This window comes from Corticium candelabrum, chromosome 14, assembly GCF_963422355.1.
Source record: "Corticium candelabrum chromosome 14, ooCorCand1.1, whole genome shotgun sequence".
Lineage (NCBI taxonomy): Eukaryota > Metazoa > Porifera > Homoscleromorpha > Homosclerophorida > Plakinidae > Corticium > Corticium candelabrum.
In genome coordinates, this window is record NC_085098.1 from 282,454 (window position 1) to 409,639 (window position 127,186).

The 127,186-nt window shown below is 41.9% G+C and overlaps 5 protein-coding genes, 1 long non-coding RNA gene and 1 pseudogene across 8 annotated transcripts; 2 read left to right on the forward strand and 5 right to left on the reverse strand.

Annotated features, from left to right (window-relative positions):
• Nucleotides 1–12,246: 12,246 nt before the first annotated feature.
• LOC134189758 (SWI/SNF-related matrix-associated actin-dependent regulator of chromatin subfamily A member 5-like) lies at nt 12,247–15,116 on the reverse strand. 2 transcript variants are annotated; one of them, XM_062658130.1, is made up of 5 exons: nt 15,098–15,116; nt 13,594–13,716; nt 13,188–13,532; nt 12,701–12,817; nt 12,247–12,414 (listed from the first exon to the last, which is right to left on the reverse strand). In XM_062658130.1, exons 1-5 carry the CDS (start codon nt 15,098–15,100, stop codon nt 12,262–12,264), a joined length of 741 nt encoding a protein of 246 aa, XP_062514114.1. In that variant the 5' UTR covers nt 15,101–15,116; the 3' UTR covers nt 12,247–12,261. The 2 variants fall into 2 exon arrangements, with proteins under 2 accessions (XP_062514114.1, XP_062514113.1); XM_062658129.1 differs by lacking the exon at nt 15,098–15,116 and adding an exon at nt 13,890–13,998.
• A 10,491-nt stretch (nt 15,117–25,607) lies between these two features.
• On the reverse strand, nt 25,608–32,998 carry LOC134190213 (SWI/SNF-related matrix-associated actin-dependent regulator of chromatin subfamily A member 5-like). Its single transcript, XM_062658650.1, has 3 exons — nt 32,978–32,998; nt 31,681–31,831; nt 25,608–25,844 (listed from the first exon to the last, which is right to left on the reverse strand). Exons 1-3 carry the CDS (start codon nt 32,978–32,980, stop codon nt 25,672–25,674), a joined length of 327 nt encoding a protein of 108 aa, XP_062514634.1. The 5' UTR covers nt 32,981–32,998; the 3' UTR covers nt 25,608–25,671.
• A 4,995-nt stretch (nt 32,999–37,993) lies between these two features.
• On the reverse strand, nt 37,994–39,757 carry LOC134189859 (uncharacterized protein K02A2.6-like). The gene is made up of 4 exons (XM_062658254.1): nt 38,519–39,757; nt 38,328–38,471; nt 38,107–38,277; nt 37,994–38,036 (listed from the first exon to the last, which is right to left on the reverse strand). The coding sequence occupies exons 1-4, from the start codon at nt 39,733–39,735 to the stop codon at nt 37,994–37,996; spliced, it is 1,575 nt and encodes a 524-aa protein (XP_062514238.1). The 5' UTR covers nt 39,736–39,757.
• An 88-nt stretch (nt 39,758–39,845) lies between these two features.
• On the reverse strand, nt 39,846–69,895 carry LOC134189861 (SWI/SNF-related matrix-associated actin-dependent regulator of chromatin subfamily A member 5-like). The gene is made up of 11 exons (XM_062658257.1): nt 69,741–69,895; nt 62,360–62,454; nt 62,131–62,211; nt 55,810–56,165; nt 52,619–52,750; nt 52,497–52,565; nt 52,334–52,443; nt 47,641–47,901; nt 47,333–47,555; nt 40,526–40,697; nt 39,846–40,432 (listed from the first exon to the last, which is right to left on the reverse strand). The coding sequence occupies exons 1-11, from the start codon at nt 69,794–69,796 to the stop codon at nt 39,846–39,848; spliced, it is 2,142 nt and encodes a 713-aa protein (XP_062514241.1). The 5' UTR covers nt 69,797–69,895.
• Nucleotides 64,528–64,898, reverse strand: LOC134189689 (uncharacterized). Its single transcript, XR_009971525.1, has 3 exons — nt 64,835–64,898; nt 64,609–64,732; nt 64,528–64,544 (listed from the first exon to the last, which is right to left on the reverse strand). It is a non-coding gene; the product is annotated as an uncharacterized LOC134189689 (long non-coding RNA).
• A 24,579-nt stretch (nt 69,896–94,474) lies between the features above and the next one.
• Nucleotides 94,475–102,526, forward strand: LOC134189980 (nucleoporin p58/p45-like). 2 transcript variants are annotated; one of them, XM_062658381.1, is made up of 10 exons: nt 94,475–94,687; nt 95,081–95,148; nt 95,310–97,268; nt 98,084–98,248; nt 98,313–98,786; nt 101,365–101,389; nt 101,650–101,715; nt 101,773–101,872; nt 101,933–102,007; nt 102,059–102,526. In XM_062658381.1, exons 4-10 carry the CDS (start codon nt 98,089–98,091, stop codon nt 102,161–102,163), a joined length of 1,005 nt encoding a protein of 334 aa, XP_062514365.1. In that variant the 5' UTR covers nt 94,475–94,687; nt 95,081–95,148; nt 95,310–97,268; nt 98,084–98,088; the 3' UTR covers nt 102,164–102,526. The 2 variants fall into 2 exon arrangements, with proteins under 2 accessions (XP_062514365.1, XP_062514366.1); XM_062658382.1 differs by lacking the exon at nt 95,081–95,148.
• Nucleotides 102,527–104,244: 1,718 nt separating this feature from the next.
• Nucleotides 104,245–105,956, forward strand: LOC134189864 (uncharacterized; annotated as a pseudogene).
• Nucleotides 105,957–127,186: the final 21,230 nt, after the last annotated feature.

Genomic DNA, 127,186 nt, shown 5'->3' on the forward strand with positions numbered 1-127,186 from the left:
CGATTCTCTGCTTCTGTGGCTGTCTGGACCGTAGGTTTCCTCCAGAAAGATACCAGGCCTTGTATCTTTCTTTCAACAAGTTTTAGTATTTGGTGAGAGTTCTCCTTTAAATCACTTCATTTTCCTTTCTGCAAAATAACTAGTTAAATAATGAAACATCGTAGTGTAAAAACAAACAAACGTGCAACACGAAGAAAATGTGATTCCTCAAGCGAGGCCTGCTGTAAAACGCAACTGTTTGTCACGTTCTTTCACAACGAAATGTGCCTATGATTAGTGAATCTGGTTACCGAGTTTTGTCGATAGACATGACAGGCCATTGAATTATGCGCATTTTCCTAGCGTCACTCTCGGATGGGCACTTATGCCTGTACCAGGACGCTAGGCTTGATACACAGTTTCTACAAAGTAGTTGTTTTATACAGCAGTTGTACTAGCATTGCATGCTGCTTTAGAATCCCACTGCAGCCATGCTGGCCAAATTGGTTAGTAGGAGTGTGACATCCCAAATCATGCAGTTCTTTCCGTCCAAGAACACTCCCAATTGGCAAAATGCCAGCATTGCCATTTCTGGTGAGAGCAGTGGACATAGCAGGGGCGTCCCGAAGATTATTGCAAACCATGTCAGAAATTGTTATAACCATGCCCACCCTAAATTTTTGGGAACCGCCCATTATGATTTTTATGACCCCTCCCCCAAGAGCTTTGATGCAGGTTTGCTTACACTGAGGTGCTACAAACTGTTTCATGAAATGCTCAGGCACAAAAAGAAACAAAGTGGTCTATTTTTAAAGAAAGTTCTCTCTGCCTTAGTTCACTGTGCTTGACAACATGATAGATATTAAGCCTTATAGCTCGTGGAAAATTTCCAGACCTCAAGAAGCTGAGAACCTACTACATAGGATAGAAAGGGCCACATATCTAGAGAACATGTTTGTTAACATCAGGTACTGCCCTAAATAGTGGGCGGTGTTGACAACCACTGTTGATTTTTAAGTACTTGTATTACATGTAAGTTCATACCATATGGCAGTCTTTGTCCTAATTGGTCTTATTTTCAAACCAAGAATCCCAGGAACTACTTGTTAGCCTCAAACAACTTCCCACTTTTTAAAATACAAATACAAGTCCATTGTCTACACAGCTAATCACTGCCTACTTATGAAGCAAAGCATGGTGGGCCTGTACTAAGTGGAAGCCAAGGCATGGCAGAGCGCCGTGCCTTTTGTATGCTGGGGACAACCCAGCATACATACCCAAGCACATAGCCAAGTAACCACAAGCGCTCGAGCTCCCTTTAAAAATGTGCTCTGCACCATCACCTGACTTTTTACACAGTTTCTAGTAACTCATGTCTCATAGTCGAAATCAACAATTCTTCAAATCACTTCATTTCCAATTGACATGATGTGAGATTCCTACTATAATTCACACACTGCACTAAGAATTTTTCTAAATAGTACTTTAAAATTTAATTAATTTTTTGGCAAACAAAAATACCCAAGGTTTGGACAAAAACAAAACAAAAGTCACTCTTATTCAAATGAAATATACATATGATTGCATTTATTGGAACATTTAGATACTATAACACCAGTGACTTAATTAAGCTTTGGCAACAAAAGTACCCTACTCGTCCGAGTATTACTCCAACCCCACAGTTGGCTAGCATCAAAGGAAAAGGTGGATGGGACATTACTTGATAGACTGACATATAGATGTTACTTGGCGGAAGTGATCAACCAATTAACTCAGGGCTAATGACACCACCCGTCAATGTTAATTTGGTTGGCAGTTCTTGCCACCACCAAGCCATTGTGGCGATGCCACTAGACAAAGCTAATCTTCTGTTCAACAGTAAATGAATGAATTCTCTTCGCATAGTTGCTGCACGTTGTCAAACACATACGCAACCCTAAGATGTTGTAGAAAATGCCAGTTAGCACTAATTAAAGGGTAACTGCAACATAAAAATCAAAAATTCTTTTATGTTGGAAATCGATAGTTCTAGTTGCATACATGACAGGGAAAATAGTTTAGATTTTTAAGTTAAGTCTTCGCTGAGAAATAGTAGGTTAAAGATGCTTCCGGCTCTTGTTCCGGTAACAGGCGTGGTGTCGTGTACACGTCACAAAGGGGAGACGCGTGTGCGTCTGTATTGTCAGCAGCCTGTAAAAATGACTACATCTTCAGTTCCAAGGCAACGCAACTATGGCAGGGGTGCCGACGACAGCTATTCTTCTGAAGAGCCGTCTGGAGGTTTCTAAGTGATGACACCGCTCCGTCATCGCATAAATCGCAGAATGAGGATGATCTGCTGGAAGCCATTACACCATACAGGTTCGAGCTCAGCGATAGCGTCTCTGAAGCTGAAAGATCGCCTGCTGCCTTGGAAGCCAATGAGGAATAGGACAGGCCACCAGATAGCCTGTCACCATCATAAGTAGAAGTAGAAGTAGCAAACGTAATCGATGCATATCCGGGTAAGTAAACCACCATCACAGGGGTAGCTGTGGTCATTGTGAGATGATGGTTATATGCTTGTGTGGAGTGCGAGTGTTGTCAAAACTTATTTGAGGTTGTCTCAAATAATGACGCGATAATAATGTCGAATACTAGCGACGATAATGGCACAGTGTACTGGTGCACGCAAGTTATAGCAAAATTAGCTAATACTGTGAAAAGAGAACAATTGAGTTGACGTTTGTGCATTGAACTCACGTTGACGAACATTCACACAAGGTTTAACTTCACTGTACAATACTGCAATAAATACAACTGCATTCACTACACAAGTCTAGTCATCAAGAGTCTGACCGCTCCTAGCCATTTGCAGCAGTTTTAGTTTTGCACGAAATGCTTCCTTACCCTCTCTTTTCCCTGCTTCTCAAATTCGGCTCTCCTTTTCCTTTGTGAAGGTTCCAGAGTGCTACCATCTTGAAGTGTGGAAGTAGGTAGATGAAAAATGGTGGCCTCAATTTCGCTCTTCTACAACGCAGACCAAGTTCTCCGATAGACCTGAATTTACAGCAATCAGGGTTAAAGTGGCTACTACAGACAGTCCACTCAGTGGGACGCATCGTACTCAGTAGTAGTCGTCTGGATGACAAACTTATTTGCAATTCCCACTCTTTTCTTCGGAAATCGAAACACGCTTGCGTATGACTTGCGCAAATTGGTGCATCCTGCAGCCACACAACACCAAATCATTCTTTCACCACAGATTCCTTTGTGTACAGTACACGTCTCCCCTCTGTGACGTGCACACTACACCACGCATATTACCAAAACTTGAAGAACCGGAAGCAACTTGACCTGCTATTTCTCAGCGAAGACTTAACTTAAAAATCTAAAACTTTTCCCTGTCATATACGTATGCAACTAGAACCATCGATTTCCAACATAAAAGAATTTTTGATCTTGCGTTTAAAGAACAAACGGATGTGAAAACCTTACAGTCTAGGCCAAAAGTGGGAATGGGAGCTGACTTGAGCCCTTGGGCTATACTTGGCGAGTAGGGTAGTTGAAGGCAGACCCCTTACCTCAAAATAAATGTGGCTGAGCATCTTATACCACCAATATGCACAGTGTCACACGTAACGTGTCACAGCAGATGATACTTGGGGGCGGAGCTTCTAGAGCATGCGCAATCTCAAGGGCAACACGCACCTTTTGCCGATCTCGATGTACACAAAGTCCACGTTTCCGGGTCTGCTTCTGGACCGTGGATCATTTTGCCGTTGACTAGGCTTGTAAGTAAGTTCACAACTTACCATTTCGTGCATCTTGTGAGAGACTTTGCCTGCGTAGAGACGCATAGGAAGCCATTTCTTGAGTACGACTTCTCGAGGGTAATTATCTAAAATAAGAGACTGCTGTTCAAGCTGAAGTCATCTGATTCACACTCTGGACAGATATACGTGGAGTGGAAGTACAGACTACTCATTGCCTAGCGATGGATTAGTTTTAGCGAGTGAAATCATGCCACCTGGGAACCCATTTGGGGTAACCAGACATGTAGGACATTCCACGTTGTTTCTGGGCAGTCTATCTTGCTTCTGTATATACGTGATTGGCCAAGTCAAAGATGTTACTGTGATAACTTGCACTCTGATAGGTACTGACGCGGATCAGAGTACAGTACACGTACACTACAGTCTGTTTATTAGCACTGCCAGCCTAAACGTCCCAGCAACAGTTATGTCTAAAGTAACACTACACACACGCACTAGCTATTCCATAGCTGTAACGTCTAAATCAGAAAGCAGAGGCTGTTCTACCTCATCCGCAAGTGCAGTTGATCAAGACATGTATAGAGTCTAGTGATTCCAGAGAAGTGAAGATGTTGATAGTCGAAAATGTCACTGAGGCTAAAGCTGACGGTTTACCTCGGATAATTGAACAGCAAGCAAATGAAATAGTGGAACTTGAAAACAAGATTGGAGTTCTCGAGTAAGACCTTGCATCTGCAAAGTCTGAGTTGCAAGGAATCGCTCAACACACTGCTAAATGATAAGATCAAGTTTTATGTCAAGAAATGTGCTTGATACAGTGCGGAGTTGAATTGAACCAGCAGCCAAGACTATTACTCTGCATAGCAAACACAAAGAATCAGGCCAAAGTCATGAGCTCACCGCCTTCCACAAAGAGTTGAATAGGCTAGACGAATTTTTGCTGACTCTAGTTCGACAAGATACACAGTTTCACAGTTCAAGAATGCTAGATGGGGGAAACAAGTAGTCCGATTCAGCCACACAGTGCACCACGTTCAGTTACCCCGAATGGGTTCCTCTACTGCAAAATCTTCACCTGATAAAACTTCCATCGCTAGGCAATGAGTAGTCTGTCTTTCCACTCCATGTGTATCTGTTCAGGGTGTGAATCAGGCGACTTCAGTTTAAACAGCAGTCTCTTACCCTTGACAAGCCGTACTCATGAAATGGCTTCCTATGTTTCTCTACGCAGGCAAAGTCTCTCACAAGATGCACGAAATGGTAAGTAGTGAACATATTTACAAAGCCTAGTCAACGACAAGATGATCTACGGTTCAGAAGCAGACCCGGAAACGTGGACTTCGTGTACAGTGAGATTGGCAAAAGGTGCGTGTTACCCTCAAGATTGCGAATGCTCTAGAAGCTCCGCCCCCCCCCCCAATATCATCTATTGGACGTCATTTTGAGTGGAGGAAGTCAAGAGGAAGTGGAGATGGTAAAGAGTTGCTGTGCGGTTGGTTATGGACCAAACAGATGCAAGATAAGCTTCTACCGCTTTCCTACAGATTAAGAACGATCACGCTGGATAAGCGCTGTAAACAGGAAAAACTGGGAGCCTAATCAGACTGTATAATTCCAACTGTGTGCATCGGTTCGTAGTGCAAAGTTCAGTGAAAAGATGCCGGAGGATGACAGTAGGGTGAAATGAGGATGACAGTAGGGTGAAATTTTACACTTGTCTTCCTACTTATCAAGTTCTTATGGCAGTATTCAACTTCTTCGTTCAAGTGAATGTTCCTTACTATAAACTCTGTAAGTTGTCCAAATTCAAACTGCTCTTTGTAGTCTTGATAAAGCTTCGTCTCAACCTCTATGATCAAGACATAGCCTATAGATTTGGTGTTAGCCAGTCAGCTATCTCAGAAAACTGGAGACTGTGGATCAGCACTTCGTTCATCAGTCTAAAACCTCTGATATTATGGCTGGAGCGTAAACAGCTATGAAAAAAGTACTAGAGGGTAAATGTTACAGTTTGATGACTGCAGAATTCCAACAGTGTGCATCAGTTCGTAGTGCAGAGTTCAGTGAAGGCATGCCGGAAGGGGATGACAGTAAGGTGAATTCTACACCGGTCTTCCTACTTATCAAGTTCTTATTGCAGTGTTTAACTTAGTTCAATTGTATGTTCCTTACCATGAACTCTGTAAGTTGTCCAAATTTCAACAGTTCTTTGCAATCTTGATACAGTTTCGTCTCAACCTCTATGATCAAGACATAACCTATAGATTTGGAGTTAGCCAGTCAACTATTGAAAAATTGGAGACAGTGGATCAGTAGTATGTTCATCAGTTTAAAACCTCTGATATTATGGCAGGAACGTGAACAGCTACGAAAAACAATGCCACCTGATTTCAAGCAAAACTTTAAAAAACTGTGTTTGTATAATTGACTGTTTTGAATGTCTTTTGTGAACGGACAAAGGGCCTTATGGCAAGAGCTCAAGACATACTCCAATTACAAGCACCACAACACAGTAAAGTTTCTGATCACTTACTCCTCAAGGATTTGTTTCATTTATATCTAAAGGATGATGTGGGCATGTCTCAGAAAATATTCGACAGAAAAATGTGGCTTGTTAAATCACCTTCTACTGGAGGATCAAGTTTTAGAAGATCGCAGCTTCAATGTGCAAGAATCGGTTGGTTGCTATTGTTCCCAATTAGCAATACTTTCTGTCTTGATCATATTGATGGCAGCTATGTTTTAAGAAACAAACACGCTTCTATCAGGTGCAGTTGCAGATGAAGTTATGTGAAGCAAGCTACTGTGAATTTGTGCTTTGGAATCAGGATAAACTGGTACTACTGAGAATAAAGCCTAACAAGGAGTTTATTGCAGATGTCATTACAACCTTCTTTAAACGGGTGTCATATCGGAACTATAGGAAAGTGGTATAGCAGAGTTCATTTCCAATACTGTCTACAACTGCAACAGTAGAAGAGATTGAGCATACCCAAAGTGACACGACACAGACAGAATGCTTACCAACTCTTCGGAAAGGTGCTATTGCAAAGGCAAAGAATTTGGAAATATGATATCCTGTGACAATGAACAATGCCCAATTGAGTGGTTTCACAAGACCAGCCTGAAGATGCAGTTACCTCTCAAAGGAAATGGTTTTGTCATGATTGCCACAGGAGATCAAGAAGTAGGCACAAGTAAAATAGGTACAGAGCTTAGTTATGACGTTATAGTGTTTATCAGTTTCAAAAACTCTATGACATGACTGAAAAATTACTGAACGGAACGACTGACTCACAGCAGTTACATAACGCACAGCAAATGGTAACAATTTTATCTATCATACTGTATTGAGTTTCTTCACATCACACATGATCATGGTTATAGGAAGAGTAGAATTTACAATGCTGTACTTTTCTTGCTTAAAGGGGAACTCACACGCAAAAACAAGTTTTTCTTGAAAATAGCCTTTCTTCCGAAAAGTTCAACGGAACCTTATTCGCTAGCCAAAGCAACTCTGTAAAGGAGAAATCGCATTTCAAATGCACCAGACGACGAGAGCGTGCGAGGTATGGCGTCACTGAAGGACGACCTGGATGGTTTGTATTGAAAAATCTCGATTAGCATGACGCGACTTTGTACATCAAATTGCCTGATTGGAGACAACACTTGAGCATTCACCTTTACTGTGAGGTAAGTGCAGCTTCGTAGCGATGAGAGGAAAACGTTAAAGGCATTCATTATGACTTCTCTGTGTGTAGGTCTGGAACTTCGAGGAAGCACAGCATCAACTTCCGCTTTGTCGTGCTCTCCTAGTTTACGACTCTTCTAGCCGATCTGAAGTTCCCTAACTCACATTTGAGATATCTAACTTTCATTAGTATGCCGATGACTTGTAAGTTTGTCGTAAATGTGCCAGGAACGGTGAAAGAAGTCTGTTTAGATTTCTATTCGATCAAGCACAGTTGAGAGAATGGATTTTGCATTTGAGGCTAAAAATGGAGGCAGTTGGACCACATCCCAGAGTACTGATAGATTATTCTTAGTCGGGCTGCTTTGAGAGAGATTTCAAAGCAGAGCTATAATGGGCGGGTTAGGGTTAGGGTTATGACAGCTGTGAAAGTGTTGTAGTTTACTACTTCTTCCAGTTTCTACAGCACTACACGTCAAAGCAGAAGTTGATGCCGTGTTTCCTCAAAGTTCCAGACCTATACGCATGAGAAGTCATAATGAATACCTCCAGAGTTTCCTCTCATCGCTACGAAGCTGCACCACCTCACAGTGAAGATGACTGTTCAAGTGTTGTCTCCAATCAGGCGATTTAATGTAGAAAGCGGCATCGTGCTTTTTTAGGTTTATCCAATACAAAACTATAAAGGTCATCATCCAGCAACGTCATGCCTCTTGCACCATCTTTGTCTGGAAGCATTCAAATTGCGATTTCTCCTTAAAGGTACACTCCGTCGTTTAGCGCTACGTCCACGCAAGCTTGATTGCATAGCTATGCAATCAAGGTAGAAGGTTGGCCTGAACTACAGGCAAAGCTGAATATGAGAGTGCTAGATATTAGCAGCAAATAGCCTGAAAACATAGCGCATACAATGGTCACATGAGAAACATTCTGTCAACATGTGCTAACGCTAGGAGCCTCGCTCCCATCAAAATGCCGACAATGACGACAATCAACAGCAAACCAAACAGAGAAAACAGAAAGACAAAGCAGAGACACGAAGAAGATTCCTTGCACAGTGGCTGCACAGACTGCTTTCTTAGAGAGTTTGGCAGTACAGCAAGAAGAAGCTCAGAGAAGGCAATTTGAACACAAAATGCAGCAGCAGCAAATGCTTCAAGAATTTGAAGAAAAACGAGAGCAGCCTCGTCAAAGATTTGAAATAGAAATGAGAGAAAGAGAGGAAGAGACAAGAAACCATTTGGAGAGGGAAAGACTGCAGTTTCAACAGACAATGATGCAACAGCAACAGCTATTTCAAGCAGAGCTTTTCAAGCGGCTGTTTAATGACAGTAAAGATAAATAGTGCTATAGAAGTTGTTTATGATCTAATGTTCTACAGTTAGACTGCAACATATTGCAGGTTAATTAGCACATACCACACTGTACTACTTTATCTGCATAGTTATACCATTAATGCACACTATATATACCAATCTAATCTGCATAGTCATCAAGAATATCCACCTACACCAAGTATTTTAACTTTGTTTACTGCACTGAATAATCAAGTAAGAATTTAAAGAATGTAAACCAAACTTGCAGCTTATCGAGGATCATGAGCATGAACCCATTCTGAAATGACATTCCTGACCTCTCTTCCACCTCTAAGAAGATCAGGGTCACCATCTTCAAAACCTGTGGAATCTGGTAAATGTCACCTTCATGAGGACATTCGTATCTCTCACAAATATTATGAAGTCCACAGCAAACAGTGCTTATAACACTTGCAAAGACGGTCATTTAGCTTGCTTTGTGCAGTTACTCTCCAGAGTCCCTTTTAAACGACCAAATGCTTGTCTACGACTCTCCTAGTACGAATGACAGAGTAGTTAAAGCTTACACAGTGAGATCTCATTGGATCTTCATTAAAGTACTTCATTCCTGTTGTGGACAAAGAAAAGGCAGAATCAGCAACTAGAAAGGGTCTAATTTCCTGTCCGTTGATAATTTCTGAATGACATACATGAAGCCAATCCTCAGTTTCAATATTTCTTTTCAAACTACTGTGATTATAGGTGAAAGAATCACCTACAGACCCTGGTCTTCCTGAATTGACTGATGTGAAGATACCTTTTGCATCTACACATGCCAAAATAGTGATAAAGTGAAAACGGTTGTAGCAGAAATATGAATCTCCAAACTTGATAGGCTTTTCTATCCATGAACGTACCATCCAGAGCACCAGCACACCGAGGAAGATGACATAGAGCTTCAAAATCACACAACACTTGGTCAAGTTCTGAACCTGCAGGGAACAGAATTGCTGAAGAAATCATGTGTTTACGCAGGACGTGGACATCATTATGAACGATAGCTACAGGCGTAGACTTTCCAATACAGAAAAGACCAGCAACGGATATGACAGAAACAGAGTAAGCAAGCCAGAACAAATGAATAGCCATTCGTTTCTCAACTGGAATAGCTGCACGCATTGGAGTATCTTTTCTTCGAAGAAAGTTGCCATACAACCCACAAACTGTGAAGAAAACGCTCTTCGGCATTCTCAAGTAGGCAACATATTGACTGTCTTCCCAGTCGGGGTACATCTTACCAACTTCCTGCCAAGATTTGCACACTTCTGACTCTCAAAATCCAGCTCTTCGTGAAGCAAATCAAAATCTACGTTTCAACCTTAACTTCAATATTTCTCTCAACAGCGCAGAACAATATGAAAATGCTGTGTAGATTTCAGAAGCCATAGGAGGCATATGGCAGCGACACGTTACCTTCTGGGCAAAAATTCGGCTTTTGCGAAACCTACCAAGGTTATTGTCAGCAACAAACACAGTCTGGTCACTCTGAAGCACTAATAAGACTGCAAACAGGAGAGCTTTTATCTGCCGGTGTGACGCCACTGAAATCTACAACAACAAATATGCTAGGCGTGACCGCACATTGACATTAGTATTAGCATATGGAAGTGTAAATTGGAATGTAAAGCTAATGTGAATTTAGTTTGACCACGGCCTTAGTCGCTTTGGCTGGCCACTAGGGTACTGTTGAACTTCTTGAAAGCAAGGCATTTTCAGAAGCAACTTGCTTTTGCGTGTGAGTTCCCCTTTAAGCAGCCCAATAACTTGTTCCACATGAATCTGTACCGAGACAACTGACGAGCCTTGTCAACCTTGATCTGGGACAACTGTTTTTTCCTGTTGCCTCAACAACAGATAGTGTGAGACAAGAGTATGGACACCTCACCACAAGCATCCCTTACCCACAACAGTCACAGATTATGTAACCATCAGGGCTTGCTCCAAGGTGAGGGTATTGGGGATTAATAACCAACCCACAATCACTAAAACATAAATTCAAATGATCACCTTCAGCCTTCTTGAGGTAGGCCTTCTTTGCAATCTGTTCATGTTCACAACTCTATCTGGTTGCTTTGGATGAGAATTTGTAGCTCTCCGGATAACATATTGCCTTGAACAAAGACACAGAGGGCTGGTTGATATCTGTACATGCAGCAGCCTTGAATCTGGAAGCAATTACTCTACCAGCTCTGCATGTATACCAGGCCTGTGCAATGGGCCTGCTGAAGAGTCGCTTTCCTGACAGCTTTTGCCTGTTCAGATGTGATTTTCAAGTTTCCAAACTCTATCACAATGGGCAATGACATCTGTGTAGGAAGGTTCTAGCAAAACTTCCTGAAAGAGAATTGACAATGGTGCAGGTTTGTTGTCATCATAGCAAGTCACATACAGATCTGAATACTCTGGAACTACAGAAAGCAGTGCAGATTTGTGTAATCTAGATAATTCTTTAAATAGAGCAGCAACGTCTGTATCAGAAGGACCGTGGACTGAGATGACTGAGTTTGACGATAGTTGGTGAGTTCCCTAGTCTTACATACCATACTTTCCCTTCTCTTTGATTTTGGACACGAGAAATCAATGTCAGAAATTGAAGCATACCTGACATTTTGAATAGTAGGAGACTTCCATTACAAGCAACAAAAGTACTTAATGTGTTCTTGATGACATGAGTACGAGCTTCAGCTGCAAAAGCAAGGCAGCAATGTGTGAACATGGTTCTTCCAACTCTGCCATGCAGGTGCAGTGAGCACACAAAACAATTCCGCTCGTTTCAGCTACTATCCATGGCCTGAGAAGTGTTCCTGAAATTCATTGGGAATGTCTTGCCTTTTTCATTACAATAGACTTGCTCCCGTCTCGAGTTACATTGTGTACACAACAACCTCACCTACCCATCCTGCAACAGAAACTTGTAGCCCTCCAAACGTCTATACATCTTCATTTCCTTCCTTGTATAAGGGCTAGGAGTGTTGACGAGAAAGTTTTATATGTCAGGATACTCCTATTTCTGGGAAATAATCGCTGTCTTCAGAACCGGCAAGAAACGTGTACGGATTATCTACGTCTTTTGCAATTTGCAGCCGTATCTTTCCTTCGCACTACTGTCCAATTCCCCGTAGTATGAAAAGTACCTTTGACTTGCCATGTGGAAAATCGCAGTGCCACTCAGTAGATCAAGTGCTTCTTCCCTCTCAAGATGGCAGATTACCGCATGTTATTTTAGCAAAATGAAGTAATCGAATAAGGTCTATAGACACTGACATGCAACCAGCTTTAACTAATTGTTCACATCTAACTTCACTCTGGCAAGGACACCTGACCCGATGTTGCCCAAGAAACACAAATGTATCTAAAGGTGTAGAGTGTCTGGTTACTTACTAACAATATCATGACCTCTACTTACACAAAGTTCTACGCACTACTTGAAGTACTAAGCCAAAGTCCTGCATCTTTATTATTGCATTTATATAACCATGGATTAGATCAAGTATAATACCTTTGCATCTAGTGCTTTCTTGATTCCCAGCTTCCTCTGTATTTTGGCTTCGCCTTTATCTATCTGTGCCATAACCTTTTCCTTGTCCTGCAGCTCATTAAATCTTTCCCAGAAAACCTCGTAATATTGCCTCACCTAACAAGCAACAAACACAAGTTGACAACAACAAAGACTTCAAAGAGAAATACCTACTACAGTATGTGTAAAAAATTATATTATCTAGTATATATAGACAGGATGCTGTCATTCCAGCAATGTGCAATAAATTAATCGTTTTAATAGTAATGGTCATAATTGACATACACACCATAACTATAGATCTCTTTACTGATAAATTCATGCAAATGCTACATAAGCAAATAGTGCACCTAAATCCTCTGTTACAACTGAGAAACATAACTCTCCGCCAGTGATCACTAACCTGCTCTGGAAGTTTGCCTTCCACATCTTGAGAGATCCGCTCAATGTCGTCTCTTCCCCAACGTTCACATGCTTTCACAAACTGGTTGAAATCTCTCTTACTCCAATCTGTAAATCCCTGGACAAGACAGATAACAAGAACAATAGCTTTGTTATCAAAATGGCAATAAACAACAGTTGTGCTACAGGAAATAAAAATCGTCATACTGAAATAGCAACAGGTGTGCAGCTTATAAATGCTTCAACTGAGTTATCAATAGTACATATATACAAGCCTTGATTAGTACATTCGAGAAATCACCTTAAAGCACAAACTATTTTAGCAAAATTGGTTGATGAAGTACAGGTTGCAAGACTTCAAACAAAACACTAATGTCAATCACTCAAATCATGCCAGAGTAGTTTCATGTGGTAATTCAACTATTATGTACATTTTATAGTACAATGATGTAAGTTTGCAACTCCAAGACACACTGAAATCTATTTACCTCTTGCAAAAGCTGCTCTTTTTCTTGCACCTCATCATAAGTCAAAGGTTCCGATGTGTCGATTTTATGCTGCTCCATTTGTTGGACTTCTTCTGCATTGGACAAGTCCACATTGAGTGGTATTTTGTAACCAAGAGCTTTGCGAAAAGCATAAATCTCCTTGTCTAAGATCTCAAAAAGTCTTGGTGGAAAGAACTGAAAGTCTTGGATATTGGGCTGCTTGGGTGGACGAGGAGCCTTAGGTGCCTTAGGTTCACTAACACGAAGAGCTTCTCGAAAATAAGCATCAACAGCATAGTTGGCTTTTCTCTCTCGTTTAGGAGGCTCAATCCAATGCCGAACAGCCTCAATGAACAATGATTTTATCACTCTATGTTTAATAATGCAATAAACTGAAATGCTATACTTTTGCCTTGCGAAAATCTTTTCCTTCAAATTCAAATATGCTTCCACTAGCTGCTGTATCCAAAGTAAAATTTCTGAGCGAATCTTCACCAATATGTTTCAATTTTTCCTTTGATTCTGCAGTCTACAAACCAAAACACCTACATCATTAACAAAACATCTCCATAATACACAATCCAAATAAAACATGTCTGACCAAAATTCCAACAACTCCGTTAATTAATACAAAAACATTTTGTTTTCATTCATAACACAAGGCCAGACATAATTAAAAACCATACAGCATTGCATTCAGACCTTTTCATAACAGATTCTGTGTTGAAGACCTGTAGAGTATTCATATTCAAAAACCAGGTGCACATAGATTCCATGCATGTGCGCATTCGTGTGTGTGTGTGTGTGTGTGTGTGTGTGTGTGTGTGTGTGTGCATGTGTATGTGTGGGGAGGCCGGTGAATAAACGTGACATTTCAAGGCTGGTGACTTTTACAAATCAGTGTCAAAAAGTAATGTTGGGGATCAATAAATAACAACAGTTGAAAGCAGTAACATTAAATGTCTTGCATCAGATGCTGGGATGTCTGGAAACACCAGAAGACTCACTAACAGCAAATGGCTTAAAGGAACACTCCGGAGAACTGCGCAGCTTTAGTGCACAGCGCAGTGCGCAGCTGAAATAGCGAGGTCTGGTGATCAAGGAAGTTTGTGGAAAGTGTTAGAACTGTTAGAACACGATCGACGACAGCGGCCATTGTCTTTAACGCCAAAGAATGTCACAAAATGCCAATTCTCTCGAATGTTGCCAGACGGAAATAAATCGCACAAAAAGGTCAGTCTGTAAACAGTCTGAAAGTAGCACGACGGTTTCCACCGTTCTTGGAGCGACGAAAACAACAGAGATACAATTTCCGAAAACGTGATTGCATAAGGCTCACGTGATCTGATGGCGTGCAAAAAACACTTCACTTGGCGGACGAAATTCTTGAAACGGCCCGTCAGTTTTTAAACATTCTTAACATATATCTGCCAGGTTTGCTCTGAGATAGCGCCCAGATACCCAACTTGGTTAGCATGGATTTCCCATTAGCAAGCGAAGGCGAAGCCAGCAGCTAGCGCATAACTCCGGGAATGCTCCTATAAGATGGGTGGGACATCTCAAACACATGAAAGATCATCATTTGCCCAAAAAATAATGTATGGATGGATACTTCCCCCTCATGCACCCAATGAAGTTAAGATTTGTTAGTGGAATACGGTAACAGAAAACCTTAAAATGATTAAAATAAGTGCCAATTGGTCTGAGCTCACCGACATTACACAGCAATGAAGAGACATTGTACAAAAAATCAATTTAATCACTCAAGCAAGAGTGGCAGCCAAAGACAAAAAAAGCAGAGCAATCAGGCTGTGAACTAGCAACCATTACATTGCATCAATTATTGTGGACAAACATTCAGATCACAATCTGGAAAGTTAAGACACAACCATGATAGAGGCAAATCTCACCATGCAGATGAATATAGGCAGAGTTATGTGACGTTTGTGGGCAAATGTTCACGAGACAAAGTGACAAAAACAGAATTAGCCATTGCTAATGTAGATTAACGATGAATGGACACGCATTGGTAGTTGGCATGGGGCAAAGCTGCTTTGTCTTGTCGGCTGCTCATCGCTGCTTCTTAGTCGGTATGCCACCTCGCAAACGTCAATGTCGCCAGCTAATGCCATTGCTGTCAGCAGAAGACGTCTCATCGCTGTCAGACGAATTGTTGACGCTCGAATTGTCGACAAGGAATCTCTTGACTACTGGTGTGCGGGAAGCCAAGATCGCTTGTCTTGCTGCATGTATAGCTTCCGTTCCTGCAAAGCCAACTGCATCCTCCACAAGGTCATATCAGTCAAAGTGGTACGGCATCTATAGATTCCGTTCAAAGTCCTGTTGAACCAGACGGTGAGGGAGTATTTACTCCTCGCACAGTGGAGCGCTTATGGCATTTGGTCCAAGAAGAGCTGCAAAGAGAACTTCATTCGTCACCACCTGTTGTTAGTAACACGAGAGCATCCACCACCACCACCACTACCGTCTTGTCAACATCTACATACCTACCAATAGCAGTTTCTCTTGGTGTGACTGCTGCTAGTCCAGCCGCCAATGCACCTTTTCTGATACCAGACCAGTGGACATCTCGTATTCTTACCAGCGAGTACATTGATTTCTCTGCTCTGTTGTCTGCTACAGCCCCAGTAGCATCTCACATAGTAGTCCTTGGGCCAATTGCAAAAAAGGCTTCAGAAAATGCCATCCATGCACCCTTTGGCAAACCAATTTTTGGTACTTGGAGCTTGTCGTATGACTCTAGATGTTTGAGAATACCTACTGTACTGACGTAATTAATACCCCACCCCCATGGTTGGCTAGCATCAAAGGTAAACTAGGGGATGGGACTTTACTCAAAACCTGACACCTGCAGGTGTTAAGTGGTGGAAGTAATTAACATAATCAATTGACAAGTAATTAACCACCTGACAAGCCATCCTGCACACACTTCCTGTCAATGCTAAATTGGTTGGCGGTTTTTGACACCACCAAGCCATTGCCTTGATGCCATTCAACAATGCTGATCTTGTATTCAACAATGAAGCTATGATATCTCTTGGGCATAGCTGCCTAGAACATGTTGCCAAATGTGTAGGCAATTAAAGAAGCTACTCTATATAGAAAGCATCAATTAGCACCAATTAAAGAACAAAAAGGTGTGAAAATCTTAGGACCTGGACCAAAGGTGGGGATGAGACCTTACTCGAGGCCTGGGGTATTAATCATGTCAGTACAGTATGTTTGGCAAGACAGATCGTGTCCAATCACCTAGAACAAGACCATTTTGCAAATTAGCCGCACAGCAATGAACTGGAACCGCGAGACCTAACGCACATTATACAAGTTGAGGCAAAATCCTGATCTTGTGATGGTTTCTGGTAACTGTACGTTACTGTGAAGCTTCCGAAACGTTACCATTTGCAATTAAGTGATAATACCGCTGTAGAGAGTCTAATTAAACCTCTAGTTCCAAGTAGTAACGTCAACTACAGAGGATCGATGTGAGAAATCGTGCTTTGACCGTTGTACTGTACCTGAAATGTTGTACTGTGTTGCAAATATAGTACTTGGCGTAGCATTAGTGAATTTTATTGAGGTGACAGCTTGTAGGTTTACAAAGACACTCGAATGCGATTCTTGCATTGATCAGGACTGCCTGTCTACAAGCTAGTCTTTTGGCCGATAACTTTGATGATCTCGTCCGTCTTTGCTCTGGAGTATAACTGCTCCTTATGAGGTAGACTATGACGTAGCTCATACCGGCTTGCAGCAATTAGGGCCAAGGAGAGACAAAATTGGCAGTTCTTTCAACAAAGGTTGCCTAGCTAAGGTAGACTTTTGGGTGTTGCAGAGAAAGTAAAGTTGTAACGTTTATACCCGTCAGGGCTCGAAAAGTAGGTCGTCAAATGGCGACTATAGCTGACCAAGGCTAGTTTGTAATGGTGTCCTCAGTATGCAGGCAGATAGCTGTACTGTACTGAAATATGTGCCACTTCGCGGTTGACGCTCGCATTGGGACATTTGTCATACAATGACATGTACACGTAGTACATTATTACACTAGCAGGATAGCACCAGTGTTCTCCCCAGGCATCAAGACGTGGCAGCCTGCCACACCTTGGCTAAATTTTACAAGGACATGCCCATTCTTGCCATCCCTTGGCTAATGCCGCCACGCCTTGACTTATGCCTGCCACGCCTTAACTATCTATGTGTTAGGCAAGAAATGGAGACCAGTGGTTTGAGTTCTTGTATGAATAAAACACCTGTTGTTGTGGAAAGTCTATTCCAACAATAGGTGTAATGTGGGAATTATGGGTAGGTTCTACGTCAGATTGGCCTGTACAGTGGGAGGAAAAGGAAATTGAATTAGAGTAATTACAATTGCGTAGGCTAAACAAATGCCATCAAGTTCGACTTCAAGTTAGTCATTGCGAACTAAATCCCATCAAACTCGTATGGGCACAAGTTAAAGGCTATGCTGCAGAAAACAACAAGGACTTCACGATATCAGCAATTGAGAGATTGACCAAGGAAGGAATCCAAACCATGACTGCTGAGAAGTAGAAGAAGTGCGTTGACCAAGTAATTAGGGAAGCAGAGTCGCATTATAAAACCCGTGATGGCATTGTAGAACAAGCAGTAGAGAGGCTAAGTGATAGAAGTAAGTAACGATGACTCCTTGACCTCTGAAAGCGATGAGATCTTTGTTTCTGACTCTGAAGACGTCAGTGACAACTAATTAGCTGTCTCACATTCCCTTAGAAATGCAATTAAGGTAATGAAATCTACCACTTAGCTAGAATAGGATGAGCCATGTCAGACTAGGGTGGAGTCTACATACCATCACTGCACTCACACTGCTTCATTTTGATGAAACCGACGTCTAGCAACCATGCCTAATTTGCTGTTTAGGCTTTCAAGATCTCACAGGTATTTGTCATCTTAGGCTAAGATAATATAAATAACAAAGTTTGCTATGCAAAAACTCACATTGTATTTTTACGCCACTCGCCTACACATTGAAAACTTTGCTCTTTGAAATGATACTAACATGAAGACAAGCACCCTATGTTGCTCTAGCACTGTACCACAAAGCTAGCAAACCCCACTCAGATGACCACGCCCACATTTGAAACAACCATGCCCACAAGTAGCTATCACCACTGCCCTTCCCTGCCTCCATGAAGATGTCTTAGCTCTGCCTAGTGTAACACATCGTATCCATTGAATCAGCGGTAATGTGTTGGATAGTCTTGGTTGCATGTCATTGCGAAGTACGGAATACTGCACTGTATGCTTGCACTAGACTTGTACCTAGTCCTCTCCTTGTGCGAGCTTCAAAATGGCAATATACCACTAAACACCATGATTGATATCAACATGACATCCTAGACTAAAAATTTTGACGACCTAAAATTTTCAAAAACTCGTCAAATAATGGCAACTAGTTGGACCGATTTTTCGAGCCCTGCCCGTGTTGCATTTACCAAGAGTGAAAGGCAATCATTCTCCAGCAATACCTCGGTCCGACAGATTGTTTTCACGAGCGCATGGATGTGAAAACTATAGAGGGTAGTATTTAATAAAATTTTACAGAAGTCACATATTTCTGGTATTAAAATGTATCATTTTAGACTTAACTGTCTATCCATCAACAGTAGCCAGTGACCATGGGAGAACACTAAGTTCAGAGCAAAACACCCCGTCAATCTTTAACTCAATTACTAGTGACCTTGTCTGGCGTACATGCTATAGTTATCTCTAATTGACGGAATCGCTCTTCTACACGATAATGTGTCTTCCAGAAATCGAATTGACTTCATGATAGTTCGCTATCTGCATTCGCCAATTGAAAATCTAGAGAGAAATTGCAGTGCATCAATTGTCACACCTGCTTTCATCCTTGTACAGCATCTTTACCAGATGCTTCCTCGAGACATAAAAGTTCATAGCAGCAGCAGAAAATAGAATAGCATTCGTTGATTTCTGTTTAGGAAATGACATGCAGCTGCCAAAATACGCACGTTTCCTTGATGGTAAGTGTGTATTTGTGTGTCACCGCAGCAACTGCTCAAGGTTTACTACAAATCGATGGTCTAGTTGTCACTGCCCAATTGATTCCAGCACTTTCACGCAACGAAGAAGCATGACATCCGAATATTTTACACACCACCATGCATCAAACAAGAGCATCTCACATAAATATTGTCATCTGTTCACCAAATAGTGATGTTTTAGCAACAGACACACATCAGATCCCAGCACAGATTTTAAGGCAGACAAAGTCAAGAAATCCAAGGCGTCACATCGGCATGACAAATATTGCTTGGTCGCTATATAGCTAAAGGAAGATGTGTGGACAGCACTTCCCGGGTTGGCAACAGCGAACAGCATCAGTGATACTGACTATATCTAATTGGAAGTTGTAGTAGTCACTAGTAGATAACACAGATCAGCGAGACTATAGATATCTTTGCATGCGTAGACATTATCTATTTGAGCTTAAATACATCTGATTTTTGCTGTAAGAAAGCTTGTCAACCATACCTAAATGTTTTTAATAGCAAATCCAACTTCTACTTTTAATTTTACATATTGGTTACCATGGCAACATTTTCTAATTTAAGAAAACGCTGTTTAGTCAACTTTGGACACTCTAATGCTAATAAATACACCATTTTCGTAATCACCACAAAAAATACATAGGATAGGCTAGAAAGAAAATGGTTTGCCATGTGGTGCACAAAAAAGTCACAATTCTGGACTTGGCCCACAGACTATAGAAAGTCCACCAAAACTCTTCACTACAGTTTCATTTGGATGAAGACAATTATGGGTTAGTGTCACTTAGTACATCAACTCGCAAAAGGCTACAGCTCGAGTTCACCATTGTGGCTAGAAGCCTGGCTGCCATATTCAGGTAGACTGGCGATGGGCAACCTGGCTCTCACTCCTCAACTGTTCCAGTACCAGCTGACCATTGCAAAGGCAGCTGCGTCATATCAGACATCCGCATGGCTACATTACGACACTCAGTTTCACTTGAATATGGCAATAGACTGATCAAAATGCTGGGACCAGGTAGACCCAAACATCTGGGCGCTAGTCCTCACAGGGAAAGCAAAACCTATATGTCACATTTGCAATGTAGTTGGTCACACGGCTACCGTTTGCCCAAGACATCATGCCTCCGCAGTAGAACCCGAGTCTGTCAAGTGCCAAATCAGCAACTGCCCAACTGGCTGGCACACGAAACTTCCACCGCGACCACCAGTCCTCGAGTGGTCACAACTGAAATCTGCAGAGATTATAACAAAGGTACATGCTCTAGAAGCGGATGCCGGTACAGCACAAGTTGTCGAGGCAAACACCCGGCATCTGCATGCCCCTCCCTTGAGTCATTATTAACTGCTAATGTTCTTCGCCCCAACGTTGCACGCTTTGCACTTGAGCTTGATCAGCACCTTGATAAGTTGCTTGTTGACTCTATCTTGTACACTCTTCGTCACGGATGTCACATAGGCTATTCTGGTCCTCGGTTATAAACGCACCACACGTAATCTGTCATCAGTGCAGAAACACCCTGACACTGTTATGTCTCAGCTAGCAGAGAAATGCAAGAAAGACTATTTGAGAGGTCTGTTGTCTTCACCACCATTTCAGCCGTATATTTCTTCTGGCATTGGCCTGGTTCTAAAAATGACAACTCCCGCCCGATGATTCATCATTTATCAGCACCATATGGCTTTAGCATTAACAACTGGATTAGTAAGGATAACTCCTCGGTGTCATATCTGTCAGAAGATGATGCAGTGGCAATGGTACGCTCGCATGAAACGGATGCTTATATGGTAAAGATCGACCTCAAAGCGGCATTTTGTCAAATACCTGTACACCCTGATGATCATTAGCTTTTGAGTTGCTTCTGGCAGGGTTATTACTATTATCATCAGCATTTACCGCTCAACCTCCGCTCTGCCCCGGTGTTGTTCAACCAGGTTGCAGATGCCATCAAGTGGATCCGAAGACAGAATTATGACACACTGAATCTACTTCACTAACCGGGCGATTTCTTTGCTGTCTTGGCCTCATTTGAAACAACGTCTCCAAGTCTGACTTAAGTCAACCATTCTTGCAACCCTGGATAAACTAGGGATACTGTGGTCTCCCGAGAAGGCTGTAGGTCCAGCTAATGTTTTGACATTTTTGGGCATACAACTTGACACCACATCTCATCATCTTCGTCTGCCTTTAGAGAAATATACATATCTTATGCAAGCAATCGAAAACTGGCTCTCACGACATACAGCAGTGGACAACAGTATTTGCTGGGTAGTTTTTTTGTTGATTTTCATCATATTCTGGCCTACAGAATGGAAATAAGTCCTGATATGAGCATAAATTGATAAGTTAGTTTGTTTTCGAAGATTGTAATATTGTTTGCATTGAATATGCCTTGATAAGTTGTAATGTAAACTTAATCGGCTTTTAACTAGGTTGTAACAATAATCTTCAATTGCAACAACCAACTGCTTTAGACTCAATTCTGTACCAATTAGGCTCAATTTTGCCATTGCGTGACAACCATTGACCAAGAGTCGCTTTATTAGTATTTTGTGCTTCCACCCAAACACAAACATCCTGAAAAACCCTTGAAATTTCTTGCCCAGCAAATACTTTTGTCTACTACTGTAGGTGTACCAAATGTGAGCTTCTGTCGCTCATTGGCTCCCTTAGTTGTGCTTGTAAGGTACTACCAGCTGGTCGAATATTCTTATGCCTTCTCATTGCTTTCTCCACGTCCACCTCTAAACTTCATCATCATATCAGGCTATCATCAGACCATCCAACACCTATGCAGATTTGTAATAGTGGAAAGAGTTTATTTACCGCAGTGGAATGGTATGTCCTTCATGCTGGATCCAAGTTGGTCTACAGCCAAAGATCTTTAGCTGTACACAGACGTGTCTGGCTCCTTCAGTTGCAGTGGTTCTATGCAGACGACTAGTTCATCTACGCTTGCCAAGAGTCTCAGCAGTTCAGTACTAACGGCATCTCCATCACTTGGCAAGAGCTGTTTGCCTTGGTGATTGCTGCAGTAGCTTGGGGTAGCAAATGGTTTGATACGCGGGTGCAGGCTTTTGTGACAATAACGTAGTGGGTGACAGATGGGTCTTCGAGCGGTCTAGAAACCTCGCATTACGTCATTAGTTTGGAAGCCGTTCAATTGCAGCTTTGCACAATTTCACAATTACAGTCAGCGTTCTAGCCAGGACTTTTTGCCAACCATCAATATGACGTCATTAAATATAATGATGTCATTAATGACGCCATCAAATGTTTGATGTTGACATATTTGGTAATGGCATCATAAAATTACTTTACTTGTTCTCTAGTCGTACTAGAATAAAATGCAGTACAACACAGACAAACAGACAGACAGATAATACAGTAGATTAATATAATGACAAGTTGACTTAAAACTGGAATTATGAGCTGACCTAAAAGAGTAAGGGTGTATAGTACAAAACATGAGATTAAAGATAAACAGTAATTAGTAGAACACCTGCTGCAACCACAGTCACTCATTAGCACTTCTTGTGTGAAAGGTCAACAGGAATTCTCCTCAAACACCAACAAGAAGACCATGCACTGCCTAAGATTACCAGATGTCTGACACGACAATATGTATTGTTCTGTAGCAACTTTGGAACCATCACGACCACTGTCTTCTTGAGATCCGTAATCCCACACTATGCATGCTAAGGCTTTCCAATTCTGTCCCAACCGTTAACAAATGCCGTTTTCCCCACTCCAAACGTCCCTTCCTCTCCCAACCGTCATTTTGACAGTACTGACGATACTGGCAAGAACACTGAAAGTGTCACATATCGCCAGTACTAACAATGCTATTGCTGACGCTCTTTCTCGTGGAAAGGTAACGGAATTTCGCCAAACTGGTAATGACCGCATCACCAGTACCCACCAACTTCCTAATGTGGCTATCTTGGCTTTAGATCCCATGCTCACTGGCTGTAACATCTGGGCCTAGCCCAATACACACGCTCCACCTATAGATGTAGTTGGTCGAAGTTTTGTCAGTTCTGCTATGTTATTTCTCGTTCAGCATCTGAAGATACCGTCATCGAGTTTATTGCATCAGAGAGTCTGTCTACCAGCTACAGCTCTCTTCGGGTCTACCTTGCAGCTATACGGTTCTACCACTTGGAAAGTGGCTTTGGCAACCCTTTGTTACAAGGAGGTTGTCTCATCCCGGTATTGCGCGGTGTACAACGCACTCAGGCTAACATCTCAGGTACGGAAGCAAAGCTTCCCATCTGCTTTCATGTGCTATGCACTTTGGTTCGTTTGCTGGAGTCAATGACAGCGATGCCACCACAGGACAAGATCATGTTTAAGGCCGCCTTTGCCGTGGCTTTCTTTGGCTTCGTGCGAGTTTCTGAGAATACAGCGCCGTATCCAGCATCGTTCGACTCTTCCTGCACACTTCTAGCAAACGACATTAGTATAACTGTGTCAGAGCTGCACGTCCATCTCAAGGTCTCCAAGACAGACCATATGCAATCAAGCCAGACAATCACCATTGCAAGCTGTGGATTGGAGTGTTGTGCTGTGCAAGCAATCCTACCTGGAAGTTCACGGTGGTCCACCTGTGTCACCTCTATTTCTGCAATATTCAGGTCAGTACTTGATGAGACATACTCTGACATCTATTCTCACGTCTCTGCTGTCATCACGAGGTTTACCATCATCAGAGTATTCCACCCACAGCTTTTGGATTGATGCCGCTACCTCAGCAGCCATTCAAGGCCTTCCAGCACAGCTCATCCAAAAGCTGGGTTGGTGGCAAAGTCAATGCTTCCTGCAGTATTTCCGGAGCCAGACCTTTCCCCGCCTACATTCGCTGGCAAGAAATGGTCTGGTGAACAGGCTTTGAAGTTTTCGCACTGCACTCAAGTCCTCTGCATTGTGAGGACTAAAGACCTCTTTAGTGGTCAACATTGATGCCTAAAGAAAACGACTAACCACGCACGTAGGCATGAGATCATGTCAACAGAGACACGATAACAATCACAATTGCCCACCTAGCTAGCGCATACGAACCATATTGTGGTATTACAGTGTGAAGATGTACGTGACAGACTAGGAGTACACACCATATGGACATCGAAGTTGTGTGGTGGTAAGCTTAGGTACGACTGCGTCAACGTTGTGATCAATTTCTGAAGGTTCTTTTGATAGGCACTCGCCGTCAACGCAAAGTCACCAGTGGAAGCCGATGGTGAAACGCAGCTACTAACAGTAACAGCTACTCGCTATTCAAGCAGCGATTGCTGCCACAACGCCTGTAATTAATTAATTTGTAGCTAATTGTCAGACTCTGCCCACGCATCCTACAGTCTTCGTTTGGGCATTGCAGGTGTTGTAGCAGCAATCGCTGCCTGAATAGCGACTAGCTGTTACTGTTAGTAGCTGTGTTTCACCATCAGCTTCCACCGGTGACTTCGCGTTGACGGCGAGCGCCTATCAAGAGAACCTTCAGAAATTGATCACAACATCGACGCGCGGTGATACCGGTCTTACGTAAGCCTACCACACAACTTTGATGTCCACACGATGTATACTCCTATGCCGTTTTTCTTTCTTTCTGTCAGTCACACGTACATTTTCATGCTGTAATAGATACCATGATATGATTCATATGCGCTAGCTACTACGTGGGCAATTGCGATCGTTATCGTATCTGCATTGACATGATCTCATGACTATGCGTGTGATTAGCCGTTTTCTTTAGGCATCAATGTTGACCACTAGAGGTCTTTAGTCCCCCAAAATGCAGGGGACTAATTGATTGCAGCAGACGAAAACTTCAAAGCCTGTTCACCAGACCTTTTCTCGCCGACGGATGTAGACAAGGAAGGGTTGGGCTACGCGAGACTAGGATGGGTGCAACTTTCAGCAACGATGCTGCGCCAAATGGCCTGTCGCAACGCTAGGCAGGGCTTGCTGCCTGGGTTGACAGCTGTTAACACTACCAACCGGTCATGCCCATCTCTGCCCAAGTAAGCTTACTGTCTCTTCCGTGGCATTTGTTTGAGTTTAATGTTGTAGTAGAGTTCTAGTAGATACGTGTAGGCTTGCTATGGTAGAACTGACAGAGTTAAGACGCAGAAATGTAACCATATTCTCGAACAGTTTCTTTTATTTTCAATGCATGCTTTTTCTGTTGTAATGCCATCATCTGTATAAATGGGTTGTTGAATGTGTGTGTGTGTGTGTGTGTGTGTGTGTGTGTGTGTGTGGTGTGTGTGTGTGTGTGTGTGTGTGTGTGTGTGTGTGTGTGTGTGTGTGTGTGTGTGTGTGTGTGTGTGTGTGTGTGTGTGTTTGTCTCTCTCTCTCTCTCTCTGTGTTTGGAAGTGATACAAAAGGCAGATAACAATTACATGTGCCTGGTCTACTAATACTTGGTAACAGCTTCTCTTACACGCTTCTCTCCTTCTGCCAGTATAGCATCTATGTCTTCATCAGTAACAGTAGACTCTTTTGATGCAAACACAGCATCTGCTCCATGTCGAATCATTGACAACATCTCATCTTTGCCCACTTTACTGCTTGGATCAACAAGTCTCCCTAAAGACAAATGCATAGTTGAGGAGACACCCCAAAGCTCATAAGGATGTTAGTTAAGCAACCTTATGACTACGTATACTACTACAATTTGCAACAGGACCAAGCTTGAAGACCAACGAAGACAAAAAATAACAAACAATCAGAAGACCACACATCATCAGGATAATATACGTTATTGGCACTTCACAATCAGCTTCTACGGATGACACTAATCCTTGAAGCAAACTGGGTACCATACGCTACACTTTAAACAGTAGTTAGATTTTGAACATCTGAAAATAAACATACCTACAACTGTGTGCACGCTAAACATGAACCTAGATTTGCAACAACCGTTTAATATAGTAACCAAATTACCACAATTTGACTCAGAGTAAGCTAGAAAGTGGGTTGTAAGAGTTATCTCCAAAGCAAAGTCACAGGAAGGTTTGGCAAGAGGGAAACATATCACAGGAATTAATTCATAAAAACAGTACGTTTGTTCGTCTGATCATTGATTGTTTTCAGATATGTGTCTGGAGCACGAGTTGTTGGATAAGTTACATCACATTCAACATATCTTGTTGTCTTGCTACATGAGTAGCCATGATTGTACCCTTACTTTGTTGAAAATTTTTCTGGCTCTAAATTGTCGTCCTTTTGTTTGCCACACTTAGTGGATGAACTACAGATTAGAAATGTGATGAATGCACTTGATTAGTGGTATTCAATAGTCAGCTACACAATGACATAGTCATGACAAGTTATCAGCAACTTGACTTACTAGTGTAAATACACCTTAGAATGTCATCCAAGCAGAATGTTACAATATAATTAATTGCTCATTGTATCAACACAGTCCATGCAAGCTTAACTGTAAAAAGCTACAAACCTAAGGCTTGTTTACACGAAGCCTAATCACAATTACTTCTCATTAATGCACTAAATTTGGTTGTTAAAGCCGCTAATATGCCATACTAAACCTAAAAACCAGCAGGGAGCAACTTTACAACTCCATAATTGGCATTAGTCGAAGCACAATAATACACATGAATGTGACAGCAAGTATGGAGGCTTTGCTTTTGGTGCTGTTTCTCTGCCCTACATTGCATGTGCTCTACATTTACAACCTCTGGAGGTAGAATTGTCCTCCCTATCATCGTCAAATGGACTTCTGGCATCCTCCATTGGGGACGTCCATTCGACCAGAGACAGTATCGCATGTTGCACATGCCATTATTTAAATGTAAACACTATCGCGTGCTGCACATACGCATGATTCACAAGATAATAGTTAGCAGTGCAAACACCTTGCCCTAAACCAAGATAATCATTACTTTAACTATGATTAGCCTAGTGGCAGTGAGAGCACGCTTCTATACACAAACAAATGTGAGGTCTTCTTTCTTCTAACAGAAGACAAGTAGTGTCTGGTGCCCATTTCTCTTGTCTTTTTTCATATTGTAGGCTCAACAGCAGAATAAAACTTGTAATTATCACACTTGCAAATTTTTATAGCATCACAGGCACGGTATTGGGAACAAAATTTATTGTAAATAACTACAACTATACAGAAGAACCAAACAGCAACAAGAATAACAACAGCAACAAGCGCAACAACAGCAACGAGACAAGACTGATTAGAATGAAAGTTGCAATGATATATATCATAGTCATTAATATTAATCTATAACATTCGTCCCCTCTAGCTAATGACTGTCTGGGGACCATGGCTGTCTTGGCTTTCTGATTCTTTTTGACCGTCGAAGTACTTGTGACTGTTCTGGGAACATCACTTGTTCCACTGAAACATCTCTAGTTTTCTGGTCATTAGTGTCAGCTCTATCACTCTCATTCTTAGATGGCACATTCACATCTGGCACTACATGTGTCCGTAACTAATTTACATGACGGTGAACCACTCCATTTCCTCCTTCTAAAGTCACTTCGTACATAGTCTCCTAGCTGTGATTTTACTACTTGGCTAATCCATCGTTTCCCTGACTGAAAATTTCGTACCCACACATCTCCTACCAAAAATTTTCGAAATCTCCTGTTTGGTATTTGTCCATTGTCATGGCCTCTTTGAACTCGGATAGAAGAGAGGTGAATTAGATCTAAATGCATTCATCCTTCGATGGTTTAATTTCTCAGAAGGAGTTTGCCCTGTTGCCACAGGCGTAGCTCTACATGCTGCCAGGAAATCTGTTAGACATTCTTGCAGGTCGATATCATTTTGAGATTTGCTTTATCAATATGGCTTTAAAAGTTTGTACCAATCTTTCCGCCTCCCAATTGGAACTTGGGCGATACGGCGCTATGGTTATATGATGTATGCCTCTTGACCTGGAATAATTCTGAAACTTCTCAGCAGAAGACTGTGGTCTGTTATCTGATACTATACTTTCTGATAACCCATGATTAGAAAATATTTGACAAAGTTTCCTAATTGTGGCCTCAGTAGTAGTTGATTTCATCATGTGTATCTCTGGCCATTTGCTGTAGTAGGCATCAATCAGAAAGAACCACATATGCCATCGAATGATCCCGCATAATCAATGTGAAGACGTATCCATGAGATGATGGTACTTTCATAGGTGAATTAATGTTCTCGCTGGATTTCTGGCAACTTCTGCACAATCCTTGCACAACTGGACATACCGTATTTCCACGAATAGTGCCTCATGCTCAAATAATGCCCCATAGTGAGCCTATACGAAATAATAATACGCCATGCTCGATTAGTGCCCCCCACTGGGAAAGTACTCAAACCCAGTTATATGCATGCACGTCTATCAATGTGTACGGTTGAGATGAAATGAACACCCAGATAGAACCACTGAGTGACGATGAAGGTTCAATGTACTATGTAACAGACCAGGAATATGTAACAGACCAGGAATATGACTCAAGTGAAAGCGAAAGTAGCCACAGGTAACTGCAAGATTAGATTAGGCAGCAGGTTCTTTGTGTATAGTGTGACGGTATGCAAACAACCAATGCAACCTTGCAAAGTAATAATGGCCCATGCTTGAATTGTGCCCCATGTTTCAGAACTAAAAAGTTAGTACCCCGCAGGGCACTATTAGCGGAAATATGGTACTTCTCGGTGTCTTTGTCTATACCAGGCTAAAATAAGTGTAATCTTGCCAAAGATCTCATTTTACACATCCTGGTTGACCTACATAAAGTAAGCGTAGGACTTGTTGCTGGTATTGTTGAGGAATCACTACTCTTATCCCCCCCCACTATATACACCCGTTAGAAATAGAAATTTCTAATCTTCGTTTATACTAGAACTTTTAACTCTTCTTCAAGATGCCTCTGGTCTTCAATTGAGACTAAAGCTAGGTTTACAATATGATGCTGATGACGCCTGCAACACTCGCGAGGATGCTCGCACGAAGACGCCGAGTAGGTGTCAAAATGCTGACACTGTACCATTTACAATATCATTTGATGAGTGTCAACGACGAGCCATTATGCGCATGCTCATCATAATCGTATACAAAAGTCTGTGATTTGGTTTTCATTTCTTGAGTTTCTCCCCCACCAAGTTGTCGCCGAGACGCTTCCACACTATTTGGCAGCCTGCTGCTGGGAGCCCGGTTTTTTTCGATACATTTTTCCAAGCGTTTTTCTTGCGCCTCTCATCTCTAAGCTACCATGACTTGATCTGCCGCAAGCAGCCGTACCTACACGTATAAACTTTCGGTAGGCTTCTTTTACATAGTTTACTTCCAGTTATTTCACTCCCAGATTTGATCTATGATTTGTCGACAAAAGGCACATGCTTCCGGTAGACGCTAGAGCACTTCCGGTTTGGATGCTAGAGTTGAACTTGAATCAACTCTAGCGTTGGCAACGCTGACAACGCTTTTTTACACGACGTGTGAGAGTTTACAATATGACACCTCCTGAGCGTTGTCGCTAGTGTCCTCAAGTGTCGCCAGTGTCATATTGTAAACCTAGCTTAAATGTATAGACTTGAAGCAATACTTGATCTTGATTTGTAGCTGTAGCAATGTCTTGAGCTTTTACAGAAAGTCTTTCCAATTGTTGTTTCTCCAACGTGCAAACAATCACGACTTCTTCATTTCTGTGATCACTACCTATGTTCACAAGCAATCGAGAAAGCCATCTGCATTTCCATGTTTCACAGATGGCTGATATTGTACCTCATAACTATAAGCGGACAAGATGATGGACAAGATGATAGCCCATCGTTGCAACCTACTAGATGCCATCTCTGGAATATTCTTCTTTCTGTGGAAAATAGTGATCAACGCTTTGTGGTCTGTCAATAATGTAAACTTCCAGCTAGAAACTATTGTCTGAATTTTTGGACTCGACAAATAATAGCCAAAGCTTCCCTTTGGACTTGTGCATAATTTCTCTCTGCCTTTAACAACTTGAGTGATGCTTAAGTCAAGGGTTTTTCTCTCCCATCTGGCAATGTGTGAAAATCACAGCTCCTATCCTCACAGGACTAGCATCACAAGTCAAAGATATAGGTAAACTTGGATCATAATGGGTCAATGTTTCTGCAGATGTCACTGTATTCTTAATGTCACTCACCGCTTTAGAATGTAATTCAGTCTATTTCCATTTACACTTGTAGAACTTCTGAATAAAGTGTTAAAGACTCTGTCTCATGCCGATGTTTCATGGCAGTGGTTTGTTGTTGTTTCTTATGTTCTGCCTGAACTCTTTTTATCCAACGGCAGCAATCGAATCAGATGATAAATTGGTACTATCGTCATTTTCCAACCATCTAAGTGATCCTTTCTTGCAGCTTTGAAGGTAGTAGCCAATTGAAATAGCTCTTCTAAGGTCATTGTGTGGTCTTCAGTAAGAAGATTCTGTAACCGCTGTATATTTCGAATTCCCATCACGAATCTGTCGTGTATATTTTCGGCTGATTGTCTTTCTGGCCATTCACAGAATACCACTAAACATCGTAGCTCAGCCAAGCAGTCTGCCAGTGACTTGTTTTCTCGTTGTTTGTAACAGTAAAATCAGTATGAAAAACCCTTTTTACACCAGCGTTCATCTAACTTGACCATCAAATCATCAAAGGTTCTGGCTTATACGGAATACACAAATTACACAAAGAGAAAATGTGTCCGATCCAACATACGTGCATGAAGCAACTCGCATTATTGGAGCAGCGTTCTCTCCTTTGAATGTGGACTACATAGAAGCCATTATCCAAACTGTCGGCTCCCAAGAATCCCATTAGTCTTTTTTTGGATGGAAGAATTCAAAATTGGATCCCATCCTCATCACCACTTTTATAGAGTCGCAGACATGATATTGGGGAACACAATTTATCGTAAATAACTGCAACTATACAGCAGAACCAAACTGTAACAAGCGTAACAACCACAACAACACAAGACTGATTAGAATGACAGAGTTGCAACAATATATGTCATAGTCATTAACATTAATATATAACACAAAATTAATGTTCACAATAGCACTAATATATATATATATATAAATATATAGATAGATAGATAGACAGATAGATAGATAGATAGATATCTAGACCTTACTCAGAGGCTTACTCACCTCTTCCAGAAAAGAGAGCAAAGAACTAAGGGTCAGATTTAACAAGTGACACCAAGTGTGGAAACTCAACTAACAGCAATTAAATAAATGCCTCTACTACAGAGCTGAATACGACCCGGTTATGACGCGACTGATGTATCCAACAGCTGTCCTCATTACATGCATGAAGATTGCACATCCTTGTAACTATAATGTAAATGTCCATGCACGAATGCCAGATAATAGCAAACAAAATGTAGAATTTTGCTCTTAAACACAAACAACTTCCTTCAATGCATACCTTGCTGAATAACCAGTTTATCAAGCTGTAATTTCATTTCAGCTCTTTCCACAATTCTTTCCTCCACCGTATGTTCAGTGATAACCCGGATAACTCTCACTTGTTTTGTCTGTCCAATACGATGAGCACGATCCATAGCTTGAAGATCAACCTAAACAGAACAAAAGATGCAACACTTACGACAAGAGGAGACATGCAATATCTGCAGTGATTGATAAACTAGAGATGTAAAATTGCTAATAAAGCAAAAATGTACATGTTTTGAATATAGTGCATGAAAAAGCAAAGTTGCTTGCAATGTGATTACAAATATCTGATTTCAATTCAATAAATAACAAGCAGAATGTAACATCTCTCTCCCTCTCCCTCCCTGTGTGTGTGTGTGTGTGTGTGTGTGTGTGTGTGTGTGTGTGTGTGTGTGTGTGTGTGTGTGTGTGTGTGTGTGTGTGTGTGTGTATCTGTGTGTAAATAAGGATAAAAAGAAGGGCAAGTCCGATCTCCACCAAATTTGACTCACGCACGCTGAATCTGTAGCGATCAAAAGTGAAGTCTTCCGGACTTCTCCTGCGACAACACGATTTCCAGCCGACAAATTCCGCCTCCGCTCCTGCGTGAATATCTGTGTAATGGGGTATTGGATCTGCACTGAATCTAAACTGCCCATTCCCGACATCGAACGGTACGTGTGAAGCGTGTCGATTATTGCAAGTGACGTCAGGAAAGGAAAGATATTTTGCTGATATCTGAGTCTTAAAACTGTTCCCCGCAACGCCAGCAATGTCTTCAAAGCAACGACGTTCAGAGGGACTGTCAAAATGGCGAGATTCAGCACAAGTCGTGACTTGGTTATATACGGGGACCGAAGTATCCGGGTGAGTACGTAACTGCACGTGACTTCCAGTTCATGCTACTGTACTCGGATATATTTCCGAACAGGATTCACGTCAAATAGATGCCAGGCTCGATACACCAGTTCCCCACAACGGCAGCAACATCTTCAAAGTAACGCAGCGTCCAACAAGACTGTCGAAATGGCTTCAACCAATCAATCAACGGGATTATTGGAAACAGAACACTCCATTACATTTCCTTTGTCTTCAACAGGACCCTAGCTATATAACAATCAATACTCTCAGAATGGGATACCATTGACCGAGATATATAACTCTGAACAAAATTCTTCATAAGAATTCAATCTGTCTGGCTGATAATTTTTCAGAACAAAGCAAAAATGCATGTGAACTTATGCAACCACATAAATTTGCATACAATGTTAGACTAATTAACTTTTCCTAACCATTAGTAATATTAATAGCTAATCTGCCCGTGCGGAGAACGAGATGGTGGGCTAGTATACAATATATGCTGGTAGTTGCATATACAACTGCAACAACAACCTCTACACTGAAAGGCGTTGATAGAGACGAAGACTAAATAAAAGAACAGACACACTAAAACAATTATAAAAATAGTGTGCACATGCCTGCACACACACACACACACACACACACACACACACACACACACACACACACACACACACACACACACACAAAGTGCAGGCCCTGCAGAATTAAATGCCAAGCAAGAAAGGTCACGAGTGAGTTCAACAGATAAGTTCAAATCTCTAGTGAACAGTACTAACCTAGCACACACGTCTCCAACCTTCAAATATGCATCCACAATAGATGATAGGAAAACGCAAAAATTAAAAAGGGCACAATTAGGTAAATATAAGTCATAAGGTTAGCACTGGTGGCATTTGTTCCTTCTGTTTACTTTCTTGTGCAAACAAATCAGGGTTCTCCCCACGGTGTTTGAGCGTAGCGCTGCCCTACACTTGAATTTCTACTTTGCTCTCAGAGATCATTGACTTGAGATTGTCTAGATACGCTCCAGATACCAGATAGCAAGTGCATGTGAAGGAAACGTAATCTTAATGATGTAATTTGCATGTTTAGAACCTACCTACTAAGTAAGCGGCTTGAAGCCAATACTGAATTGGTCTCGGAGCCCAACCGCTCTTGCACGTGAGGGGTGGGTGGGAGGGCGGAGAGAAAAAAGTGATAAAACCTAGTTCGAAAGAGGAGGGCTCTTCTTCGCTCAATTGCAACCGTGCCAATCTAAACCCACGCCTTGAGAAAGGCGGCCAATCGGTGATGAGCATGCTAATAGCAACGCAGCAGGATGACGTTAATGCGTCTGCAGGTGCAACAGCTAATGAGGTAAGTAATCACATTTACAGCTTTAAGGTGTTGGTGTGTGAGCACCTACGAGTGGCCGTCCAGTGTTGTCTGTTACCTAACTAGGAATGTCTTCTGAGCAATGCCTGACGATGAAGCCATTGCAGCTGCCGCGTTCAGCGTTTTGCCTCTGGTCGGCGTGCAGACTTTGAAGCCACTGCAGATGATTTCTCTTCACCTCCTTGTGTACGGCTTTGGAAAGTTGCTCATTTTCCATGTTCTCCCGTAATCGTTTGTGCCCGACTAGCAGCCAATGGCTTCCGGCAATATCCTGCAGATCCTGTGGTGCTTGTGGTAACTCCGTTGAAGTCGATGATGAGAGATCAGGTCGCTCCTATTAGAACAATATTATGGGTAGACCTCCCCTGTACAACAATGACCAAGTATACTCTAAAACGACATGAAACGTCAGAGTGCCATAACGAAGCTAAGATGCTGGAAGCTAGTCTCTGCATGTCTAGAGAAGATGGAGGGATACAGGAAGCGTTTGCAGCACTAATGGTTACTGATAGCCGACAGCCTGTAAACAACTAGTATAGACGATTTTCAGGGGCAAGTCTAATATATTGTTAATAGATTAGTATTGCAATTGAGACTTTGTCGTGACATCATTGGATGGGCGTGGTCTTAAGGGAGGGGCTAGTGCTACGCTTTCCTGAAGTCCTGGGGAGAACCCTGCAAATGATTGCATTTCTTGCACTTACTACCTCCCTGTTTGGTCCTGTGAACCAAGGCAATATTTGCCCTCTCTCACACTTTTGTCTTCTTGTTTCCTTATGCAACTCGAAGACCAATAAACAACAAAAATAATCAACAAAACACTTGTCCATGTCGTACTCTCTGTATGAAGTTACCACTGTATAAAACAGTTCTCCAAATACATAGTACCAGGGATTTAGCCAAGCATACTAAGGGTGGCGGGCCGCCATGCTTTACTTCTCAAAATGAGATGCCTGTCACACTTTGGGATTGACTGCCACGCCATGGGATCAAACATTCCAGGTGGAATTAGTGGCTCTGTTCACATTACAGCAAGGATAGGAACCACAAGTTTGCACTACATGTATTCACTGTGTCACTTTGACCTGTTACACTTACAGATAGTACTACTTATGGCCTCAGCAGGTGTGCTATTTACTGTGCTGGGAGGTCATATTGTTTCCCTGTTGTGTGCTCTAACAGATCTTATTACAAAGCATGATGACTAAACGGGAAGCATCATAATTAAAACAAGGATGTGGCATTTCTATATAACATACTTGTCCCTTACGAAACATTGCTATGAAAACAGCTAATTCTCTATCCCCAAAAATCATCGTAAAACAGCCAAGTTATTCAGACTAGATTTATTAATTAATAAGCAGAGGAAGTCACAAAAAACTCACCAGGGCTACGTTTTCAGCAACCATACAGTACCCACGTCAAACCCACACCTCTTACAAAGACCACGCCCCTTTTAAGAAAGCCCCGCCCTACCACCACGCTTTGCTGAAAACCTGCCTAGAACCCTGCATACTGGCAATTATTACCTGAGGCCTGGATATCCAGACAAGAGTATAGTAGTCGTGCAGCTTGCGACCGTATTTATACTCGATTAGCGCAAATGTAAATGAAGCTATTCCAACCAATAGATAAGTGGTGCAATTACCGACCAATAGACGAAGCTATTGGTTGGTAATTACACCACTTCATCTATAGCTAGAGAGTGAAGATGCTGGAGTCAGGCGCCATGCGATATGTGTAGCTGTACCTGACTTATAACATTTTGCTTGTTCCACAGTGTTTCTCCATAGTGGTTCTGCAGTCTAACAGCTTGAATTTTCAGTGTGCGTGGCTGAGCGGCCGCGATGTTGTTGCAAAAATCACTGTGTCATCTTCAACAGAAATTTGGCACTCCACTGAAATTTGGCAAGGGGACCGTGCACTGTCCATGACAGCACATCTGTTTGTCGGACGAAGCGATTGACCTGTAAGTACGCAAGTATGGAGCCGCTTTGTTTAGCTGAACGAATGCATTGGAAACCTTAGCTGAGACAAGTGGGTTGGGCTTAATTAAACCTCAGTATGCAAACATTATCACGTGACAAGATATGTGATTACTTAGACCAGCCAAGGCTTTAGCACTGCAATGTGCTTCTCTATTCATTAAAGCTATAAAACTTCTTATATACTATGATACGTGAACAATATATGAAGTCGCTAGGGGTCCGGCAGTCACATGTCAATGGTGCATGCCAAAACTATCAGCGTGACTCCAGTATCCCCAACCTGGTTTTGCATTTCTATACTGTACCAATTGGCTTGAATGGAGGTTTTAGAGCAAACGGGAGCAAAGTGACTGGTGGAGCTAGAGCACCCAACCGGCAGTATACCGTTCGCCACCCTTACCGGCATTGCCAACAGGAGTTGAGACAAATTCGTAGGGATGGTTAAATCCTGTCTACAGTCGGCAGCCGGTGTTACAAACAGTTTATGAGACAAGTTGGGGATACTGGAGACAGTACAGGAAGTGCCAGACTGCCGGCCACTGCCAACAATACATAATGCCACTGTAGAACTTCTCAACTGATTGTAGATTTCGTCTCTATTCTACAATAACCAGTGGAACATACAGCAATCCTAAGTTCGTCTGTACACCAAGTTCTAATTACACAACTACTCTTGTCTAGCCTATGTCTGACACTATAGTTCAAGTCACGCCTACAATTACCATATATGTACACGTCTACTGATTACTTTACCACACTCCTCCCTCCTAAATTTCTCAATATCGGATTGGGGGTCGTCGATTCTTGCGCGCGGGATATCTTCGTACTTGTTCTTCCTTAGGTTGGTCTTCGGTAAAAGTTGGTTCATGATTTGCCAATGGTTGTTCTGTACTAGTATCGTCCAGGGTTGACGTCGGTTCTTGTTCCGGATTTTCCTGTTGCTGCTCATTCTGAGAGTTAGTATTTCCTCGACTACTACTGACTTCTTGACTGACCCTTGATGGCTGTACTTGCTCCATTTCTGGAGTTGCTGCTTCACCCGTTCCGAGCTGTTGTTGTACACTCCTTGGATCTCCGGATAACAGATGATCAATGTGTACATACCGAGTCTGGCCTTCAACGTTGACCAAATAGTTTGTAGGTCCCAGCCGTTGTACGATGGTGCCACTTAACCAACGACCTCTACTGTCTTGCCTAAAATTCCAGACAGATACAACTTCTCCTGGCAATATTTCTCTGTTTTTCTCCGTGGCATAATGGAATTGTCCTTGTTGACGTTCCCTGACTTCCTGACCGGCATGTGGCTTCAGAATACTGAGCCTTGTTCTCAACTCACTTCATAAGCAATTCTGAAGGTGACTTCCCTGTAGTCGTGTTGGGTGTTGTTCGATACTTGAGGAGGAATAGGGATATTTAATGTTTTACCTGACCATTCGATGAGGGGTGGTACGGTGGTGTTAGCTGATGTTTAATTCCACACCATTTCATGAAGTTCTTGAAATTCGCTAGATTTGAATTGTGAACCATTGTCCGATACAATACGTTGGGGCAATCCGTGAGTACTGAATATTCTTCTCAGGGTTTCAATGGTCTTGCTTGCCGGCGCGTGATCACCCATCTCCTCAACCTCAATCCACTTGGAATGGGCATCCACCATGATCAAATATTGGTGTCCTTAATATTCAGCAAAATCTATATAAACTCTCTCTCAAGGAGAATTAGGATATATCCAAGGGTGAGTGATTGCAGTTGCCGGTTTGTTCCGTGGAGACTGGCAAACTTCACAGGCTTTGGTAACATCATCCAGCTTTTTATCTAGGTTAGGCCGCCACACAAAACTTCTAGCAACGGCCTTCATGCGATTACCTCCAAAATGATCTTCATGTAGTTTTTCCCTCACACGCTGTCGTAAGGTTGGTGGTATCACAACTCGTGATTCCCACAGGATGCATCCGTCCTCCATGAACAATTCATCTGCTCGCCTAGCATAAGGCTGTATCTCTGGGTCTACCTTTGGTTTCCAGCCTTGGAGTATATACCGTGACACCTTCGTCAGGGTGGGGTCAGACTGAGTGTCTCAAGTCACTTCTGCAGCAGACACAGGAAGTGTTTCACAATAATCCACCTTGAATAAGTCGTGGTTTGGGTCAATGACGTTGACATTTAAGGAAAGTCATGAAAGCATATCGGCTTACTTGTTCTGTTCACCGGCCTTGTACTCCAAATCGTAGTCATAAGCACCCAGTATCAGCATCCATCGCTGTAGCTTAGCTGCAGCTAGTGCAGGCACCCCTTGCTTTGAACCCAAAATCCTTGTCAGTGGCTTGTGATCAGTCACAAGAGTGAAACTTCGTCCAACAAGATATCTGTGAAAATGCCAAACTCCAAATATTAATGCAAGAGCTTCTCTCTCTACTTGAGCATAGCCTTTCTCAGTTGAAGACAGTGTCCTCGAAGCAAGGCGACTCGCCGTTCTGATCCATCTTCATACACATGAGTTAGACAAGCCCCAATGCCATATGAAGAGGCATCACACGACAACTTCACTGGAAGTGATAGGCTATAGTGTGCCAGGAAGTTAGAATTCAGGAGCTTGCTTTTGCTGACTCGAAAGCTTCTTCTTCCTTGTGAGTCCACTTCCACTGTTTACCCTTTTGCAACAATAAATGAAGTGGCTTCAAGGTATCACACAAGTTGGGCAAAAAGCGATTATAATAATAGAGTAATCCCAAAAAGGATTTCAATTCAGACACATTTGTAGGTGTTGGGGCCTCCTTGATTGCTCTAATTTTCTCTTGGGTAGGCCGTAAACCGCGTTGATCAACAATATGTTCGAGATACTGGACTTCCAACTTGTTGAATTCACATTTGTCACTTCGAAGTCGTACACCTGCCTGATCCAGTCTGTTGAGTACCTTCCTGGTACAATCGTCATGCTCCTTGTCAGAGTTGCCAGAGAACAAAATATCATCGTGAAAACAACAGACTCCAGGTAGGCCGCTCAAAATACAATCCATTGCCTTCTGAAATATACTAGCTGTTTTGATACCAAATGGTAGTCTGGTGAATGTGCAGAAGCCTTTGATAGTGTTGATTGTTAGGTACTGTTGACTGTCAATGTCAACTTCCATCTGTTGATAGGCTTGTCGAAGATCTAAGCGGGTGAATCTCTTTCCTCCAGCAAGTGTAGCAAAGAGGTCCTCGGCATTGGGAGTCGGATACTGACCATGGTCGAGGTACAGATGTATAGTCACCTTATAGTCACCGCAAAGGCGTATTCCTCCATCGGCCTTGCATACAATGACTATCAGTGACACCCAAGCACTCTGTTCGACAGGTTGAAGAATGTCCTCACTGACTAGACGATCAATCTCCTCACAGACCCTCTCCTGAAGTGCAAAAGGTACCGGTCTTGGTTTATAGAAGAGTGGCTTTGCGTCTGGAGACAGCTCAATTTTCGCCTTGAATTCCCGGAATTTGCCCATGCCTTCCTTGAATACGTTGGGGAACTCCCAAACTGCATCCAGGTGACCCTCATACTGGATGCCAAATAAGGTATTCCAGTCCAAGAAGATCTTCGTTAGCCATATCCTCCACAAGACAGCTGGTTTTCCTGGTGCGTCCACAACTACTAGCTTGTCACAAAATTCCTGCTCACCATAACGGACGGATACAGTTGCTTCGCCTTGTACTTTCAACAACTTGCCACAGCAGGACTGGAGCTTTACAGTGCTTTTCTGTAACTTGATATGGGCTACCTCTGCCTTGTACACATACACATCTTCAGAAATGACAGTGATGCTTGCCCCCGTGTCCACGATCATTTCAATGGATCTTCCAGCTATATCAACATTTACCTTAGAACTCTCCTTTCTGTTGAAGTTGTATATCGTGCATACATCCTCCTCGTCTACTTGGTACGTAGCCAGTGCTTTCACATTGCCTGATTTCCGGATAACGATGTGCCACTTCCCTTCCATTGCTTAGAGCCATTGCCTTTGCTACGACAGGCTTTGCCAATGTGTCCCGTCTTCTTGCAGATGTTGCACTGCCGGGACTTCATACGACACTTGTCAGCCATATGACCACGTTCCGCACAACGGTAACATGCCTTCTCAGACGATTCCTTCGTGGGAGGTCGCTCATCGGTACGTCGCAGTGCAAACGTCGTCTCCGGTTGGCTCCTTGGTGTGTGTCTCCAGGTGTCATGACGCATAGCTTGTGTCTCCTGACGTGCCATTTCGTGGGCTTGTGCCAATTTGACAGCGGACTCCAGAGTCAAAGCAGCCTCTGCTAAAAGCTTTTGCTGTACAGACTCAGCATGCAAACCAAACACGAATTGATCTCGCAAGGCTGTTGCCAGGTAAGCACCAAAGTCGCAATGTTTCACAAGCCGCCGCAATTCAGCGAGGTACGTTGCAATACTTTCACTTTCTCGTTGCTGACGCTTGTAGAAACGGAACCTTTCCGCAATGATAATCTTCTTTGGCTCAGTGTTCCTCAGTGTTGATACAATCTCATCTAGTCAAAGTTCCTGGACTGTTTTCGACCTTGCTAGATTCTTTAGCAGACTGTAGGTAGTGGCGCCAACTAACGACAGAAAGATTGCTGTACGTTGTGCCTCTTGGCCTTCCCCATCAGCGATGCCGTTTGCGATACAGAATAGCTGAAACCTCTCCTGATACTCCTCCACGCTCTCCGTACTCAGACGGTATTCTCCCAGCGTGCCATACTTGTTCTGCTGGCCATCGCCCACTATCCTCGTCGCCACTGTAGAACTTCTCAACTGATTGTGGATTACATCTCTTTATTCTACGATAACAGTGGAACATACAGCGATCCTAAGTTCGTCTGTACACCAAGTTTTAATTACACAACTACTCTTGTCTAGCCTATGTCTGGCACTATAGTTCAAGTCACGCCTATAATTACCATATATGTACAATTCTACTGATTTCTTTACCAAAGTCACCACAAGTCCCAATTACCTAAACATTCTTTTCAATATGTACTTCACACGGTAGCTAAACAATGCACATCACACACTGCAGAGTTGAATATAAGAAAAATTCTTGTCCGGCCAAGCAGCATTTAGACCACGCCCATTCTATCAAATTTTGAGCCCGCAAACAACACTTTATTTCTATTATTTGACATATATACAAAGCATGACAATAACCAGAACAACTTTGAGACAACATACCTGCAAGGCATCATTTATTGCGTTACAATAAAGTGAAAAAATTATAGAAACTCAAAAGACAAACAAACTTGAAAGTGCACTATAATTATGTAAGACAATAGCAGAACACTAACAGGAAAACCTAGTACAACGATGTGCAAAATTGTATTCAGTCAGACCCTTCTGGAAAACTATTTGTCGACATGGACTTAGAGCATTATGCCACACGTCCCAGTCGTCTAAACTAAAGCTGCTAGAGCTATCGTCTTGGGCCAACTCTCCAGTCTTTTTGTTCTGTATTGCTTTCTGAAACCTTGATTAGGACAGCGGTTGGTCTTGCATCCTTCCCACCACAGCTGAATAGCGGCGTCAGCATGAAAGCCTTCAAGTGATGGTCCTTCATGGTATACTGCCATAAGGTCAGACAAAGTCGTATTGCTCATGCTGGTGTGCCAGTCTGGACAGGTGTGAAGTATGTACCACACAGACTCACAGAACACCTTGCTGATGTGCAGACATTTTCTAGCCTACCTGACTACCTCCTCAACATGAAGAGCAAAAATAGTAACCCCTTTGCTTTCTAGTGGTTTGGCAAAACGAACAGCAAGAGCTTCTACAGCTTCTCTAACCTCTGCATTATCATCAATGTTCTCGTCTTCACTATCTTGCTCAGAAGTTTAAACATTAGGTTTTCTTCGCCATATTTCTTTCAAGAAAGGCAATTATATGACAAAGCAGTTTGGTGTCACACCAACCTAGTTGCTCCTTCATTCTATTATCAGGGCACACTAAATCCGTATTCACCTTTTCTGCACAGGTACTTAGTGTGCTGACAGAATAGTTTGCCAAAGGGGCCTCCTTGAAAGAAATCGTTTAGGATCTTTCCAGAATGTCTGAAAATTTTCAAAGAAACAGCAGTCACTGCTATGGCTTCAACAAGTTTGACAATGACAACTATTTAACACAGACGTTTCAATTTTAGTATGCAGCACGCGCGTTTGCGGGTTCCCACACTCTCGCCTACAGCCCCTGTGTCAGAACTCTTACCCGCCCTTCACTGAGTACATCCTGACCACAACTCAGAAAGGCAACATTCACAAATCAGAACGTTTGATTACTGTCTTGGGAACGCTGTTTCTACCAATTCATGTCCTCATATTTGGTGCTGTGCTATGCGCATTCTAGGTGAAAATTTGTATTTTACGGCAACTCACGTCTCAGTAACCCGTCTCACCACTTCGCACAGAAGCTTACTGTCTATGACCCCTTAAGTGTGAACTTTGAAAATCTGTAATATCTCCGCTGTTTTTGGACCTTCACGATGATCTCGGAATCGTTAGAAACCACCAGGTCTGGCATCTGTTTATTAAAATATTTAAGCCTTTCCTACAAAGGAAACCAAAGATAACACTTTTTCATATCAAGGACATATTAGCCAAGTAGAAATGGTTATTATCCAATTATCCTGTGAGATCAACGGATCATCAAATAGAACCGTTTACGATAATTGGTGTACCATGCTCTAATGAGCAAACCTGGTGTGACCTCTACCTCATTACTCACTTCCCAGTTTAGGCTTACGGGGGGGGGGGGGGGGGGAATACAAAGATAGTAGATGTACTGCAAGAAAATATACTCTCTGATAGTGCACATAGTCTGACTCATTAGTGTCCGGATCATGCCATTTGGGTGTGACCATTTGCGTAACCAATGTCCGGCCAACACTATATGGCCAGGCATGGACTTGTTTTGACCCAGACAATGTCCGGTGTCTGGGCATTATTCCCCTCTGCACACTGTGTCGTGTGTGTGTGTGTGTGTGTGTGTGTGTGTGTGTGTGTGTGTGTGCACGCGCACGTGTCACAAGCAAATGACCTCACTTCATGGCGGAAACTTCTTCTGCGATGCCGAAGCCCATAAATGGGTATTGGTGGAATTCCAGGTTCCTGGTGTGTGTGTGTGTGTGTGTGTGTGTGTGTGTGTGTGTGTTTGTTTGTGTGTGAGGTGCGATAGCTCAGTTAGTTAGAGAGTCATCTTACGAAGTGTTTACCTCCGGGACCTTGAAGGGTGGCAAGTTCAAGTCACAGTGATGGCAAGCTATGGCATAATTTCAATAAGCAAGAAACTAACAAGCATTTGCTTCTCTCGACTCAGAAGTATATATAAGTACCTGGTCATTGACTGGGGTCCTGGTGAGACTATGGGTGCTCACACCACAGTTGGCTTCACAAGTTGGTGCTCTTGCAAGTGCCTGGCCCGGCTTAACAACTGGGGCGTGACCTCTGAGAAGCAGCTCCTGACATTTAGGATTTTAGGTGTGTTGTGTTGTGTTGTGTGTGTGTGTGTGTGTGTGTGTGTGTGTGTGTGTGTGTGTGTGTGTGTGTGTGTGTGTGTGTGTGTGTGTGTGTGTGTTGCGATAACCTAACCTAAATGTCAGGAGCTGCCTCTCAGAGGTCCCCAAGCTGTTAAGCTGGGCCCTGTGTGCTACTCAGGAAACTCTAGCAGTGTTCTCCCCAGGCATCTCAAGGCCGCCATGTCTTGGCTAAATTTTACAAGGACACACCCATTCCCGCCATCCCTTGGCTAACGCCACCACGCCTTGACTTATGCCTGCCACACCTTACTATAAAACACCTGCTGTTGTTGTTGTTGTTATTGTGGAAAGTCCAAAAGCAACGTCATAGAGATCGCTATGTCCAAAATATACTTGTGACGTTGTTTCGAATCTGATCCGACATCATTAGGTGGCGTATTCGCCCACATTCCAATCTGTATGTGAGTCATGCCCTTGGCAGCCGTTTGTGCGTGGAGTTGTTATTGGTGCGTTGAGAGAATACAAAGTCGCAAGACAAAGTACATCAATGCGTCCAATTGTGTTGTTGAAGTGATAGCCCAATTTCTCGTTCTTCTAGTGGCGTTTTGGCACCCACAGAAGCTGATCTGGGAGGCGTTATCCTACATAGGATGTAAAACAATGAAGTGATTACAGACGCCAAAACGCGGTTGAACGGCATCGGCCCAAAGCCAAAGTTCGCGAAAGCATTGCTCAGGTTAGTGTAGACACGTTTGCAGTTTCAAAAAACTTGTAGATCTTGGCGAGCATGCCGATACGCTGCGCATGTCTTTAGCGTCGATATCGGCATGGAAAATTGTCACCAACTGCTTAGCGTACTTGTCTACTAGTGCTAAGTTACTAACTAAAGCTATTACAATTGATTTTGTGATTTGTATTGGCTTAGAATATATTGGGAGGCGCAAGTTTTCGACATGTATGCAGATTAGAAAGTAGCTCAGATGAAAAGCGGGGTGCTATAGGGTTTAGTGATAGCTTGCTTGTGTTGTACTCTGTCCAAGCATAGAATGTTGTACAGCTAACACTTTAGACCAAAACAAGCACCCTATGTTGCCCTAGCACTGCACTGAATGCCAGCAAACCTCACTCAGATGACCACACCCACATTTGAAACAACCACGCCCACAAGTGCATTCTATTTAGCCATGCCTACACCGCCACACCTTTGAGATATTCTGGGGAGAACACTGCTAGGCCTGCGCTAGCAAACTCCTGGAGCACCGACTTGTGGTGTGAGCACCCAAAGTCTCACTAGGACCCCAGTGGCTGAGGTCACGTCACAGCCGATGGCCGCTTAGGTCCCCAGTCAATGACCAGGTACTCATTTATACTCCTGAGTCGAGAAGCAATGGTGTTTTAGTTTCTTGCTTAATTAAGGAAATTATGCCATAGCTCGCCATCACTGTGACTTGCTAACCAACTGAGCTATCGCAACACACACACACACCACACACACACACACACACACACACACACACACACACACACACACACACAAACACACACACACACACACCACACACACACACACACACACACACACACACACACACACACACACACCACACAGACACACACAGACACACACGCACACACGCGCACACACACACACACACACACACACACACACACACACACACACACACACACACAAATAAAAACCGCAAATGGATAAGCAGCTGCCGTTCATTACCAGTGTGCGAAATAGTCTTTGACTGACCACCGGACATTATGTCCTGTCAATTTAAAATTTGCCGGACATTAAAGACGTATGGTCGGACATTCCAATCCTGGCAAATACTACTTATCACTTACAATTCATCATATATATATATATATATATATATATATATATATATATATATATCAATATATTTTCTCTATTCTACTATAGTTTCCCAACCCCAACCCGAACACAACTATCTCAAATTAATCCAAAAATATCTTCCCTACTGTCAAATGCTAGTCTCTCTAAAACCATCTTAAAATTATAAAGCCAAGTTTGATGGACAACTGTTGATGGAGGTGTGAGGTGGCTTGGCTAACAGTCAAGTGGTTATGTAGTGTTGATCTCTGTGCAATTGATTTCGAAACATTGAGGCTGTGACACGACCAAAGACCAAAAGTTTCAACCACAAGGGTTATATACATTCTTGCCGGGTCCAATGGACACCTGCTTGGGAGTAAAGACCTTGCAAAACCTCGAGGAGTGTAATAATGACACATTCAAGCAAACATGTACACACACTGATCTCACCACATCTTTTTCCAACATCTGAGTCCACCACACTGGATATACAAGCACAAGGAACAAAGTGGTCTGGGTGGAGGCATATGTTTCCCTATTCAGATCTAGTTGATGGCTACTGTAGTGGATCAATTCATGACAATTATCATGGGTTGCCGCAGTAATTCAAGGTTGGTACATGTGTCCATGTATTTGGGTTGCCAAACCAAATCTCTTGGAATACACTGCACGAACAGGTAGATAAAGGATACTTGCCACCACAGCTAGCTCGAGGATGCCTGACCAAGTGCCTAGATGACACTTTGATGTTGCATGCTTTTGATAAAAGAGTCATATGCATGCAATTAGTACAACCCACCTGACAAATTATTAAAGAAAGTCTGACTAAAAAGTGGCCATTGTTTGAGATAGCAATGAAGAGAGAGACAGACTTTCATCACTTCCTCGACTCTGCCCTGCATAGCTACAAACCCATTCGTGTAAATTTCTGCATGCACGGTCTCACAAAGCCAGCCCCTCCCCCTTTTCACTTCCGTTGGCGTGTCGTAGCTACCCAGTGAGTTTTGAAACGTCATCTTTGTCCGCATATGTGCCATACCTCTAGACGTGGAAACTGCAATCGTTCCAAGAACATGCACTACGCAACGATAGTGGCAGTTTTTTTAAGTTCAGGACTTCATGCTATCCACCAACCTAATCATCTTCAAGTTCTTATAGCCCCTACACGCAAGTATCTCTGAGTTACCTATCCTGCTGCGATCACGGTGTACGGCCCGTGGCTGTCTGCTGCATTTTTGTTGCGCACCTCGGAGCCCCAGCGTGTGTACTTGAGCGCCTACATCCGGGATTTGACAAAATTCACGTTCAGCTAAACAGAACGTACGTACACGTACAACGCATGGCTGTTTGCATTTGTTTCGTGTGCGAACTGCGAAAACTACATTTGTTGACATGACACTGGGATGCAAGGATGTGGGTTGCTCATACGGAATTCCACACCTGCTGCTACGCCACCGGACAAAATGTCCGGCGAAATCAGGAGTGGCCAGACAAATGCTTCGTTCGATCGGTAAATGTCCAATGTCCGGCCGTTATTTCACACACTGATTACGGTTATGCCCCCAGCCAGATGGCTGGGTTCCTGTGCACTACGTAAGAGCTATGGGCCGTGCTGAGCAATCTCCTGGAGCCTGGCCGGGTACTCACAGGAGCACCGACTGCGACGCCAACTGTGGTGTAGGCACCTGAAGTCCCACAAGGACCCCAGTGGCTGATGGACTTTGTCGCAGTCGGGGGTTTTGCCACCCCAGTCAATGACCAGGTACTCATTTATACTCCTGAGTCAAGAGAGACAATTGTGCGTAAGGTTCTTGCCCAAGGAAATTACACCATAGCTCACCATCACTGTGACTTGAACCTGCAAGGTCCCGGATGTGATCACTCCATAAGATGACTCTCTAACCAACTCACTCACACACACACACACACACACACACACACACACACACACACACACACACACACGTGCACACACACACATGCACACACACACACACACGTGCGCACGCACACACACACACACACACACACACACACACACACACACACACACACACACACACACCAGTTCACACTAACCTGTGGGTTCCAGTCACTGTCAAATAAAATGACAGTATCAGCACTTGCCAAATTGATTCCCAGTCCTCCTGCTCTTGTGCTTAAAAGAAATAGAAACTTCTCACTACCTGGAGCATTGAATGAATCAATTGAAAGTTGCCGCTCTTCATGTGGAGTTGACCCATCCAATCTACAATAGTTGTACTCACGCCAAATCATATAGTCTTCCAAGATATCCAACAGCCTGCAATACAGAAGAATGCAGATGTAACACACTTGCCAGATCAAAGACCAAAAAATTTAAATGTACACAAAGATGTCTCAACAACCTGGTCATTTGACTAAATACTAGAACTCTTGATCCTTGCTCTTCTAGTTTAGGCAACAGCTTGTCCAACACAACCAATTTGCCTGAGTTCTCCACTAAATGGTAGTCTGTTGTGTATGGTGGTCCTGGCTCAGCTCCATCAAATAGGTAAGGGTGATTTGCACATTTCCTGAGCTGCATCAAAATGTTAAGAAGACGCATCTTGTCAACCTTGCCAGCTCCATTAACAATGTCAATGTCCTTCATAAGAATCTTTGTGTACCTACAGACACAACCAAATCTAAACATCCAGCAGCTGAAGAAAGGCTAGATATCAAAGATACATAACGGTACGACATACGACAACGTCCCATCAAATGTGTTGTTTGTCTGACCAAATACTGCACCAGCGTTGAGACATGTTTGGACAAAACACCCATCAGTATGCATATATGATAGTGTAAACCTGGTCTCTTAGCATGTGACGGCCTTTCCAATCGTGTAACTGTTAATTTCATGAACTTAGGTGCCTCCTAGCATGCTTTATCCTGAGAAAACCTCAGTTGCCTTTAACGCCATTTCTCGCTTGGAAGTCGATTGTCAAAAATTACATGCAAAATGGCTACAGTAGGGGAGGCACTTAATTAGACATCTAACACCATACAAGAATGTCCTACCTAGGCTCAGTCTGTCCAAGCCAAAACAATTCCCTATTTTCCACACTGTGTATGTACCTAAACCAGTCATGCAAATGCCAGAGACAAGAAAGGTGGATGGACATAGCAGCACACTCAGAGACAGACACTAACACATATACAGACAATAAACTTACAAGATAGACAGACAAGAATAACAAAGTATAACGAAACCATGCATGATCAGCGCATAAAACAAAATTGCAAGACTGTCTAAACATTATGTCCAAATAACCATATAAGTGGTCAAACTGCTATTGAATTAGTTTAAATATTCTTGTAAGTTCAAGCAAAAGTGTCAAGTGTGAATTTCCAAACAATTCTTCGTATTAAAGGCATAACAAACAGTGGCCCAATGTTAATTAATATAATGCAGTAGATTCACCACCAAGTATCAATACACAGCTGTCTAAACACAAAATTAGATAACTGACAAAACTGACTAAAGTAAAAACAACTAATTAGTACTTCCAAAATAAATTAGTTTGCCATAAATATATATGACTGCTTTGTTAGAAATTAAGGTGTCAAACAACTGCTGGCAAAGAAGGCTTGCAAACACAGCCTGGCCACAACTGGACCAGCTGGACTGATTCTAGTCTCAAAATGTTCTTCACACTGCGGTACGAGATTGACAATAAAAATACTATGTAGACCACATCGGTTGCAATGTTGTGACATAGGGCCATAGATTAGATGACACGAATACATGATCACAATTTCCAAGATACAAAGTTGCAAACTAAACTGTAATGCACGTCTTCTTCGGTGGACACATTAAACAAGCCAGAATTTGAAAACAGCTAATCACCACCGATAGCAAAGCTACCTTCAAGAAACAGAAAAGTTGAATGACAACTTACAGCTTTTAGAGGCAGCAAACAAACCACAATGATCATAAAAGAGTTAAGCACATCAGACTAATTTTACCATTGCCCAACAAAGTGATTTACACATGACAAACAGACTATCGAAGACCAGCTGTCTACTAAACTCTTTCCAGTCAAGCACTGACAACTTCTTTCAACCACAACATATAGCAAACATAAGCAACACAAGAAATCAAACACATGCTAACTTTAGTAGTCGTTCAAAATTATCAACATTTTCACACGCTTCCAATATCCCCTCCCCTCTCCAAAGTCTTCACAATATTGTTGATGCGCAACCATGCATTGAAAGACACGACAATATTTAGCCAGACCACAGTACCGTATTGGCTTTTATCACATGGAAGGTTGACATTTAATGGGCACATGCAACGATACCTCAATGAAATACTCACTTATACTACTGAGACGTTGTTGGTCAGCCTCACTGAAAGACACCTTCCGCAGTTGTGGGAAACCAAGACAATGTCCTGAATGCTCATTATCAAGGGTAATCATGCAGTTCTTCCATTCCAGTTGACCCTTTCTAATGACATCAACTGCAATTTTCTTGTCATTGGACCTGGTTATGGACAAAAAGGAAACCGTTGAGAAAATTCGTGGTAGAGGCAACTGGAGTGTTTTATAAACCACTGCTGTCGTTAGAACAAACTCACAATATGCTCTGTGTATCACTACATTCGCAAGTTCCATATGCACGGGTGAATGGCACGTGAACACTGCTTGATGTGCTCCAGTCATGAAACAGAAATTGGACTGTGAAGACACTCTTCAGGCATTTCCTACTAATCAACATTCTATAAAGCATACGAGGTGATTACCCTTCATCCCTAGTGTGCGCTTTGTACGCTCATGAAATCGTTGATACCTTTCAACAACCCTTACCACAAAAGTTGTTGTAGTAGCAAACTTTCACCATGCCTACAAGCACACATAGATGTTGCTGCCCCGTGGACTCTCAGTTACTTATCCACACAAATATTCAAATATCAATTGCATGGCATGATGCACATACAAGAGTTCAAGCCCTGCTTGGCATTCCAAGCTGATGGGAAACACGTAATAAAGACAACAAATATAAACTAGAGCTACTATGCTTGCTGCAGAACTCAATGGAGCTATTTAGTGGTTAGACAAGAAACTAATCGTTTAAAGAAGCACATCACCCATTGATGCACGCGCAGTAGTGTGCAGTAGATGTTAACGTACATTAAGGCCTTGGGCTGCAAACTGAACGCTTGCTGTGTTGTGCGGCGCATTGTTTTGGTCTTGCTTCCCAAGGCCAATTACGAGAGCACAAAAGAGACAGGTCTAAACACTTCAGGCAACTCTAACAGTGAAAGAGAACAAGTTACAGTTCATAAGCGACTCAGTCGTTCGTATGTTGTAGACTCCACATGATCGTCTTGAGCGACTTGCAATCGTTTTTTGCGCTTTCCTCCGTGTTTCTTTCTACAAATGGAGGCCATACTACAGTACAAAAGGGCTTGTGTGATGTGAAAAACACACAGAAACGTGCGACACCGCACATAATCACGTGACACAAAGTGCCTTCATTCTACAGACGAACCATCGCCGTATGTGTGCTTTCTGCCGATGATTGAAGGTGAGACAGTGATGCAAAAGCACAAGTTTACACGAAGTGGTAAAACAAAACCTACACATAATGGATGTTATTCGAAGAAATGTCTCGCACGATGTTGTTTTTTGCGTTATCATAATGCTCAGCTATCAAGCTTGCTCTGAAATAGCGCCAAACTTCCCAACTTGAAAAAAGACCAGAAACAATTAGCCAATGCGCATGCGTCAATTGGTGAAGTGCTCCTTTAATGTAGTACGAACTATAAGCAAGAATTTACCTGTAGAGAGTTCTACTGTTCCACCTAAGTTTGATCAACTAGACATCTTATCAAAATACTGAATACTGTTGTACATGATCACACAAACAAATCGTGTTTGATAACGTCAAACATCCAACTGCTTTTTCCAATACTCTCTAACGAAGGTAGTGTGATGGGTAAAAGGTCATTCATAATGACTAAAGCAGTGTCTTTAATTTTTAAGACATTACACGATATCTAGCCTGTACACGAGCTCTTATAATGCGCACTTGTATGTAGGTCAGCACAGATCAGTCCCAAAGTCACCTCGCTTGGGTTGGCTCGCTCTTGAATTGCAGAGTGCATGCAGGCCAAGCCGAACCCAGCTGAGCTGATCTGGACTGGCCCACCTTAAACTTCCATGCCAGCACAGTTTGCTCAACTTGGGTCAGCTCACATTCACTGTGTAACTGATAACCGAGGCAAGCTGGAAATAGGAGCATCTTCATTCTGCAAACGTCGACAAAATCCCGTCAAACACTTATGAGACTGATATCAATATCGTCTTCTACATAACAAGCATGACCTCCTGGAAAGTCTATTAGTTGCATGTCATCATCGATCCTTAAACACACAAACTTGAAAGCTGCCCGTGCTCACATTCTGCATCGTAAATCCTCCTGTTGCACTGACTCTTCATCTTGCTTCTTGCATTGCATTATCAAATTTATGAATCAGCTTCAATAAACAGAACATGGCAACAAGTTGCAATATAGTCACTACATGTGCTTTATAATTATATATATATATATATATATATATATATATATATATATATATATATATACATATATATTTTTTTTTGAGTGACACCCATATATTTGTATATAATACAGATAACACAAATAACACATGTCCGCCCATATATATTGCAGTTGGTTAGACTGTTCCCTGAATTGATGAAATAACCAAGAACTCTTCTTGATTCTCTTGGGGTACTATCAGAAGTGCTTCATAGTCGTCAGCATTTCAACTTCTGCACTATTACGTTCTAATATAAAAGAATCTGAAAATCTCTCTTCTGGGCAAAGTCATGCCCCTTTCATTTCAAGCTTCGGCTGTGCCACATTCAGGTTTGCCTATCTGCAGACACCCACATCAGTTGCAACAATGGCTTAGCGTCTGTGGCATAATACCAATTGATCTGTGATTAACTTCTGTAAGACATTATGTGCTGTTTCCAGTAGGTAATACTACGTTGTTCAAGTAGCCATAAAGCATATTGTAGTCTGTTGTTTTGTTATACTCACCATTCTCTCTGCATTCTGCTGAGACCAACATACAGCTTGGTTTCCTTCTTCGGAGGAAGAGCACGCTCAACATCAGATTTCAACCGCCTCAAGAGAAATGGACGCAACACCTAAATAAAATCTGATCAAAGAAGTTGTCCAATACACTACACAATGTACAAACCGCATGTAGTCGGCCAACAAGTTGTGTGTTGTCTTCTAGCTTTGCTGCATCAAACCAAGCATCAAAATCCTACACGCAAATAACAGTTAACAGCTTCAAAACGTTCAAAAAGTGTGGCTTACTTCTGATGAGTTAAAGACATCAGGCAGTAGAAAGTTTAGAAGAGACCACAGCTCATGCAAATTGTTCTGAAGAGGTGTTCCAGTCAGCAGTAAACGATTAGCAGAGCGAAACTGCCTCACAATCTCAGAGAGCTAAAAGCAATGAATATCGATCCTATCAGCCATCCAATTAACAACCCTAAATGCCTCTTCCTAATGAATAGCATTTGCTGCCTTGTGTATAATAGTTTCTGATTATTGATTTGTCTGCATTGTATCTGTCTGTAAATTTACCTACTCGCTAGTTTGTCCATTCGACCATCTTCAGTTTGTTTACCTGCCTGCCTGTTAGATCCCAGGGACACGTGGCACCAAATCATGTTTTGAAATTATCTGCTTGGTGTATGCTTAGTACCAAATGCTACAAAAATCAAAGAAACATTGGTCGTACCTCAGAACTTCCAAGATGTCAACTGCTTTCATCAATTCAAAATATTGATATCAACTTAAAAAACATCAGTGAACAACAACTTGACATTTAAACCCACTTCAAAAGAAAATCCAAACGACCCATGCTGCTTTAATCCTAGATGTGACTCTGAGTATGTCCTACAGCAATCCTAACTTTAAGCAACCAAGTACCAGTCCAGGCCACACTAAATAGCTTCATGCATTGAACATCAGCTTGTTCATGAGGTAGTGCCAAAAGAAGAGAAAACAAAACTCATAAATTGCTATATGTATGCTGCCTTCCAATTGCTCTTGGCAAAATTAATGACAACAAGTTGATTTCACATTTAACCATCATCATGTTAGTAGACCTTTTGCATCCTTGTGAAAACCTAGCCTTGAGTCAATCTTCAAGATCTATCACGCAAGCTATAGATGTAAGCCCACTAAACATCTACTGCTGCTTGTTCTATTTGCTCATGACATTGTGCTGGTAGTCAATTCACCTAAAAGTGCCAGGAACTGTTCAAACAATCAAATAAGTTCTAAACTAGACTAAAATCAAAGCAAAGACAGTTAAGTGTCGATCAATGGCTCTCTGCAAATGACAACAAGTGCCTTTTCTAGCTCCAACCACAACATATCTGACAACTAAATTGTCACCATTTGAGACTGCTCAGATCTTGCTAATGCAAAGTGTGGACACATAGCCATTAAAATGAGAGAAACACTACCGAAGCAACCAGACTGGCCATATGCGCAAAGTACACAAATAAAATTTCTCCAACATGAATAAAATGTAACCTTAAACCACTGGCCACATATCATTTGGTCCAATCTCTCTTACAGTGCAGCTCACCAAATTCCATAGATTTCACCAACTACCAAGGTTCAGGGGCGGATGGAGGAATTTCTATAGGGGTCCATATTTAAAATTGGTGTGGCCATTAGCTTTATTCCTATGCATTGTCTAGATATATGATATTGATCAATGACAGATGTGATATTAAATTAGGTGTTGAATGTTCTTTGCAGATTGCTATATGTAGTAATAATGGCATAAGCTCCTGCGGCTGCCTCTTGCTAATACTGGAATTTGTCATGAAGACTTCTTTTAACTTCCCTCTATCACAACATGCTTTTTGAAGACTTCGAAATGGTTTCGTAACGAAACTACCTTCACAGGGGCTGTTGAAGATGAAATTGGTACACAAAACTTGTTCAGACGACCACTTGTTGCCTGACTATAAACAAGCCATCTATATTAGTTCAGCCATGCATGACTAAAATTATGAGACATCAGCAATTTCTTCTTTGTCCCTTCCCATGGTCACCTTAATTCTGATTATATCTTCTTCAGTTCTTGTCTTGTTAACATATGTATGATGCTTCAAAAAGCAGAAGCATATATGGCTAATAGATTCATTGAGTTAATTCAACTCGACCTTCAATTATATCTCCAACGTCATAGCCTGCATGAGACTGCAAAGAAAGCAATTTCACATACAAGCACAAACCCATGCAAATGACATGACAAACAGACCTCCAGTTTCACTAATTTTTCCGGTAGAATGTCCCTCTGCTACTGTCAACAAAGACTCCAAACATTCGTTCGTGAAAGTCAAACTATACAACTACTGTCCCTTTCTCACATTTTCTGTCTGTGACAGGTTCTCTACACCTGTTGTAGACTGTGCACCGTTCTGATTCCCTTAATTCTGTCGTTGCTCTCTATATAGTGCCATGACTGGCCAGGTTATGATCTTGTTTTGGGATTCTCGGGAGCCCTTTTCGGTAACCTGCCTGCTATGATTGCCAGAATCAACTTGGCATTGCCCAGAATCAGAAACACAGAAAAACTGTTGCATCTTGGTCTAAATTGGTTTCAAACTATTAAAGCTCGCAGCAAGACTTGGTGGGCATAGCAAAAATGACAATCAATGAACAAAAGGAACAAAGTAATTAGGCCGGAACCAGCTGTCAGCTATGTGTTGTACAATACTTTTGGGTTGTAGACATAATATCAATGGGAAAGTAGTTCCATTAATTCCATACATACTGAATGTACTCTAGTATTAAAAAGCAATCAAATTCTCTTATTATACATTGGCAAACCAAACTCACTGGTGCTCCAACAGCCATAGACAAGCTGTGTGCGTGTATTACTAATGCTCAGGGCTGCAAGTAGTCTGAATTTCAACTTGCACTGCTTGTCTGTATGAGTCCTCAAGTGAAACTAGACTTCAAGGCTTTAGAGAACACAACATTAGAATCATTCTTCAGAGTACAGAGATGTAGTGATTCTGGAAACAGAAAATCAAGGCAACAGCTCTCTCGCTGCAAAAGTATGTTCGCATAGTGACAACTGTTTAATCATAGTTCTGCTGCAGTTCGTAGACGCAATTCCTGATGTACTGTAGATCTGATAATAGTTGGCCTCTGGAGGTGGGGTCCTGACCACCTAGAGACCTCTCCTAAATCCGGCCTTGAGGTTTAGTATGCCAGTATTAAATTTAAGGCAACAGCTATAAAGAACTGTCAGCAAAAGTACAAATATTTGTAACAAAAGACACAGGTTTAGCTACTGCCTACAATATCTGTCAATCTCTGTGACCTTCCATTTTTGATCTCTCAAGTCTGTCATCCATTGATCTGTCACTATCTGTATACCCGCATTTATGTCCACTGGTGTTTAAGCTGCAAGTCTGTCTATCTGTCTATCCATCCTGTTTTCTATCTTTCTGCTTAAATGCTGCAATTACTTTTGACTTCTCGTTTTTGATCCTGTGGGCCTCATCAATAACAACATATCTCCACTTGAATTTCTTGAATGATGCCTTTTCAATCAAAATCATCTCATATGATGTCACACAAACATCCCACTTTCCTGGCAAGAAAGTGCTGCGAATGAATTGAGCTCTGGCTTCCTTATTGCCAATAAGACAAACTACATCGACTGAAGGGCACCATCTTTTAAATTCACTCATCCAATTGGCAAGAGTTGATTTAGGAACAATTATAATGTGAGGACCATGAATGTTCTTGTAGTTTTTGAGATACCCAAGAAATGAGATGGTTTCTAGAGTCTTACCAAGACCCATTTCATCAGCCAGAATTCCTACACATAACATACAAACACTTATAATTCTATAAGTTGATGCATTACTCATGTAAACACTACTATTCTGCAGGGTTTCCCCTAGACATCACCTCAAAAGGGGGCATGTGATCAATATCAATTAATAATCTTATTGCATTCAAGAAACCATATGTAGCAACTCTAGGATACTGGTGATCATGTTTCTATAGCACACAGAACTCTCACATATCAAACCAAATTTACAGACGTGTAGTGTTGTGTCTAAAAGCACTTTAATGCTTTGCTTTCACTTGAGGCTATGTAGTACAGTGACAAAAACTTCATCTATACCGGTACCCATCACTTCTACAAGAGTAGGGTGTTCTTACTATCAATTTGTTCAACTATCTGACATCATGCAAGTTAGGCAACCCAGTTGTGGCGAGCCATTGACTGCCTAGTCAAGCTTGGTCTAGCTCCCCTTGATAGCATTTACATACTACTTGACCCAGAACAGTCCAGGCTGTGGTGGGTGAACTTTTCTGTGCCAACATGGTACTTCTAAAAGCATTGTCTACGGTCTTTGCAACTCATTTCTTAGCTAATACCAATACATAAACTTACAACAAAGATTAGATTACAAACGTATCTGGACTAATCTCACCGGCCTCTGAAGTTACATTTTCTGCTGGGCTAAGACATTACTCTTCATGTCTTTTGATAATGGGAACTTTAGATGTAATTACCATAGTATATATAGTATTGCCCCATCGATACAAAATTATTCACAAAATGCTCTTGTTTCACAACAAACTGAGACAAATGTTTCATAATCAAAGTTGTTGTACTGTGATGTAGAATTCTCCAAATAGCTGACATTGTGTACATTACAAAAAATACATACACAGAATGTTAACAGCCATTAAAGTGCATACCAATCTACACAATATAAACGAAACAATACCTATTTTTAGAAGTTCATTGTACCTGTTTTACTCTGTGTCAAGAAGTCTCTGTAAGTGTAACCTTACAAAACAACTACAGTCAGTGTTCAGCTAAGCCTACACAAAAGCTTTCAATTGTCACAGAATCAATACAACAGGCAAACAATAACTAGGTAGCACGAATCTAATTCCAGCTTGAACTGTTATTGTAAATTACACTGCTGGTAAATGTTTAGGAGTCATCCATAATTGTCAACATTTACTCAAGCATACAAAGGGTACTTTCTGCATCCCCCTCCCGCTCCCCCAAGCGTACATAAAAATGTTGGTCATAAAGCTATTTCTAATGTACCATGGTATTAAACTAATTAAATAATTAGAAACCCTTTTGAAGATTGATATGCACATTTCGTTGATCTGGCCAGCAGTCTCCATTGTCGTACGTGTTACAATGACAAAGACAAAGACAGGCTGGCAAAGACAAAGACGAGCTGGCAAAGACAAAAGGGTTCACAAACTGCTGCTATCTGCATGTTCGCCAGTGTTTTATGAACAGCCCAAGGTCTCTTAAATAGGTCTGTTAGTACCTACCGTAGAGTACCTACCGTAGAGTACCTACCGTCCCATACCAAGAACGCTTCAAACATGTGTAACGAACACTTAGCGTGCACTATACGAGTCATACACTTGCGACGGATAGTTACAAACATAGATACATAGATACAACATACGTACACGTAAATGCAATACCCTAATGTCAGTATCACTTCCTATTTACTTCTGAACCAAAAGAAACTATCAACATTCTATACTCCACCCCAAAAACGTACAACTACTCCTACCTCTCCCCCCCAGAGTACGCTTTGTACGCTTGAGTAAATGTCGACAATTATGGATGACCCCTTAGATTGTCTATTACCAATGGTCTGACCCTAGAAAACCAATTAGTGTCTAACAGTAAATCAAAGCAATAAACAGAGTCTAGAGAATCATATCTTTTTATCTATTAGAGCGTACATATATATACATATACATATACATATATATATATATATATATATATATATATATATATATATATGCTTATAAAACATTCTATATCTTAGTGGTATGAATTAAAGGAGAACGCCCATGCTAATACAAGTTAATGTTTAATCAAAGTACTAGTTGCCACAACTCCATTCGCACAACTTTTGTCAGGTGAGAGAAACAAGAGAAAAACAAGAAGGCAAACTTGGAGCATGTTACATGAGCACCTCCATCTTAGATGACAAGAAGAGGACAATGGAAACTATCCCTACGTATAACTCTGAACCTGTTAGAAATACTGGAGCAGTGTCAGAAAGTGAGTCTGGCGCTAGTCACAACGATTACCAAACACCTCTTATCCCTGATATATGTACGGAATGAACAGAAACCCCAACTGGTTTTGGTCCACTCCCCAACATAAAACTTAGTAATACATCATAGTGTCATCTAACAAAGAAAACGCAAGATCATGCTCTAATGTAATTCTCCTTAAAATTAACTTTTGCATTGTAAAAATCGGCAACGAGTTGTTCAGACGATTCCCCGTATGTACACAATGTCTTACTCTCTCGAAGTAACTACTTTAGGTTTAACCATACCAAGTGCTCCTAACGCACCCAAAATTCAGCGAGACATTATCTATGAACTAATTTAAGAAGGGTCTCCTTCTGAGGCTCCACGGTTGTATTGACACAGTTGATACTTGCGTGATAACTTTGGAGTCCCAGTTTGCTTTAGTCAATAAATCACAACTTGACACCATATGTCTCACAATCCTTACCTTGAAATGTGCACAGGTATCAGTCTTCCTTGCTAACCAACAATCAGAGTTACGCTAATGCCACATATGGATACTAAACACACCCACACAGGTAATTTCAATGCTTTATTTCTTTGTGTCATGAAGTGACAGCTTTCATCTGAGAGATAGTTGATTTTGGTGAGAGTTCCCCTTTAACCGATAATTGTTCAGAAAGATTCCAAAGAGCTTGATTCAAACTAGTCCCAGAGAACGTCGTTGTTTTCAAAGCTATAGTTTTTAGAGTCTCAAGACTGGCCGGAGTCCAATATCCCAAACTTTCTATAAAGATAGGAAAGAAATCTGCTCCACATCAAGTCACATTAAACTCATGTCTCTCGTCTTTTTCCATTTTCTCCAGCATTTCTGGCTGCACCAGCTTCAATGGCAGCAGTGCAGACAAAACGTGGTTGCAATGAACTACGGACAGTAATATCAAAAAAGTTGGGTTCCCATTAAGGAAGTCTGAATGACAGTGGTGTTCCCAGAATTTCTGAAAGGCCGGGCAGAAATAACCACGCCCACCTTATATTTTGGCCCCGCCCATTCCGATTTTTATGATCGACCCACAAAAGCTTTGATGCAGGTTTGCTTACACTGACATGCCACAAACTGTTGTCACAGAATGCTCAGGCACAAAAGGAACAAACTGGTTTATCTTTTTAAAAAAGTTTCTCTCTGTCTTAGTTCACTGTGCTTGACCACATGATAGCTATATTAATGCGAGTGAGAAAATTTTCAGACCTCAAGAAGTTGAGAACCTGCCTTTATATAGGATAGGAAGGCCAGATATCTACAGACTTCGTTTGTTACCATCAGATACTGACCTGAATAGTGGGCAGAGTGCAAGACAACCACTGTTGAGCTTTGAGTACTTGTATTACAATTAAGTTCATACCATATGGCAGCCTTTGTCTTAATTGGTCTTATCTTCAAACCAAGCATCCCAAGAACTACTTGTTAGCCTGAAACAACTTCCCACTTTTCAAAATACAAATACAAGTACATTGTCTTCATAGCTAATCACTGCCTACTCATACGGCAAAGCACCGCGGGCCTGTACCAAGTGGAAGCCAACGCATGGCAGAGCGCCGTGCCTTTTGTATGCTGGGACAACCGTGGGATGATAAATGTCATCAGGACAAGATTGATGATTAGCAAAACAGTTCTGTTCTCTTCTACAAGATTTGTTGTCAGACAGTATATATATATATATATATATATATATATATATATATATATATATTACTATAAATGGAGATGTGTGCATGGTGCCACAAATACATGTAAGCAATATGAAGGCAATGAATGTTCTATTAATAAGTTCTATGATATTGGGCCACATTAAAAATTGTCTGACTGGGGTAACATTTGAGAGAAAAAGACGGGCGGGCAGGCAGATGGTATTCTTTTGTTTCCTTTTTGTGGTGCGGTGGGTGTGCACTTACACGCGGACACCCTAATGCTACAACAGCTAAAGTATTATATCCAATTCAACACAAGTCTTAGTGACAACAAACATTAAAACTGGCTCTACTGGAAAACGGTTGTTTAACATGTCAGACCAAACTCTGCATGCAGCTGTGCTTCATTGTCCAACTCCATGTCTTGTTTGGTGGCAGTGGCGGTGGTGCTAGTTCTCACGTTGATGACATGGTCCGCCTGATCCCTGTATCCTACCTCCTCCAATACGGTAGATTCTCATTAGCGGCCCATCGGCTGTAAAAACAGTACAGTCTACACAAACACAGAGAACCTTCCCATTTTTTAAAATGCGTGTTCCTTCACCCACGGAAATGTAAAGGGCAATAGAAGACACCATGCTACCAGACGAGCGCATGTGCAAAAAACCGACGGACCTCCAAACATGGGTAGGTGGGTTACACAAAACCTGACAAATTTTTTCGATGTGGCCTAATGTTGTCACAGGACTGTCTGTTACAGATTTGCTCTCTTTACTTTGCCTTTGCATTCCCTCGAGCTATCTACTCCAACCAGATTCAGCCACCTACTGCTCTATCCATAATACAAAATACACACATACTATACATATTTCCATGCTTGTACTGCTGAAAATCAACCTTAGAAACTTCCAGTTTAGTCTCCAGTGTAAGTTTGCTCACTGTGAAAACAGTTCTTAACAATTCAGAAATGCAATCAAGTAGTCTGTACCCTAGAGGTGTGCCCACTACTAATGCCCCGTTTACTCAAGCATGCATAGCGAGCTGAGCCGCGTCAGCCCGTGCCAGCCCAGCATTCTAGCCCGCGCTTACACGACACACTCTGTAGGCAAGCCAGTGCTATTTAATGGGTGTGTCATTAACGTGCATTAGTTACTTGAGATTGACATAGTTCACGTTTGCTCACGTTTGTAATGGACAGAAGCCAAGCTGCTCGCGTTTTTTCTCTATGGCTTTACAACAGTCATATCGAGAGATGCGTAAGACATATACGAGACGTCATGTTATTCATAGGAGACATAGGTCTATTGCTAGACGACTGTTGCAGCAACGGATTTCAAAAGATTTGTTTCTTGCACATCTTGGTCGCTCCGCAATCGGCTAAGACACAGAGCCTTCATCTCGCTCCACGCCATTTCTACCAAACGAGCATGCGCGGCTCGTTTTCCAGCACGCTATGCGTTTACACGATGTACTTGACCTGACCCAGCCCGGGCCAGTGGCCTGACTAGAAATACCAAACCGAGCTGGCACGGGCTGGCCCGCTTACAAGTGCTTGTGTAACAGGGTGTAGTCTTGACGCTTGCATTCGGCACAACTCTTACTATGTACATACTCCACTTAAAGTTGCTATGTCTTTTAAAAACCAAAAATCATACAGCAATAATCAAAAAAACTCACAGGAAAGCAGTGTGCAACCACTTAAATAAAGATAACCATTACACAATACAAGAACACGAAAGTGTCTAGTTTGATTCAAGTACTTAAAACAATAATACTGGAATTACCAATAGCAGAATCCCACTAACTTCAGCAGAGTTAGGTAAAATTCAAAGATTTGATATCTAAAAAGCAAGGCATAACAAACTAACAAATTTTCTTCTATCATTAGTAAATAAGCAGCACAATAAACCAGCATCTAACTAACAATGCTCATATCAACAACTGCATTTCAATGTAACTCAAAGTGACACACATATATCAAAAATTGAACCATGTTTTCATGTTATCTGAATACACAGCTGTGCAGACATAATACACAGTAAACTTACCATTAATTCCACTTTCAAACAGAGTTATAAGCCAATTCAGACCTCTCACTTGATAATCCCGCATTTCACCATTCTTCACATCTACAAATGCAAAAGAAGTTGATACCAACACTTGATAAATTACGCCTAAACCCAAGATATAGTACAAAACAGAATACTATTATTCAGATATATAAAAAGTAAATTTGTTACTTGTGCAATACTATTCAGAAGAAAACCAGATACGTACATGGTGGAGATGATGAAAATTGGGTAACAGTCTTGGTAGCCTTTGACTGTTCCAACAATTCCTCATCTTCTTCTTGTTCTGTCATCCGATGTCGCCTTACAGCAAACCATAAAAGACAATTAATATATAGTTAATTAACTATAGTCATAAATATGCAATGTGCAGTAAAAATATCAATGTGGATTTGTCGTAGAAATATTACTAGAATCAATCATATTTGAAAAGTATCTCTTTCTTGTGGTATAACCAAGAATAATGGTCCACATGAACAAGCCTGTTTGGTTTCGTCATTTCCTGCTTCTACGTGTATCTAGCAGTCACGACTCTACTGCAGACAGCTTTATCCTAGTGACAGTCATTAAGACTTGAGTTAAATGGCTCAACAATGGCACTGTTTGTTGCTATCATAACCACAGTTGGAAACCAAAGTCAGTATGCAATACACATGCATCAGAGAGTGATAAAGAAGTTTGAAGAGCAATGTCACTTCTACAAAGTTTTTTTTCATGTTGTAAAACAATGGCAACAGTTAAAAGTCAAATCAAATCAAACACTTGGGAAGTAGTGTAACTACACCGACTGCTATATATACCATTGAGATTATTCAATCAAAAATGATAATTCAAAAAACCAATATACCAGTTATCAAACAAGATCATTCAGTTGGCATAAACAAGGTGTCACCAATGACATTATGCCTTCATTGCATCTACATAATAGGTCAGAAAACAGCCAAATGAATAAAGAAACTGTGAGTACTACGTAAACTACAGCTTACATCTGCAACTGAAATCCGTAATATTCTGTTAAAACTGCAGTAGGAAGTTACAACAACAGTACTTGAAAGTTCCAATACTGTCCTTTCAAACAAGCTCTTATACTATACTTTTTACAAATTATTAAAGGAGAACTCCCATGATTTTCAGGTTGGGGTCACATACAAGTTGTTTTGATCTTGACTCCACTTGAAAACTTTAAGTTTCCTCAATTGCTCCTGTAATGCAAAAAAAGCCCCGCAAAAAAGAGGGCGTGTTAGCATAGGCGTGGTTGATTACGTAATTGGTGCATGACCTCCACGTGTCGTGCGCGAGGCATGCTATCTACCTGGCTTATCTGACGTGAAATGGTCAACTGCATTGCTTTTGGTTGTAGCCATAACAGCAGCGACATCACCAGGTGTCAGCTTCTTCAGGCTTCCTCTCAAAAAGCCAGATTTATTAAAAGCACGACTATCAAAGGTACATAGGGTGGATCCGTCTATCCAAAAAAAAACAGTCACGTTTGTTCGGATCACTTTAACCCTGAGAGCTTCAAGAAAAACCTCAAATCAGAGTTACTTGGTACAAAGGCTCTTACAGAGGGCATCTGAAGCCAAACGCAGTTCCAACTATTCTTGCTTTCGCCCCGTCAAAGCCAAAGCGTACTACTGGCTGGTGAGGTAAGTCATATAAATTAAGTCACCTAGTAGTCTTGTGTGTCAGTTTCTAAGACGTTAACTAAATCCTCTGCCACCAGGACCTTGATGAGATTCTTTAAAGCAGTTCACCTAAAGTAATGAAAACCCTTCAAAATCAGACAGTAAGACTACTACAACATCTGATGTCTCCCATCAGTCTACTCAAGATGCATCTTTGATATGTGACCTGCAACACTCACAAACTTGTGATGCGTCTATGCAATATGACCAAGATCGCGTTAGATCATCTACCCACGAATCAAGCACATAGTACAACTTCGATGACATCTACTCATTTGAGCCTGACTTATTAGACTACCTGAGAATGTCAACACTACTACATCCTAGTAACTTTACTGAAACATCCCTACATGATGAACAACGTGACACCTTCAGTTTCAGCCACAACAGCAGCATGCCGTCATCTGATTCAGCTTCTGAACAAGGTGAGGCCTCTGTCAACAACACCACCAATCTTGACGATGACATAAAATTTATCGTCTTCAACAGTTGCATACAGAGCTTACTTCATTATGTCCATCATGTGGAGCACCCATGACTAGTTTCACACAGTTCTGTACAAAAACACTGCTGACTGTTAAAATCAGTTGCCTGTAAAATCATTTGCCTGAACGGTCACGATGTAAAGTGGATCTCACAACCGCTGATTGCAGGTATGCCTGTAGGAAACTTGAATTGTTGCAGCAGCCATCTTGTTTTCTGGACAAACTTACCAACGATTTTCCCATTTTGCTGACATCATGATACTCAAAATATATCAGAGTCAACATACCATAGAATCCAAGATCAGTGTGTGTTTCCTGTCATTGATGAAACATGGAAGAGTCACCAGGAGACACTCTTGCAGTCAAAAGTAGACCCACTGAGCATCATAGGAGATGGGAGATGTAACAGCCCTGGGTATAGTGCAAAATATTATACCTATACTGTGATGGAACAAAGCTCTGACAAGATTATTGACTTTCAATTAATCCAAGTCAGTAAGGTAGCCAACTCACCAGCTATGGAGAAGGTTGGCTTGGAACGCTGCCTCCAAAAGCTGTCAACTGCAGGAGTGACTGTGCAAACACTGGTAACAGATAGACACCTTTAGATCACAAGCTTCATGAAAAAGACCATGCTCGCATAAAGCATCAATATGACGTCTGGCACTTTGCCAAAGCTGTCACAAAGAGGTTGTCAGCAAAAGGCAAACAACAGGATTGCGACACCTTGTTCCATGGATCCAATCCATATCAAACCATATATATTGGTCTGCACAGTACTGTGATGGAAATTCAGAACTTCTTAAAGAAAAAATGGCTGTCTATACTCCATCACGTGCAAACCTCTTTTTGGAGTGTGAACACCCTCATCTCTCTCCAGATGATAAAGCATCTAAACGATGGCTAACTTCTGGTTCTCTAGCCTATGCTGCTCTGCAATCAGTCATCTTGGACACCAGGCTGCTGAAGGATATTACTAAACTCTGATTCTTGCCATACTGGTGCCTTAGACCCTGGTAACACTACATCAGGAATGGCGAAAACGTTGGCATTTGCGTTTCACTCTCATCTAAAGCGTAATTGCCGTTGTGCCACGATGCCGACAAGCAGAGATCTTAAGCGCTAGTTTTTGTTTTCCTGGTGTTCTCGTCTGGCATACCAAGAGCTGAAATACCATCATGCGATAACTTTCTTCGCTATTGTTTCCAACATACATCTGTAAAGAATGGGTTTCCTAGGAAATTGACGCCACCTTCTGTTTTGCACAGCACGATTATGTAGATGAATCCCATGTGTGGCAATTAGTGAAGCAGCTCAGGCGTCAGCAACGATTATGGACAGCACCTAGAGGTGCTGGATTTTGGGAGAAAGATGTGCAAGGTACGTGGATGAAACACGGGCTTGCTTTCGTGATTGGGAAGACAAACAGTATCTGGACAGATACAGAATCACAAAAGCAACATTCTAGTTTCTATTTAGACGATACAGCTGGCGTCTACAAAACTAAAACACCAAATTGAGGAAGCCAATAAATGCAGACAAGCGCTTTGCAATTACTCTACACTGGCTTGCTCATTCAACGTCTTTTTCAGGATTACCTATAATCTACCGAGTTGCAAAAGCCTCTATTGTGTCAATTGTGCATGAGGGAATGTATGTGTTACGTTGGTTTCTAGTTCCAGGTTCTATTCGTTTTCCCACTGGAGATGAACTGGACCAAGTTATTGCTAACTTTGAAGCACTCTGTTGTTTGCCTCAGTGTGATGGAGCATTAGACAGGACTTTTATGCAAATAAAAAACATAGCAAATTTGGAGACAACTATTACTGTTACAAAAGATTTCATAGCATCATGGTGCTGGTGTGTGTAGAATGAGTGTCGCAGACGTACGCGAAGGTGACAACAGCGACAATAGCACCTTCTGACACTAAAGAAGCGCCCACACAACGTAGATATGCATGTCAACGCCGACATGAACGTCAGAGTCAACATCACGTTCATGTTACAGCGGCGTTCACGTTACAGTGGCGTTCACATTACATTTAGATAACGTCATGAGAAAAGCAAGTGTGACCGCCCTAATGCAAAAGTCGTAGCCAATCCTGACGTAGTGTGACCAGGGCCTTAGAGGTGTACCATTCAGTGCTTACAAACTACTGTCTCAAATAACAGCACTTTAGCTGCATAGGAACGGTAGCTCAAACTCAGCTGGCTGCTTTTGACCACAAATATAACACCAGTAGAAATCAAGCAACAACAGCAACTGGGGAGGAGAAAGGTACAAACAGGTGTTTACAAAAGTCAACAAACAATAGATTGCAAAACCAATTTATGAGCTGAAATCATACAGCTAGATTGATGAAATGATGACCAAGGTCATTGAAGGTAGAGAGAAAAAAGCCAACCATCCAGAGCAAACATAAAGCACAAACTACTTCAAGTTCCATTGCAAGCAATATAACCCGCAGTAAGAGACCGAAGTTGTAGATAGCTATAAAAAAGGTTTTAATTAATTTGACATAAATTACGTAGAATATTTATCCCGGCCAGTGAGAAGCATCCTCAAGCTCTTTGAAGCCTGTATAAAGCCCAGTTTCTTCGGGAATCGTTGATGAATGAGTCCTACACACATGCTGGAATGACACGTCTAATACCCTTGCCCAGCCTCTCGTGCAACCAGCAAGTCAACTGCCTGTATGCAGTAAAGTCGCAGAAGTCTGTGTGAAAACGGATAACTACTTATTTCGTATGCAAGCAAGTCCAAGTCCGTCTAGGTGCTACTTGCCTGAAAGTTAGTGGCTCTCTGATGGGATCATGTCGCCAATCGGTCATCAAGACTACAGCTGTTCAAAGGACGTCTTCATTGAGACACGGGCAAGGAAGTTCTCATGCTGCGTAATACAAGCAAATCCTCAAGCTTCCACCCTAGTTCGTCCTTTTCCTGGCAGCACAGGCACTCAGTTATGCTAGGCATTACAGAACACCTGTTGCAGCTGCACCAAGCAGTGTTCCCAACTCAATCTTTGATCTCATCAGACAGATCTTCACCAGTAAACTGTCTGCCGTCGCGGCCATCACTGTCTTCAACTGCGTTCACATCGTGCTCAGTAGGCCCATACTCTGGCTCGAAACAGTAAGGTTTAACACCAGACATACAAGAACAACGTGTATGCCTTTGAAACCATCAGTAACCATGTCTAACCCAATGGCATGCGTTAGTTGCAAAGCACCAATGATGTCATCAACCTCGCCTACCCCTACACGCCGCTTTCTTTCGACGTTTCTCTTGCCTTGAAAGTGTTGCGCACAAAACAGAAGTCCCTTCAAACTGTCTAGGGTTTTCCTCAAGATCTTAGCAGGGCAGGCCGCCACGTTTGGATTTTGAGGATGTGGTCCTAAAGTATTTACCAACAACGTGATAAAATTTCTGGATCTCAGGACTCTACACAAGGATAAACATTCTATCTATTTGTATGCATACAGAAGGCACGTGAAAAGGTGGAAAGAATGTTAACTATAAATAGGGTAGATGTACACGTGTACAGCTTTCGCAAAGTGATCTGTGAAGTTCGCCTTCAGATCCGCCTTGTTTTGACATCAACAGGCAAACACGCATTTAATTGCATTCTTTAAGCATCACTGGTCTAAATTAGTTGTCATTGTTGTCCTCCCACTTTGTGGTGAAGATCTCTTCACTGTCCGTGCTAGACGTATCTTTTGATCTAACTTGTTACCAATTGTTCTATTGATTGTTCAACTATACCGTCAGTAGCTCTGTCAGTAATATTAACCATATTACATTAATATTAATAACAATCTTTAATATTAACTAGTCAATGAAGCTGTGTTTATACCGTCGCTTCAGAGCTACAAGTGTGTGTGTGTTTGTTTGTGTTTGGTGTTTGTGTGGTGTCAGTGTCTGCACGTGCATGTGTGTGTGTGTGCATGCGTGTGTGTGTTTGTGTGTGTTTGGTGTTTGTGTGGTGTCAGTGTGTGTGTGTGTGTGTGTGTGTGTGTGTGTGTGTGTATGTGTGTGTGTGGTGTGTGTGGTGTCAGTGAGTGTGCGTGTGTGTGTGTGTGTGCGCGCGCGCGCGCGCACGCACGCATGTGTATTTATTGTGAATATTAATGTAACTTTTACTAATTTTTGTCTATTTATTGTCATTATCATTAATTAATCATTAGCTTGTTGCTAGAATGTATAATTCTTTGAAAACTTATTGATGCGCCGATGTAATTAAAACAATTAATATCATCAATGTCCCAATTACACTTCAACTTCAGTAAATGCACCTGAGTAACAGCTGCGTCTCCTGCATGGAGTGGGCTTGTTATCCACGTTATTTCTCAATTCTGCATATATAGCGCTCTTCGTTGGATCACTTAAGGTGGACACGATTATCATGCTTTCGTTGAGCTGTTGCTATAATCTCTCGTTCCGTTAAATTAATTCGTCGTAGCTACTGTAGACATAGATGTACGTGCACAGAAAATACTGTCAAGCGACATGTATGTGTAGTGACCGGATCCAGAAGAAAGCATGCAGCACAACATTTCCTATAAATCTTTCTTGCAAGACGACGTCGATCGTTCATCATCAGTACTACTTACAGCTAAAACATATTGCTCTCTTGAAGATCGCGAATGACATGTTGGTCGTGTGCAACGGTACACATGCATAGTCCCATGGGACCTTCGCTTGGCTTCTTGAAAAACGATGAATTCATTTGTTTTGGATTCTACTGTAAAAAAGTAACAGACGCGTACAACTCTAGCCTGAACTTTACTCTGCGCTTCTCAATGTGACGACAGTTTAACGGTTTTACTATGGATATGACATCTCAGCTTTTCTATCATAATGCGCAGGATTGTTACGTCACCCATTGTTGGTGTCCCAAAAGACTACTGATTGGCTCGACAAATTCCTGAGAGTAATTCATGCCGATATGATATTGTTACGTCACCTACGTTTCGCGTCCCAAAACGATTGCTGATTGGCTCGACAAACTCACTGAGCGTGACACACGCTTACAAACAAACATAGCAACATAGCGACAGACAGACCGAAAGTCAATTCAGCCCGTTTAGAGTAAGCTTCTCACGAAGCAGTCCACCACTTATTGTGGTGTCCTTCTTTTATGCTCGTAACTAATAATCCACCCTGTTTGATATTAATTCTGGAGAAACCCTGTCGTATGTTCATGAAAGGGACTACTTGTATCTCCTTCAATTCTGCCTGCACCAGACTATATTAAATGTCTACAATACGTGAAATAACTTAGTTTTCTTCTTTGCAAACACTATCTGAATGGTCAAACACAATTGCTGCCATAGTCTTGCCTACTTCAGTTGCCCTGTGTGATTAAAACTACTGTATCCTTTTCATTCAAGCAAAATTTGTTCAGTCGTAGTATCTTACATGTCTGAGGATCTCCTTGATCGATCATCCTTTTTCTTTGGACGTCCTGGTTTCATTTTGAGAGGACTTGATGGTGTCTGGGTAGCAGCCGAGTTGACAAAATGACTAAACAGCTCAGTCTGCTGTAATAAGTAAGAGAACCTCTTTGCACGATCAGACACCTACAAATATACAAAACAAATAAACACGGACAATTCAGAACTTGTAAAACACTATTACAGTTTGTACAAGTATCTGTTATCAGCAAGGTTTGCAGTCATAAGCACAGCCATTGAAGCAAGTAGACTCACTAAGTCTGACAACGACTTCTATATAAACTGTGCATCCATGCATTCACCATCATCACCACCACCACCCCACCACCATCATTAGCTGTGACAATATACACTATGTAAGCTGAAAGCTATTTAAGCAACATATAAGTAAACCTGGCAACAAACAGTTGTACACACAACAAATCTGTTACTGCCTAACACATGCCTGCATGCAACCGTTTGGTGAATGCAGGTAACTGTTTGAAGTTGAAAATGGAAGCATGCTACTACCATCTCATCTAATGCTGGCAAGTGTTTAACAGCAATGAATGATGTAATTCTTTGTCATATTTGCAGTCAAACTAACCACCACCCTATCTAAATATACATCTGTGCAGAAGGTAGCATGTTTGTCAGTGTATCACCCTCTATTATAAGAACTTCAATAGCAACTTTCATCTCTAATTTCAGCTATGAGCTATCAGAAACAGGACTTAATAAAAGTCACGTGACTGAGTGACCAGTGTACTAAAAAAAGTTGAATCATTTCCAGTCTGAGTGATTATGTACAGTACATGTGTACATGTGTGTGACTACTGTATTGTCACTTAATTTTTGACATAATGCAATATTTGGTAATTCAGTGGGCATGCTTGACACATGATTTTAAGTTACATCTAAACTACAATGATGCCTAAATTACAGATGCACCTAAAATAAAGGCACAAAATCAACCACCCTTGAAAGGTGGTTATCATCAACAATGTCAAGTACCTGTGGAATGACTACTGGTACAACAATGTCCACCCACATACTATACAGTTGGATGTCAGTTATCTGAACACTTTGGGACCTGATACTGTTCATAACTCTAAATATTTTGGAAAACTGACATTAACTCTCCTGGTGTGCACAGGTATCCCTAGGCCTTGGAGTCTACGGAAACAGCCCACACATTATCTTGCAAAACAAGACTCGGATTACTTGCATTTCGTTCTGTTCCAATGTCCCGTATTCGGGTGCTTGATATGTCAACTACTTTACTGATAAGCAAGGTGTGGTGAAAAGAAGGTTTGGAGCATAAATTCAACGATAGGTAGGATGCAACAGAGCACGAGTTTTCATAGGAGAGGAATGAAAGTGGACGTGCTTCAAGCTGTCCGCCATGGCCCCTCACTTCGTAAATTATGTCCCAGAAAACGAGATGACCAGCTACCCTGTTTCAATCAGCATAGGATGTAGTGTATCTTAGTCGATTGCTAACAACAATTTATGTTGTTCTCGTCATTTCTTTTGCACTGGAGAGGATGATGAAACAGGCAGATATGGCTGATCTTGAAATGCACGATGTGCGGTAAGTACATTCACTACGAAGTACGGGCGCTTTTGTATGAATCTTCAAGCCTTCAGGTGCGCTTTGCTTGTTTTTGGATGCGATCTAGTGTCATTTAGGGTACAGTGCCCCCACACATAAACGCCCATAACTTCAGCGCACCCTAGCCTGGGCCCCCGAGATCGTACGCTCTAGCTGATTAGATGAGCGTGGTCCTTGATGCAAGGGCTTTGTAATAATGTAATTATGATGTCACAGAACCTTCTAGAACAAAGTTAGTAATACAAGACGGTGATTGGCTGTCATTAGGGGTGTTGCCTCATGCTGATTGGTTGATGAAATTAGCTCCGCCTTTGACCATTGTAATGTTATGCGGTCGCACAGCAACTGCGTCAAATTCTCGCACCTGTCTTCTTTGCAATGCGTAGGAGTAAGCGACAACTGTTCAGAGACAAAGGAAGCGCCTTGAACGAGGGTAGACGGAAGCGAGTGAGTGTTCCCGTTGACCCACATGAGGGTCCCCACCTTGGGAATGACAGGTTAGCGTCATCTTTGCTGATGTCTGACCACGTGAAAGACGTATCCGAAGTTTCTGGCAGTTCTCGTGAGCTGGAGTATCCTCTACCAGACAAGGAGATCTCAGATGAGGGCCTTCAGGACTGCTTAGACGACTGGGTTGTCACCCTCACTAGAGAAGACCGTATGCTGCTCAGTCTTGTTGTTTTTCAGGCTTTTCGATCCCAGTTGCAGTGTGGAGTGGTCAAGGCAGCCGAGATGACTTCTTCCATGACGAAGGTGAACGAGAGGACGATTCGTGGATGGAGAAAGGACTTCATCGAGAACGGCGGCAAGTTTTCATGTTTCGAAAGAGATAAATCTATGCACGATTCTATAGTCACTTGCGTTGCATTTATGCTTTTGTTTGTAGGCAAGTACAAGCGCAAGAGTGTGATCTACGATGAGAACTGCAGACATGAAGCATCCAGGTGGGCAAGACAGAATTCGATGACAAAGGGACAACCCAATATTACAGTGTCAGATTTCTGTAGATTAGTAAATTGTGAGATGCTTCCTGATATGTCTTTGCCTGCTGGGTTCCCTAGGAAGATAGGCCTAGAGACTGCTAGAAAGTTTAGTTTGGATTTGGGATTTGGGAGGGTTGATGTAGGGAAGAAAGGATTGTATATTGATGGGCATGAAAGGGATGATGTTGTGGAAGAAAGAACATTGTTTCTAGAAAAATTGCATGATCTTGAGGAACAGCATCTTCCCCCTCCAGCTCCAGAAGATTCTCTGCATGATGACCCTGAAGTTTATAGTATTGGTAATGTGTTAGCAACAAAGCCTAGTTGTAATATGCCACGATGAATCTACTTTTCAGTCTAATGACGATCAAAAGTTCGCATGGACTTTGCCTGACCAAACAGCAATTAAACCAAAATCACGTGGGTCTGGGAGAATGGTTAGTGACTTCATAGATGAGTTTCATGGTTTTCTTCGTTTAAATGATGATGATATTAGATTGTTGAGGCAGGCAGTTTAGCTGTTCCTAAGGAAGCACGTCGCATTATAGACTTTGGTGAAAACAGAGACGGATATTGGACTAGTGACAAAATGTTTGCTAATGTTAGAGATGCTGTTGCCTTAGCTGAGTTTAAATACCCTAGAGAGAGATATCATATTTTGTTTTTGTTTGATCAGAGTTCTAGTCATACCGCAAGGGCTCCAGATGCATTAGTCGCTAATAAAATGAATGTTAATCCAGGGGGTCAACAGCCAAAAATGCATGATACAGTATATAATGGTGAGGCTCAGAGGATGGTTGATGATGATGGTGAACCTAAGGGACTTAGACGGGTGCTTATAGAAAGAAAAGTAGATATCACTAACACGAATAAAGCCCAAATGATAGAAAACCTTTCTTCTCACCCTGATTTTGCTAATGAAAAATCTATTATTGAGAATTACATTGTTAACAGAGGTCATTCTTGCATGTTTTCCCCCAAGTTCCATTGTGAGTTAAACCCTATTGAAAAAGTGTGGGGCCATGCCAAAAGTATACAAGAGCTTATTGTAATTATTCAATTGTTAGTTTAAGAAAGAATATGGTTCCTGCTCTTGAAACTGTTAATGTAACTATGATTAGAAAGTTTTTCAGGAAAGCCAGGGATTACATGCAGGCATACAGAGATGGACATCGAACTGGACGAGCAGTGGAAGATGCAGTCAAAGTTTACAAGTCACATAGAAGAATAAAGAAGAAGGAATAACAGTAGAGACACTTGTTGATTATGTAGAGACCTTAGGATTCAGTTCTGTGTAGTTTTGTATTGTTTTCTTGACTGTTACTGAAACATATTCATGGAATGGCGTAATACAGAATGTTGCACTTATTCACGTTGTCATATCTTCGCGTCAAAGGCGTCAATCAAAAATCCCCACGATGAATATTTTAGACATCGTCTCTGCTATGTTCTCCTTGCGTTTCGACATATTCCGTTACCGTTTTGTAGAGATTTACGACCGCGTGCGCACCCCTCTCAGGGGCCTTCCTCTTCAATATCTCAAAAACGAAAGCATGTTTCAAAATTGCCACGATGATTTCCTAGACAATCATTTCACTTCCCTTTCTGCAAAATAACTAGTTGTATAATAATGAAATGCTGTAGCCTAGAAACTAACAAATGTCCAATACAACGAAATTTGTGATTCCTCAAGCAAGGCTCGCTGAAAACGCAACCGTTTGTCAATTTCTTTCACAACGAAATGCGGCTACAATTGCTGAACGTTGCTACCGAGTTTCATTTTTAGACATGACAAGACATTTGAATTACGCGCATTTTACTAGCGTCACTCCCGGATGGGCGCTTATGCGTGGGGGCACTGTACAGGCAAGACGATTCTTGTCTAGATGGTTTTGCGCCTTGCTGGTCTGAAGCCAACTTTTGAACCTCCTGTGCATTTAGATCCACCGCTAGAAGGCAATTTGTTTCCCTCAAGCTATTGCATTGCTGTTTTTCTTTTCATTTTGCAAGAGCAGCACCAAATCGTTGCTTGTGAGGGTGTCTATCGGTTGCATGAAATACGAGTCTTGTAGACTCGGGTCAGCTCTTGTGACTGTGAGATGTTCTGCCACGCCAGCAGTCCAGTCCACCCCCAGTCAAAGACCAGGTACTCATTTATACTCCTGAGTCGAGAAAGGCAATTGTGTGTAAATTTCTTACCCAAGGAAATTACGTCTGTACTCGTCCGCGAACTTACGACCTCAACGTCCCGGATGTTTCCACTCTCCAAATGCAACTCTCTAACCAACTGAGCTACAGTCGACACACACACGCACGCACGCACGCATGCACGCACACACACACACACACACACACACACACACACACACACACACACACACACACACACACACAAGATGGCAAGTCCGATCACCGCCGAATTTGGCTCATGCACGCCAAATTCACAGAGGTCGAAAGTGAGCTGTCGTCGTCTTCCAGACTTCTCCCACGACGGAACCACTCCGTTCGCTTGTGAATATCTCTGTAATGGTCAATCGGATCTGCACCAAATTTAAACCGCATGTTCCCAAAGTCGGATGGTACGCGCGGAGTGTGTCGTTCATAGCAGGCGACATTGGGAAAGTGAAGACAGTTTTGCGAATATCCAGGTCTTGAAAAATGCCCACAGTCATTTCCCCTCCTACGCCCTCAAAGAGCTGCTACATTCGCTACACATGTTCCCTGTAACACCAGCAACATCTTCGAAGTGATGACGTTAAATGGGACTGTCGAAATGGCGAGTGTCAGATGCGTGACTTGATACATATACAGGGAACGGATTATCCAGGTGAGTACCTAACTGCACGTGACTAACAAGTCCATGCTGCTCGGACGTATCTTTTCAGAACATGATTCGGGTCAAATAGATGCCAAGTTCGATACACCTGTTCCTCGCAATGGCAGCAACGTCTTTGAAGTAACACGGTGTCTAACAGGACTGTCAAAATGGCTTGAAAGGAATATCATTAATTAATTAATCCAATCAAAGAGATTTTTTTGGAAAAAACCGGACCCTCGGTTATATTGTCTTTGTCTTCAATGGAATGTTAATTAAACAATCAATAATCCAATCAAAGAGATTTTTTGAAACGGGACACCCTGTTACAGACACACTTCGTGATAAATTAGAACAGGATACTCATGCAACAACAAATAAATTGGCATATATTGGGATACTCGATCCTTGCTAATTTCTCAGAACGGGGTATCATTGAACGGAATATATGGGATCTAACTCAGAATGAAATTCTTCATGAGAATTCTGTCAGGCTGCTAACTAATTTTTCAGAACGAAATAAAAATGCATGTGAACGAGATATACTTCATGATAAATTGTCAGAACGGGATACTCATTCAACAACATAAATTTGCATACACCGTTAAATTAATTAACTCTAGCATGACAATTCTGTCTGTGGTTGTTAATTCTATGAATCAGATCTACTTCATGAATACATACAACAATAATTAATTTACTAACAACTAAATATTCTAATCTGCCCGTGTGGAGAAAGGGATGGTGAGCTTAAAGATATATAGGGCAATAACGTATTAATTTGTGTAGGGCATCTTAGGTATTTTGTAAGGGCTAATAAGTGTTGTTTTTAATGCGTAGGATACGTAAAATAATGTTACCCAAGCAACGCCGGGTTGAGAAGCTAGTATATATATATATATATATATATATATATATATATATATATATATATATATATATATATATATATATATATTATAAGAGTCATCACTGTTATCAGTGGACATGCCATCATATACATATTATATATATACTTTTTACAAACTAACCCAAAACCAACCCAACCCCCCCCCCCCACTCTACAAAAAGTCTAGAACGTCATCAGAGCAATCTACAGACAATCTCTCTAGAATTATCTTTGCATTATACAACCAGAGTTTAATAGAAAGTCGTTGGTGGAAATAGGACGTGGCCTGGCTCATTGTGGGGTGACTGTGGAGTGTTGTTCTTCTGCAGATTGATTTTAAAATCTGGAGACTAGACGGCGACCACAAGCCCAGACTTTCAACAACTAGTGGATACAACACACCTCCATTCTCACTAACAATGTCTTTATATGAGCTGTCTTTCTCTCTTTCTCCAGCTTCTGCCGCAACCCCTGCTTGACAAGCTGCCTTTACAATATATGTTGGTTGGAGAGACTTTCTTATTGTGATGTCAAAGTAAGTCGATCGCCCTCTCTCAAAATCTGGATGGTATACATCTCCTGGTCTTGCATTCGAGTCACCACAAAGCCGTTGTTCACGACGACAATTGGCATTATCAGATAATAGTGCTTCAAATACTACGTCAGCAAGAGCGTTGTGTCGTCTATTTCTCCAGTTTCCCTCTCCGCAACCCAGTAGATGGTCCCCATAACTGTCTAAATCCTGTCCACAAAAACAACGCTTTGAGCTTGGAGGAGGTGGAAAGAAAGGTATCCCCAACCATGTGCGAACAGCGATTATGAACTCCCTCTGGGGCATGGAAGGCTGAGATTGGGGTTGGGTATTGCCCTTAGCCATGCTCCAGCGCGAAGAGCAGATATTGTGTTTAGTCGAGCACGATCTCTCAAACTTGCTTTCTCTAAGATGGTTGTTGAAAGCTTGGTGTCCAGGAGACGTTGTAGGTCACGTTGACTACTCGAGGTAAGATCAATGGTGTCAAGCGAGTCAGGCACAAGACTTCAAATATGATCCTTAGCAGCAGACTCTCCAGGAAAAGAACTAAAGTCAGGCGACGAATAATTACTATTGGACACTGACTCCTCCAGAAGTGGCGTAGTTGGTAGAAGACGAGAACATAATGACCAAACGGAGTTACAGCTGCCAGTGAATGCAGAAGAGGACATTCTCACTTCCTCTCATAGGCCTAGTCCCCCTTGACGAACAGGCAATGAAGCCTGCAACCAAAACTTGTCTGAGGTGGAACATCGAATAATGGCATCAAGACATACCCGTAGGTTTGAATCAAATTTGGCCAGTTGCTGGATACCTTTGTTTGGTGGAACTGTTCTCAGCAAATTATTGATCTTGCAAGAGGATAGACAAGATCGTAGTAGCAGCTGTATCTGGGGATCATCCATATCCAATAATTTCTCCTGACATTGAAGGACTTTGTCTACACGTTTAGTGATGTGGCCACAGTAGTACTCTTCTGATCCAAAGACAGGAGATTCAAGAAACTCTACACCACCCACTGACCCAACAACACGTTGAACCTCAGAAGGAAATTCCGAAAATTTTTGATCTCCAGAAGGCCAGAACACTTCACATTTGGTGGGATTTAAAAGAAGGCCAAAGGAAGGTCCTCTAGACTGCAGAAGATGGAAAAGTTGAGCAATTGCAGGTCGAGGTCCAATGAACATACCATCATCAAGATACCAAAGTTGAAGTGGAACTTTTCCAGCTGACCCTATGTCATCCATCAATTCCAAAACCACAAGTGAAAATAGAAGAGGCCCCAAAGAGTCACCTTGTTGAACTCCGCCTGATGATTGAAGGCGATGGTTTCCAAAACAAAGCTCTCCCTTACAGTGGTAGCACCACAGTGCCCAAGAATATATTTCAGGAAGTTCTTTCCGAAGACGGAGCAGAAAAGAGTCTCTAAAACAGTTGTTGAAAGCATTGGACATGTCTATCTTTATGCAACAAAGACTTGGATCTTGACAATGATCATCAATGAACTTAGACAAAAGGTGGATTGCTGCCTCCATAACAGACTTGGTGCCAGTTCCCACTTGGCCATAGGGAAGAAGAATGTCGGGCAGCTTTGACCTTACAACCAAGCAGCAAACCCGGCTAACCAAACGTCGTAGAGTTTCACCTACAGCGATGAGACGGACTCCTTGGCCTCCCTTTTCGCAAAGAGCAGTCAACGGAGCTCCTGTCATAAACGGGGCAATACAACGATCCATTTTCCCGGAAACAGCCACATTTATCCACTGAGTTAACCTGCCAAGGCATTCTTGGGCTGCTGGTGTACACGTACCTACAATAGCATCCAGGAGGTGCTGAGGGCAAAGTTTGGAGAAACCTGGGCTGCTCCCAAGAGGAAAACCTTTTAATGACTCAAGCACATGGGAAGCAGGGTACATAAAGCAGGCGGTAATTCATCAGACCAACTGGGTAGTGGGTGAAGAGGATGGCGATTTATCAAATCTTGCAATGCATCGCTGTCATTTTCAGATGCACATCCTTGTGACTGCAAAGACCGTGCGGCATCACCATATCGACCTTCTCTTGCTAAGAAAGTAGCACGTCTATCATTGCTTTGCTGCAGTGACCTGTCTGTATTAACATAGCTTGTGGACTTGGACTGCTGTCCATATATATATATATATATATATATATATACATATTGTAGCAGGGAGAGCACTGAAGGTGGGGCAAAAAAGCCAAAGAGAACTTTATTGGTGTGACAACACCTTGGATAAGTAACACAAAAGGGAAGTAGCTATACTATACTCCTGTATGAATACACTACAACTTTCCTCCTACTAGAGTGAAATGTCCTCATGAACGAAGCATAACTGAACAAAACAAAGTAGCAAGGTTCTAGCCAGGCATACTAAGGTGTCGCGGGCAGCCATGCTGTACTCCTCAAAATGAGATGCCCGCCACGCTTTGGGATTGACCACCACGCCATGTGAACAAACATTCCAGGTGTAATTAGTGGCTGTGTTTGATCACACCGCAGCAAGGATAGCAAACAAAAGTTTGCACTAGACACTGTCTCACTGTTCACTTTGACCGTTTACACTTGCTAGTTATGGCCTCAACAGGTATGACATTTACTGTGCCATGTTGTGTGCTCTAGCAGATCCTAGTTATTACAAAGCATGATGACTAAAAGGGAAGGATCATACGATGTGGAATTTATATAAACTTGCCCCTTACAAAAACATTAATACGCAAACAGCTAATTTTCTTTCCACAAAGCTTATAAACAGCCAAGTTATTCAGACTAGGTCTATTAATAAGCAGCAGCTAGGAAGTCACAAAATATCTCACCAGGGCTACGTTTTCAACAAGCCATAACCCACAGCAAATACCAAACTTTCAAAACACCACGCCCCTTTAGGACCTGGCTAGATCCCTGAAGTACCATACAATTACACGTAAAGAACTGCGTCTGACTAAACAAAAGAGCCTTCAAAACAAACATATACTAGTTAAAAATGCAAAGCATTGTTGGGTTGAGCCTCAGTGGGAAACACAGTGATTTGGCATCGTGCACAGAGAATGATTGCAAGTCTAGGTATAGCACTAACGTAAATGATGTTAATGGTTCACTAAAGTACACATGCCCATAAGTGCAATCAATAAAACACGTGCACTAGACTTCCGGCTGAAATGGATGTGGCAGCAGATAGACTTACAGCAGATAGATACCTCGTTACACTACAATATAATGACTTTGTATACATATTGTTGCAGCCTCTCATTACACTACAATATAATGTTGACCTCATTTAAATATACAAATGTGATAGCCTCTCGTTACACTATAGTAATGCTGACGACGTTGTAATCTCCAGTGCGTGGAGTCTTGCATCTTCCAAACTGCGCTCTGCCTACGTTTGAAGTGAGCAAGGCTGGCCACTCTTGCGTAATCAAACGCAGAAGCAAATGCTTCCAAGCGTTTTACTCAAGAACAGGCAACAAAGGCTCGCTACAAATTCTTTCTTGCCAACGTGGATTATCAGTTTCTCTAAGATAGGTCCTTGAGCTTTGTAGATTGTTATTGCCCAGGCTAACCTAAGTGGCAACTGTAGACGCAAACATACAACGCCAGTACTAAACCACCTCCACCTTAAGGGTAAAATGGGAACTGAATCGTTGTGCAAACTGAGACCAGAATACGCATCGAACTCTACCATAACAGCTAGAGGTAGAGCTGGTGGACCTCCATGCTGGTAGCAAACGCTCTGCACAGTCCCCATTGCTCCATCGATGCGACCAGCTTCTATCCAGACATTTGCGGTAAGCATTACTCTGGCACTGTTGGCTCCTGTGTGGACAGCTTTGATGATGGCAATAGGCTGTCCATTGTTTTTCAATTTGCAGACGTTACGTTCTGCTACAGCTTCAACTGTACGACGCAGATCAACAACGTTTTCAAAATGCAAGGCAATTGGTATTCTCGACAAACACCATGTCATCAACAGTTCCCAATCTTCCACAGTAACTGCTCCATCATGAAAGCGAATGAGTTCTCGAAATTCTAGTTCATTAGGATTTCCGCCCATGACCTGTGTTAACAGCTTAGGTGAACTGCTGGTAAACCGCACATCCTAAGTCTGAAAGTGCTGACCTGGAAACAGCCGCATACAAAGGTAAGTCCATGACTGGAGAAAGTAGACCGAAGTCGCCAACCAGTAGACAGGAACATCCTCCAAAATCTCAGAGGCTGTGGAGGGAAATGCTTGGCAAAGACGATTGTCAATTTGACCAAACAGTTTTCTTCCTACCATTGAGATCTCGTCGACGACAAGGTAATCGACATGATTAAAATCTTCTTGTAGCCGTTGCAGTCTGAAGTTCTTTACATTCACTTTGGATGGGAAGATGCTAAACAGAGCGAAGTGTAACCCCTTTAATGTTAAAAGCTGCTACTCCAGTCAGTGCAGCTACTCGTATTTTGTTCTTCAAAAGGCTCTTCAAGCAGTTAATTAGAAAGAACTTCCCGGTGCCTGCTGTTCCAGAAACAATCATTCTGAGTGGGTCGGCGTCTGTTGAATGGAGATAACAATTGACTGCATCGTACACTAAGCACTGTTTGTCTTGCAAGAGATGGATATTGGCATTGGAAGTTGTGCAGGTGGTATTGTGCAATTTCCTCACACTTCCTCCAGGTTAGGGTACTGTCGTGCTGCAGCCAGCCAGTTGGTAGATGTGGCAACCAAGTCTTCTGACATCCTCAGCGCTTTGCAAATGTCTTTGCAAATCAGCATCCAGTCATCTGCCTGGCAAGTAACACGGTTCATACTTTCCTGTTCATCGTTTTCTCTGTCGTCTAGATCTTGTAAGTCGATATCTTGTTGCAAGCAACGAACATCTTCTACCAACCTGGAAGAAAAAATGCCAGACAAGAGGAAGTGATTGAAAGCAGTGACGTAATTGTCAAACCCAGCCTGCAGTTCGTGAATTTGCCTAAAAGGCTTGTTTATCATCAACTTTTGCAAACAGTATTGCTCGTATTTTGGTTCATTTGTATCTGGTGGAACATATGGATGCAATATTACTGCGACTGCCTTGGACCTCAGCGATGGTTCATTTCCACACTTGGGCAAGGAGTAATGCTGCACAAAGTGTAACAAGGTCATACTTTCAAACTGTGCAGTAGACAGCCTGCCTCTGTAATGATCAAGCAATGACAGAGCTGTTGCTGGTTTATCTTCATCAAGATGTTCCTCTACTAGACGTAATCCGTCTATGCTAAGCACCACAAAAAAGCTCCTAGAAGACAGGAACATTGAATGTAGAAGAAGAATGTGGCACGTCTCTTGTGCAGAATAGTCACGTCCGGCTGTGGAACTAATCAGCAGCTTCTGCAATGTCCTCATACATCGCTCTTCCTCACTTACACCATTGACTATAGTAGTGAACACGTCTTGCAGCGTTTGAGAATGCAGTTCACATTTGGTGGCATACTTTGCGCAGTATTCAATGACTCTGCTGCATGATACGCAGTACTGCATGTCTACGTTGACACGCCAGCCAGAGAGTTGAATGAGATTTCAGCTATTAATGAATGAATCGTTTCTAGCGGTGTTGAGATGAACATCACTGTTTTCGACGAAGACGGTAGTTTCTTTCTATATTGTCTTTGGAAACCCAAACCTACACACCTGTTGGCCGTTCTTGATCTTAAGGCAATATGCAGTTGAGCAAGCAGTGTGTCCTTCGCATGTGGCAATGAGGTGGTTCAGATCCTGGTGGTAGTCATCAACAGCTGCGTAATCTTTGCTGCAAACATGTGGATCTGTTTGTGGAAAGGGGACGTCTCCAAAGTTGCTTCCGTCAGGCAGAAGAGCTGGGTTTGTAGTGCAGACAACAGAGTTGATATATTCAATAGCTTTCTGATGATGGGACTCCGTTGCTAATGGATCAGTGTACAACCTTTCTACGTTTGGCGCTCCTGACAACCAAGCCAAACCATGCACGTGTGGACTTCCTCGGTGTTGCCACTCAAACCTGAGCCAAAGTCGGTAGCTCCCAGAATGTCTTTGTAAAAGTAGTTGAGGAAGAGCTTGATGCATTGACAGAAAAAGAATCTGTGATAGCAAGATTGTCAATCAAAGCACAGCTACGTGCAGATTTATCTCCAGCATTACCAGGGCAAAATAGCCGAGCTATCTCAGGCCACTGCAGATCTGCAGCGCTGTGAGTGAAACAGACCATGGGAAGTCCAAGGGTGTCAACTATGGATATTAGTCTACTCCTCTGTTTCATCCAGAATGGTCGTGTACCAGCAAGAGACGCACCGAAGTGAAGGACACGGTTTACAAATAATGTACCGTCTCAAGTCAGACGCTGCGAGGTGTGCGTGATCAGGGTGTCGGCAGATGTATACCTTTCCTGTATCTAATGCACGCCACCACATTTCAGTGTTAAGAGTGAAGTAGCGAAATCGTGGGTGCCTGGCAAACCTACTGTCTTCATACATCATGAGGTGCTTTAGGTAAAAGCCAATGGTAACACGTCGCATACACGGTGCCGTAAAGTCTGCAGCGCCTGTAGGAATAAGAGTAGAAAGGCATGGGTCATGTAGCCCTCGGACTGAAACTCGTTGAATGGAGTGTTTGTAATCTGTGGCCACGCCAAGAAATCCTTTTGTTGTACAGAACGCTGAATAGTCTCCAGTTCAGTCATTCTTTGATGCGTAATTGGCACAAAGCTAGTCAGCAGGCCATCCGAGTCTACGCTATTCTGATCAGCTCGATGGTCACTTTCGTCAGTACTATAGACTACAAACAAATCTGGCATATCACCATCTACCGGAAGTTGAGCCAGAAGAGAGTGGTCAATAGAAATACCAACGCAGTATAAATTGTTCTCTTTCAACCATTCCAAAGCACTCAACACGCGTGATCGCCGAACCCTAAAGTCCTTGTGAGACCCGGACTCTCCAGTTTTTCGCACAACAACAACAACAAAGGAACTACGTGGAAGAGTCGTGACACATGTACATACATCTTGAGGAAGATTAACAACGCGTCCAATATAGCCCAACTGACCACGAGGAAGCTTGTATACACTCATTATAAGCATAACTTGAGTTATTAATATTTCCTTGACTTGCATAAGTCCTTGCAAAGCTAGTGGAAGAGGTCCTGGGTCCATGTTGTTAGCGGCCGAGTAAAGCCTAGATTCAGTCTTATCACGTGAACAGCGTGTGCAACTGCCAGATGAACTTACAGCAAGACCAGGAAAACGTTCTTTACATGACATGCACAATTTATACTCAATACAACTTATTTTGGCACGGAATGCAGATAGCTTTGTCTGCACTAAACGGTGGTCTAACAGTGGTTGTTGATTGCGTACTCTAACCTCTATTAGTTGCTCTCTGTCTTATCTTGCTCTGTCTCGTAGTTGTTGCGGCCGTCTGCTTGTGGCCTCTAGTGACTCAGCGGACTCATTCTCACGCCACCGGTTGTCTTTCAATTGTTGTAGCTGTTTCCTTTTTGCCTCAGGTAAATCAGCTGCTCGTTTGTTTCTTCGTTGTTGCCGTCGTCTCCCTTTGGCCTCAGGTGACTCAGCTCTTCTTCGCCATCGGTCGTACTCATTGTCGCTGCAGTAGCTCTTCTCTAGCCTCAAGTGACTCACGATCAGCTGCTCTTCAATCGTACTCTCTTCATTGCTGTAGTGCTCTTCTCTAGCCTCAAGTGACTTATGATCAGCTGCTGTTCAATCGTACCATCTTTGTCGCTGCAACCGCTCTTTTCTCTAGCCTCAGGTGACTCATGATCAGTTGTTCTTCGGTTGCACTCTCTTTGTCGCTGCAGCCGCCTTCCTCCTGCCTCAACTGACTCAGCTGCTCTTCGGGAATTGTCTCTTCGTCGTTGTAGCCACCTCTCTCTAGCCTCAACTGATTCAGCTGCTCTTCTACATCACATCGGGAGTTGTCTCTTCGTCGTTGAAGTCATCTTAAACTTCTAGTCTTAAGCGATTGAGATCTTTCTCTGCTTTCAGATTACTTAGCCGGCTCTTTCTTGCTCGTTGCCTCGTCCCATCTCTAATGTCTGCTGTCTGTCATCTGTCAACTCAGAGCTTCTGCCGTCCATTGCACATTAATTATTTGTACACTTAAATCAATTATTTTTGATGAACGAAAAGACATAATTAATGTAGAGAAGCATACACATAGGAAAGTCTACTAATGCAAAATTCAGTAACTGCCTAACATTTTTCTGTCAGCTTAGAGACATGCAGTTATATATAATCATCACAAACAGCCTACTAATTAATTAAAGACATGATGACTCTTTTCTCTAGTCAAAGAAAGCACAAATATTGTAATAAATCGGCTAGGGATCTGATATGAGAACGAGCGACAGCACATAAGGTATATTCTGGAATTGGCGTGTGTGACTGATCACTAAATATAGTTTAGCAAAAAAATTTATCCAGTGTTCGAAATTGGGAGTTTTAGTTGCCATTGGCGACTAAGACTCACCGTCTGGCGACCAGACTTTACGGGGTTAGTCGCCAAACCTTGCGTGAGACTCTTCCACTTGTCTGTATCAGTGTAACGCGATTAGATACTTTAATTAATTGTGCCAGTCTTAGCGTGTCCTGTATTCAATAATTGTAGTAAGGGTGACATGAGGCTTATTCTACTAGGTAAGGAGTTAGATTGAGTGCGTTTAACAGACAATCAGAATCGAAACCATATACCACAAACGCAGTGGGGTAGTGCTAGAATAAACAAATACTACCCAATTAATTGAAAACTGATAAGGCAATTAGGCAGGTAGGTTTACAGGTTTGCAATGCCTTCTGAGAATGAAGTTCTGCTTTGCAACAAGATGAAACTGGGACAGAAAGCATTTCAATTTAGCGGGGCGAAAAACTAAACTAAGAAGTGTAGTGCGCAATTCATTAGCTGCATTCTGCTACAGTTCTCACAGCTTGTTATGACTAATAATTACAAGCAACCTGGCCTTCTTGGGTGTTTACATAAGAAGTATAATTATGACAGAGAAAGTGTAGTGTAATATGTAGACAGTGCAGAGGAGAGGAGGTAGTCTCAGGTAGGATGAAGAAGACTTCCCACAGGAAGCAATTTAGAGAATGAAATGCACCTGTGTCAATATTGTACAATATGTTACTTTGTAAACTCACGAGAACGACTCCTTACACTGTGCAAAGGCTCTTCTTGGTAGACATGAACATTATTGGTGATAGTGACTGTGAGTTCAATGTTCAACTGGGTGAAGTAGCCACTTTGTAATTGATATCGGGAACAACAGGCCTAGGTACAGGTGTTATATAGCATAATTGGCAGATAGCCATGCCTTTTTGTTTAAGATGCCTTTGTTTTATTCTGGCAATCATCATTCTCTCGTGGTTATCTCTAGCAGATGTTTTGAATGAGGTAGCAGATACCATAATCACCTGGTATCTCATAGCTTCACCACAGGAAATAGCCTGGTGTATGACAACTGATTCCCCAAGTATTTCATTCTCAGACGAAGGTTCCAGAATCTACAGAATGAATGAGAAGACTCTCAAAGGTCTGTGCAAACAGCTGTTTGAAAGTACTACTGAAGATGTGGCACAAGAAATACTAGCTTCACTAGACACATCAGCTAGCTGTTCTCTCGTGAAAAAACCATTGGCAAGCATGCCCAACGACCTAGTGGCTCAACAACAGATTCCACCAGACGCACCAAGTGGACATGTTCCGATAAGTGTCACAGGCGATGGCAATTGTCTTTTTCATGCAATGTCAGTTCACATGCATGGTTCTTCTGATGGCAGTCGTCACCTCCAGCTACGTCTCATGACCGCGTGCGAGCTTGTGCTGCACTCATCGTACTACGCTTCTCGTCTTACTGCATGGGCATCTGTTCAGCAGAAGTCCAACAATCCTAAAAATATTTTAGCCACCCTGTTCTCTAACAAGGCGATGACAGAACTTCAATCCATGTCTGACGAGTGTATCCAAAATGCAGTTGGTTGACGCTACGCAGACTGCAATACCTGGAGAATACAGCTCCATGTTGACCCTCATGGCTGTTGCAAGTGTTTGCAAAGTAAATGTTCAGTCAGTTTATCCTAATCATCCCGAAACAAGGACTCTGAGCTAGAACAGAAAGTACCGACCAAAGTCGTCCTGTGGTCTCGTCTTGGGAGTGTCCCCACTTCACAAATGTGGTCTCCAAACCACTTTGTACCATTACTTATCATGGGTCAAGCGGCAAACCAAACAGGGGTGGTAAGTAGGCCAAGCCGCAAAAGAGTCCTGTCAGGTTCAGGCAGTTTGCTATGGAACTGGATACAAGAGGCATCATCATCGGTTCCATCAAAGAAAAAACCCGGCTTAACATCTCCATCCACTCTAGAGAGCTCATCTGAGAAAGAAAAACAAACAGGAGAGTTTGATTCATTTGCAGTTCGAGAAACACCTTGTCCGTCTAGTCTTCCAGGTAGTGAAACACTATCCCCTAATGACAATGAGAAAGGAAGGTTGTTCCAAGAAGGATGGAAGATTGATCGACCATGGTTACAAACCAATGATGACCAAACCAAAATGTTCTGTCAATGGTGTGCTAAATACTTCCCTAATTCTAAAAGCAATTTACCACTGTGATTACAATAATGAAAAAGGAAACAGTGGTATTACATGGCATGTCAAAGATGCATTTCAATGCCAAGAAGGCTCACACTAATGCTATGAAGAGAGCTCAGTTGTCATCATCTAGCGATGTACCAGGAACTATTGAAGAAGAATTTCACCATGTCACCAAAGTAAGCGAGAAGAATTAGCCACTCTAAAATTCTTATTTAGAACAAGCTTATATCTTGCGCTTAAAGAACGTCCCTTCTCTGATTTTCCTGCTTTGCTGGATTTACAAGAAAAAAACGATCTCGAAATACTGAAGATATATCGCAATGACAAGCAAGCTAACACTTTTATTCACACTATATCCTCGTACATTAGAGAGCAAACTTGTGAACTGTTGTCTTCACCTTCATTTTTTCCGTTCTTTGCGACTCAAGTACAGACTCTACAACTATTGATGAAGAAATCATCGTTGTGAAATTGCTCGTTGATAACACCCTGGTGTTTAAATTCCTTGATTTTCGACGTTTGAGAAGTAGTGATGCTACAGGAATAGTCCAAGCCGTATCTAACTGTCTAGATGAGTATTCTTCTAACTGGAAGACCAAGCTTGTAGCTTTCGGCGCTGATAGTGCTCCTGTAAACCTTGATATTCAAAATGGAGCAGCTGTACAGCTCAAAGCAGATGTCCCTCATTTAATAGCTATACATGGTTGTGCACACCGTTTAGAATTAGCCATAAGAGATTCTTTAAAGCATTGTAATCTGATGTCTCTCGCTGATGACGTCATGGAAAACGTCTACAAAATGTACCATAAGTCTCCTCTTTGCTGGAGGGGACTACAAGAAACAGGGCTGGCTTTGGGACTGCCTGTCGTGAAACCCATCAAATTGAAAGGAACACGATTGATAGATTATCGAAAAAGAGCTCTAGATGTGGTCCTTCGCATATGGCCAGCCCTTGCAGAACACACGAGCCAGGTAAGGCTAGGTCGCACTGCTATGCGGGGTCGAGCAGTGAAGTTGAACTCAATGATCCTCAGACTTGATGTTTTGATGTTTATGTACTTGTTGCAAGATCCTCTTGTCATCTTGGCCCGGTTAAGTACAGCATTACAAAAGAACACAGCTACCATAGACAGCGTTCTTAGGTCAATAAAAGCCACTAAAACTGAACTTCACAAGATTGGTCATCAAGAGTCTTCCAAAAAGCGCATAGAGAAAGCACTTTCACGAGTTGAGAGAGACTCACCACTGGAAAAGCCAACTGTAACTACAAGCAGCAGCAGCAGTGATGAAAGCGAGACAGAATGTGCTCAGACCTATTCTGGTGATAGTGATGATCCTGATGCAATTCCAGATGATGTAAATATAGATACAAAAGAAGGTGCACCAGTCCATCGAGGTGTACACCTAAAGAGACCTCAGAAGAGCATAGAACAAACATGCCAAGCTGTACAGTCACATCTTAGCAGAGTATGCAACGCTGTCATTGGCCAAGTAAATGAAAGGTTTGCTTCATTTGCTGCTGACCGCATCTTGAGTTCATTGCCTGTATTTTCGCCTCAGCTGTGGCCAGACGATAGCGACGATATCGATTTTGGTGACGAACAAATTGTGTTTCTTTCCGAACACTGCAACTCCTCTAGAGAAACAAGGATTGAATCCTTCTCTTTGTTTGTCTGAATGGACGGAGGTTAAGCAGCTAGTTCGCGACCATATTCGATATGCTAATGGAGAGAATAAACAATGGCAACACAATTCCTTGTGGAAGGTGTTGGATCAAAGTGAATCTTTGGACATCGGAAATGTTTTGGGCCTTGTGGAGATAATGCTGGTTTTGCCCATGCATACTGCCAAGTTGGGAAGAAACTTCTCATTATCTAAACGAATTAAAACAGATTGGCGTAATCGACTGGCACCATCAACAGTCTCTGATCTCATGACAGTCAAATTATCTGAGATAAATCTAGACATAGACCCTACTCCCTTCATCAACACATGGTTAAGCTCCAGTGAGTGCAAAAGACGACCTTACATTAAGCCACATGTCAAACACGCAAAAAAACCAGCAAAGAAAAGATAGTGCAACCAACAACACGTGAACGTATATAACTTCATAGGTGACTCTTGTAGTACACACCATGCAATTGTTGTTGGCAAGGAAGATCACGTTGATTTAGTTAACCTTTCTACGTGTATGGCTTGTTGTAGTTTACTAATTAGCTTATGTGTTTGTGCATAGAAATACGTCAAGAAATGCTTTGGATTAGGTGATATCCTAAATTGCATTTGGTAGTACTGTATACACGTGTACGTTGGTACAACTTCAACACTCTTTGTGCAATAGCCTAAATTTATGTAAGCGCTGAGGCAATGCAATTCAACGCAACTGTTCACTATCACGCGACACGCTGTACATGTATGTACATCTTGCATGGTCGGGACTCCGAGGACGACGCTAAATTTGTTTGGCGACTAAACACTTTTGCGAATTTCGAACACTGTTAACTGTGTGAATTTGGCCGCTTCAAATCAAGCTACGAGTATTTCATTCACAGGCGGATGTGGACGTGCCTTTGGACATCCCGGAAAACATGCACATCTAGATATAGAGCGCTATAATGTAAATTTCTTTGTAAAAGCGACGTGTCTCACATTTTGGGCTGCAGCCATCAAGCCATCTCTAAAAGCTCGAGCCTGTTTGCACATTCTCGTATCAGTCCCGTGTGACTGGCGTGCAGCAACCTGGAGAGCCGTACAGCTATTACACTTACACCTGCATTGACATCACAAACCATAATGTCTGTGATTGGCTCAAAATCAACATTATTTCGGGCTGGTCGCAAGACCATAGGTATGTATCATCGCACACATCTCAACACAGTACAGCACACATAGGAAGGGTCTCGGCCCAATAAATATATATATATATATATATATATATATATATATATATATATATATATATATATATATATAATATATAATATAATATATGTATAATATATATAAAATATATATTACATATATAAAAGAAAAGCTGTCTGTCTGTCTGCCTGTATGTATGTATGTATGTATGTGAGTACGCACGTATCTCTGCCGCCCCACGTCTGATCTCTGCCGAATCTATAGAGATCGAAAGTGAAGCTGTCGTCATCTTCCGTACTTCTCCCGCAACAGCACAATTGCCAGCAGATGGAACCCGCCTCCAACCCGAGTCCGCTTGCAAGCGAATATCTCCGTAACAGCATACCAGATCTGCACATCACCAACGTCGGATGGTACGCTCGAAATGTGGCATTTATTGTAGACGACGTCGCAAAAGAGATGATATTTTTGCTCATATCTGAGTCTTGAAAAAACCGCCAACAGTCGTTTGACCGTCTACGCCCGTCGAAGAGCTGCCATGTTCGATACACCTGTTCCCCAGCAATGTCAGCAACGTCTTCGAAGTGACGACATTCAGCGGGACTGTTGAAATGGCAAGAGTCAGTACCAGTTTGTAGATATACGGGGATGGGTTATCCGGGTGAGTACCGCACGTGACTTCCAGTTCATGCTGCTTGGATATATTTCCGGAATGGGATTTGTGTCAAATAGATGCCAAGTTCGATACACCTGTTCCTCGCAACAGCAGCAACGTCTCTTCGAAGTAACGCGGCGTCCAACAAGGCTGTCGAAATAGCTTCACTAATCAATAATCCAATCAACAGGATTTTTGGAAAGGAACACTACACTCCGTTATATTTTCTTTGTATTCAACAGGATACTAGCTATTTAACAATCAGTAGCCTCAGAACAGGATACTATTGACTGGGATATAACTAAACAAAATTCTTCATGAGAATTCTGTCCAGCTGAGAGATACACTTCATCTAGAAATGCGCATACATTGGGATACTCGATTCTTGCTAATTTCTCAGAATGGGATATAATTGAATGCTATGTAACTCTGAATGAGAAAGTACTAGCCCACCATCCCGTTCTCCGCACAGGCATATTAGTTATTAGTATGAAAATTAGCAGCCAGACGGAATTCTGTATATACCGAGAGCTCAATAGATAGCCACATTTCTGTTGTGCCACCCGGATTTGAAGCCTCCCTATGCTCTCTAATCCTCCCTATGCTCGGCAATTAGACAGCTGTACCGCGTACACCAGAGCCGTCTATACCAAAGCCTTAGCTAGACGGCTCTGGCGTACGTTAGTCTGGTGTAGCCAGACCATCTCCGCCATCATACACTGTACATTGTACTTCAGGCGAGAAATTTCTTCTCCCCACGTGTACCGCCCGTCCGCACCTACATTGAGGAAGAGACTGACTCGAAACTATATATGTAGTTTGCATGGCCTTAATTAACTAACAACGTCGTCTCATTATGGTAGAATTTCCAAGCCCGAATACCCGCAAACGACGAGATGAGCTGGTAAGTCAAATTCCATCTATCCTCGCACGCAACAAAGTGTAAACTTACTATTTTCAAGTCGATCTCATCTTTGTCAAAACTTTTTCGTCTTTCCAAGGCTCGCTGGTTCTTCTCTCTTTGTTTCAAACCACAAGTCACCTCAAAGTCCTCATCACTGTCATCTTGTCCACTGTCTCGAGTTCTATCATCGTCTTCGTCTGCTTCAACATAAGACCGCTCTAACTGGTCAAAATAGGATCCCTCTGTCTTACTGACCGCTTCCATGCTCTTTCTCTAGCCAACCGATCGAGACAAGTAGAACCACGAAGTCTTACGTACTGTACCACGTAAAACACAAAAACTGACCTTCAAACTCACTCGCTCGTTCTACTATTTTATCCGCAACAAGACGTGGCTGACGCTTGCCGCCTGGGAAGCCGTCACAAATACAATGCGCATGCGTCGAGTTCGCGCCGTTGTGTGTGTGTCAATGATTTGGTAGTCCAGTTAGCTCAGTAAGGACAACGTTGTTCTACTGTGTTGGAGCAGTAGCCTATTAGTAGTTATGATGATGATCATGTCTAGTGGACTTTAGCCTTTGGATGTCATTATTGTGTGTTGCAGAATTCCTTGATTGAGGTTTAAATGTACTAGGAATCTAAGTTATGAGATTCACAACTCGTGCATGTACAGATGATGAATGTCTCATCTTCCTGTTCTAGCTACTAGATTTGTTCTTTGGAGGTTGACTGGATTTTGTCATCTGGGTTATGTTATTTACGTCAATCGTCTTCAGTTGATGCAGAACTGCAACCTACTAACTCTTTCTTTTATGTCTCAAAGGAGACAGTCCAAGTGTTATTTGTTGTTTGATTAAAGCTCATTCATCACATCATGGATTCTATTAATTAACTTTGGATTTGGAATAAGTCTGATCTAAGTCCGATAAGAGCTGGTTGGAACAATGCGGTCAGAAAATCTGTGGTGTTGGAAAAATATGCATATTATTACTGCTGTCATATGTTGTTTGCACGGGTTTGTTCCTTTTGGTTCGATATGGCGAGGAAGAGGAACTTTTTTTATGTTATCATTGTTGGAGTTATCGTTAAGCACATGTTGTTGGTTCTTTGCAGCTTTCTGCCAAATTTTAATTTTTTTCAGTTCAAGGAAGTGTTACAGAGACTCTCTGTGGACAATACACGAGTAGCTCTATTTCTGAGGATGATAGAGACTATGCAGTTCTAGTTACAGAGTGATTGATTGTATGTTGGTTGGGGGTTATCACAGTTTATTACTTGGGATTACTCTTAGTATTAGGTATTTACACCAGGTATTCCTGTGTGTGACACAAAAGCAATAATAATAGAAAGGCTTAGCTTACAACACAGTGCTATGGAAGTATGCAAAATTACACTAGATAATGACCTATTAATTTAGAGACATCAGAACCACCTTTGAGTGAGATGCTCTGTTCTTCTAAAGAACAAGGTGAAAACCATAGTGGGCCACGGTAGCTTTGACTCTCCATAATTATCTAGTGTGGTAGGTAGCATGTTGTGCTACTTGCCTCTTCTGTAATAGTTATAGTAATGGATCGTTGAGGGAGGAAGAGGGAGACAGAGAGAGCGACAGACAGAGAGACAGAGACAATACCAGAATCAAGACTTTTGCGAAGAATTGGACTGGGTCTGGGTTTTACTGGCGAGTTGTCTTTTTCAGAGTGTTGAATCAGATTGTTGAGTTCCAGGTGCCAGTCATGAGTCATTACGATTACACACATGCTTTTGAGCCTCTTGCAAAGGAGTGCCTAACAGAACCAGTTCAACGGATCCAAAGATACTGGCATTTTCTTGTCCTGGAATATAGTAAACATACGCGACATATTGACATTGTCCTTCGCTGTAGTTCTTTATCAGCATTTTGTGTAAATAATTTTAATGATCATGGATCAGTGGAAGACTCAAATCTTGTTTTAGTGACTAATTTTTGAAAAGGTTAATTGGTGTTCTATTCTGTGTTTCTTACTGCTTATGTGTATGTGTCAACAGTAGTTTGATATGCATGGCTTTATGCTTTAAACTATATTGTGAAGCAAACAGAGTTCTTTGAAATATACCACATTTTTTTATTGTGTATATACTTCAATAGGCCTAGGGTTGACAGCTAACCAATGCTATAACTGAACGAATTATTAGTGCAGTTATGACTATATAAGACATAAGATTGGTGCCAGGTCAGTGGACGCGTCTCTATATTACTGGTTGGTAATATAACAGAAATATGTTTCCTCCTTTCTCTTTATCTACAGCAATGCAAGACCATGCATAGTTGTATCTACAATGAGTTGTAGAAATGTTTGAAAAAATGCAAGAATCTGTGCAGCTGCGTGGAAAAGGAGTCAATAATAAGGCATTATGGATTCAATTTTTAACTAGATTCTTGTGTAGAACATCACATTAATATGCTACAGAAACTACTGAGGTTACAAAATGCACTGCAAAAACCTCTGCTCGATCAGTCGTGATAAAATTGAAACATTAAAGAAAGACTTTGATACTCTAGCAAAAGAAGGGTTCACTGTTTGGACAAAGCTAGATTCAATTGGGAATGACCGTTTCCCAAGCATGATGACATTGCAAACAATGTGTGCTAGCTAGTGAATTTGGCGAACGTATGCACACACACACACACAGCACACACATAGACTCGTGCCCAGTCCTCCTCCGCGCTAGGTTGCTTACACCACGTGCGCTAGCTGTCACGTGTGTATACGTCCATGTGGTTTCACACGTGTGGTTGGCATGCGAATTTTTTTGGGCCCCGTTGGGTGTGGCTTTAGCTGTTCCCGTATAACGGCCGTATGCACTTCCTCGCGGTTTGCAGTGGTCTGGTAGTGCGAGGCTCGGCAGTCAATGGACATCTTGCAACCACGGTTTTGACATAAACGAAGTGCTGTCTTTTTGCGCACCTTTCGAGCAGTAACCTGCGCCGTTTATTGAAAGGGGGCCTCAGTTTTTGTCGTCTGCTGAACGTGGTTTTCTCGGCACAAATCAACTTCAATAAATTAGACGACAGGTAAAGTCATTTATAATTACTATTCTTCGCAGTTAAGAAAATTTTCATTTTTCATACAATTAAAATAACAGCATATGATATGTGTGTGTACACAATATTTACTAAGCATTATTTAGTTGGATAAACACGTACACAAAATAATGTACTCTAATAATCATTACTAATCGGATCATTTAATGTAAACAACATACTAATTACTAATGCATAGAATATGATGGTGATGATGACGACATATTGATAACACTGCTGGTTGTCACACAGCTAGCTATTATTGAGGTAATCTATATTTAGAGCTAACATTGGTTTAAATCAAATTATGTTAATTAATTTGAGTTAAGTTAATTACTCTTAGTTAAGTTGATTGTATCAGTCATTGTGTTGTGACACTTATAGGTGTATACATTGGATATGCATTTTGGCAACTGGCATTATATTTCAAACTAGGCATTGGTTGTTATATGGTTGGTGACATGAATGACAGTAACTGAGTTACATAATTAGTATACTGTGTGTGTGTGTGTGTGTGTGTGTGTGTGTGTGTGTGTGTGTGTGTGTGTGTGTGTGTGTGTGTGTGTGTGTGTGTCTGATGGTGTAAGGAAGTTGAAATAGAGTATTTGTACAGGGGAGAAGTCTAACAGAAGGCCTATCAGACAGGTGCCAACTGGTTCTTCTAAAGGCAGGAAATCTTAGAGACTTGGCCAAAGTCAGGGGTAACGGCATACGTAATACTTAAATGTTACATGGAACTTAAATGCTGTTAGAATGGCTTTCATTGGCAGCTTAATTTTTTTGTACAGTCTGAATTGCCTTTAGAATTCTCATGATGTATGTTTGTCATGATATATATCATTGGCTGAGTGGCAGTGTTCATTGTATATCTATTGTTGTACTTTGTTCCTTGAGATTGGCATTCTTTTCTGTTTGTGCCAAAATTGCTTACGTGTATATAATAGGCAGTGGCTGCAGTTTCTCTCCTTTTTAGAGCACTAAAATAGATGTATAATGATTTGTATGTACTTCACACGTTAAAGCAAATGTATACGTATGGATGTATCACATTGGAAATCTTTGGCAAACTTGTCTGTTAAATTGGTTGTCGTAACTCTCTGTAAGTTATGTTTATAAACATTGAACAGTTAGTTCTAGTTTGTAACTTGTCATAACTGTTTTGCAGTCTTTGGGTCAAATTGTGCATTTATGTATGTACTGGTAGTAATTTTATTGTGAGATTGACAAATGGTATCCTGCTTATTTGATGCATGTATGGTTGGACCGTACATGCAATAGAAATTAGAATTTGAGTTTAATTAAGAAAGGCTTGTTTTGTACCTTGTCTTGTACCATGTGGGCGTTGCAGGCTGCTTTCGTCTTTTTGAAGGAATCTGTGTCCTCAGAAACATGTGCAGTGTCTTTGTGAACCTGTTTGGACTCTAGTCTCTGTTTCTTTTGTCTTGGTTCACCAATAGAGTCTTGTTTCTCCTTACTAATGTTGTCACGGTTTGGCTGGAAAACAACATCTCAAGTCATACATCCATTTCTGGCTTGTGTTGCCACAACACTTAATTAAAGAACTTCTTAACCAATCCCATGCTGTGCAAGGAATGGGGAATTGCGGGGAAACTCTTGGCAAACCTATCAGGGAAGCTTCACATCTATTGCTTGCCAGCCAGCTCTCCTTCTTATGAAGATCAGTTCATAATGACTTAGAGAGTGGGTTCATTCTGAATACTCAAGGTAATCTGTAGCAATCAGTGAACAATGAGACAAGGAAAAGAGTCATGGTGTTGTCCTACATGGACTTCAAGAGCTAGATTAAACCTTAATTTATGTCTGATTATTCTTCTATGTATTCTTTTATGTTTACTCTTCTATGCATGGCTACCTATTTTTACTTGTTACACTTATTTATCTTGTCTTGCCTAGGCACTGTACCTGTAGCGGTATGAATCAAAATATTATTATTATTATTGTTATTGTTATTATTGAATGAATGAATGGTGAATGATATATTTGATTATATTCGATTATTATTATGTTGTCCTCAAGCAGATCAGTCTGATTCATAAGGTCACTGGTAAGCACCGAAAGCAAACCCTGCCTCAGAGGTGCTTAGACCATCATGGCTGTCTAGACAGAAGACATGACTTTACGCAGGATTCGACTGGATCCAAGAAGCACTGTATTACTATTTAGCTACGAGCGTAAAAGAAGGACACCACAATAAGTGGTGGACTGCTTCGTGAGAAGCTTACTCTAAACGGGCTGAATTGACTTCCGGTCTGTCTGTCGGTATGTTTGTACCTATGTTTGTAACTATGTTTGTTTGTAAGCGTGTGTCACGCTCGGGGAGTTTGTCGAGCCAATCAGCAATCGTTTTGGAACGCAAAACGTAGGTGACGTAATACTAGTTTGTCAGCGTGAATCACTCTCGGGAATTTGTTGAGCCAATCAGCTGTCCTTTGGCACATCAACAATGGGTGACGTACAATCCCGCGCATTATGACAGAAAAGCCGAGATGTCGTAAACCTCCATTTTACGGTCAAAATGTCGTCAAACCGAGAAGCGCAGACTAAAGATCAGGTAATAGTTGTTCGCGTTTGTTACTTTTTACAAAAGAATCGCAAAACAAACGAATTTATCGTTCTACAAGAAGCCAAGCGAAGGTTCCATGGGACCATGCATCTAGCCAAGCACCGTTGCATGCGCACCACCAGCATGTCATCCACGATCAAGAGAGCAATACGTTTTAATTTCTATCTATATAAGACACAAGCACACAAACACTATTTACACTAATCCCTGAGTGGTGTCACACACACACACACACACACACACACACACACACACACACACACACACACACACACACACACACACACACACACACACACACACACACACACACACACACACACACACACACACACACATGTACTGTATATATGCATAAAATAAAACATTAAAATGTCTATAAGTATGAATGCATGGATATTGCTATTCCAACATCAAAACAAGCTTCCTCAGTATCCTCAACTTCTAAAATTGTTGAAGAAAGTTCTGTAGCCATTGGTAATGTTGAAAAAGATTTGCCGCTTTTGCCCCCTAATTAACTAAATTAATATAATTAACTTTCTTAAACATAAACATAGCTTAAATATAAGCACCAAATTATAATTAATGGTATTAATACAATTTAAACCCGCAAAAATGTAAGTGGCTACGCCACTGTTGAATCATGATTACATTGAAAATAGTAGCAGTGCTTGGTTACTTACCCCAACCCTGCTTAAGCACCCACGCACACACGTAAAACAAACGCAACAAACTACCGTAACGTACACACGCGCGCGCACCACGCACATGTTGGCGCAAAGTTTGAAAGTCACGTGATCTAGCTTCGATGAACAATCAAGGAGGATTCAAACTTGGTGGCGGTGGTATTGGCAACAGTTCTACTACTCTCGCCAGTGGTCTACAGTTACAACTAGGAACAGGTGGCCCCAGCCTAGGTAGCACAGGATTACAAACGTCACGTGGTCTACAGCAGAGTGGAGGAGGAGGTAAGCTGACAGAGACGGCAAACCTTGTCAGTTTAACCTACTTAAATCACGTCTGCTTCTTTAGGAACGATTAATATTGCTGGTACTGGTACCGGTGCAACTGCTACGGGACCTACAGGCAATCTAGGCAGCTCGTTGGGTAGAGGCAATCTAACACTGGGAAGTGGCATAGGAACGACTTCATTAAATGTTGGTTTGGGTAGCAGCCAGGATAGTTCTGCAATACGCAGTGGTGGACTGAAACTTGGGACAGGGTTGACTTTGGGAAGTTCTGTATCAAGTAGTGGACTCGAATTAGGTACTGGACTTGGGCAAACGGTATCTAATTCTTCTAGAACTTCAGGACTGAGTGTGAAAAGTGGTGGAGGACTGGAACTTGGTGGTGGACTTCAGCTTGGTGCTGGAATTAGTACAACAATGTCAGGTGGATCTAGTTTGTTAGTGAGCTCATATGCAACAACTGGCGGCGGCAGAGGTTCTCTCACTACTATGACAGCGAGAGGGTTAGGAGGAGTTGATCCTACACAGAGCTTTTCTGGTAATTTTTGTTTTTATGACAATGCATGCTGTTGCATGCTTGATGTTATGTAATTAAGGTTGGTTATCCACAAACCGGGAATTTTCAAAACAGCACCCAGGGTAGGCTCAAGAGTTCAGCCGGTCATCTCCTCCCCCTTCCCCCCCCCCCCCCCCCGGTGGAGAAAGACCTGCTGGAGACATTTGCCACTCAAAGGAAACTGCAGCCTCTCTATCCTCCAATCAGGATTTTACATGTTCGGTTAGTGTTTGTGCATGCAGGTGTATTCGTGATAACTGCTGATAGCAATGCTCGTCGCTATTGGCTCAACTAATGCTTTGTAACTGAGGAGTCAATTGCTTTTACCATCTGATATCACATTTTGGTAGTGTGTGAGCTACACCTGCATGTCGTCCTCTCGTTTGTCTTCCTTTTCGCATGCAAAACAACTTCTAGTTGCTTAGGGTGTCGTACGTTGCATGCATTGAACGAGTAGACCGTCTACAAAGCGTGGTATTTGCACTCAACGCAGGGCGACGTGCAGAGCTATGATTTGCATACATTGTGGTCGACCTTTGGTTGGCCTCTGTGGTAAACTTGAGTCTAGCGCTCTAGAACGAGAGACAGACAACGAGAAGAGCTGGAAAGAGTCGACCTGTTGTTTGTAGGCTTGGATGGCACGTGTCGAGACTACACGTACTTGCGTCAGTGCGAAATTACATTCACAAAGAGCCAATAGCGACGTGCATTCCTGTTGAGGATGCAGAAACATTGAACGGCACTCTGATTGGAGGATAGAGAGTCAGCGGTTTGTTTGAGTGGCGAATGTCTCCAGCCAGTCTTTCTCCGCCGTGGGGGAGATGACATTCTGGACACTCAAGCCTACACCCAGGGCAGCAATATGGAAATTGGGATTTTTTATGGAAGAAAATCCGTTCTCAATAAACGCCCAGGCAATTTGTAGGAAACACCAGAAATTTGCAGAATTGACTTGAGTACCACAGAGTAGGGAAGTGTGAGGCCCATCTTGCAATGTCCTGCATACTTAGTTTTTATAAACTTAGGAGTGCAACCAGACCCAACTGGCCTACGGTTATTGTCAGTTGTTTCTTTAGAGGTTCCTTCTTTAATTATCTTTCCATTCACGTAGCCTATAACTCCCGTCAATACCCAGCTCACATGAGACAAGACTGACATTGCTTTCAAATTCTTCTTTTAGCCTTCTGACAAGGCCCAATTTCTGTTCCACAATGTAAGATCACTTACTAGTTGCCATCCCGGTATGTATACTGTAGTCTAGTAGCTAAAGTCCATTCCAGAATTAAAGTCAGTTGGCTTAACCTTAGAACTGACTGGGGTCATACGGGTACCATTGGAAAGCTCTATGTCTGCTTTTATTCAATCACGGACGCCTCTCTTTTGTAGGATGCATTGCACAAGAGATAAGCAGAGATATACGATGCTTCGGTAAAATAATGAGATAGAAGGTGGAGTTTTGTCAATCACGTATCCTTCTAATTGCATACATACTGTACTTAGATTGGGTATGTTGTCCTAAATTGTAACTAGAAACAGTTTGAGAATGTAATCGACACACTAGGTACCGCCACCATCACTCTCTGTCGTTTTCTATAGCACCGTCGGCTTTGTTCTGCGTAGTTTACTGGCAAGGTATTCCAACAGCAGTAATGAGACACCGAAAGTGATTGTTACAACAATATGGCATCTGGTACATTATAGGGTGTTAGGTATCCTAAGCCACTCCCTAAAGCCGCAACTGACCTTAATCTGGAATGGAATTTAATACAGCCTCGGAATATTGACCAACTTCGGGCCGCAGTATCGAATTGTGCATCACGATATTGATTCTCATTAGCTGCCCATGGGCTCTAAATGAGAACCGTTTCCAAAAGATCGCCCTCAGCTGGGTGCTGTTTTGGAAATTCCTGGTATTGCTTAATTAGTTAGTAGAGATGATTTTATACAATTATTCTCAAGTGTTGTGTCGTAGAGTGGGTTCACACCAACATTAGGACTAACGATGATTAGGCCAACTATGATTAGGCCAACTATGATTAGGCCAACATTAGAGCAAGCGCGTTCACACCGCTAACTATGATTAGTAAGTCACCTGGGCATGTGAGCGTAATTAGCCTCGACAGTTTTCATGTGTCATATCCGGCAAGAATGCGTGTGAATTGTCTTGACGAATCCATTGCTTTAGGTTTTGAAGAGGGGAACATTTTGTTTGCTTTCTCTGGCAGCTCCTTCAGGGACAGCAGGAAGTTATCAGAGGCACGTACACATCTGCATGCACTTTCGTATACGTCGTCATGTTGTTGCTGCGTTTGTACATTTAATAAACATACAACACCACATCAGAAACGTTGGCACCATGCTCTTCTTGTACTACCTCAAGTGCCAAAGTCACGTGCAACCACTAATGCCACTAATGTGGTTGTAATGATCCTCTCTACGGCATTAGAATGGCGTTACACTAATCATGATTTAGGCCTGGTGTGAACACGCTCTTACAGTTGCCTACATTTATTGTTAACTTGCTGTTTGACCTAAATTGTATGTTTTATTTTTTGTTTAGGGAAACCTAACAAAGACAAAGATGGGTTAGGTTGGATGTACTTTTGTTTACATTTTGATGTTTTAGAATTGATTAGTGATAGGAAATGATAATGTAGCTGTTATTGGAATGATATTTAGATGAATGAATTGTTTATTAGAATTTACCAACCAGTGTATTAATTAATTGTAGTGACATGTGTGCATTAAACAAATGGTCTGAAATTTGTCCGTGTGGCATGTAAATTTTATGAACATTTGGTTTTATTTTTTGTACTACATTGAAAATCCTCTTTATTGGCTCTAGAGAAAGCAAGGCAGTGATGAAGCAGGTCATGCCTGATGAGTTGAATCGACTAGCTGACAATATGTTGTGAGATTGTTTTTAACGTAGCCATTTCGAGTCACAGTTTAAGTGATATGTAAACAGGAAATTCATCAAAGCTCAGAAGGGTATTTGTGAAGACATTAGTAGTGCTTCAGAAAGGCCTTTGAGCAAAGTACAAGATGATGTGAAGTCAACAGCTCAAGTAAACAATTGGGTATACTGACCTGTAATAATTATAGTCATGATGTAGTTTGTTTATTAGGCGTTGTCTCTCATCGCACATGCCGTGCATGCAGATGGTCAAGCTGTTCTAGAGTTAAAGAATCATTCTGTGCAGGTTTGTATAAATATGTTTTACCGATATTTGTAGTTATTTTGGTGCATACAGGAACTGAAGAATGTTGAAATTGCTCAAAGAACAAAGGATACTCCACCTGGATTGCAGCATGAAAACACATTGCCAGCAGAGTATGGTGTCTGTTTTATGAATTAATTGCTTTGTGCACAACTGGTAATTGAACTTTATTACTGGTTTACAATTGACAAAAACTGACCGTCAACACACTTCAACTTACTGTTACTGGTGCCTGTGCAATGTGCAATTGATGTAGAATAGGCAGAAACAGAATGGGTGTTACTGTGTATGTACCTTGCTGGAGTACACAAGTTTAGCTTGGTGAATGAAGTTGTAAATATAATAGACGCGCGCGTGTGTGTGTGTGTGTGTGTGTGTGTGTGTGTGTGTGTGTGTGTGTGTGTGTGTGTGTGTGTGCACGCACACACACACACATTCATGCCGATGCTTGTGATTCTAGTTTGTTTGAAGTGTGATAGGAATAGTAATAATAATGACAAATACCAGAAATAATAATAATAATATATGTGGTTAGCGACAATGGCTACCACTCCATGGTTTGGGGGTTCAAACCTCAGTGACAACAGTAAATTATGAAACTTGTCTGTCTTTCTTTCTCATGTTTCTCTAGCTTTATCCATGAGACTATGACTCGTTTCAGTCGTTGGGGAGTTTCTGTGGTCTGGCGAACGGTCCGTTGACGATGACGTTCAGTGCTTTCCTGGTGGTCATTGATATCCACTAGGCGTGCTGTCCCGATGTTTGCGGTCATCGTAATGCCTGCAATCTATATCGAATTGGCTAGTCATTGATCGCCGTATGGACTACACAGAAACATGTACCCTGCTGGGCTCACCTGCCGGGTTGGTGGGTGCCCAGATGGGGGTAAAGACCCCACTTGCCCATCATGGAGGGGCATAACGACACTTCAGTGACGACAGTAAATTATGACACTTGTCTGTCTTTCTTTCTCATGTTTCTCTTATGTTCATGAGACTATGACTTGTTTCAGTCATTGGGGAGTTTCTGTGGTCTGGCGAACGGTCCATTGATGATGGTGTTCAGTGCTTTCCTGGTGGTCATTGATATCCACTAGGCATGCTGTTTTGAGTTCGCGGTCACTGTAATGCCTGCAATATATATCAAATGGCTAGTCGTTGATCGCCATGTGGACTACACAAAAACATGTACCCTTCTGGGCTCACCTGCTGGGTTGGTGGGCATCCAGATGGGGGTAAAGACCCCACTTGCCCATCATGGAGGGGCATAACGACACATAGTAAAATTAGGACACTATTAATTATTTTTGCTTTAATGTGATTGGGGCAAGCTTTGGCAAGATCCTTCCTATGTGTGCTGTACTGTGTTGATATGTGTGTGTTGGTACAAGCGACCAGAAATGACGTTGATTTTGAGCCAATCAGACATGATGGTTTGTGATGTCACTATCCAAGTGAAAGTGTATAGCTGTTTGGGTCTTCAGGTTGCTGCACACCATTCTCACGGATCTAATAAGAGAATGTGCAAACAGGCTTGAGCTCCTAGAGATAGCTTGATGACTGTGGCAAAAATGCAACTATGTGTGAGAACACATCGCTTTTACAAAGAAATGTACGTTAGCGCTATACCTATATGTTCATGTTCTTAGCAATGTTCAAGCGCACGTCCACGTCCAGCTGTGAATGAAATACTCGTAGCTTGATTTGAAGATGCCAAATTCACACATAACTTTGCTAAAGTATGTACAGCGTGAGCAATCACGTCACTGTATACCACAAATTAAGTGGTTTGCGTTTTGAGTTGCGGAGGTGTACGAATCAGTTTGTGTTTAACTACATATAATTCGAGTTTGTTCTGTGCAAAACCTTTAACATTCAGTATACTTTGTGGCTGTTCTCACTGAGGCTCGCCCCAACAATGTTTACATTTAGTTAGTAGTATAGAACATATTATATTATCGGGTAATCCAACTTTTTCCTGACAAGAAATAAAAATAACAGAGCCAACTGTGCTCACTTGGAGACCATTCCTTTTAATTGACTGCCGCAATTCATTGACGCCAGCAATCTAACTCAGCAGGAAAACGGTAAAAACTCAACGAAGTGTCTTTCCCCCATCTGCTATTGCAGTGAGCTGCAGAACAACTTTCATCGTTGCCACTCAATATAGTGCATAACCACGGTAACGTGACTGTAGTATTGTAGTGAGGGACTGTGAGGATGGGAAGCATGCGCAGTTGACGGTACACTATCTACATATCATTTATTCAGCCATTCTACATTGGTGTAGTCGGTATGGCTGCCAAAGTGAGACGAGCCCAAAAGAATTCATTTCAGACTACGGCCGTAACGTTGCCTCAGAGTTTGAGCTCTGGCTCGACGATGTGTCCTAACCCTAACCCTAACCCTAACGCTAACCCGACATGACCACATGTCGATCTGCAATGTGACAGAGGCTACAGAGAAAAAGAGTCTGTTCCTAAACTTGGCTAGACTAAGCCTGCGGACAGTTGTCAAGGGATTGGTAGTAGAAATGCCTACTGGAGACAGCGGATGAATATACAGCCTTGACAGATGCCATTCTCGCATCCTTTCGACCATTTGTACACAACAGCTGAGAGACACAAGTTTTGGCCAATGAAGCAACAGGATCATGAATCTGTCACCTCCTTTGTTGGCTGATTGTGCACTAAGGTAGAACTATGTGATTTTGCATCTATTAATTGTTGACACAGTGGTAAACCGCCAACTCCGAGATCAGCCGATTGCTGCTTTAAGGAGTAATGATGTTAGGAAAGAATTTATGAAGTTCTCGAAACTAACCTTGGCAGATGCAGTTGCGAAAGCGGTGGCACTGGAAACCTCTATTGCTGAGAGTTCAATGTATGAGTATGGACCCTTGGAGTCGCCGTCCCCAACTTCCATGAACAAAGTGAGTCTACCTAGTTTAGGCAACCAAGGCAAACTCCCCAAATGCAAATACTGTGGTCGCCTACATATGCGAGGCAAAGAGCACTATCTTGAAGCAGACGCAAGTGCTCACATTGCCAAAATACAGGCCACTTTGCTGCGCTGTGTCTACAGAAAAAGGAAAGCACCCATTGCCCAAGTTGTTGAAACAGCAATCTCTTCAAAGCTGGCAGAGCCACTTCATCATGTCTACATATAGATGTGTGTGTATATATGTATATACAGCCAGTCATTCTTCAAAGGCTGAGACATTTATTGTCATACTCAAGGTAAATGACACAGAGTGCAGGGTCTTCTCGACATTAGTGCTAGTCCTGCGGTTGGATGTGGATTACTTAGCTTTGTTCAGAATAGAATGAGTCATGTACCTTTTGACGTACTCAAAGAGGTGGTTGTGAAGGGTTTAGTGAGGAGGAAGTTGTTAGAGCGAAAGACCTTATTTTTGATGCTGCTTCCAATGTTGACGTGCTCAACGACGAGAGGAAGAAGCTTCGTAAGAATTCTGCACATAAGAAGAAAATTGAAAGTGATGTGGAAGATATCTACATCTTGTTTATGGGCAGATTGAGAGAGCTCAGAAATCTGGTGTTGGTGCCAAGATCAGCAACGTGTTTTTTGGGGTGTCTGGCTTACACTGATGATTTCTTGCTTATTTTCTTAGGATTTAAAGAAGCGGTATGTCATCACGTGATCTTACAGAATGTTCATTGAATTGAATTACATTGTTGTGTCATGAAAATATCAATCATCTGGGTGTTGTTTTGGATATGCTGGGTTGTGATCAGGTGGCAGTGGATGTCAGGAAACAGAATTTTTTTGCTGCTGTTAACTCTGCTGTTGCAAGAATGGAGGTAGTTGTCTGAGCGACAACACTTGGAAGAACATCGTAGATTTTCAACTATTCCCTAATTTTTATCTTTTGGTAGCCAGCTGTGGAACTTGGAGAAATCCTCAACTGCTAAGACAGTTGACGCCATTTTCAGGAAGGGGATTCAACGGGGACTTGGTCTTCGATGGAGATACTCACTTTGTAAGTGCTTAAGTAATTGGATGGTCAATGCGTCAGTGAGGATTTGAACAGTACAAGCTTTATCTTTGAAACGGTCACTGGACTTTAGTAACGATTTAGTTAGAGGACTATTGTGGATATTCTATAGAGATAAGTTGCCCTTTGCAGATGTGCATACTAATTTTTGCTATCTCGCTGAAGGAATTACGTTCTCTGTTATATACTTAGCTGTCTGTTCGTTTTGGGGTATTATATGTGTATGCGTATGTGTGTGTTTGACTGTGTATTGTATGTATTCTCTCGTGTGAGAGGCTGTACGTATTGGTTACGAAGTGAAATATATTATTGTGTCATTATGCCCCCTCCGTGATGGGCGAGTAGAGTCTTTATCCCCATCTGGATGCCCGCCAACCGGCAGGTGATCCCAGCAGGGTACATGTTTCTGTGTAGTCCACATGGCGATCAATGACTAGGCAATTCGATATAGATTACTGTCATTACGGTGACCATGACCTTGGAATGGCATGCCTAATGGATATCAATGACCACCAGGAAAGCACTGAACGTCATGGACAACACTAGAGAAACATGAGAAAGACAGACAGACAAGTTTCGTAATTTACTGTCATCACTTGTTTTAAACCCCCAAACCATGGAGTGGTAGCCACTGTCGCTAACCATGAAGCCACGGTGGTGACTTATTATGATGTGTCATTATGCCTCTTCATGATGGGCAAGTGAGGTCTTTGCCCCCATCTGGGCACCCACCAACCTAGCAGGTGAGCCCAGCAGGGTGCATTTTCTGTGTAGTCCACATGGTGATCTAGCCAATTTGATATAGATTGCAGGCATTACGGTGACCGCGAACTCGGCACAGCATGCCTAGTGGATATCAATGACCACTAGGAAAGTGTTGAATGTCACTGTCAATGGACCGTTCGCCTGACCACAGAAACTTCCCAACGACTGAAACGAGTCATAGCGTAACAGTGTGTGAAATAACGGCCGGACATCGGGCATGTACCGACCAAACGAAGCATTTGTTCCACCATTCGTGATTTCGCCAGACATTTTGTCTAGTGGCGTAGCATCAGGTGTCGAATCCGATATGAGCAACCCACATCCTCGGATATCTCACTGCCATGTCAACAAATGCTGTTTTCAGAGTTTGCAGCCAAGCAAATACAGAAACAAATACTGTATTGTGTCTAGTGGCATAGCGTCAGATATCAAATCTTGTATGTGCACTCCACATACACACACTGGGGCTCCGAGGGCTACGTGTGCAATGCAGTGGACACAGCCACGTTATTGATACTTGTGTGCAACATTTTCTGTAGCGTTTATAAGAACCTGAAGGCGATTAGGTTACCAGGAAAGCATGAAGTCACTGAACTATACGTAGACTGCCACTAGTGGAGCGTAGTGTTCTTGGAACGCAGTTTCAATGTCTAGAGGTGTGGTGCATATGCAGACGAAAATGACGTTTCCAAATCTGACTGGGGTGACAGTTGAAGGACTGAACGGGCATGCAGAATATACGTGGGAGTATAGGCGGATGGTCTGTAGCCAGGGCGGAGTCTGTCAGAGGAAGCGATGGAAGTCTGTCTCTCTCTTTGCTGCTATCTCAAACAATGAGCATGGCCACTAGTCAAACTTATCAAAGGCATTTACAACATCAAAGTGACATAGCAATGAAACCTATCCTTGAGCTGTAGGTGCAGTGGCAAGTGCTTTTGTTGACCTGTTCGTGCAGTATATCCCAAGAGATTTGGTTTGGCAACACATGCACAGGAATACATGGACACTGTGTACGTGTACACCAACCTTGAATCACTGAGGTAACCCAAGATTGTCATGAATCCACTACAGTAATCGTGGTCCTCAACTAGATCTGAATGGAGAAACATACGTCTCCACCCAAACCACTTTGTTCGTTGTGCTTGTATACTTTTTAGTGTGGTGGGCTCAGATGTTGGAAAAAAAGGTGGGCTTAGTGTACATGTGGGAAAAAGACATGGTGGGCTTAGTGTACACACGCTCGCTCGCACGTGTCACTGGTATACACTTTTGGAAGTGTTGCGAGGTCTTTATTCTCAACCAGTTGTCCACTGGACCCGGCAAAATGTATGTTACAGTGTGTATATATACATATATGTGATTAACTAGTACTACCCGCCCTCTGGGCGGTGGCAATCTGGGCGGTGGCAATCTGGGCGGTGGCAATCTATCGTTGTACGCCACTTTCACGAAGAAGACGCACCTTCCATGACACAAGGACAGACGCACGCACGCACGCAGAAGCGTCCCAGTGAGCTGGTTCACTCCGACTGCAGCGAGCACATCCAAGACTGGCGTCGTGCCAATCGGCGCATTACAGACAGACAGACATGTGGACGGACGGAAGCGTGGTTTGGCGTATTATAGTACTACCCACCCTATGGGCAGTGGCAATCTGGGCGGTGGCAATCTATCGTTGTACGCCACTTTGCAAAGAAGATGCTCCTCCTGTGACACACGGACGCACGCACGCAAAAGCGTCCCGATGAGCCGGCACATCTTGCACTCTGGGAATTAGAGGATGGCGTACAGTGGCTGGCGAGCGTCCGTCATATTCGCATACTCGGTTAATTGATTGAGCAAACAAACTCATCTTGCACTCTGGGAATTAGAGGATGGCGTACAGTGGCTGGCGAGCGCCCGTCACATCCGCATACTCGGTTAATTGATTGAGCAAACAAACTCCGGCTCATCTCATTTCAGAGCACCAAAGTCTCGTTTCTGGCCGAAATCCGACTCGACCGTTTGTCTTGGACGGCTGAACTCGACCGGGTCGTTGCGTTTCATGACGATCAGAGGCAAATGCACTGTTGTATTGTTGTGTAGATTGTCGGAAATGCTGAACGTCAAGAGCACGCACGCACAAGCGGCCCGGTGAGCCGGCCAGCTTGCTCCGACTACACCCGGCGCATCCTCACACTGTAGATGAGAGAAGTAGAACGGCGTACGATAGTGGGTGTGCGTCCAGCCGCATACTCCGTCAATTGAATAAATAAATTCTGCGCATCTTATTTCAGGTCGCCAAAGTCTTGTTTTGGGCTGTCGGAGGCAGTCGAGGCGAAATCTGACGCGACCGTTCATCTCAGACTCGCGATCTCGACCGGCCCACCGCGTTTTGCGACAATCCAAGACCGGCGTCGTGGCGATCGGCGCGTTACAGACAGACATGTGGACAGATGGAAGTGGGCGTTCTCAAGCGTTCACGTATTATAGTATAGGGTTGTAAGTCATAAGCGGTATTTTTCATGATTGGTTGTCTGACCAGATTTTTTTAATGTCCGGCAAATTTTAAATTGACAGGACATGATGTCCGGTGGTCAGTCAAAGACTTTGCACATTGGCAAAACTGGAGAAACATGAGAAAGAAAGACAGACAACATAATTTACTGTGGTCTCTGTGGTTTGAACTCCATAACCATGGAGCAGTAGCCATTGTCGCTAACCATTAAGCCACTGTGGTGACTGTGTCGGTGTGCTCCATGATGAGCAGGTGCGGTCTTTACCCCATCTGGGCGCCCACCAACTCAGCAGGTGAGCCCAGCAGGGTACATGCTTCTGTGTAGTCCACACGGTGATCAATGGCTAGCCAATTTGATATAGATTAGAGGCATTACTGTGACTGCGAACTCAGAACAGCATGCCTAGTGGATATCAATGACCACCGGGACGACACTATTATTATGTCGTCATCAACCTGTAGGTAGGGTAAGTAGGGTCTTTACCCTCAACTGGAAGCTCACCAACCCGACAGGTACGTCCCAAGAGGTACATGTTTTCGTGTAATGCATATGGCGCTAGTAACTGGCTTATCGATCATTGATTGTTTGTGCTACGAGGATTTCGCCAGCTCTGAACAGCACGCCCACTCTTGCTGACAACCAAATAGACAGTGAGAAAACCAATAGACTCGTTTCATTATATTGCTGTCGCCACCCGGGATTGAAGCCATCATGGCTTTTATGTCGTGCTCAACCAGATCAGTCTGGTTCATAAGGTCTCTTGTAAGCATCAAAGGCAAACCTTGCCTCAGAGGTGCTTAAGACCATCATGGTTTTGTAGACAGAAGACATGACTTTACGTAGGATCTGACTGGATCCAAGAAGCACTGTTTTCTGTAAGTGCTGCAGGTTGTAATGACCTGGAGTAACGTCCGGCTACCATGCTATCTGCATGCACTGTGCTCAACACTCCCAACACCACTGGAACAACCAGTGTCCCACACTGTAAAATGCGGCTTACCTTCACCCGCAAGTCACTGTATTTCGTCAACTTCTCAGCCTGTTTCCTGGCGATGTTGCCATCAGCAGGACAGCTGATATCAATAAGAAGACAAGCATTTGTCTTCTTATTTCTGAAACAGATGTCAGGACGATTGGCACCGATCTTCACAACAGTAGGGATGGCTGTATCCCACATCATAGTGATGTCGTTCGTCTCCCCAAACCTATCAGAATGGTGCTTGTACCATCTGCTCTTCACTGGAACCCCAAAATGACAACTGATGTCCCAGTGGATAATGGAGGCCACCTGATTGTGTCAATCAGTGTAGTCCATCGGTGCCAAGGCACCACAGCCTGTCACAATGTGGTCAACTGTTTCCAGGCCTACATTGCACAAGCGGCAAGTGGGACTGACTTCTCGATGCAGAATTTTGCGCTCATAATACCGAGTCCTAAGAGCTTGGTCTTAAGCAGCAACAACCAGTCCCTCAGTTGCAGCAAAGATTTGATGACTTCAGCCATCTGTAGGTCTCTTTCATGTCCACAGGTGATTTCTCAGTAAGACGGTGATACTGACCATGCGTAGGTTTTCTGTTTCAGGACTGTACACGAAGAGAACTGCTGCACATGCGTAAATGTTTTGCATCTGTCTCAGATGCTTGCTTGAAGACACCACCAGACAGGATGGTCCCACTTTCATGCCGGCGCTACAACTTGTTGTCCTTAGAGAGACTCCCTTGCAGCTGTGCAATAAACTGACGGGCCACGCGTCGGATTGAATGAGGGGACCTTCTAGCATCACGCTCCTGTACCATTTGCATGAAGAGATCAGAGCTACTACGAAGGTAACAGTCCAGTTCCACAATACAAGATTGATACGTTGACTCAATCTGTCGTAACCTTGACCATCCTTGGTGCACGGAGCATACAGCCGGTCAACGTCTGCTGCAGGATGGTGGACACCGTGCATAGAGAGCAGTTACCTGGTCCGTTGATCAAACTACTGCAGGTTCATGGTCCTCTAATAATGACACCAAAACCGTAAGTGAGAACCAGCAGTACATAACACATTACCTCCAACATTGTCTGATAGATATCGTATGGCAGCATTCACTTTGCCCTGGACCATCAAGCGACTGAAAACTCGCTCAATTTGGAAATCTGTGATATTTTTTCTGGATGTTTTAGACGTTGTTGCAAAACTTTATCTTCTTGAAACAATTCATCAAACTTTCCATTTTCCATAGTTGCAATCGCCTGTGGAGATGATTCACGCGATCTCTAGCTTTTGATTCTGAATGTGGCTTTTGTAACATAAGAACTTGGAAGACTACAAAGCTTCCAATGCTATGGCTTCTAGTGCAGATGCATTTACATATGCCTGCAAAAGGTGGGACATTTCTGAAACAAACTCTTTTCCGGTTTTCCGGAAGGCACTAGGATAACATTTTTCCTTCAAAAGACCACATTTTCGTATATCCTAGATATGAGATATGACATCAACAGACTGGACCCCATCCAAATTTCCCATTTAAACGAAGGAGCAGAAATCTCTTCGAACACTAGCAACTCAAAGCGTTATCACTTATGTTTGAATAGGATTCTTGAATATTATTCAAGGAATTATCATCTAGAAAAATTGCAGGGCGTCCAAGGCTCTCACAATCCTTGGATAATTGATGATGACGAGTAGTGACAGAAGCTACAGTGGCATAGGAAAGTGGAAGCATCACTTCTGCTGTGCCTGTTTACTGCTAATTCCATAAGAATTGGAGTTTCGGAAAGAACTGGTTTTGCTCTAGATGTTGATCGTGTCGCTGACACCTCTCCAATGGAATTTGACATGTTCTTTGATGTAGCGCCATCATTTGAAGGAGAACAGGTAGACTGAGATTGCCAATTTCCACTACTTGGTTAAGATGAGGAGACCTTCCAGTTGCAAGAGCGGCCACGAATCATCGGGTTACAGTTAGTACAAGAAATTACCCCTTTTGGCACAACTGCATGTTACACGTCGACCGTGACTGTTACGTGCTCAGCACTTGTTTATATTTCAACTGACTCCAGGAAGTCGTCTCTATCTCCAGAAAATAGACAATATAATGAAAAACCTGGAGGTATAATTTGAACCAATGACCCAGTCCTACTGTGTTGAAAGCATATGATGGTAATGCTGTGGAAACCCTGGGCATAGCAGATGTCACAATCGATGCAGGAGATAGATCTTGTTGGTGCACCTGTTTTGTGGTACCTCCTGGACAAACGGTTCTCTTGGGAAAACAGTTCTTTTGGGGCACAGTGTCATCCTGCAGCTGCTGCTGCTTGATAAGCAGGATGTCAATGTGATCAAGATTCAACCCATTGACATTATGGTAGATTCTCAAACAACGCAAGCATCTCTTCCAGCGCGGTGCCATGCTTTCAGCCTTTGTGCGGCCATAGAAACAGATCTGCAATGCCTCAAGGAAGCAGACATTGTTAATGAATGTATTCAAGAAGCTACTCAATGGGTGTCACCCTTGGTACCAGTCCGGAAGTCAAATGGAACATTGAGGTTGTGCGTTGACTATCAGAGAGTAAACCATACAGGTGTAGCGTTCTCACCTATACAATTCACATGTGCATGTGTGTATATAGTTAATTGAGTGGCTTCACTATATACGGTAGTTCTGCGTTGTGTTGCCATATATGTGGCCTTGTATATAATTTGCATTTTTGCGACAGTATGACTGAATCGGCGTTTGAGTACCAGTTGACTGAGCTAGTCATTTAGCTAGGATATCTGTCAGTCGGTGAAAGTGAGAGTTTGCGTACGGATGTTATAGAATCTTTGTCTCTGTGCACTCTTGTCCGGTGTTCACCACTCGTGTCTCCTCATGTAGCCTACCTTGCCCGCTACTCGTTGTCCTGCTCATGACAACGGGAAACGTACATGCCATCTCCATTGAAAGAAATTACAGCAAAATTAGATTTAGCCAGAACGTTTTCAGTCTTAGAGATGCAGAGTCCAGATTCCATCAAATTCCTCTATCAGCAGAATCCAGAAAATATACTACATTTATTACACACTTTGGCCTGTTCTCATTGCTGCTTTGACCTCAGTTACTGGAGGAAGTGTTACTGCCATGTCTGGAATGTATTGTGCTTTACATGTTTTCTATTCCTAGGCATGATACGTTCCATCTGTGACTCTCACTAGCATACCGCTTCAAGAGACTGCCATTTGGACTAGCCTGTGCTTCCAAATCTTCCAGTGTGTGGTGGAGGACATCCTGAGAGGACTGGAGGGTGTCCTTGTTTATGTAGATGACATTCTGGTATTTAGTAAGGATCGGGTGGAGCATGATGCCAGGATGAAATTGGTGCTGCTACAGTTGAATGCAACAGTTGAATGCAGCTAACTTGCAGATCAAGTGGAACAAATGCCAGATGCGTCCAACTTATGTGAAATATCTGGGGCATTGGTTGACTGACTAAGGAGTATGTCTAGATGCCGACAGATGCGTGTCATACAAGATGTGCCCTGTCCTCAATCAGTTACTGACATGCCAAGGTTCTTAGGGATGGCTATATGCCTCGGGAAATTCATTCCAACCCTCTCACAGGTTACTAAATCACTATGTGAATTGGCCAAGAAGGACCTGACCCGTTTGTTTGTGACAGGCATTAGAGGATGCATTCAATGAGGCAAATGGGGCTATGGGAGCATCCATGCAGAAGCTAGCTTATTTCCAGTCAGCAGCCTTAGTTCTCACATCTATCAGCAGCGATCCCTCCCTGAAAGGCCTTGGAGCCATGTTGTAGCAGCATGAGGCATGGTCACTGGCTCCCAGTTGCTGGGGCAAGCCAATCATTGATGGAGAGTGAGACACGATATTCCCAGTTAGCGAGAGAGAGAGAGAGAGAGATGCTGGGAATAGCGTTTTCTATAACTCAATTTTGCCAATATGTGTTAGGATGAAATGTGCAAATGTTTACTGGTCACAAGCTTCTCATCCACATCACTCATTTTCTCTTACTACAAGCCTGGGCAGCATCTAGTACGTGCTGATGCTTTCTTCAGAGCACTACTACCTGACCAAATGCAACGCCTGAAGAGTGTTGGGGTATTGGTGAGTATATCAGTGTGGTGCTAGAAGAAGCACCGGGTTGCATTAGTGATATTTAACTAGCATCAAAGGAAGACTTCCTTCTGTCTAGTGTCATGCAAAGAGTTCTTACAAATAGATGAAATGGATGCAGTTGATCAGAAGAACCCTACTATCTAGTGAGGGGACCAGTTGACTGTTGTAGACGACAGCTTGCTTTTGGGTAACAGAGTTGTGATTCCGAACACACTTCTTAGATCAGTCCTTTGCCTGGCTCATCAGGGACATCCTGGACTAGAAGCTTTTCAGTACACATTGAGGACTCGTGTTTGGTGGCCAGGCTTCACAAAGGCACAAATATTTTTGCAGAACAGTGTACCATTCGAGGGTTTACTCTGAACATACACGCACACACACACACACACACACACACACACACACACACACACACACACACACACACACACACACACACACACACACACACACACACGTGCACACACACACACACACACACACACACACACACACACACACACACACGAAGTATTTGCACGATTCGGCTTGCCCTCTGTTTTGACAATGGTCACCAGTTTATTGCCGGTGAGATGGACCACTTTCTGAAACAATTGGGTAGTTAGAATGTGAAAGCAAGCCCACGTTATTCTCAGTCAAATGGAATGGTGAAGAGGCTGCATAGAGTCTTACGGGAAAGACTTAAGAGACTTAGGCGCTCAATTCCTTTTCATTGCCACTTCCAACAAACTCTGATGGATATCTGCAGTTCAACTAACCAAATGGTGGGCACAACACCCTCGGAAGGACTGTTTCAAAAGATCCTTCACACTTGAGTATCATATCGGCTTACAGGACCTCTCTTATGGTGGATCCCCGACATCAGTCTCAGGCGAACACTCACATGGCAACCGACCATAACCTTAAGAGGGGTATTTGTGTCAGCTACCTAAACTAAATTCTGGTATAGTTGTTATACTTCAAGATGGCTATACTAATCCCAGCAAACAGTGGAGAGTATTGGACCAATGCAACCAACAAGTGAGTTGTCACAGATGGACAACGTATCATGCTTAGGAATAAGAAATGTGTAAAGCAATACATTCCAGACATAACAGTACACTTCTTCCAGCAACTGAGGTCAAAGCAGCAATGGGAGCAGGCTACACAGAGCCAGCACAGCTACAAGTACCAACAAATCAGGCTATAGGTGTTACCCAATTGCAGTCTAGTCATAATTTTCCGGACGCTGTATCTTCGGAAACACCTGTAACTAATCCTGGTTCGAACGGCAGCAGGCAGTCACAACGGTTGCGGAGGCAGCTACTTCACAATTTACTCTGGGACATTTCCTTTTTTGAGGAAGGAGTGGTAACACGATCCGGACGTCAAGGGCGGTTATCAGTAAGAGCCGAGGAGGTGGACATGTGATGAACACTTTTGCGTCGAGTTGAGTTGGATTGTTGGTTTAAATTTCTACAGGGAGATATTGTAGTATAGTAGTGTGGGACTGCGAGGATGGGAAGCATGTGCAGTCTAGAGAGTTATGCTTTTGGCGATACATCATCTAAATATCATTTATTCGGCCATTCTACAATGACCAATGTCCCAGACGTGAATAAGGTCTGTATTTAAATTAAATCATGAAAACCTACATCAAGTTATTTTAACTTGTCACTCTAATTGTCATTACTACTAATAACAATGATAATAATTTCAGCTATGATCCATAAGAAATGAGACTTTGTAAAAGCCACGTGACTTAGCAAGTAGCGTCTCAAAATGTATATGACTCAACTGACTCCCGGTCTGCACTGGCTGGCTGGCTAACTATGTCTGTCATGCTCAGGAATGTGCCATGTCCTTAGTGTAGTCCAGTCAGCAAACAGCATTTATGATTTTCTGTGCATGGCACAATCTGTCAATCAGATCGGCGAAACATTTATGGAAGAGTTTTTACCAGAACAGTGTCATTCATGTTTTGATTGCCAGATCTTTTTGGAATTAACAACAGAAATTAGCTGTCTGCAAAGCTAATGCAAAATCAATAGATCTTTTTGTGGGCGTGGCACTGATGATGTCATTGCATCTCACAGGACACTTGGGTGCTACTTTGATGTCTTGGCATTTGTACCGTGTGAGTCTAGAGCAAAAGCAACAAGTTTTCTGTTTGAACGTTTACTAGCGTTTATAGCGATACATCGAAACAGGTAAGGCCTCATTAGGACCCTGCTCTTGCGTGTTTTGCATGTTTTGCAGAGATAAACAACTTCTTTCTGATCTCTGTTGTGACTCTGCTTTGTCATTTTGATTGATGATGTAACATTTAGACTTGACAGACGTGAAGTGTGGCTACAAACTTGTGTACGTAGTAAAATATCGATGATACGCGTTTTGTGGGTACTCACTTACCAAATGGTGTGGTTTGCATCTCCTGAATACTTCCTAGAATGTGCGTCGTTTAAGGAATGACTGACGTGAAGAGGAAGCCTTTAGACAAGTCTGATGGGACTGAGAGGTGAAGGGAATGCATGATTTTGTCTTGAGTTTTGACTGTACATCATGCTGGAGCTGCAGCAGGCATTGAAGGAATAGCAGAACTGCACCAAGTTACTTGAATGGCGAAATAGGATGGAATGGAACTGGAGAGTTGAGGCAATTTAGGATAATGATTAAAAGACCTTGTTTTACACAAGATTCTGCAGCTATAATAATTTTATTAAAGTTGTTGGAGTATGCTGCAAGTTCACTTAAATACTAGAGATGAAAGACCTTTCTCTTGTTCACAACATTTTAGCATGTGAATCAACTTTATTTCTATTTGAATGCCATTGACTGGTGGTTGCCAAGAGATTGCTCTACATGGAAGTGTACCACAATCGTTTCGAGAGATTTCTTCAGAAATGACCTGCATCATTGAAGCAACGAAAATATTAATTAACAGAACGTCCTTCAAATAGATGTTTGCAGTGATCTTTTTTCTCCAGCCATAAACACCAACACACTGTGTAGGCATTGGTTGTGCTATCTCCATCTGGTCATGTCATGTTTGTATCACAACTATTTTACTGGTGGCATATCAGACAGGAACTTACCAAGCTGTCTATTTAGAAATAAATTTTTCTTACTGCAGTATAATTAATGTTAACGATATCAATTATTATATATGTCAATATATGGGCTCTCACTGGTCTAGTATGTCACATACTCCAGGAGACAACACACTGCCACTTGCTGTTCAACTTCGTATTTATGGTGTAGTAATAATACTCAAATTACTCACAACAATTTACCTACCTGTAACCTACATTATAACGTCCAACACAAGTACGTACCACACAAAAACATGTATTGTATTATGTATGGAAGTTTGTACCCACAGTTCACGTCTGTCAAGTCTAATGCTTAGTTCACAATATTGACGCTGATGCTGACAATTACACTGGAATAGAAATGAGTCCTATTCCAGCGTCAGCATCAGCGTCAGCATCGTCAAGCTGGTGTCTTTAATGTTGACACTCAGCTGATCGTCAGCGTCAATATTGTGAACCAGACTTAAATGTTACATCATCACTCACAATGATGCTGCAGAGTCACGACAGAGATCAGAAAGAGGTTATTTATCTCTGCAAAGACGTAAAACACACAAGAGCTTGGGTCCTAATGAGGCCTTACCTGATTCGATGCATCGCTATAAGTGCTAGTAAAAGTTTGAAAAGAAAACTTGTTGCTTTTGCTCTTGACTCATGCGGTTAACTACGCCAAGACATCAAATGTTTCGTGAGACACGATGACGTTGTTAGTGCCACGTCCGCAGAAAAGGTCTATTGCTTTCATGTCTTACGACATTTATACAGGAGCCTACCTAACATTGTGTAACCGTGAGTAATAGTTATGTCCAGTATGTGATAACTCTCGTTACTTTGACGATTACAGACTATTTTAGCAGTGTCACAGACTTTTAGGTCACTTGAAACGACAGTCAGTTACTATGATTTTAGACAGAGTTTACATGTAGCATGCTTAGAAAGAAAATGGGTCTAAGTTCATGGTTAGACAATATTTCTTTGGGGTTTTCAGAAGGCTCATAGCTGTGGTAGCAAATACAGCTTCAACTACAAGAAATATCAGTGTTTGGTATCAAATTATGTAGTGGTCAAAATTGTTATCACATTCGTTGTTAATAATTTTTACACAGTGTGCTGCTGCATGTCGTTCTTTGACTAATGGATTTTCTTATTTATTAACTAAGGCCACATCGAAAAATTCTTTGTTTTGGGTAACACAGACTAAAACATCACGATTGATCGGTCAGAGTTTTTTTAATTTTTCACATTTTTTATTTAAAATGCATACATTAAAGGCATTACATGGTCATTCACAATGCACAAGCAATGGACCACATGATGTACAGTACATGTACCCTCACTGTCACAGGCAACAACCGGGTATACGAGGCCAGCAGCCCTAATCAGTAACGTCAGCAACCAGACTATCCATGCCAGTGGCTGTACCGCCAAATCTATGCAGGCATAGGTGGTTGGGGAAGACGCTGCTCCGACGTCTTCTTTCTGCATCAGCACTTTGTTTACATGCACTTCCAGCCAGGACTTGCTGACAAGTTCTCAATGCCTCCAAGGTAAAATACACGACGTCTACCAACTCTAAATGCAATCCAACATCGTCATCCGACACTGCATCATAGCGAATTCCTGGATTTGATGCTGTCTGCGCAGACATCAGATGTTACCACGTGTGCATTGTTGTCTGACGTTACCACGCGAAATATGTATTTTAGCAGAGATGGCTCTTTAACCCACAGTATCCTAGAATTAACAATGGAACGACCACCATCCAGAACCATGACAGAAATTGTTATGCAGGCATGGCACGGCACGTGTTGTGTATACTGTGCAATCAGAGCCATCTATGGCTCTATGCAGTGCTAGCCTCGTACCTATGCGCACTGTGCATAACAGGAACAAGTGATAGACAAATATGCATGCAACATGTTCAAAGGCACGTGCTGCAAAAAATATTTGAAAAAATCTGAGGCAACCTCCAAAAGACGTCAGTCGTGAAATGAAGAATGTTTTCGGCATGGCCTAAAAAAATTATTTTTTGTAAAAGTAGCTGTTGTATATTGCTTGTTTGTTTGAAGATACTTCAAGGCTGTGGTGCAGTCCTTTGATCAACAAATGCAGGCATACAAGCAACAAATAGATGATATGGAGAACTACATGGCTACACTGACTACTGACACAGTAATTAGTCCACAAGGTATCTTACTGTAAGACTGTAATTGAAACATAGCTAGCAAGGATGCGGGAAGCTTGTTTCAAAAGGATGCTGAAGTGATCGACTTCAACTCGTTTATCTTTTTTTTGTGAGAAAGCTAGGGCTTGTGCATGACCAGTTATTCCTGCATAAATCTTCTACCGTATTGTCGCAAATAAAAGCTTTGCTTATTTCTATGTAAGCCAAATTGGAATTCAGGTTACTATTGAAGACAGGTTTATATTCAAAACAGTCTTATATGCCATTCGAACATTCTAAGGTGTAGACATGCCTACCATGAGATGCCAGTTTCAAGAGTGTCAGCTGATTCTTCACCATCACTGTCGGTGTCATTGCTGCACGTGCACGTCACCGTGTGCGTACGTGTGCTGTGCGTCTTGAACAAAAGATCGGCTTCCAAATGTGACCAGCTTGTACACAGCATGAAGTCTTCGATTGTTGGCTTTTATTTGAGATTGGCTTGTATTTGAGGTCAGCTTTATTTACGACAATGCGGTAAATGTTGCCATTTTCATGGTTGTTAGAAGATTGGTTTTGGCAGTTATTTTGGCAATGTGAACATAGATAGTGAAGAAAGCTGTTAATTGAAACAAATATCAGAATTGTCAATTGTTATTAAAGTTCTAGCTGATATTGGAAATGTTGTGACTTTGCAGTGTTGGCAGATGTTTTTCGTAAGCTTCATGAATCTTTTATTGGTATGGCTGGACAGATTCAATCTACTCACGAGGATGTTAAGGTATGTAATTGTTGCAAAATGTACATACATACATACATTTTATAGTGCTAGCTGAGCTAGTTGCATTGCTTACTCTTGTTGGTAGCGGTAGGTAAAGAGAGGGCATTGCAGCTATGCATAACAGTACATCACTAGATAAACTTTATGTCAAGCATTTGAGAAGATTAAAGAACGTTATGAATTTTTAATAGTTGAATGTGAAGAATTCAATAGTAGTGGGTTTGGAGGCGGGATCTTACCACCTGTCAAAAATAGCCCTTCTGTATTGCAGGGATCCTTAAAAATGTCTCCCTCTTTTTGTACCTTACGATATAAACGTGAGTCTCCATGTCGAGGGGTGCACTCTCTTTGGCACCCGAGACATAGAGGTACTCCAACCGGCATACGATTCTGCGCTCTATTAGACAAATAGCTAGTATAGATATATAGCCGTATATGCTGGTGAGGAAAATTGTGCCCTATTAGAGAAACAGAATCTATAGGATATAACCACAGTGTACGATGTCGTAACGAGGAGGTCTACTCGATTGGCTTCATCAGGAAAGGGGTTTTTTGCCTTGGACATGTGAAGCGACAACCTATGCCTATTCCGTTGTCCTGCCATACACCAAGGTGTGTGAGCAGATCGCAGCACCACCAAAGCCAGAGAGCTCGCCACAGCTTTCTACGATATACCTCTACAAGGTGTACCTAAGACCAACTTGAAAAACCTCAACAAGATCGAGAAACAGTGTAGGTTGGGTATTCGTGTGTATAAGCCCAACCGGATCTCCAAAGTAATCGTGTGGCATTTGACATGACAACTCACAAACTATCCCAACATCATGACCATAGGAATGTTTGAACAACTTGCCTTCTGTATCAAAAATATCAATAAGGTAGCCAACATCTACTCCTGTGACCACTGCTCACAGACTTTACCAAAGCGGGCAACCTCCAATTGCACATCATCAATCAGTGTGTAGAGGGGCATAATAGGAGCGCAAATTTTTGTTTCACAACCACGACTTTGCAACTTGGCTACCCATGTTTCAGCAACCAATGCCATTATCACCAACACTCCGAATCCTATAGAAAGGATATATATATATATATATATATATATATATATATTAATAAAGTAGAGTACACTCGAGATAAGTACGTCTGTGTGGTATTTGTGAAAGAAACTGTGCCCTATTAGCCAAATAGCATCTGTAGTATATAGCCACAGAATTGCATACCATGGCTCCGCGAGGAAGCTCCAAACTTGTTGGTTTACCAACGATCAAAGACTTGCGAAAGCAAGCCGAGGTCATTGGGCTCGAGAGATTCTCTCACCTGCACAAAGTAGAGCTTGCCCAACGCATCTCTGAAGCTAGAGACCTGGAGATGGCACAATGGATACAACGCACCAGTCAAACTGGACGATATCCCACTCTGCAGAGCGTTGTAGACAATCCCAAGCAGCATCGCACTAACTTGCAAAAAATTCACAAAGAGGCTGATCTCATTACGAGCCAAGAAGGTGGAGAAAGAGCATTAAAACCCATTTTATCGCCTAGATATGTAATATGTAATAGGTCTACAGGTAGACCTATTACATATTCAGTTGAATTAGCATTTCCAACACCAGTAACTTTGAACCAAAATTAATTACTTTCTGAACTCCTACTGTAATCATCAGAAAACATTAAAGTGTTCATGATTGTACTAGCGTGTGGTAAATATAGATTTACATCTTCAACAACATGGTTATCAATTTGGTATTGTAGTGAATTGAATTATTGGTAAAAGTTATATTAGTATTAGCAGTGTATGCGGCAGGATTTGCGGGATTAACATAATTTTATATAAGCCCTAAACGTATAACACAGCCTTATGAGGGTGTAAATTTAAATCTTTAGTTTCAATTATGTATTTTCCACCTGCTGGTTTATTCATTTGAGTGTCCCGTTGCTCATATTCAATGTATTTCTGTACTGTTTGTTATCCATTGCTGGTTTTTTGAATATTTCTAATGAAGGGTCAATAATTTTATTAGCATCCATTATATAATATGGTTATATGAAATTCATACCATTTGTTTTATTCCACTACCAGCGATAATGTTTGATAGTATGGCTGTACTGTCATGCAGCATTCAATTTAGGGTGTGCTAGTGAAGACTGTGTAAGTATATCTTTCACCTTACCAGTAAGAGCCTTTTTAATATGTGGATCATTTGCTAAACTTGTCATTGCGTCTTTCACAGATTGTGGAACTTTAGTGGTACCTTTTAGCTTATCGACAGTCACTCTACCTAATTTGTCACCTAAACTAGATGTTATATTTTCTGTTATTGTTTTCCCTTTTTGCAAAGCTGTATCAGTAAATTGTTTTGCTTTGTCTAAAAGAGCTCCTTTTGTGAGAGAATCAACACTTAGTGTACTTTTAGCTACATCCCTAGCAGTAGATAGAACTTTAGGTCCCCAATTTCAGTACATTTTTGGCTTGAGTGTCAACACTACTGAGAGTTGTTTTAGCTGTAGATGTTAAAATTCCCTTTGCCTTATTGACTAGATCTCCAAATAACGATCCACCTATGATTTTGCATCTGTATAATCGATTTGTACCGTACAACATTGATATAACGGTCTATCAAACCTTCATTCCGTTAACTCACAAAGCGTAAGTACAGTTTTACCATTTAACGGTATTTCGATTCCATTTTGGTCAGTGATTCTCATTTTAATAACTGCAATATAGCTTGCTCTTGAAATTGGTAGATAATTAATGCTGTTGGGTTGAATTGTTATCTGATAACCGGGTGCAACATTTGGGCTAAATGAATAGAATACACCAGAACTTTGACTATTTTATGTAAGATGATTCAACTAAAGAGCAATGAATCTAAACTGTGTTAAAGTGTGGGATATTAACTGGCAGATCACCACTGTAGATGCCATCTTCATCAAGTACTACAGATTTAAAACCTAATAATGAGCGATTCTTTCCAGAATCTCCTCTGAAATCTACTAACCACCTTTGAGAACCATTTCAGGTTCTAATGTATTATAGTTAGCTCTTAACAGGATATTATCACTAGCCCATGCAATAAGATTATCAGATCCTTCCACTCTGTCAGTTAAATCAATTAGACTCGCCAGTGTTATGTCATCGGTATTGTATGAGCCATCAGGCAGCGTTGCTAATGTCCAAATCTTTCCATTAAAGAAAGTAATTATATTATTCCTAAATATGCTGATATGTTATCCCACGAATACCATAAATAGGCATTATCAAGACCAACTTCATATTGTTTGTTAGTATCTAATTGAATTGGTGGATTGTAATGAACTCTGAAATTTTATGAAGTTCCATTGTTTAAGAATACTGTTGTTTTGAAAACCATTATATAAGTATATGATTATTTATACTTTATTTAGATTTGGCTGTATTCGTCCTTGTTGGTTGATAATATCATCATTATACAATTGAGTTAAAATCTTAACTATTTCGTTATCGATAGCCTTCGATTGTGTACCTGCTTTTTTACTTGCTGTTAATAATTGTAATCTCTGTACAAGTTCATCTGGAGAAGAGTAATACTTGACATTTGGATCTTCATTTAACATTTCCACTCGTAGTAATCTGAATTTCATTGAACGTTATTGGTAATCCGCTTAGTTCAATTAACTTACCAAAAGTATCCAGTGACTTTTTACTGTAAACTCTTTTGCTATCATAACGTTTTGTTAATAACTCATGTAGGTCTATATTCATTTTACGTAATAAAACTGTCTTATTGTCATAATACGCCTCCAAGTTAGATTATGAAAGTTTATCTGGATCAATAAATAAATTTCCAAACATACTTTCATTGGTCAATTTGTATGGGTTCTTATTCAACCCTTTTCCAGACGTTCCTTTAATAGTAGAAAGGTTGGTCTTGACGGATCTCAGTCTTATTCTATAATCTTGTAATACGTTAAGTAAATGTGTATATGCATCCCTTTCATCTTTATTTTTGGTTATTGATTTTCTGTTTTCGTAAGTTTTCCCTAAATCACCAGCTTTGTAATGTTTGCATTAATATGATCAACATTTCCATCAGCTATCAAATCAGTTGGTCTCTTGAGGTTCTCAGACTGTAAAAAAATCCAAATCTAAGCCTTTATCCGGATTAATCGTTATATATATACCTTTTAGAGGATCCGGTGAGCTCTCTATTGATAATGGTTTTTCTGCAAGAGACATAGCTATTAAACTTTAGTTTTCAACCAGCTGTTGAAGTAAATCTTCATCGTTAATTCCTAATTGTCCAACTATAGCTAATTGATTTTTCTGTAGCTTGTTAATCAATTCATTTTGTTTTTCATCAATTTTCTTTTGACCTTCTAACAGTGTTGCTTGTTCTACAACTAGTTTCTGTAAAGGGGTGGCTACTTCCCGTTGAAATACTTGTTTTCTTATTTTTTCATCTATTAGTTGCTTCTTTAGTAATTCCCTGTTCTTTATGTAATTACTAGATACTTGACCCGTCATTTGTATGGGCAAAGTACTGTAGTGTTATGACGGAACACTCAGTTTGAGCGTGTGTAGACACCTCATGTGCAATTTTTTGGTAGAAATTGACACACTTCCTGTGTGGATTCAGTTCAAATGGCTGGTGTGGACATCTGTTCGAATAAACTGGAATGTGCTAATTAGTTAAATAATATCTCATTGAAGACAAATGAAAACTTAACCGTGTGGCCCATTTCGAAGAATTTGCAGCGACTTTCCCGTTCAGAGATATATATCTGGGCAACAGAAACTTGAAAGTCACGGGCAGTTTTCTAATTACTCACTTATAGGATACATCCAGTAGCGTGACATGCAGGCATGCACGATTTAGCGCATTGTTTGCTCTCCGTTTTCGATGTTTTCACTCTTCCCGTGTAGCTCTCAGTACAGGAAACGTGTAGGTTGGATTCAGTGCAAATGCAGTCACATGTCTCTTCAGTGAGTCTTTTCGGAGCCATTTCAACAGTTTCATTGAATGTTATCGCTTCGAAGACGTTGCTGCCGTTGCAGGAAACAGGCGTATTGAATGTGGCAGGTATTCGGCGAGTGTACTAGGAAAAATTGAAGGTATAGGCATATTTCTACTTATGCACCCAGATATCCTACACAAAAATATCTTGTCGTTTTTGACGTTGCCGGTAATAAACGGCACACTCCGTGCATAGCGTCCAAGGTCAGCTTAATTTGGTGGAGGTCCGATGAGCCGTTGCAGAGTAATTCGCTTGCGAGTGGAGGCGGGTCCTCCTGGGACATTTTGAAATATACTCAGCACGTTTTCAATCTATACACACTGACCATTACTAAGTGGACCTCTTTCTATACACACTGACCATTACTAAGTGGACCTCTTTCTATACACACTGACCATTACTAAGTGGACCTCTACGTCTTTGCTCTGGACGTAGTTTGATGTTATCCAATGCGCGCGAGTAGAGGCGGGTCCTCCTGTGATATTTTAGAATATACTCAGCACGTTTCCAACCTACCTACGCACTAAACAATATTTCTTTTCGGAACTCTTATCTTTTTGCTTTGAATGTAGTTTGATGTTTAAGATAAACAAACCAACTACAGCTTGCTCAGATAACGCAGTCTGATGGGACTGCTGGATAGCTATAGCATTGTGATGTAACAATGGCATGTGAACAAACAATGGATATTGAAAGTGAGTGTTGCATTCATAGTTATGAGAAAACAAAACTACGTCACAAGATTGAATTCACGTAACGGAACTTCCTTCAAATTGAGTCTATCAGGGGCATTCAGTTTCCTTCTTGAACGATGAACAGCATTATGTTGTTGTATGATGCACCCACAAAGGGGACCCGACTGAAAAAGCTGGAAGACGACGCCACCCTGCCCGTGTTCTTACCCATGCCGAGTTACGTCTGTACCCCAAATTTTAGCCTCGTGGGTGATCCGGTCTAGCCGGCTATCAAACTTATACATATATATATATATATATATATATATATATACAAACACCGTCAATTTTATGTAGTAGTATAGATCAATAAGATTCTTTTGATCCTTCACACTTGTTACAGTTTGAGAAGACATTATACTACAATATATAGTTACATCAAACATACAATAATTATACAATAAATAGACAATAAATATACAATAAATATGCAATAAATTTATATATAATTGTGCTAGCACCACTTCCGTTCGTCCGTACTGCCGCACGGATGGACGGATCGGCACGCTGACTGTGCCATACGGGTGCGATTTTGACTGGCTCGCGTGTATGCTCGCACTCAACATGCCAGGAACTGGACTTGGGTGAGCTTTGTTTCGTCGCGGAAGCTGCATCATGCTATAAACAGGAAGTAGACTCGGGGCAGTGCGGGTTCAATTTCCAGTCCCTACCACGTGCGCTTGGACTTGCCGGGTGTAGGCTAGTAAACAATAAATAGACAATAAATTTAATAAATCACACTTGAATCAACTTATATTCAACCTATATAAAATCCACCAAAATTTCTCCTGTACAGTTCTGGAGGATATGACTGGTTTTATCAATAACCAAGATATTGTAAGGAGTTTCCGTGATTTGTTTGTAAATATCAACTAATACATTTCTGTTGATGGCTTTCGCGTGATCTTTAGCTATAAAATGTATATCTCTAGCATCTAAGTTAGAGATAAACCAAAGCAATTAGTATTCCTTCTAATATACTGGGCACATCATAGTATGATTGACATAAGTAAATGTAATTGCAGTTCTTAT

Excerpts from the sequence above, each read along its gene's own strand:
- LOC134190213 (XM_062658650.1), bottom strand. Across the intron at positions 25,845-31,680 it reads TAAACTGGTTATTCAGCAAG|GGAGACTTGTTGATCCAAGC; the intron begins GTATGCATTGAA and ends ATTTGTCTTTAG.
- LOC134189861 (XM_062658257.1), bottom strand. The coding sequence starts at position 69,796 with ATGAAACCAGGACGTCCAAAGAAAAAGGATGATCGATCAAGGAGATCC. Across the intron at positions 62,212-62,359 it reads ATTTTCATCATCTCCACCAT|ATGTGAAGAATGGTGAAATG; the intron begins GTACGTATCTGG and ends TTGCATTTGTAG. Across the intron at positions 52,444-52,496 it reads TTGTTGGCCGACTACATGCG|GTGTTGCGTCCATTTCTCTT; the intron begins GTTTGTACATTG and ends GATTTTATTTAG.
- LOC134189758 (XM_062658129.1), bottom strand. The coding sequence starts at position 13,967 with ATGCATGGAATCTATGTGCACCTGGTTTTTGAATATGAATACTCTACA. Across the intron at positions 12,818-13,187 it reads AAGAGCAGCTTTTGCAAGAG|GGATTTACAGATTGGAGTAA; the intron begins GTAAATAGATTT and ends TGTCTTGTCCAG. Across the intron at positions 12,415-12,700 it reads AAGGCAAACTTCCAGAGCAG|GTGAGGCAATATTACGAGGT; the intron begins GTTAGTGATCAC and ends GTTGCTTGTTAG.
- LOC134189859 (XM_062658254.1), bottom strand. The coding sequence starts at position 39,735 with ATGATCGTGGACACGGGGGCAAGCATCACTGTCATTTCTGAAGATGTG. Across the intron at positions 38,278-38,327 it reads CTGAGAAAGGCTATGCTCAA|ATATCTTGTTGGACGAAGTT; the intron begins GTAGAGAGAGAA and ends GCATTTTCACAG. Across the intron at positions 38,037-38,106 it reads AAGGCCGGTGAACAGAACAA|GTGGATTATTGTGAAACACT; the intron begins GTAAGCCGATAT and ends GACTTATTCAAG.
- LOC134189980 (XM_062658381.1), top strand. The coding sequence starts at position 98,089 with ATGAACAATCAAGGAGGATTCAAACTTGGTGGCGGTGGTATTGGCAAC. Across the intron at positions 101,390-101,649 it reads CCTAACAAAGACAAAGATGG|AGAAAGCAAGGCAGTGATGA; the intron begins GTTAGGTTGGAT and ends TATTGGCTCTAG. Across the intron at positions 102,008-102,058 it reads TAAAGAATCATTCTGTGCAG|GAACTGAAGAATGTTGAAAT; the intron begins GTTTGTATAAAT and ends TGGTGCATACAG.